At 29.9% G+C, this 124800-nt stretch overlaps 5 protein-coding genes across 8 annotated transcripts in view; 3 read left to right on the forward strand and 2 right to left on the reverse strand.

Annotated features, from left to right (window-relative positions):
• The window catches only part of LOC136976392 (rho GTPase-activating protein gacN-like), a 13691-nt gene extending 1612 nt beyond the window's left edge, over positions 1-12079 (reverse strand). For 2 of the 4 annotated variants that reach the window (XM_067271650.1, XM_067271646.1), the window contains exons 1-3: positions 9079-9452; positions 6646-6725; positions 117-268 (exon numbers count right to left, since the gene is read on the reverse strand). In XM_067271650.1, the coding sequence (XP_067127751.1) occupies positions 117-268; positions 6646-6725; positions 9079-9090 (244 nt within the window). In that variant the 5' untranslated portion in view covers positions 9091-9452. Of the gene's footprint in view, positions 1-116; positions 269-6645; positions 6726-9078; positions 9455-11886 lie in introns of those variants that run through there. The other 2 variants (XM_067271649.1, XM_067271648.1) reach the window with 2 other exon arrangements.
• A 23897-nt stretch (positions 12080-35976) lies between these two features.
• LOC136976405 (aquaporin-9-like) lies at positions 35977-50926 on the forward strand. Its single transcript, XM_067271670.1, has 7 exons — positions 35977-36141; positions 40448-40571; positions 40636-40773; positions 40915-41039; positions 49861-50078; positions 50149-50307; positions 50473-50926. Exons 1-6 carry the CDS (start codon positions 36043-36045, stop codon positions 50303-50305), a joined length of 861 nt encoding a protein of 286 aa, XP_067127771.1. The 5' UTR covers positions 35977-36042; the 3' UTR covers positions 50306-50307; positions 50473-50926.
• A 10558-nt stretch (positions 50927-61484) lies between these two features.
• Positions 61485-63976, forward strand: LOC136976416 (dual oxidase maturation factor 1-like). Its single transcript, XM_067271678.1, has 10 exons — positions 61485-61739; positions 61810-61867; positions 61944-62078; positions 62173-62265; positions 62733-62886; positions 62953-63164; positions 63226-63342; positions 63419-63483; positions 63553-63686; positions 63761-63976. The coding sequence occupies exons 1-10, from the start codon at positions 61578-61580 to the stop codon at positions 63813-63815; spliced, it is 1185 nt and encodes a 394-aa protein (XP_067127779.1). The 5' UTR covers positions 61485-61577; the 3' UTR covers positions 63816-63976.
• A 5119-nt stretch (positions 63977-69095) lies between these two features.
• On the forward strand, positions 69096-76641 carry LOC136976417 (ankyrin repeat and LEM domain-containing protein 1-like). Its single transcript, XM_067271679.1, has 6 exons — positions 69096-69503; positions 69600-69746; positions 73702-74225; positions 74640-74965; positions 75319-75448; positions 76341-76641. The coding sequence occupies exons 1-6, from the start codon at positions 69421-69423 to the stop codon at positions 76505-76507; spliced, it is 1377 nt and encodes a 458-aa protein (XP_067127780.1). The 5' UTR covers positions 69096-69420; the 3' UTR covers positions 76508-76641.
• A 4893-nt stretch (positions 76642-81534) lies between these two features.
• On the reverse strand, positions 81535-118855 carry LOC136976424 (cotranscriptional regulator ARB2A homolog). The gene is made up of 11 exons (XM_067271689.1): positions 118820-118855; positions 104810-104876; positions 104518-104601; positions 103147-103247; positions 99912-99977; positions 95546-95673; positions 95317-95455; positions 91868-91987; positions 91680-91796; positions 82323-82407; positions 81535-82240 (listed from the first exon to the last, which is right to left on the reverse strand). Exons 1-11 carry the CDS (start codon positions 118838-118840, stop codon positions 82128-82130), a joined length of 1041 nt encoding a protein of 346 aa, XP_067127790.1. The 5' UTR covers positions 118841-118855; the 3' UTR covers positions 81535-82127.
• Between the last annotated feature and the right edge of the window lie 5945 nt (positions 118856-124800).

Below are 124800 nucleotides of genomic sequence, written 5' to 3' on the forward strand. Positions count from 1 at the left end.
TGAAACTATTGCAGCTGACCCCATTCACTGGAGACAGCTGGTTTCCAGCATACCACTTGGCACAGGAAGACCTAAGACTAATTTAATGCTATATATTTGTGATTATTTTCTCTTACCTGGAGAGTTGAAAACAGACCAATGGGATGAAATTGAAGATTGTAATGACTCAGCATAATCTATTAATTCAATATCACTTGATGAATCGTTTTTTTCACTCTTTAAATTATCAGTTTCCTGTAGATCTTGTTGTTCAACTAAAGATTCATCTCTAAAAGAAGATTATTTTAAAATTAATCTCATATATAAAAAATACTATCAATTTTTTCCAGCTTTCACTTACATAAATTTGACATTTGTCAAAGAAAAAAAAATACTGTTACAAATCTTACTATTAAAACAACAAATATTATGTTCTATCAAATATATACTGAATGATTCATTTACTAACAGAAGAAATTCAAATATACTTTTTACTTATCTTGTTCATAAATAGAACGGCAGCATTGTAAAATTATTATTTGTTGGAAATCTTTGCAACTATGAACTTTTCCGTACTTTATTCAGGTTGTTTATCTTAATGTTTAATTTTGTATTACAACTTTTGTAAAGGACAATATAACACATTTCTTTGATCCTGAGATATACTTTTTTAAATCCATTTTTATTTGTATGAAATATAGATTCATCTTAAAATTGATAGCATATTGCATCCATAGTCTAATACAATAGTCAACAGCAATCATGCCAAACAATTCCTGGGTACATCAGGCTATAGTAAGGCTACCATTTAATAATAAAATATTGAGTAATTTGGCCTAGAGGTAGAAGTTAGGCACAATTACTTGATATTTAATTATTAAACAATGGCCTTATTATAGCCTGATTAATGCCAAATAATTGCCAGATTACATCTAAAAATCAACAGTCAACAGTCATCACCACCTACAGTAGTGTATTATGCACACACAATAGACATTTTTGGCTATATTGCTCAACACACTCACCTCATACATTTTCTGGACAATGTATAGTAATAAAGATGATAGTCAAAATTCATACTTGAGATTGAAATAAGACTTCTAAACATTTTGATGTTTCCTTAAATACTTCAAACTATGCAATATCAAAGAATACTCATACTAAGGATGGGCTACATATAAAATCAAACTTTAGAAAGTTTCTCATTTATTGCAATCTCACTGTTTCATAATACATTTGACAGACACTTCACAATAACTAATAAAATTCAAAAGATGTGTTAATAGGTGCTTAAAACTCTGTACAAAACTAAAATTTAGACTAAAAATGTTGTTTTAATTCCATTAGAGCAATTTTTTATTTTTATTCATAGAATATGTCAAACAATTAAATTGTTTGCAATAGTCATATCACCAAATAATCTCAAATCTTATATGATATTTTAAAAAATCAAGTTAAAAAGTTATTCAGCATAAATTTTACATTTGATAATATGACATCATTATATCTAAACAGGAAGAATAATTCATTCCTTTTAAAAATACTTTCCTATTCCATTTAAATGCTGTTTTAAGAATGAGTCATTATAATAATAATAATAACTATTATAACACTCTGTTAATTATCATTGCTATAAAAATATCACTGGATTATTTATATCTTAAAGATTTACAGCATCTTTGGATTTTATAACAGAAAAAAAATCTAAAATATAAATGCCACAAAAGTTAAACATGTATAACAGAACAATGATGATTATTATTAAATAAATGTAATGGACAAACATTTTCCATTACACTCAAACCTGTTTTTGTGCAGTCTTTTTTTGTGCAATGTGTTTTGTGCAATTATTTTTGTGCAGTATACCAATTTGATTGAAATTCATATACCGCGCACAAAAAATCTCACAAAACAAATCGCACAAAAAAAGACCGCCCAAAAACAGGTTTGAGTGTAAATTTTATGCTGGATTACAATGATTTTCTTTTTAGATTGAAAAATTGAAGGAATATTATTCGATATGGGGTAATTTTGTAGTAAGTAATATATAAAATAGTTATCAATTTCCTATTCTATGATGTAACTGCTATAGGAGATAACTTTCAACACTAAAATATCTTAAGTTATGTTTTAGACTCTTCTTTATGAAATATTTTTAGAATGTTTGTAATTCTGTCATTAGAATGCAATAAAATTGGAACTGTTTAATTTAGAATAATTCTTTATTTTATAATTTATATAGCTTTTGAATTTAGTAAATTATATCCAAAATTTTTAAAAATCCATTAAATTGCAAAAATGTATTCATGTATTCAATCTGTATTTAACTCCTGCTGAGATTTTTTTACAACAGTGTAACAAATACAGAATATAAAATATAATTAAATAATCAATATTTATTACTTTTTCTTTATTCAATTTATATGTAGAAAAATAACTACAAAAATGGTTGAACTTCTTTCTGGAATTTCAGTAATGGTGATGGGATTCAGTATTGGATTGTTGCGTGTAATTTATTTTTTCCTATAGGTACTCTCCCTCCACATACTGACACCTCTCCCATCATTTTGGTAATGGTGGTATGCATGCAGAATAGAAGTATTTTTACTAGTGTCAGAGCATGGACATGTACGTGGTGGAGGCAATCAACAGACTTGGTTATGAAATTCTGGATCATCTGGATCACAGTTTGGATCTGTCACCATGCAATTATCACTCTTTTTGGCCCTTTAGAGATAAGAGCAACTGTATAAAGTACTCTGAAGTGAGAGTTTGTCATGCAGTGGTTCTGACATCAGTCAAGAAATTTCTACTCTGCATGCATACTATTGTTGTCAAAACAAAGGAAGAAATGTCAAGTGTGGAGAATATGTAGAGGGGAAAAAACATAATTTGGACTATGTAACACACACTGTTCCATTGCTATTACTGAAATTCTGGGCAGAAGTTGAACTACTTTGTATAAATTTATCTTACACATAAATTTATACAAGGGCAATTCAACTTCTGTCTGGAGATTTAAGAACAGATCTTATTTCATCATTTATATAACAAATGAAAAATCAGTATTAAAAAAATTTGTTTTGTGCAATTTATTTGTAATGAAATTATTTTTAGAGAGTGGTCATTTCTAATTAGTGAACTAATTCATACTTAATTTACTCTTTGTTAGTAATTCCTTTACACATTTGTCAAGGTTTGAGAGTATTAGTTATTCTGTTTAGCTGTTGTTTGTGGGATGATTTTTCTCTTTTGTTTAGAATAATTTACTTTTCAATTATATTCTATATCTGCAGTTCCCAACATGTGGATTGAGAGAAGAGTTGTGAGAGCTGCAAGAGGTTTTAACCTGATGTGTTTTTCCATAGACTTAACATTGTTTCTTTGCCACTCCATCATACTGGAACCTTTGCACCTTGCTCAAATCTCTCTTCAACAGAATCATATAGGGTAAGAGCTTTAATTTGATCCCGAACTATATTTTTAGCCTCAGCTGTTATTCAAAGTAATTTGGACAAACTGAAATCCTCTCTCAATTAATATATAGATAATTTGATTTTTCACTCCTAAAGCACACAATTAGATTTGTTTTTTATGCCCCATTATATTGTTACTCAAATATGTATTTCATTTTAGTTTTATAGAATTTAAAATTTTAAATATGTTTGAAATTCTGTGTTCATTGTATTTGTTTAGAAAAGACCTTAAATGATGAATAAAAGCAAGTATTCTTATTTATTTTAAAGATATCAATATTTATATGTTTATATTATTGGAAAATGGAAAAAAAATTGAATTTTTATAAAACAAGATTTAGATGATATGCAGAATATTTGAAGATATCTTTATTAAAAACTGTTAAAATAAGTCTTATGTTCATTGAATCAAACTTTATATCAATTCATTATTAATGAGGGATTAACTAAGGTTAAATATTTACAAGAATTTATTATAAAGATATATTCTAAACATATTACTGCTCATATTGATTCTTGCAAGGTTGTCATTTTAGCCAGAACATTCATGTAAAATTTGCTGGCATTCTTACTATTAATTCAACCATGCTATACATTTATACTAACAACACAATTCATTGTTTTAGATCTATGTAAGAATAAAAATAAACAGTTTTCTTCAGATTGTTTGTCCCAAAGAACTGTTTTGAAATGTTTTATACAAGATTTTAATGAACCAATTTATGAATTCAAGGTTACAATTAAAATTAAAATCATCCTAGAAAAATTACAAGATTTTTCTACAATGATTTTAATTTTACAAAGTGATATGATATATTAGTCTGCAATTAAAAAAAAAAATTATTAAAAGTATCAATTTTTCCAATGTGGTAGATAGTGTTTAACCATATACAGATATTTTAAATACAGTAAGTCCTCTACTTACGAACTTAATCCATTCGTAGCGGTTGTTCGCCAGTCGAAAAGTTCATAACTCGAAAAGACGATGTTTGGTGCAAAAACTCAAATACAACGTTGTTTTTACAATTATGTAATGTTTAGGCTACTTGAATAATGTTAAATTAAGATTGATTTGAATTTATACTTCCCTTTAACAATCACATGTACAGTACATTATTTATTAAAATTACTCATTTAAAACAACTACAAATGTACATATGTATGTACTGTAAATGTTTTATCATAAAACTTCAAAAATAAACTTGACTATACATAAAAAATAACCAACTGCACTTTAACCCGCCATCTGTCGGCTTTGTTCGTAACTTCGAAAGTTCATAAGTAGAGGGCTGCCTGTAGTTTGATTTGTCTTGTATATAAGTCTTATAAAACATAATTATATAAATACTGCTTAAACTTTTTGGTGCAAGACTCTCTAAATCCAATTTATAAATTTTATAGCCCCTTAAATTTATACTTATAATTAAAGACTTCAACACAAACTGGTCAGCTCCACTTTTTAAAATTTTATACTATAGTAGAATGTTATTTTAATGGATTGTAGAACAACAGATTTTTACCCATGTCCTGCCAAATCAATGTAATTTTACCTCTTTTAGCAGATCCATAACTGAATAACAGATTTTTCTAGCCCCATCTACTATAAACATCACATTTTTTCAATGTTTAATTAATATTTGGGTGTTTCTGGGCACTGAATTAAAGAAATACATTGTATGCAAAGCAAAATATGTGCATAACTGTCATGGTTTGCATTACTAATGTTGCAGCCGCACATCAGCTCCCACCTGTAGTGCATTGATTAGTGACAGGAAGCTACTTCTGGTCCAAGTGTAGTGCCAAAATTTAGCAAGGCCATTGAGCCTTTCCAAGTTGTAAAGACCTTCCTGGCTAGTTTAAGCATAAATGAACAGGCTGTACTGTACCGGTACATGACATTAAGTACAACCACTGCTCATTATTAGCAAGGAGCAGAAAAATGGAAAAAAAACTAATTCATCTTGGTTTGTTTTGATAACAAATCATGAAGTCAGGTGAAGTGCTAATGAGCATACATAGTGTACTTTGCCTCTTATTGTGCTTACACCATATACAGTTTCTGTCAGCTTTATCATACACACATATGGCATAATGTACAGTACAATCTTGTAACACGTGTTTCCATGGAATTAGTAGTAAAGATCTCAAGAGAATACTTTCAAGTATGGTTATATCTTATATGTAGGGATTAAAAAAACAATTTTTTTTTAGAGTACATAATTGACTAAATTTATGAAATACTTTAATACTTACATTTTTACCAGCTTATAAATAATATATTTGTAGTCATACACATTTTCTTAATACAAATGTGTGAATCATATTAATTTAGTAGCTATAATGCTAATGATCAGTAGAAATGCTTCATAATGACAAACAAAAATAGTAAAATATTGTTTATTAGTACTTAAACTTTTTAGTGCTGAAGAATATTAATACTTAATTCATAAGAAACATATTTTCATTATATAGTGAATATATTAAACATAAAACTGAAAATTGTTTAATTTAAAGACTAAATGATTTGCAATGATCTCTGATTGAGGCTGTTCAGCACTCTGATTTGAGCAGCACTGATTTAACAGATAAAAGGAACTTTCTATTCAATATTTTAAGAATTTAAATTTAATTTAGATTTATAATAAAATAATATAAATACAACAGTTATATATAACAGATAAGAGCATGATCATCTGCAATTTAGAATATTGTACGTTTTCAATTTTAGAAACATAACCAAACAATTGCCTTAAATAATCGAGCTATAACTCTGCTAATTTAATGATTAATACTAAGTAATTTGCTACTAGAGGTAGATGTTAGGTGCCATCTCTTAACTAAATTAATAATTTAGTTATCTGGAAGAAAAGAATTGGCCTGGGACATGGCTCGAACCTGCAACCGCCACTTGGCAGTTGTGCCACCTGGACCCAGAGCAAGCCTTCATTAAATTAGCAGAGTTGTAGCTCAATTATTTAAGGTGATCATTTGGTAGTGTTTCTATATATAGGGCTTTGCAATGTTTTCAATTTTACTTAAATTAGATATAAACTTTTATAATGTTTAATATATTTTATGCAAATCTCAGTTTTTTATAAACATAACAGCTAATTTTTATGATAATATTTTATAATTCAGTACTTTCTTTTTATTTAAAATCAGTAAAAAAATGGTTTAATGGTATACATACTCTGATGTAGCTTCTGTTTCTGATAATGAACCAGAGGTTACTTTATTGTTATCATCATTCATTTTCAATCTTGTATTAATCTGTAAATAAAAGAAAAATATTTAAATCTTATTTCTATTAATAAAATAAAAATTTTAACAACAGCATTATGTCTTTATATTAATGAGTAAAACAACATCTCACAGTATGTACTGAATATATATATATATATAAATTAAATAATACTATAGTCACTTAGTTTTATGAATTTCTAGGACACATACTGCAATAAAACGCACATTGTGATTCTGCCTATGACCCAGTACGCATTTGTATCTATAATTTGCAAAATCATGATTACATTTTAAAAATTCTTAAAACATAAAAACAATGCTTTTTCAAAACAACGTAAGGCCTTACTAGAAATGTAACTGTAGTTAATTAAGATTATTAAAGAAAAATAAAGGCAGTTTATTAAAATTTATGCATCTTTATTTAGTTACATTTTACTATATATGTTATATTATAATTTACATTTTGATTATACTAATAACTATCTCATTCTTGATTTATCATTAATATTTTTTTGGCTACTGAATTAAGCTATTATAACAATTGAAACAACACATTCTCTTTTCTAAGTCTTTTGATTTTCTTTAAATTTAAGGCATTCAAATAGTCATATTACATTTAATACAGTTTTATTGACAAATTCCAAATTCAAATAAACTAAGCAAATTATCAGATTGTGCATTTAAGCTTTAAAAAAAAAATTGATTAGATACAAGCATGGAAGCTTTATGATTATATAATAATGACATTACATTTTCAAAAATCAAAAACTTGGCAAAAAAATTTAAATGTTTTTGATGATGATTAGTTTGACTGAAAATATTTAATTCAAATGACCAAAATATTTATTTTAAGCTGTCTATTCATTGATTCTAAGGTGCCAAGTTTCTTGATTATTATGCACAATAATAATGAAATAGTTTGTCTACTAAGTATGCATAATCACTAAATATGCTTTCAAACAAAAGAAAACTATATTATTTTTAAGAAGTAAAATTTTGTTTCCAATAAATTACACAATAAACGTCTTCTACTATTAACACTGCAGTGAATAACACAAAGTCACAGACAAAAACCTTTTACAGTGTTGTATACGAGAGAACCAACTAACGTTTTTGGCCTCCACCAAGGCCTTCTTCAGGTTCAGGTCCAATAAATTACCTTATCAAAAAGTTAGGAACAAAGTCTGATGATTCATTTGCTTTATTTTCATTTGATTTTTGATAACTTGATAATATAACATAATCATTTTAATTTTTAAAGAGAAATAAAAAATTCTAAAAATAGTTATTGCAAGCATTGTTCAATTCAATAAAATATCCATCATCATAATTTACTTATTTATTAGTCTGAACGTTTTATTGTTATTTTGCTACTAATATTGAGAGGTAGCATGAGAAGTTCTAATTGTAGTTAAATTTAATTATGTTATTTGCTTTTTTATTTCCATTTTCCTGAGTTTTGGAAATATTTTGTTAAATCTCAACAGTTATCCTTCCAGTTTATTAGCTTATTTGCATAATAATAATAATGGTATGTTATTAAAACTGCATTCCAGGAAAAAAATATTAAAGTTATAAATAACCTTTTAATAAATAAATAAATGACAACTTATCAATAGTAAATTATTTCTGAATATATTATAAAATTTAATGAATTTGTAAAATTTTATGTAAATTAGCATGCTATCACTAGTGTATAAAATATGACTGTAAAGCTGCACATATACTTCAAGTTATTGGAGTATTTGATAGGTTTTTTTTCTTTATTCTGCTAGCTTGTTCATTTCTTGAACTGTATTTTCAAATAATTATATTTTAATGTGTTACAAAATAAATTGTAAATATAAGACCAATTCTGGCAAGTAGCTGGTTCTAATAGGTTTCTCTCTCTCTCTGTATGTGTGAAAGGGTGTGACTATGCAGACATGAATTTAGAGCAAGCGAGAGGTTGCGAGCGATTTAGTTTTCGCAAAGGAAAACCATGCAGAAGCGAGAAATAACACTGGCGAGAGCAAATTTCTGGTTATCGCACATATCTGACAGGTTTTGATATTTATCGCGTCTCGCCTCTTCTCACCACATATTCTCGCTCACTCGGAAAATTTGTTTGTTCACATCTGCATAGTCACACCCTAAGGCTTTATACAAAATATCTCAAAGTAACAACAAAATTCTAAATTTTTACAAGGCCATTTATTATGTGGTTTTTAAATGTTTCCAGCTTTTTTATCTCATCTTTACAAAATAATTCAAATTAATACATTTTACTTTTTGAGATGATATGAAGATTAAATGTTTTGGAATGCTAACTTGTGTATAACTAACCAGTAGTACTTTTTATATTCATGATTATAATAATAAACTGATAAAATCTACTTACCAGAATTGGCATGTTCTAAAATATATTGATAAAGCATTTTGCTTAATGATATTGTAATCAGTTTGGTTGTCTTTGGGTAAACAGCAAATAAGCAAATAGCTGTGTTTTTCCATTTCAGCCTCAACATGTAGGTGATAACAATCATGTATTATCAATTTATGTCAGGTCTTAATCCAGTGCTTCAGACATTAAATGTTAATCACTTAAATTGTTATCTGCAGGAAGTAGATTAAATTGTTGACCATTTCTTCTTTCAACTATAAGTTAGTTTTAAAGACTACACTACAAAACCAGTAAATAAACAATGCTAGATTAATTACTATTAATACACTATAATATATAGAGTTATCCATTTTAATTATAATTGCAGTCTTCACTTATCTCCCAATTGATTACATCATTTACTTATCAGTATGTAAGATTAAGAGATTCTATGTTATATGTTCTATATATAAATATTAAAACAAAAATTATTTTAATAAATTAAAGACTTAGTAATTTATAGTTTTAAAATTTGTTTTTATGTATAAATAATAATCATTTATTGTAACAGATGCTAAGTCAAAATAAAATAATTAGATCAATTTTGATAACAAATTTAAAAAAATACTTGTTTATAGTTTGTAAATTTACCCAATTATTTTTCAACTGAGAATTTTTATTTCAAATGATACAAAAAAAAATATAATTTTCATCATTTTATTAGTTCAGTTATTACATATCAGTTATTGTAATTTTTTTTTTAAATCAAATAAACCATTAAGAAAGTTTTCAGTTCTAAAGCTATCACTTAACTTTTTGCTTTGCTATGGAAGATGTAAATTCATTTACTAATCTTTTTTTATAGGCTTAAAAAGAGTCTTACAGTAATTAATTTAATAATGGATGCTGCTCTGCAAAATATTATTTTTATCTTAAAACTCAAATTCAAAAAATTAAAATCAAATGGATGACTTAACATAAAGATAAATATAGATACAAATTAAATGACTTCATAAAGTGTGGTATGTTTTGCAATAGATACCAGTTGATGCTCTTATAACAACAAATTTTTAAAATCTATTTTATTAAAAATATATTTAATTTATAGTACATTTTTAAAGAATAAAAGAAATTCTTCTGATTTTATATTGTGTGCATACAGTTGTTATAATTTTAAAACTTCTAAACCAAATTTCCAAATTATTGGACTATTATATAGCTAAGTTAATTGGCAGAATGTTTTGTTTGAATTAACTATAAATTGGGTGTAGAAATGATGATATATTAAGACTTACTAACTTACTATTTATTTTTTGAAAAGATAAAAATATACCTATTTTTTCAACACGTATTTAAGGTGTTATATAAGGTAAAACTGAAGCTAAAAGTAATTCAGTTTTGAATTATAACAATAAAAACTAGATAGTTTCTAAAAAAAATTAAATGAATAGCTTATACTGCTAAGAATTAATAGCAAAATTCTTCAGAAAAAAAAAAGAAGAAATCATTTTATATTTTAATAAATTCTTCATTTTTTCTTTTTTCTGTAATAATTATGCATATCATGGTATAGAGCCTGCTATTATTTGCAGCTAGCTAAATTTTTCAGTTTTTCAATACTAGAGTATACCATAAGCAGATATGTAAAATTCCAAAGGGTTATATAAAATAGTAAAGTTTTGGTGGGCAATTAAAGGTTGTCCATATCCACAACTTACTAAAAATATGCAGTTATAGAAAAAAGTTGCAGATTACATTATTACGTCAAGCAATTGCAAAATCACCACTGACATTCTGGTAATTTGTCAATCAGTATCTGGTAAATTGATGTTTCAAAGGAAATAGAAAACATCCTGCCACATTGACTACTTATAAAATCTCCGTTATCAATATCAAAAGTAAAAATGTTCAGCTAGAGCTTCTTAACAAAGATCAGTCAATAAATGATTTTTGTAATGTATCAAAAGTGAATTAAGAAATGTAATTTGTGTTGTTAATAAGATTTGTACCAGACTTTCTACATTAAAGACATAACTATAATAAACTACAAAGCAGAAAAATTTATTAATAATAAGAAAAAAAATGTGTATTTAGATTTATGATGATAAAATAATGACATGGTGAGAAATAAAATTGTAATCAATTTGATTATTTTGAAATGTAAACAAATCAGTAGTTTTCAAATATATATATAATATACTTGTAATAAATAAGAATCTAAAATAAAATTATAACTTAAGAAACTAAATGTTTCATTTGCAGCATGTAATTTGCATACACACAATTTTTTTTTTTTTTTGGCTAACTTAAGTCATTGTCAGGTTCCAAATACAATACATTAACCACCAAATTCTAGAACATCAGTTTAAAAATATTGATTGATAATTGGAAAAATTAATTGTTAGAATGATGTTCTAGAATTTGGTAATTTATATATCTGAAACCTGATTGTTAGCCAAAAACATATGTTTGTTTGCAATTTGCATGCTGCAAATTAAAAGTTTAGTTTGTCAATTTCATTCAGCTGTTGTTTACATTAGTTAAACTATAATGTTGATGTCCATTATCTGAAGTGCAAGATATGTTTTTTTGTAAATACGCTCTTGATAATTCGCGAACCTAGAATATATTTCATTAAAAGTATGTTTCTGCATCAGAAATGTTTGTTGGAAAAAATGTCAATCTATATTATCAATGATTAATATATAGAAATTAAGCGAACTACTATTAAATTTTAAAAAATTTTTAATATAAATTCTTAAAATAGTTATTGTGAAATCTTGTATAACAAAGAATCTCGTGCAACAAATGTCACAAAAAGCTAACCTGAAATTGAGAAGTAAACAAACATTGGATTTACGTCACGCAACCACAGTCAGCATTTAAATTTCTCTCTCCATATTTTAATTACACCAGAACTTATCACAATATAAATGTAAATTATACATTACAGAAAATAATAAACAATACGAAATGACACAAACTCTTTAAATAACAAAAACAATTATTTATTTTTTATTTATTAAATATTGATTACAGCGACATCTTTCTACTGCACTTTGTACTTTAATCGAACCTAATCTGAGATCGATATCTATGACACTCGATTTTTTAGTCGTACCATTTTTTAAGTTATATATAATACATTGTTTATTTTGTTTACTGATTTAGTAATGTTTATTACTGATAAAATTATATCACAGTATCCAATATTTATTTATATTTAATCAGGACTATTAAGCAACATTATATGTACGTTTTTATTTAAAACGTATATATATTATATATATAAATTTAAAAAGTAGCACAAAGTAAAGCGTTTCGCAAATAAATGAATAAAATTTTTCGAAAAAATGAATTAAAAATAGAGATATTTACTATTTTAGAAAGTTTGAATTGAAATAATCAAATTTATATCAAGTTTTGTTATCATATATAGTAAATTCATAATTAAAATATATTATTATTGATTTAGATTATTAAAAGACTAGAAAGGTTCAAATATTTCTAGTATAGTACAAAATGTACGGTATAAAAAATTTACACGGAAATATACCAAAGTTTATTCTAATACAAATTTTACATCCTTTGCCCAATACCGGTACTTGTAATCTACTGTATATATTTAAAAGCGGACAATGTCGCTTAGTTCACACACTTTCCATTGATCCAATTAAGCAAATGAAGTTTGAAATTAAAACTCGTGTCCTCTAGATATGCAGTAAGCTATAAAAATTTGAATATGTTTCGCGTTTATTTAATTATTAACGTTTTTAGTAGTGTTGTATCGTGGTCTATTTATAAATCTTTTGCACTGCAATGATAAAAAAATATATATAAAGCTTCAGTTGTAACATTTATGCGGTATTTATAAAACTGTTTACATTTTATCACGGGACTGTCGTGTGATTCATGTTCTATTTTGTACATGGAAATTACTATACGTTCATTAAAGTTTGATTAACTATTGAATAGAAAATTGGAGGATGCAAGTGTTTACAGCGCACATGATCTATATACTGTGTTGCTGCGGCCGGCCGCATGGCGGATTCGCATGCTTGTTAAACATCTATTTTAAATTCGAGGTTAGTAAGTTATTATTTTCTTTATTTTTAATAAGAGCTTATCGTGTCCGGGACGTTCATAAAGGTGTTCTCGTCTCTTTTACATTAAGTTACCGGCCTGAAAGAATTTTGGAGAAGCCATTAACAGAACTAATCAGGGAAACTTTTGCATCGCTTTCAACCGATATTTTTCATTATATGGATGATTTGATTGCTGGATGCAGTTATTGTTCAGCTTTACACCTTTAATTGTGAAAATAATAATAAACCACTTCTCTTTATTAAGTTGACAAAATATGCAAGAAGCCTTTGTTTACTCATGGACAACTATGTAGCAATGTCATGGGTCACATCTTTTTATAATTTCAAAATAAAAATTACACACAATTGTGATAAAAATGATATACTAGAAATATTTTTAAAGACTTTTGTGATGCACTTTAAATTTTTCTTCGATAACATATTGTAGGCCTACTGGTACCGGTAATTTTATTTGGTTTCACTTTCCCGTCATTCTTGACGGGCAGATTTACTAGTAATAATTGATAAATTTTAACATATATAAAAAAAAAATCATAAACTGAATATTAAAAATGTTTTGGAATTATATTTGTGGTGAAAATTAGAATGGAATATTTATTTTATATTCCATTTATGTCAGCAACGGATCCACGGGAATTTACAGGGACCCAAGGCCGTCGAGAGAAGAGCTGGGGATTTTTCATCGGGTCCTGAGAAAAATGTCCGTAGTGGTTCCTAACCGTTTAAGATTAATGTTATTTTTACTAACAGAAAATAAAAAAAAACAACCTTACTTAAAGATTTTATGAATAAAGAAATATTTTATGCATTTCATTTGTTCAATTTGCAAAAATCACAATAAATCTTATCATGTTTAAAAATTAAATATAAGTTATAGCTTCGTGAAAGTCTGTTACAAATCCAGAATTCATTAAATTTTAGGATAAATCTAGGATATTTTAAACTGGTTATTCCTTATCTCGAGGTTCGTTACTTCAACAAGAATTTAAAAAGTGCTCTTTGTAATTATTTATAATTTTTGAATGTACAGTACTGTACAACAGTCAAACCTAAGAACGACGACCACTGACGGAAACATAAAAAAAAAAAAAAGTTGTTTGGAGATTCGACTACATTAACTTCGAATAAGTATACGTTTATGAGATAGGCTACCCAATATTGTTATAAACAGTTGGTCTTCACTTACCCGAACATATGCATTTCATTTCATAATAATAAATTTCGTATACCATAAATAATTAAGACCCAAAATAAAAATATTTTAAGACGTTTACCTCTGGACAGCTGGTAAATTTACTTTCTTTGCTGAAACTGTGGGGAGCCAGTGTTCGCGGTACCAGGCAAATTAAATCTCCAGGGTGCTGTCCCTTATCTATCTTTGAAAATGGCCGATTTTATTGCATTTATCTCAGTTACTATGCAATTGTATTAATATTTATTAATATTTTACGTTTTATGAAAACGGATATTTATAGACAAAATTAATTCACAACACTAAAAACTTCAAGATTTAGAATGTCAATAAAGATGAAATAAGACGTTATCCAAGAATAGTTGACCTAGAATCGTCACGTTTGTTGCTAAACTAAAAACGGAAAGCAATAGCTTATCGCCAAGTAGAGTCTGAGAGTTGAAATGGATTCCTCTTCGAAACTATATACTGTATATTATAAGACTAAATTTTCGGAGGCGGGGCTGTGATCAGCAGGATGGTTCGGCTCAGGCCTTGACCTGGCCTTATCCACTCGACCACTAGTGAGCTATTTAGTGAATGTATTTAACTCCCCAAGGCATTTCAGCAGGAAGCTTTAAAAGTGTCTTCCAGCTAACACGTGAAACAATTGACAGATGGATGAAATGTCTTCTATTGTAAATTAATCGAAAGTAAATTCACGTACAAAACTAATTTTAACAGTAATTTCGAGCCAACATAAAAGGTTTAATTTTAAATATTTAGTAGTATATTAAAATACTTTACATTTACTATATAAAAATGCTTTTGGATTATGAACGTGAGAATATATATGTAAAATGCATACATATAACACTGAAAGGGAAAGTTATGATCATATTTTATGAATAAAACCAGCATCAAAATAAAAAATAACGAATAAATCCGTAAAAGAATAAGTACAGAGATAGAATCATTATTAATTTTTAATAATTAGTCTCCATCATTATTAAAAATCGAAACTATCGATAATTCTCAAGTAGTGATGTAACGAATATTCGGTTACTACCCGGTATTCGGCCTATTTTTCGCTATTCGGCCGAATAGTGATTTAAATATTCGGTATTCGGCCGAATACCGAATACCTAAAAACAGGAGTAAGAAATAACAAAAACACAGTAAATTAATCATTTTGGTAACTTTTATTAATGCTGAAATTAAATTATAATTATTAAAGTTAATAAGAAATAGCATCTAACTCTAGTATTAAATTATTTCGTAATTAAATAATATTATAGCGTTTATCTAGCCCGATATCTTATGGCATTGATGGCGTGTAGGTTAGAATGTATTGGGCATTAATGTTATTGTTTAGTTAATTATGTTGTATTCGTATTCGCGTGTATTTTAATATTTTTTACCATATTTTAAAATTATTTACGAAACGTTTTATTGAAACTTATCGTATTTAATGAAAGAATTATTTATATATTTCTAGAAGATGAGTAACTAATATATAATTTATTTTATATATAAAGCAAAGAATGAGCATTTCTCATTATATACAAAAGATAACATTTGACAAGATGTTAATTTTAAAAATATTGACAAAAACAATAGCAAGAAAATGTCAAAAAACTTCACAAATAGAAACCCCCCAATAATATATTTGAACTGTTCCACAACTGGGGAGAAACTAGACTATATGTCCCCACTAAAGTATATCCTTGGGGTACTATTCAGTCTACAAATACGTAGTAAAAACAAAATTTTAGTGCTTAATTAAAGAGTTAAAAAGATCGATTGCAAATAAAATAACTTACATATGTATTCCGAGACCGTGTCTTCTTTTTATTTGTATTTATATTCACTACTAGGTGTATTAAGAGACACAATGCTTTTTACATCTTTATTTCTGGTTCTTCCATATGCCGATACGCGTATCGGCATATGGAAGAACCAGAAATAAAGATGTAAAAATCGGCATATGGAAGAACCAGAAATAAAGATGTAAAAAGCATTGTGTCTCTTAATACACCTAGTAATGAATATAAAAAAAATAACTTACATCTAAATACCAACAACTGCCGAATCATATCGAGCTATTTACAGCTATTACATAAATTATAAACCAATTTGGCACTAAAGGTAGACGTTAGGCCCCATCTCATATTAACTTTAATAATTATAATTTAATTAATTAATTTAAATAATTTAGACCTACTGGAAGAAAAAATCGTAGTGACAGCGGGCCAATAGAAAGCAGGGTGCGCGATCCTTGCCATAATGCGGTTTGCGCGCCAATTTTCTTACGTGCGTTAATCAAGCCGAATAGTTTGACCGAATATACTATTCGTTACATCACTATTCTCAAGCTCTATAACAGGAGTGACAGCAGGACCATTTGAGTAGGAGCAGTGACTCGAGCTTTAAAAACATTTCTTAAAAATGACTCATTGTAGTGTATTTTTTTTATGAGAAAATATTTTATTTTTCGTCAAATTTTATTACTTGAAAAATATACATTTTTCTTTGGTGTTTTTTTTTTTTTTTTTTTTTAATGTACTGGAAGTCTCAAAAAAGCAACTGATCCAGGCTTGATCTCTGGAAGTCCTGTTGATTTTAAGTCTGAACAAAACATGTTCTATTAATTAAACTGCATATAAATCTTATCTAGTTATTTTAGACAACTCTCACCTAAATTCTTGTTAATTAAATCCATTATATTTGAACTTCAGTAAGATGGATTTAATAAAATTATTCCGAATGTAATTAAAATTTTAAACTATTTTTTGATCTATAATTACTTTATATTAATTCCATTCTTCGCATGATTTAATATTGAACAAATGATTCAATGCCTCGATAGAACAAAGCACTATATAGCTGCATATTAAACCGAAGATATAAAAATATGCAATAATACAGTATAACATATATGTCCTAAATATCTTTAATATAAATTGACCTTCCCTAGAGAAAATTTACATTTCAGAATTATCTAAAATCCTAGCAAATAATCAAATTGATACGGTATCATACACTTGAAACAGGAAATAGTTTTTCATTATTATGTACCATAAAATAAGGAATTATACGAGCAAAGTATGAAAATTAAACAAAATTTACTCAACATATGACAGAAATTTTGCTGTTTCTCTTTTTTAAAAAAGAACACATTCTTTTTGTTTTTGTCACGCGCTTGTATGTTTGTTAAGTTACGGCAACGTAACACTTGGGCGATCTGCCTAGGGAGGATGCCTTCCGGGAGGTTTTTTAGGGAAACTGGCCCCTATTTAGGTGTTACAGACGTGGAGAAAACCCGGAAAACTCCACGTGGCCAGCCTGTCCGAGCGAAAACCTCTTGGCCACGTGTGTTCCGCCACGTGCTTGTAACACGTGCTTTTCTTAACCATAATATTTTGATATTATTAATTTTATTAAAATCATTTTATATAAATACAAATTTAAGAAATAAATTAATAAAGATTAGGAATTAATCTAAACAAAAACCTAGTTATAAATAGAGAAATACCTTTCCAAAAGATCCTGTATAAAGTTGGATACAAAGACAGGAATAGTCACGACTACCAAAGACTACTCTACGAAAGGATTTGTTATGACGTCACTACCCCTTAGGGGGCTAGACGGCCGGATGGCCGAGCGGTAAAGGTGGCAGCCTACCGCTCTGGGGGACCCGGGATCGAATCCGAACGGGTCGAATAATCCCCAGGAATTTTTCGTGGGGTGGTCCGTTCGGATATGTCGGGCCCCGTCCCTCACCACCCGGTCGCCCCATTGTGGGCCTGGCCGAACCCATAATGGGCCTACTAAAAGAGGCCCTCTTAGTGCCCACAGGGCGGAAAGAGTTAAAAAAAAACCCTTAGGGGCTTTGGGGAAGATATAGAGATAATGGGGTAACTAAAATAAACTTTTATATTATGCAATATACTATAAAATAATATAGTATACAATATGATAGAATTATATATTATATATATACTAGTGGGGGATTCGCTCTCTTGCCCCATGGGCTTTACCCACTTGTTCAAAATTTTGTGACGATTCATTTTGTTTCCGATGCTGCCGTTTCTATTTTTATTTTTTGTTTTTTTGACTGAAAAACGTTTGCGATGATTTTAAGCTAAGTATTTTATACATATAGAATACCATATATGTATACATAAGAATGAAAGTTTAAATATAATTTACCTCTTAAGTGTAAGAAATATAAAATACCATTTTTATAAATAATAAATTACGCAAAAAATAAATTTTATGTTAATTTTGATATCATAATATTTCAAAAATAAAAAAATTCAAATAGAACACACTTCTTTTTTTTCCTCTCCACCCTATGGGCACTAAGAGGGCCTTTATTCGCAAGTCCATTATGGATTCGTCCAGGCCTACAACGGGGAGGCCAGGTGGCGAGGGACTGGGCCCGACATATCCAGGCGAATTACCCACCCCCGAAAAATTCCTGTGGAATTTTCGACCCGTTTGGATTCGATCCCGGGTCCCCCAGAGCGGTAGGCCGCCACCTTGACCACTTGGTGATCGCTTGGCCGTTCAGTCAGAACATACTTCTGTGAAATAAAATTCTGTTTTGTGTAATGCTAATTTAAAATATGACTCTTTCTATCCAAAGTTAACCGTATCTATCGGAGACATTAAATATCTGCGCTGTAGGCACTAATAGAGCCTTTTTCCCATGACCTTCTGGTTTTGGCCAGATCCATAATGAGGGAGACGGAGCCTGATGTATCGCAGGTCAAACCATTCCTGAATTTTTATGGTTCCGATCCGCACTCTAACCGGTTCCTTACAGCAACAGGCTGATGTATTTACAGCTTCGACCATTCACCTGACTTTTAAATATATTCGTCTATGATGAATTGAGAGGTTCATCTGTTAGTATAGAAATTCAAAAATATCCATTTGATTTTTCATCTTCCACAGTTTTCCTTGACGAGATTGAGGGGAGAAAAGAGTTGATATCGGAGCGCTATGACAAAATGTTGTATGAGCGTGTAAAATAAAATTCAAAGTAACTTAATCCATTTTTTTCTTCACATGCGCGCGTGAAAAGTTGAAAGTGCATTACATTTCTGTAAAGTGTAATTCTAAATGATCAATCAAAGAATTACATTACTTTTTACAGAAAATCAATCAAATTTGTGTTGATGTTTTGTATCATTTGCCTTGAAGATTTTCAATTGTTAAAACCCCAAAGAAGAGAGCCCTATCCTCACAATCGATAGGATGCAACATATTAAACATTTTTTCTTCTAATTCTGTTCGAATTATAATTTCAGAATAATTCAATTACAGATTTATCCTACAGAAACCACGTAACAATATTCTTAGTTACGAATCTGAAGTTTTATTGCGATATTTTAATTTTTAAAATTTTTAATTCTTTATTTTTAAATAATAGATTTAAAGAAAAGATTATTTTTTTAATCGAAATAAATACAAGTCAGGCTATAATTATGGATTATACTATGAGTAAGAAGTTTCTAAAAGAATTTCACACTAAGAATTCGAAAAAATCTTTGGATACAAAAACTGCAATTACGAAGATTTTTCCAGTTCATCGCGTTAAACAATTTCTGCAAATTTTACGCAAACCGAGTTTAAAAGATGATAAATTGAGAGAATTTAGAAGAAAATCAGGAAGTTTTTCACATCGTTTCAAAATTCTATCGAAGTATGAAGGTTCATCTAAAGATAAAAAAAGCTTCTCTATCGTGGATTCGGTTAAAAAACGTGAAAAAGTAATAGAATATTCCAAAATATGGCTTTCTAATTCGAGAAACGACAAAGTTAAAGATGTAGAAGAGACAAGCAATGTAAATGAAGTGAGTAAAGCATCAACTTATATGGAGTCATATAATATGAAAGTTCGAATATCAAAGCGATGGTTTATGGAAGATAAAGCGAAAGAAACGAGTTTAGGGGATGACACAAAAATGCACGATATTTGGATGAATGCATTCCAAATAAGCCAAATTATAGAAGAAAGAAGCGCATATCTATTAAGTAAAGCACGAATAAAGAATTCGAATTACTGTCATAGTATAAAGGTATTTATGAAAAGAATGCTGCACGATTTTACAGCTACAGTTTTACAGATATGGTGGAAAATTATGGTGGAAAGTAGTAAAAATCCAATGATATCGAACTCTTTCTCATTTGGTCAAATGATTCGTATAAAGATTACGACCGTATTGAAAAATTTTCTCGAAGAACTAGACACCATCATTATTCAGAAATGGTGGCGAAAAATGCAAACACGGAAAACAGAATTGTTAAAATTCGAGGAGAATATTAATGATATGTTCCAGTATGAATCTTCAATACATAAGAGATGGAAAACAGCTTACGAAATTACTTACTCGATCGAAAAATCTCTTCGTAAGTTAGATAAAAAGACAAATACGGGAAGTAAAGAATTTAGAGTAAAATTACTGAAATATATAAAAACAATTAAACAAGATTTTGCGATTTTGACCATTCAAACATGGTTACAAATTTCAATGAAAAAACAAAATGCTACATCATATGAGGACAGTTACACTTACGGTTGGTTAATTCGTAGAAGAGTGAGAAAACTTCTCGCTAATACCGAAGAAAACTGCGCTAGTGTCATAATACAACAATGGTGGGGAAATAAACCAAAGCAATCAACCGTAATTAAAAACAAAAGATGGAGAACAGAAATCAGCATTCGTGTAACTAAAGAACTCGTTGCTATTTATATTCAAAACAAGTTGAGACAAAAGCTTCGAAAGAAAATGGATGACATTTTGTTTTGTATTCATGTAATACAAAGTACAGTCAGAAAATTCTTAACAAAACCGGAAGTAAGAGATACGAAGATGCGCCTAATGATAAAAATTCCACACGTTATTAACCAAGATTACTCAAAAGATTTTCGGGAATTTTATGAAATAAAGCCTTTAGAAACAACGCTTAGAAATGCAGCAGTTAAATTTCACGTACGGGAATGGACACCAGAAAAATCATACATGTGCGAGATTCCTTTATCTAGAGTGGCAGAAACGGTGCAAGATTTCGACCAAGAGTGGGCCAAAGAATCTCCTTTGGAAAAATGCATTTATATTGATATCGACGAATTAGGGAGAGTGAATATTGATATGCCGATCGTGGCTGAATTAGATTTGAAAATAGCTGATTCCATAGAAAGAAGAAACTGCGTAAACTATTTACAAACAGAATGTGCTATTTTAACAATACAAGCTTGGTGGGAAACAGTTAAGAATAAATTTACTTTATCGTCTCAATTTACTGAAGAAAACGCTTCTGATTTCATAATCGGCGAAAGATTGAACGTCATTATGTTAAAATTAATCACTGATATCACCATTATTATTATTCAAATCGAAATTCGAGATTATCTTGACAGAAAGAAAAAACAGAATATCCAGAAAAATGAAAAATCCTTCGGTAAAATTGAGGATAATCACATAGAAGAAAGCTTATTTGCGAAGGAAAAGATGGGCGTATTAGATGTTCCAGAAGAATTGATAAGTGGAGAAGCCGCTGAAACACCTAGGAAGACAGTTAAATTCTCTTTGTCTAATGCTCATCGCATCAATCTATATGTAGAAAATTATATTTTTTTAAACAGGAAATCGTCAGTTCTCGGTGGAAAATATCAAAAAGAGTTGCAAATATTTGTTAAAAATTTAAGATACCAATTTGCATCTTTAACAATTCAAATTTGGTGGAGTAACGTTAGTAATAAAACTTCAATAATTAGATGGAAAATTGTGAGTATAAAAAGTTATTATTATGGTTCTCTGATGCTTATAAAATTGAGAAAGCTACTTATGGATTTTGAGAATCATATTGCTGCCTTAATAATCCAATTGTGGATGAAAGAAAATAAAAACAGAAGGCGAAATCGACTTACTATGTTCCCATCTGTACGACAAGATGTAAATATCTGGAAGAAAATGTCGTGGTTATTGACAACTCACGCAAATGAATTTGCTGATAATGCAAGAAGTTTTGTAAAGTTTTATGGCTTAATTAATATGCAAAATCATTAAAAATTCAAGATGACTTTTTGAATTAAGAAACAAAATTATGACAGTTTAAATTTTAATTGAGAAATTAATAATATATATATTTAGGAGAAAAATTACATAATAAAATATAACACAACTAGCTTTTCAAATTTCAAGTTCTTAACTTAGATCGCGGGAGAGGTCAAAATCAAAGTTTAATTCGATCCCAACCAGGGATATGGTCGATGTTAGGGCTTACATTCTTCTATTGTTTATACGTTTCTTTCTTCTTTGTATGCCATATCAGATTCCTGACGTCGGCGAACACCTGGCGTATATTAGTAAGTAGTTAGTAATGCGCCGAGGTGTATCCTAGAGGAAGTTACATCCAGAGTGGTTTTCCGTTGCCTTCTCTAGGGCGCGATGTTAAGCGAGGGGAAATGCCTTCCGGGAGATCTTTTTAAGGGTAACTGCCTCTATTCAGGTGTTACAAACGTGAAGAGAACCCGAAAAATTCCACATGGCCAGCCCGTCCGAGCGCGGCGCGAACCCACGACCCACGACAATGCTGTTGATGACGTCAAATTGTTGGTTTCAACACTCAACATTTGTGTTGAAAATTGGAATGTCCCGAACATTTCGCAGGATGTTAGGAATACACATATTGATAGTTAATATTATTCTTATCGCTATAAAAAAATTTTAAATTATCGGAAGAATTACTTTCAATAAGAAGAAACATAAGAACATATTTCTTTAGATTTTAGAATTCATAATAACGGTATAAAAAGCAATACGTTTTTATTTATTTGTTTATTATATACAGTTGTCCAACAGAAAAGTAAACTATCTTATTTACAAATCTTTTCAAAATACAGTAGACAGTTTGACCGGGCCCTTCAAAAAACCGGGCCCTAGACGTTTGTCTCATTTGTCTATTCGATGATCCGGCCCTAGCCATACGTTTTGATTTTTCGGAATTTGTCCGATTTAGAACAATGTAACACAACTTGTTACATTGTTCTAAATGGGCTTCGGACTTTTTGACTTTTGGACCCAATTGGAAAAGTTTTCCCAGAATGTCCCGATTTTTCTATTTCTTCTCGAAAACATTCCGATTTGTATTAAAAACAGTCAAATAAAAATTATAGAGGGTAGGCGTCTGCAAGTGTCATGGATGCATATCCTATCTGTCCCCTCACTCACGTTTGCCTTTAGTAATCTGTGTGTGGCGCGCGCGTCGTATGCTGTTGGTGAGTTTTGTTTATAAGCCTGTGGTGCAGACGGCCGGATGGTCGAGCGGTCAAGGTGGCAGCCTACCGCTCTGGGGACCCGGGATCGAATCCGAACGGGTCGAATAATCCCCAGGAATTTTTCGGGGGGGTCCGTTCGGATATGTCGGGCCCCGTCCCTCACCACCCGGTCGCCCCATTGTGGGCCTGGCCGAACCCATAATGGGCCTACTAAAAGAGGCCCTCTTAGTGCCCACAGGGCGGAAAGAGTTTAAAAAAAAAAAAAAAGCCTGTGGTGGTGCAGAGATCCTAAGATGGTTAATTCCTATTTAAACAATTTTTTTGGGAATAATCGGTCATTATTTTTATTTTTTATATTAGATAACAATACAGGGTGGTATTTATGATAAAATAGTGAGAAAATGAGAGTATTCAACGAAGGGAATTGCCAGCTAACTTTTCGACTTAATCTAATAGAACAGAGCTTCCCAAACTGTGCGTCGCGACGCCTTGGGGCGTCGCGGCGTTATCCTAGGGGAGTTGCGAGACAATACCCACAGGTCGCCTGCACGCGACGTAATGAGTGAGTGCGCGGTGCATGCGTCTCATCACCCCGCTCTTTCATTTTCTAGTTCTTTCGTTCAGTCTTTTGTTTTCGTCGATTATAAGCGTTGATAAATCAGTGTTTTGATTTCAAGTGTGTTATATTTAATTTATGCATCGTAAAATGGATAACTTTATTCAAATAAATAGAAAACGTGTCGAAGACTCAGGAAAGAGTACAAAGAAGAGTAGCCATTTCAAAACTTCAGCCCCAATTTGAGAAGTTATGCTTAGAAAAGCAAGCTCATCATTCTCATTAATTGTACTGTTACAACAACTAACAAATTTTCTAACAAATAATAATTATTAAAATTCTATGTTCTTTGGAGTTTTCTTTGAATAATAAAGTAATTTTAATGTCTGCTAGAGCTACACGTAAGTATCTTCTTTTAGAAGGGCGTCGCAAAAAAAATTACAGCGTGTAAAGGGAGTCGCAGTATAAAAAGATTGGGAGCCCCTGTAATAGAATATTTGTGAGATATGTAAAAACGTACGGCAATCCGTCTATTTCCATTCAGATCATTGTAAAAGCTAAAGATTGCATTTCTTGAACAATAAAAGCTGCGATTCTTAAAGTTTGATGGGATCAAAGATCCCGCTAAATACCATCTTCTCTTACCTACCCCCCGTCGCAGTGTCGAAGAATAAGAAACCGGGGTGTAGGATGATGCCCCGCAGTTTAAAAAATAAGCCAGAAATGCTGCCAACAAATGCTCCAGCAAGGCTAGGGTCCATAGCCTTGAACAATAAAAGCTGCTACCAACTATTTTAACCAATAAACTTATTTACCCGTTACTGATGCAGGCTATACGTAATATATCAGTAATGATATCATCAATGATGATTATTATTGTTTATATAGCTTAAACATAATTAACAGTCTATAATTTTTTCAATAAACAGTTTCATGTTTTTAAATAAATTGAATATTCTGTCTAATTATACATAATTCATTGTCATACTGCAGGCAATATTTACATATAACGCTATACATTTGTTTATTCCTTAACTTTTAACAAACGGTATATAAAATTATGTACAAAATATCATTAATGAAAATTTTAATAACTTTTAAAAAATAAAAACAATTTTATTGGTTATGTTTTTTGAGATCAGAAATGGGGATGAGTTACCCCTACTATATGAATCTTACAGTGTATTTACACACACACTACGATTAAATTCATTTGGTTATGGTTATTGGGTTTCGGGATGGGGAGGATGATGGGGGAGGGAAAACCCTTAAAACATTATTAATTAAAATGCACTATCATCAGCTTTAGATATACCCTCAAAGTGTCAACCTTCTATCCTAATTCGGAGCGGATGAAATTTAAGTTGCAAGATTTAAGGACACGATACAAAGCAAGTTAGATGAAAGCGTTTAATAATAATGATTTTTACTTTTCCGGATGTTATATAGAGGGAAAGTATGGCGATCCGGCAAAAAATGACCCCCAAGATTTTTACATTTTTGGACTTAGGACCTTTTGAAACGTGAAGAAATGCAAAAAATTTCGAAGGTAATTTCTTTATGTATGGATGTTAATGTGTGTGGGGAGAGCACGATTTTGTTCACCCTGTTTGAAGCTTAATAACTTCTGTGCTTTTTGTCAAAAATTTCTGAAATTTTGTAGGGAGGTTTGTTGTTAGGGGATTGATGCTGTTAAATTTTGATGGTTAAAGGTCGAGATGGGGGAAATAATGAAGGTCGTGTGTATCTCCAGTAAGGTCGATATAATGACAATTTTATTCGTTATTAACATTTACATTTTTTTTAAATATATATATAAAATTCATCCCTACCCTTAAAATCAAGCTTTTTGCCAAAGAAATATAACCTAGATCTAAGAATAAAGACGTACATACTTTGCCAGTTCTTCCTTTTTATGCTTCTAAATTTTACAAAGGATTAAATCTTTTGGAAAACTTTTCATCACTTTATACCTTGTCACTGTACACTATTTTTAGAAATGATTACTTCACACATCTCTGTTTAAATAGAATTCAGAAATGTTTAAGTATCAAAGTTTGCAAAATGCAAATTTTGAACATTTATAAAATTTGATTTTGTTGCATATAATTGCGTTTACTTATTGTAAATTATAGACTTTATATATATATATATATATATATATATATATATATATACACTGTGTACACAAACAGTATGTTTGAAAACAGATTTAAAATATTTAAATAATTAAATACTGCATTAATCATTTACTACGCATTTTAATATTCAATACTAGAATATTCTACTTTTTGTTACTAAAGAATTATTAGAGTCAAAAAACGAAAGTAACATTCCATCAACATACATTTTATTTATTATTATTTTTTTTTTTTGTAACGTATTTTGAAGTTTATCCAATGACAGGTTTATTCTTAATTGCTTGAGTGTTCCTAACAAATACTTCAATTAACATTTTTTCCGTAAATTAATCTTGAAATCTTTTCGATTTTGTTCATAATTCTGTTAATATGTAGAATTTTATGAAAATTTCAAGCAAAATATAATTTATTGAGTTATAATTTGCTAAATATACTGAGTTGGACGGCCGAAAGGCAAAGGATGTTAAGGCTTGAAGGACCGCTCTGAAGGACTTGAGATCGAATCCGAGTGAGCCACTCCAAGAATTTTTTGTGGGCATTAAGTTCCGGAAGTGTTGACTCCCGTTCTTCGCCGCCCAGCCGCGCTCCATTGTTGGCTTTGGCAAAAAGGTCATCTTAGTGCCCACAGAGCGGAAAAAGTTAAAAAAAAAAAAAAAAAAAAACACTCAGTCTCAGTCCTATAGTGAGTTTGCTGAATTCATAATAGATACGGAAAAAAAGATCATCTTAGTGACCCACAGGAAAAAATGAGCCAAAACTGAAAAAATGCTGTTATTTAAATATGTATATGTGCCAAAATAATGGAAATCCTGTTAGGCAATCTACCAAAATTAACAATGGTGAATTTTCTTCATCTGTTTATCAGATAAACTTACTAATAGTATTACTTAGTCCATTGCTTTGGTACACTAGTTCTTTTAGAAGAAAAGGCGAGGAATTAAATCAAAGTGGCATTAAAATATTGAGCTTTTAGAAATAATTTTCAGCAATGAATATTACGGCTATTAGTTAATAACGATATGGCTAAAGGTGTTTAATCCCATCATTTAAGATATCACCCGGCCACTTCGTAACGGGCTCAGTGAACTCTTATGGCCCATAGAGCGGAAAGAGTGAAAAATTAAAATGTATATATATATATATATATATATATATATATATATTAAGACCAGGGCCGGCGCTATTATTTGAGCAAAATAGGCAATTTTCTTTTTATAAATGAATTGTAACAGAATTTTCAAATTAATTAAAAAATAAAATAGGAAAGAATCCGTTTTTAGAAGAATTACATATTGTATATTACTTTGTATATTATTAATAAAGCATGCCAAAATAATTTTTACTTTTTATATTTAAAATTTCACTTTAAAAAATATCTAGTGATATAAGGGGCGCACTTGTGAACTTTGCCTATGGCGCAAAATAACCTGGCACTGACACTGTATAAGACTATCCATACCTTCTCAATTTTTTATAATGCAGTATTTTTTTCTCATTTTCCATTGAAAACACAGATACGAAGAAAATTAAAGACCAAATATTTATAAAATAGAAATAAACATACTCAGTGTTTTTTAAATCTTAAATCAGTTTGGAATCAATTTTACTTTATTCGGTTGGAGTGAATTATGATTAGTTTTCAATATAAATTATTCAAACGTAAAATACTGTAAAGTAAACAAATATTTTCTGTATCCATTTAAGTTTTATAGAGTGCGATCGTAAAGTCCGTCCGCAGTCGGTACGCCCATGTAGAGAATGATCACGATATAATTTACTTTAAATCAGTGGTTCTTAACCTTGCTGGAGGTGCCGAACCCCATCAGTTTCATATAAGCATTCACCGAACCCCTTTTAATTGGAAAAATAAAATATAATTTTTCAAATTCAAAACATAGGTATAATAGGTGTTCTATTGGGAAATATAGGCATATTTCCCAATAGAACACATGTTATGTAGCATTAGTTTTCGAAACCAATACGGTTTCTACGTCACGATGACGTCAGGTGGTTGACCTCCGCCGAACCCCTGAGACTGAGACGAACCCAGGTTAAGAACCACTGCTTTAAATCTTTCGATCCTGGAAGCGCCTGACGTTTTCCCGCCCACTGCGGAGAGACATTACGATCGTACTGTATCAGTTTTCAAAACTTATCTTTTACCATGCCACCATTCTACCCAAATTTCCCATTGAATTCTGTTCTTGATCTATTTGATGTTTGCTTTCGCTGGCTTACAAGAATTTTTTTATATTTTTATCATAATTACGTATAATACTATTAGTACATAAATTTAATATAATTTACATAGTACACTTCTTGTATTGAATGCCTCTTGTTGACAGAAAATAAATTAAAAATCACGTTTTTTTTAATTGTTCGATGTAACGCACACCTTTACGCCAATTTGAGGTCATTTCTTCAAATTCACATTAAGTAATCTGTCATTAACATTAATAATGGTATTATAGGGTACCGGCACTCGGCCGAAGGAGAAGAAGAAAATACAGCTTTTTTGACAATTTTTGCACTTTTCAATTACTTATATTTCGGCAACCGCTTTATAGAAAATCTTCAAATTTTGTATATTACCTAAGAAATTAATTATCTTTGAAACGAGATATTTGTAATTACTTCGGATGTTTAGAGGGCGGAAAAAGCCATCCCCAAAAGTCGGCAATTCCTGTATATATAGTCAGTCAGTGACTTTTTTACTTGGCGGGGAGTCACTGCCTTGACTCCTGATTATTATAACCTCATGGGACAATGGATGTTATGCGGCGCACGAATGCAATATTATTTTGGAAAAGATAAAATTGAGAACTGTCTTTTGAATTAAAATGATTTAAAAATTTAAGTTTTAAATTAATTTTTGCTATAATTCGACCGTTAAAATGTCAAAACTGAGCGATTGCTATAAGTTTATTTTAAGAATCTAATAGGAGGTAACTCGAATGTAAGTTGGAAATTGTCCCAAATGGAATAAATTGTCTTCCAAATAATATCTTACTCCTATTAACCTTGAAGTAGGAAGATGCAGCACCTGTATTATTAGATGTTAAAAAATCGATTGTTTTAAACTTGTTCCTGCTTTAATATAATAACAAATATTTCCAGTATGTCATACTGAAGATAATTTAACTTAAATATCCATTATTATAAAGCAGAAACATTAATTAAATTAATCGTTTATTCGAATTACAGTCTTATATTTTATAATTTTATAACATAAAATTGTGCAATATAAGATTATTATATTAATTTAAAAAATAATAATAGTGTGATTTATATTTGTATTTAACTATATATTTCATTTAATATAAATAAAACAGCACATGATTTAAAAAATAAATTCAAATCACATGCAATCCAGACTTAGTATTTTGATTTTTACTAATAAATATTTTTAATTATAATTGCTAATTTTACAAATTTTATTAGATTTTATTTAAATAAGCATTTATGAAGATTGATTCAAATATTTCATGTAACGTAATCACTTATATGACGTTGATGCACGATATATAAATTATAATTATTAAGAGGAATATAAAGTTAATCAATAAAAAAAAAAAATGGCAAGATGGCCGAGGCGTTAAGGCGTCAATCTTCCGCTATGGAGATGCAGGATCGAATCCGGGCGAGTTATTCCAGGAACTTTTCGGGAGTGGGCCGGCCCGGACCATTAGCTCCGACCCTCATCATCCGGCCGCCTCTATTTTGGGTCTGGCAAAACCCACGAACATGATTAATAAGTCCATCCTTGTGCCCACAGAGTGGAAAAACGCCTCAGAAAAAAATTAATAAAAATTCAAACTTTCAATTCAAATAGCTGACGGTTTGTTCCTAGTGATTGGACATGACGGAAAGGTGAAAACGTTTTAGTTTCTTTTATGTGTTTTTAATGTAAATAAATATTCAGTGTGTAAACTATAAAAAAGTTATATATTTTAACTTTTATCCAATAAGTACGTCCCAGATGCGTCATGTTAGGATGACGTAACAAGATGGAGATGGAGCCCAATGTATTCGGGTCAAAACTATCTATGAAAATAGGAGTTCGAGTTCCGGTCGAACTCCTTCCTAGTTAAGAAGATCCTCTTAGTGACTACAGAGCGAAAACGTCAAACATGAAAAGAAGGGATGAAACAATATAGTTGATTGTGTTACTTACAGAGATATAACATGAAAGAAAAGTCTTTCCAATACTATATAAAAATACATAATTTTTTTATGTAAGATGTTCTCTATATCCTAATCGTTTCTCTTGATTTTTGTAGGCCAGCAAATGCCTATGTATATATAGGTTTGTACGAATTTAGTACAAACCAATAGACTACATGTTGAATATGATTTTGATCGGCTCAATGTGAGGATGACCTAAAAATCAAAAAATGGGAGAAAAGCCACTTCCGATAGAACGTAGAACCGCCGAAGTCAATTTTTCCAATAGATTTTTGATAAAGTTTTTTGACGGAAAATTTCAGAAGCAGGCGACAGTTACTATGAAAACCCATAAATCGAGGCAAAGTCACGCCCGTTCGATTCGTGAATTCTTTCCGGTTTACTTTCCCGGCTGTTATATGTAACGGAGGGAAAAAATGGAAATCGGTCAAAAAATGACCACCAAGATTTTTAAATTTTTGGACTTAGGACACCTTGAAACGTCAAGAAATGTAAATAAAAAAAAATAAATAAAATCGGGGAAAATTTCTGTTTGTATGTTAGTGTTAGTGTTTGTGTTTGCGTGTGTGTGGGGGGGTGGATGGATGGGTGGCACGATTTTGTCGATTTTGTTCACCCTCTTTGAAGCTTAATAATTTCTGTGCTTTTGTCGAAAATTTCTGAAATTTTGCAGGGAAGTTTGTTTATTAGGGAATTGATGCCATTACATTTTGGTGAGTAGAGGTCAAGGGGATGGGGAGATAAAGGAGGTCGTGTACGAGTATATCTTCAGTAGGGTCGGACTTAATGGAGATTTTACTTGTTATTAGCATTTAGAATGTTTTATTAAATCCATCCCTGTCCTCAAAATTAAGCTTTCTGCCATTTTATAATAGTTAAAAATATAAAAAGTTTTTAAAATAAAATATGATAAACAGATGGCGCCACCAAAATTTTAAATGTCGCCGGGAAAGTTAAGCAACCCGTTGCTTAGAAAAGTTAATAAATTAATGTTTATAAACTAAATATATTTCTAATCGAAATTTGAATCTTCCATAAATTTTTAAATTGTATCTTAATAAAAGTAAATAGAAATTTGATAAATTGTTAGGTTAGAAGTTTAAAGATTTAGATCCTGTTATTTACACTATTAACCTCTAAATCTACAGGTAAGATGGCCGGATTCCGAACGCTCTGGGGATCCGGGATTGAATCCGGACGGGTCGAAAACCCCAGGAAATTTTCGGAGGTTTTCGTCCCTCACCACCCGGCCGCCCCATTGTAATTTGGCCTAACCAATAATTAGCTTGCTAAAAAAAAAAAAAAAAAGCCCTAGTTCCCACAGGACTGAAAGAGTTAAAATAATGTAGAGGCAAAATCGAGGGGTAAGATAGATTTAGAAGTGAAAACCTCTAAATCTAAAGGTTAACACTGTAGATATTTGTTATCTGTTTATCACAAAATTGCTGTGAATAAATAATAAGAATGTATATCTTATTTCACAGATAATGTATTATTACATCCAGCTGAATAGCAAATTATAGCATTTCCTTTACAAATCCTATATTTGGTAATACTTTTATGAAATGTTTGATTCTTACATTTAATAAAATACCTTTAAGATTATATTAGATAAATATACAATTTCTGTCTGATAATTATCTCATATAACTTCATAGAAATTTAATATAGATGTTATCATAATACTAAATTCAGTAAATTAATTTATTTGAGTCTCTTATTCATAAATTAAAAGTAATGAAAGAATAAATTTGTCAATCAGACTATTAAGAGTTATTTAACAGAAAAATACTTATAAACATTGTTTAAAAATAAAATAATGAATATTTAAATTATTTTGTCTGTTTTTAAAGTGGAATATGCAAAATAATTCAATAATTTATGTATCAAACATTATTTTATCTGAATAATTACACAATTCATAATGTAAGTTATTTATTTATTTATTATATTTATATTCTATAATTAACTATAAATAATTTTAAATATTAAAAGTATTATTTGAAATTATTCATCAAACTAATATTTTTCAAAGAAAATAATAGAAGAAATATAAATAATTTAAATTTGCAAGTTAAAATATTTATATATTCTGCAAAAGTTTATATTAATTTATATATTTACATTGAAATTTTATAATATATTATTGAAAATAAATAATATAAAAGGATAGAATATTTTATTCATTTTTAAGGCATATTTTGTTAAAATAGTTCTGTTAAAATTAATTAAATTTATGGAAAAACATATATTAATGGCAAATAAATGAATCAAATTACAGTAATAAATTTTAAAGAATTTTTAATATTTATAAAGAAACTTAATGAAAACTGTTGTATGCGAGCGAAAGCTATAACACCGATCACTTCTTTTATGTTTTATTCGGGATTATAAAACTCCCGTCACATAAAATTTCTCACATAAACTATTAACAAGACTTATTGCCAATTCGATGCCATGTGACTGACAATAGATATATAAATAAATCTTTGAGGTGCCAACTCTTATGAAAGTTAAATAATTTTGGTCTTATATAATATATTTACTCAAGTATGATTTGAATTTTAGAAAAAAAATCTAGTTTATTCTTATTGTGTCACAGCTGAACGAAAAATCGATTTTTACATTTATTAATTCTTTCTATAAAAAATTTTTATTATTTTTTTCATAAATTTATTATTAAAAGCTTTTAAATGTTGTTTCATTATGAAATGTTTAAGCTAATTAGAATTATTTACAGATAATTATAATTTAAATTGATAAATAGCAAAATTTACTTGGATTTAAAATAATTTTATTCTAAGATATTTTAACAGAAATTATTCTAAATTTGAGTAATAAATTCAGTTAAGATTTCTGTTCAATTAAGATTTATTTTAGTTTTCCTCTGTTTAGATGCCCAATAGGACTTTATCTAATTGGGTAACTATTTTTAAAAGTCAACTTTGAAAGTTCTTTGACATTAAATCAAAAACAAAAAGTAAAGCTTCTAATTATATAATCTAAATTAATTCGGACGAAAGACAAACAGTTGTATCGTAGATCTGGCACTGTTAAGTGTTGAATGCAAATGAGAGAAAGCATCAAACATGACTTTTCAGATATTAACTTGACAAATCCATCCAAAATAACATGACGAATCGTCAACGCTTGTACAATTACTTTTTCTCTTTGTATATATTGCAAGTATTTATTTATTTATTTTGAAGTAAATTTAATTAACTAAACGCACTTGTCGATTAAAACTCTCTAAAATACATGTTTAAAAATAGTATATTTATTAGGCCGCTTGTTAATGTCCTTAGCTATTTTCTTTCCTATTAAACTTTATATTTATATATTAAAAAAATATATATAATTTAAATTTATTAAAACATTATCTTGAGAAATTTCATAAAATATTTTAAAACTAAATTTAAATAACTTCATTTAAATTTTATTTAAGTTAACTCTTTAAGTTATTTTAATAATATAATACATCTACATTTTAAAGCAACATATACTGAATTATATTCATTAATCAGTTTAAAGCCATTTGAAATTTAATAAAATAAGGTGAATTTTAAGGTGAAAGTTGCATTAAAATGGCTATTCTTATTTATTTTAATGAATGTTGATGAAACATTAAGTATCACTATTTTCATAACAAAGTAATTCTAATAGAAATAAGAATTTATATTAGTATTATTGTTTTTTAATTTAAAATATATTTATTATCATCATTTTTATTTTATTTTATTAGAATTACTTTGTTATGAAAAGAGTGATACTTAATGTTTCATCAACATTCATTAAAATAAATAAGAATAGCCATTTTAATGCAACTTTCACCTTAAAATTCACCTTATTTTATTAAATTTCAAATGGCTTTAAACTGATTAATGAATATAATTCAGTATATGTTGCTTAAAAATGTAGATGTATTATATTATTTAAATAACTTAAAGAGTTAACTTCATTTAGATTTTATTTGTTATTTAAATTTAGTTTTAAAATATTTTATGAAATTTCTCAAGATAATGTTTTTATAAATTTAAATTATTATAATATATATATTATAAAACTGATGACAATGTCATAAGGTCCATCAAAGTATCAAGCGGCTAAGTAAACAAGCCAATGACATAGTCCGTTTCTTATGAAAATTGGCTTGCTTATTTACTTGCTCAACGCCTAACGCACTCATAATTTAAATTCTTATTTGTATTTGTATATTTTCTGTTGCTTATGTATAAATTCTGATAATTTTTTAAATTTAATTCTTTTTATATTTTATTTGTAATATTTACAAGTAAATATTATAAATGTTTAATATTCTTTAAATGTTTTTCAAGGTACCTAACCTTGAAAAGTATTTAAATAATATTAAAAATACAAACATGACAAACTATTTTTGTATATACTAATACTTGAAATGTTGTAATATGTACTATTTGTCAGTGTGTCATTAAAAATATCTGAATATTAACTGAATTTGTAAGTGCTGTACTAATTAAACACATTATATGAACATTATATAAATATCTTGTTTTTTTTTTAACAAGGAAATTCATGAGCATTTAGTCATGTTTTTGTATTTTTCTTCTGTTTTGGGTGATGAAAAAGCTAATAATACAAATAGTTATTAATTAGATATATTATTATACATTCATCACAAACACTTCAAGAATACAGATATGGTCTTTTAATTGGATAAAAATGATTACTGTGCATAAAGCAATTTTATAAAAGGATTTTTTTAACATATTTTATTATAAATGATATAAAATATATTACATATAATATTTGAAAATGAATATGCAAAAATGCATATTATAAATAATTTGACGTATTTTAGTTTCATAGAAATTTTGAATTTAAGAAATACTTAATTTTTATTGGTTAATAATTTATTATTACGATTCAAACAACAATATTTAAAAATTTTTCGAAAGTCATTTGGAAATTTATCGGCAATTATTACTTGTTTAATACGATTTTGTAATAATGTATTTAATAATCACAAAATTATGTTAATTCCAGAAATTTCTTTTTTTTTCCGATCATGTAACAACTTTACATAACCGTCGTGTGGCGCCTGACAGCTCGTCATTTACACGAAAATACAAAACTAAAATTTTTGTTTCGAATAAAAACAACAATAATAATAATAACAACTGTTTATTAAATATAAAGTATGAATTTACTCCGAAATCTTCATTCATATATCGCTATTCGGTTGGACCATATCAAAAAATTATTTCCGTCCGTCCTTGAGATTAAAAAAGACTTCACCTTTTGTAAAAATAACATTTTACAAACTTTAGAGTAACGAGTGTTGGCTTTATAGTTAAAATTAGAGCAACAATGGCATCATTGTTTAGTATTTATTCGCTTTCTTTTAATCGCTATCTGTCGCGATTATTGTGTAAATTTTTTTCTTTTTTTCTCTTAAGTCGATTTATGAAGTCAGATGGCGCTGCGAGGGAGAAAATATCGTCTGCCACAAAGTTATTATTGTTTGGTCTTTTTGAACTCTGCCATTTCCAAAGATGGGTACCGTCCCTTACAGGTGGCTCAAAGCACTTAAAATTAAGAACGTACTAGCGAGGGAATTTCTAGCCGAGTTTCTTGCTACGTTCGTATTAATAGTAAGTAAATTCATTTTGAATTTAATAGTTAAATAAGTATTTTATTTGTGAATGAAATTCTAGAAGGCATCTCTGTTATTCCAATTTTAAAATGAACTTTTAACCTTTGCTGTAATAATTTTAAAGTATTTTTTTAAGCGTGCAATGAACGTGTAAGTAGTCTATTTTCAACTGCGTTATTTTTATCCGTGGCAGTTCGAGTGGATGTTATGAAATTCGCTTTAGTCGTATAATTTTTTTTTTTTTTTTTTCAATTTTCAGCTTTCACACAATGCTAAATTTCACTTCAAATGATTATTTCTATTACGAAGTTTAAAATGAGAGAGTAAACCTGCATCCACCTGTGTTAAGGATGTGACCTTGACAAGGATAAATAGAAGTATTTAATGCTCCTCTTGCTCCTCTTTTTGAAAAGTTGATAATTGTTTCACATAACGTGATCGAAATTACTAAATAAACTTACAAATATTTGAAGTGTTCGCTGTTTTGTAGAAATTCATTATTGGACAAAAAGTATTGTTGAATGAATTCTTTCAAAATTAATTGGAAAAAACTAGCAAATCCATTTTGTTTTCTACATTTTCCCTCCTTTTATCTAAATATTATGCTATTTTGAAGGTTTATTATTATTATTATGATCGTAACTGTTTACCAGATTACAAAAATAAGTTTAGCGCTTATTTAAAATGTCTGTTTAAAGGATATATTTACTTTTGATCTAGAAAAACATATATATAAATTTTTTGGATTCTCTTCTGTTAGAGAATAAATAATGGATTAACATAATGCATATTTTGTGAGTAATTATTTATATAAAATCTTAAAAATATTTTTAACTTCTGTATTTTGGGATTTATTTTTCAATTTTCTTGGTATTAGATTAATTGCATATATTAGGAACAAACAGAAATCAAATTGTCGTAGCATGTGTTAAATTAAATTATATAAACAGATTCAAGAAGTTATCTTTAAGTGTTTTTATTCTGGCTTATATATATTAAATATAAGCTTGTAAGTATTAATATAAAAGAAGAAAAATTGGAATAGTTGTAGTGAATAATTCCACTCGTTCGAATTTATCATATGTAAAGTTACGTTAACTTTATGATAGTTTTACTATATATATTTTACTCACAACGCGTTTTTTAATAAGTTTTTAGATATTTTACAAGAAACGATACAATTTAGATGAATAGTCACACATTCCAATACTAGAGACCAATTTTTTAAAAATGTATTTTCTCTTTAAGATGTATTTACTCCAATCATAATAAAAGTATAATCGATACAGCATTTTTGTAACGACAAAGTTAACTACAAATATAAATACAAATAATGCAGATAAATGCAAATAAATTAGTTTAAAATGACAGAGAAAGAGTCCATTTTAAAACGCTTAGAAAGAAGAATTAAATTTGTATCTTATTGCCAACCATTTTTTCACGTGTCGCAGTTGCGAAGATTGCTCATTCTATGCTCAATTTGTCAAGTTAATTTTCTGTGTAGATGTGTTTGCACTCAGCATATTGATAGTATATCAATAAAATTTTTGTAGAGATTCTGCACAACTGTTCAAATTATCCATCGTTCAACCCAAGATTGTCGAATAGTTTCGTTTTTAAATTAGTTTTCTTTTTATAAAAATAAGATATTAAGCGAATTTTAGACCTTTTTAAATATGGTTATAATACGAAACGTAAATAACTGCTCAAAGGTTAAATTCCGGAGATTGCAAAGGTATGTCAAAGTCATGTCAAATCGATCGATAATTAAGAAATGCAAACAAAATCTAACTGCTCATTGTTCAAAACAATGAGATATAATTAAATTTAAAACTGTTTACATTAATAAATTACATTAATAATGATAAAATTAGTTTACATTGATCTTAGTTTTTTTTTTAAATTCATTTTATGTAGGCACATAATTTAGATACTTGCATTCTTAAGTGTTGTCATCTTTATCCATAAAATTTATAAACAAAAAAATTTGTGATAAAAATATTAATTTTTAGGTTCTGAATGATTCTGTATATATTTAGAACTTCATTTTACAAATCAAATTAAATTTTTATCGAAACAATAAGGCATTTTTATTTCAATGGAAATTAAATTGCTACATGCCTATTTTAGATTCGTTGTCAAGCAGTCTACATATAACTTTTGTCTGCATGTTGTCTACCAACAATTTACTGAATAATGTTCGACTTGACTAATTTATCACACAAAAGCTTGCCAATAATCTACAGTATGTAGAGAAGTTGCCATGCTTCGATTGTGCATTTGAACTGCGTGACATTGAATCTTATAAGTAGAATTTTTTTGATTTCGCTAAATCCTATAAATTCTCTAATGAAAGTGTCAAGAATAAAATTAGACTTAAAGCTGTTTTGACACTTTTAACAATTGAACAAGTTAATCTATGAAAGAAGTTAAATATTTAGATTACGTAAACATTATTTAAATTGTATTTTTGTTTAATTTATTATGTTGACAATTCTCCGTATATTCTTAAAATTATAAATTTTATTTCCTTTTTATTGTACACGTTTTTTGTTTAAAACACTGCAGTTAAGTTTATTTATGAACATTGCTATATTATCTAGTTAAAGTAAATATTTTAGGCAGATAGTTTACAAGAGATATCAATTAATATATTAACTTAATTTTTTAATATTTTGAATGACTCAAAAATTAGGTCCAAATGTTATTGTCGAAACTTAATACTGTAGAAACACGAATATTCATTATAATAACATTATTTTTCACAAAATAAATTTAGATAAGTTTACTGTATATATAATTAGTTTTTTAAATTTAAATATTTAAAGAATCATTAATTAAATGCTATTTAAGTACCAGAAGCATGTATATCGATCGTTTTAAAGGTAATTTATTGCTGACAAGTTTTTTATTTATTTATAATTTAAGTTTTTACATACCACATTTTTATATTAAAAGTAGGACGTTAAGTCAGAATTGCTGATATGTAGAATAATCTGCATTTAATTAGGAAATTGATATTAAAAAATGTATACGATAAAAAAAATATGGCTTATTTTTGATTAGATGTAATCTTCGTTTCTGAGAAAAATTTATTGTAGTCCTAGTTTTTAAAAAATTAGACTTAAATTGAAGCAAACGAATTTTGCACGAAAAATGTGTCATATTTAAGACATATTGTAGACAGGGCCGGATTTGAGGCGATTGGAGCGATTGGTGCCACTCGGGTCCCGCGTCTGAAGGGGCCCCGCATCACATCAAAATTGTATATTATTATTAAAAATAAAACAACATATTTCAATATGTGTATTAGCTGTTAATTAATTTTGTTATTGAAAGTTTGAGGGGCCCCGCAAAAAAAAAAAAAAAAAAACAATTCAATCGGGCCTCGCACCTATTGGATCCGGCGCTGATTGTACAGTACGGTACAGTACATGCCGAAACTAATGTAAAAATCGAAACCGTAAACGTTATAGCGATAAACAAATTATTTTAAAATTTATGTAAAATTTTTAAGTTTTAATTTTACTAAAAATTAGTAAAATTGTTATGCTGGAACTAAGAACACAGGCTGTGTTAACTGGATTTCATTTAATTATGTAATAGCTTAACTTGTTTCAGAAAAATTTCTTACCAACATCATTCCAACAGAGTTCATTTAGAATATTATAAATCGAAAATATCTATAAACGTTATTTTAGTAACATTTTATCAACAAAAGTATTAGATCGATTTAATCATTAATTTCATAGGCGTAGAGAAGTACTGTACATTAAAGTTAAATATTTTTTTTTTATTCCTCAATTGGAGGGATCAAAAAATATTTAAGTTTAATGTGTAATTTAAAAAAAATTTCACACAAATGCACGTGCAAATCTAATCAGTCACTGCACACAGGATCTTTTTAAAATTGTTTTCCAGAGTTTATGATTCGCATGTTAGTTCAGTTGAAGAAAGAAGTTGCAGAATAGGTTATAGATAGATAGGGACTTTGGTGACAATTTTCTATGCTTAGTTTTGGATAATTTTTTTGGTATAGAACCTAAATGACTATTCGATTATTCAGTTTATGTAATAAAAGTAAATATCTATATTTTGACATGTTTTACTTACGTGCAAAATATGGTTATTTCTAATTTTAAATGTTCAAGATGGAACGTCAATTTACAATGACAAAACTATAGCTTTACTCACTCTTTCCAGCAGATAATTTCAGAAATAATGCACATTTCTGGATATAAAACGGCAGCATACTTTAATTTTAACGAAAATTTTCTTGTTTAATGTCTTTTTATTTTTAATAGTTATACGGAGATGCTGCGTTTGCAGTACAGGTGCTAGAAGGGAAAATAACGGATGTTTTTGCTATAGTTTGGGCTTGGGGTGTTGCTGTCATCTTAGGTGTAGTGACTGCAGGCGGCTTAACAGGTAGCTCTAAATATTTTACACTCAGATCTACTATTTGTTCCTTAATTTTTCTATTTGTTTTCAGGTGGGCATATTAATCCTGCTGTCACTGTGGCATTTGCTACACTTGGCAAGTTACCTTGGATCAAAGTTCCTGTCTTCTTAATTGCACAGCATCTTGGTGCTTTTGTTGCTTCAGCTGTTCTTTTTGCAACATATTACGGTGATAATTTAGTAATTTTATTAAAGTTTTTTTTAAAATTAAACATATTTTTGTCAATATGCATTAAATTTTGAGTTATGAAAATTTGTATTAACTAGCTAGTCGCAATAGTTCAAAACTTTTTAATTTTATATAAATTAGATGCTCTTAACCATTTTGATCACGGTGTTCGAATGGTTGAAGATACGAATGGAACTGCTTCAGCTTTAATATGGGCAACATACCCGAAAGAATTCGTATCAATAGGAACGTGTTTCCTAGATCAGGTATGAAATTAAAGGTTCTATTTAAAAACTCTAAAAGAATGTAGCATAAATCTGAAATATTTAATTTCTTTTTAAAAGTTTATAACTAATAAAAATTGATTTTAAAATTTCAATGAACTTATATTTTTGTATAAAAAAAAGTATTTCTAAAGTTGATTTAAGCTGATATTTTTCATTTTTCAAAATACGATATAAAGACAAGCTATGTATAATCAATATTTTATTTCTAACTATGACACTTCGACAAAATAAATACGCATTATTTTATAAAAATAAATTAATTAATTAAAATATTTAAAACGATGGAGTCAGAATTTGCTAATCTTAATTGTACTGTGAGTGAGTACACGAAAATTCGAGGTTTTCTTCTGACTTACGGAGGCCTAAAACCTTCTGAACTCTAATTCTATTTCATTTAGTAAATGGTTTAAAGGTTAAAAAACACACCAGTTTTTCTTGTAATAAAAAAAGTCTCTCTCTCTATGATATTTATCCTTAAATGCATTTCGCCAGTACACTGGCCTCTTCAGTAGGACTCCAAAATACACAATATGATTCAATTTGCCAATCACAATAACTATTCATTACAATCTCTTACTCTGTGTTTACAGAGTAACTCTGTAAATTTAAATAATGGTGTGGTGCCAGCGGAATGCTGGGTAAACCTTGAGGGATATATAAACTGTAAGCCCGGAGTAAGAGATTGTAATGAATAGTTATTGTGATTGGCAAATTGAATCATATTGTGTATTTTGGAGCCCTACTGAAGAGGCCAGTGTACTGGCGAAGTGCATTTAGGGATAATTATGATGTAATAGTGTTTCTCTCTAAGAAAAACTGGTGTGTTTAACTTTTAATTCTATTTCATTTAGTAAATGGTTTAGAGTTCATGAGTATTTGGCCTCCGTAAGTCAGAAAAGAAGAAAAATTCGAATTTTCGTGTACTCACTCACAGTACAATTAAGTAAGACGCATTATTTTGTTTATTTACTTAAAATGGTCCTCATATATTTTAATTTATTAAATTATACAACTCGTATCTATATAATACAGCAGAGAAACTACTTTATGTAGAGTTCAATATGTCAAACGTATTAGGCTAAATCTTATATTTAAATGTCTCGAAGTTAGAAAAATAAACGTTCAGAACGCACTTTTTCCATGCATATGTTTTGTTAAAAATGAAATATAATTCTATATTAAAATGGTAGACATCACCCGTTTTACTGCTTTTATTTTACTAATTTTATTTACTATGTTAATTTAGAATTTTTTGAATAATACTGATATATATTTATAATAGTATTTTCAATCTATTCATAGTTATGATTTTTTTCATAAACATTCAGTATAATGCTACCAATTCATAGATTGATGATGTGAAATATTTACGAAAATCTATTTGAGTGAGTTATTTTTATGTTTATAAAAACTTTTTGTCTTTCAGCTATATTCACTAAATTAGAAAATATTTCAATAGTTATGATTTCAGTCAAAACTAAAAAATTAAAAATTAAATTATTGTAGCCTGACTTTGTATTTAAAAATCTACGCATTAAATTTGAAAATACTTCAGGACACACTATTTTAAAATATTTTCGATAATTAGACGGACTTGATATATAACTTGATTTCGGTAAGCTAGAAAGAAATGTTAATGAATAGTAATTGACTGTCTCATTTATTGACATTTTACTATTAATGAACAGTAATAAAAATAAGGAACATACGTTGAAAATAGATTGCTGAAATATTAAATGATAAAATTATACATCTAATTATAGTGTAAAAGTATATATTAAAATACTTACTACACTAATACAAATTAATTCTTGAATAAAAAGACTAATATCGAATTTAATTTTCATAGTTTAATTTTTTCTCTCTATTTTAAATTATAATTAAACGAATAAAGAATTTGGCCTATTTAAGCATAATTTAGTCATAAATTAAAAAAAATAATTATTCGAAAGATTTAATATTATTTATGGTAAGAAATTGTGAAACAATTCTTAATTTAATATCAGTGATTTTATAGTTTTGATACATATCCTGAATATCTTGTAATTTCTCATCATTTAAATGTATGTTATTCTTTTTACGGTTGACAAAGCATTTCAAAATTTGAAACTGATATAGTTCCATTTTTTTTAGTAAATAAAGTAGTTTAGTCATTTTGGTTTGCAAAATTCACTATTAATGTGTGTATTTGTGTACGGAACAGAATATTTAAGTTTCAGTGCTCCTTGTTATATTAAATATGTTGCGTTAAAATAAAGATCTGTCCAGAATATTGGAAAGGTTACTCAATTTTGAAAATATATATAAAATAGAAAATTATCATATCTAAAAACTTCCAATTCAAAAGTTAAATTCCTAAATGCTATGCTAGATTATTAATTTTTTAAATTCAGTTTCAGCTGCTACAGATTTAGTTACGAATGCCTTTAATATTTTGTTGAAGATCATTTGATAAGTACAATATGTTTTTTGTGTTTTAATTACAAGTAAATTTGTTTGTCCTAATTTCAGTTTCGAGAAAAGACTTTGCCTGTGGGCAACGTTATTTTCATGGACTCATTTTAAGATTATTTATTTTATATATGAAATATAGGCTATAATTGAGTTCATTTTGCTGTAAATTTTTAATTGTATGACTTAAAATTTTATTAAATTTGAATATCAAAAATTAAAAATTATTTTGAAATTTTATTTTAAAAATTCTTTCATATCAACGACGAATATTTTTAGCATAGTTTCATATTTAATTTGTTAAATTTCAAGTCTAGAGAGAAAAACTTGAAGTTGAGATATAATTTGATTCATTTCCTCTAAACGTTTTCTAGCTACTATATTAATTTAACTCCCTCTGCCATATCCGATACACCACAAAATTATTTTGTATGAAACCGATTTCCAGTTTTTGAGAGACAACGAAACTATCTTTGTTACTTAAACGTCTTCGATTCTACGATCTGAAACTGCAACACATTAATGTTTAATTCTTTCGCCATCTAACATATTTATAAAAATGGTGGTGGTTGATAAATAAGGCCCCCCCCATATATCATACCATACGTCTTACTATACGTACAGTGCACTTTACGAGTATGCCAAATCCTTTAAGAAGAAAACCTTTTCGTGGCTCTTACAAAACGTAAACAAAATTGAATCAAATCACCATGGCGTGCTTTTACAGATTTTATCGTACTTTATATCCAAAATAACAATATAAACTAGTTTGGACTTGCTCACCGCGAACAGGGCCATTAAAAAAGAATACAAAATTATATAGAATTCCAAAAAATTAATGATTATTTGTTGTACGTTGTATTTTATAGCAAGAATCCTATATTTGTTTCTTGCTTAAAATTTTGTTGCATCTTTGCTAAATCGACTCTTGTAGAACAACTATTAGTGTGAATCGGGGAAGGTGCCTAATTTTTGTTATTTTCAAACGGTGACGTCAGATACTGTCATGTGTTTGTATGATGGACCGTTGCGCCAATATTGAGAATGGAAAGCTGTAGTTGGCTATCATTACATTTTCTACCTCTGAGAAGAATAAAAGCAACGTTAGAACGAAGTTTCCTGTTGTGAAATGTTTCTAGAGTAATTTTAAAACTAAAATTTAAAATATAATTTATTAATAATTGCGAAAAACAATGTGTGATGTAGTTAAGGTTCTAAAGTTTCCATTGTCAGTTACTGCCGATCCTGATCGGACATGCTAGAACACGTGACTCCACTATGCATCTTAACCCGACAAATAGGAAAGATGTCACATTTTCCTTGGGATAGCATGCCTATTTTTAATAAATTTTTTGTTTTCTCGTTTTATTGTAGGATATGCGTAAACATTATATAAGCACTTCTCAAAGAGGTTCCTGGACTGAAGAAAGCTTTCAGCTAGCTGTAGAGCACGTTAAAACGGGCGGGACGAACTAAACAATACTTATACTGTGCTGTTACACTTACTTTAAAGTACTTTGTAGTACATATACAATAAATTGAATTTGGTTAACATTGCATAAAATTAATTCTCGAATATTATATTTATCTTACCCCAATCCTTTAGGCATCTCACCCGGATACTCGGGGTGAGATGCCTAAAATGCCAGAGAGTGGAAAAGTCATCATTGCAAACACAATACATAATTATTTTTGATATACTCCAAAGTTTTTCATTTGAAAACACTCAAGAATATAATACTTTCGTAAGAGGCTCCAAAAACTCAAATTATCGCTATAATTTCTTTCATAAGCAAAATCTTAGGCATCTTCCCCCATCCACTCTGAAAGAATACGCGTTCCAGGAAATACATTTACAACGTATACACTCGTGATAATCAAAATTCTCGATGTTCAGTACAGTAAGAGTAGTTTTTTTAGTAGTAACCACTTTTCGTTGTTTACTAGTCTAGCTTCTATTTTCTATTATAGTTCTTGCAAATCAGTCTCATCCTCCTTTTTACATAAATTATTTCAGAAATGTTGATTCAATACAGCAAAAAAAAAAAAAAAAAAGAAAAAAATTAAGATTCAATCGTCGGTGAGTGCACCACTTACAAAAAGTGCACCAAAGTCAAGTTGACGAGTGCATCAAAATCTTTCTCTCAATCGAGCTCTGTCTTTCGCTCTCAATCGAGCCAACAGTCTCTATTGAGAGCGGCCACGCAAAACTACCATACAACTATTATTTTACGTGCTGAATTACGCCAATCTGTACTACTAGTAATAAAAACTCCTCAGGTCGACACACTATTAACCTGTCCTCAATGTGGTGCAGTCAGAGTAGCCTATATCACTTTATCCAACAAGAATTTTTAGATAACGCATCCTTGAAAAAATTACTAAATTACTTAGATGCAATAATTTAAACTTGTCTTTGCCTTCCTTTGTAGCACAAATCTACACGCTAAACTGTAGCATTAACACCCTGTTTACAACATGTCTGTATATCCCGTAACTGGTCCTGAAACGAACTTAGCCTTGATAGTCCAATGAGTATCAAGCCGTGTACCAAAATATATATTATCATCATAATTTAACTTCTTTTAACTTGTATTAAATCTCAAAGAACCAATTGTCGTTAATTCTTCGACTAATATTGCGATAATCAAAATATTGGTCAAAGAAAGAGCTTTAACAATACTCTTAAGGTTAATTTAATAAGTTCATAAAACTGCCTTAGTTTATACAGAGAAGTGAATGATATTAATCTTTAATTAATATTGATAGCAATATGTACTCTTAACTGTTTTACTTATTTTCTGTACTTGTATTGTTTCTTCTGATTGTTGAAATATAATGTTACATAATTTTATCAACGGCCTTTGAGGGGAATTGTTATTTGTTACCTGCATTGCTTTGCAAACTTAGAATAAATATTATTTCGTAATATATTTTAGTGAATAGTATTAAACGAAATAAAAACAAATGTTTAAAATATGTAGGCATATTTTTGTCTTGAAGTAGATACTTGAGAGCTGTTAAGAATGTTTGTTTTTGCTATCTAAATTGAATTTGATTTTGTTTTACGTTGTAATATCGTATAAATGTCTAATCTTACTGGATTTGGCCGATATGGGTGAGAGATAAGAAATAGAACCTGACTTAAAAATCCATGAAAAATGATGCAAATCCTGATCGGATTAGAGTTTGAATATTTACAATATTAAGAGAATCATAGCTATTCGACCTTCATTTTTTTTTTTGCTATCTCAATTAAACTTGAATAGGATGGCATACAAAAATATTTGTATTCTTAATCAGCAATCGTCGTTGAAAAATATTTCAATAATAATTATATTCTAAAAATATTTTTGACGAAACATAATTGGTTCGTTATTGTAATTAAATTTTTGAAAACTGCCTAAGGTCTGTGAATAAATTACACATGTACTTGAAATTTGTGTATAATTTCACACAATGTTTATTTATACGAATTCAACAGTTAATATGCTCATTGTCATAAATAATTACTCACAAATGTATCATATTCATAAATAAAAATACTCAAATTTCTGAGTGATGAATTAATATAAAAATTACAATCAAATCTTCTATAAAATAATTACGCATACAGTATACAATGTACTTCATTAGAAATATGCAAATTAAAATATATAGCATTTACCTTCTTCCCATAATTGTATCATTCTGACTTAAGTTTTTACAATACAAAATGTCACGAGAAAAAATTTGAGCGAAAAAGAAGCGAGAAACGTCTTTTCGAATCACGGACAAGAAAATCTTGTAGACAGATTGCAACACTTCTCTAGAAAAGATCTATTGGAGAAATACAAAATGTTACCTAAAAAGGTGACTAAGATGGGATAAATAAATGATCAGGTGGAAACAAGCTCTAAGTGAGAGAAGAGAGTTCCATCTTGCTATCTCAAGAAATGTCTACACGTTGTAATTTTTAATTCATAACTCAGAAATTTGAATATTTTTATTTATGAATATGATGTATTTTAGTATTTTATAACGTGCCTATTAATTGTTAAATTGGTGTATGTAAATATATGAAATTATACACAAATTTCAAGTGTTTGTATAATTTCTTTACAGACCTTATTTATTAAAATGAGCAAGTAATATGCCAAAACATTAATTTCATTTTCAACTTGCAATTCGGTGTGTTTAATTGGGCTGCAATTTGAAAACATTGTAGACTTATAAATTCCACTGTCGTCCGTCTGTCTTTCCTTAATCTCGAGTTACATGAAATCCGAGATCAGATATGGAAAAATTAGGGGCAGGAAGCCCCGATTAACTGTATATGAACTTCCGGTTTGGAACGGAAATCACGTTATTTCAATTCGAAAATTTTCTTCTGTAAGGAGTTAGATGACATGACTCTTGCTGACAGGAAAAGTATGATGTACCGGGGCAAGACGCTACTAATTTGAGGCAGAGAGTATATATTTTAAATTAAACGATTAAAAATTGCAGCCCGGTATTGTGACGATGTCACAATACAATCATTACTAACGAGCAATTATTTATTATGTAAAAGAATTATCATTAAGGCATTGTTAAAGCAGCACCTTCATTAAAACAGTCATTTATTTTTCTTGTTAAATAACTTATTTTAATTAATTTTACATCATATAGAAAATTTAGAGGGAGAAAACAATTTGAAATTTATAAAATTTTTAATAAGATAGCAATTAAATTGATGAATATTCTACATAGCAAAGCAATTTTTTTTTTCATTTGTCATGTCGTTTTTATATATGTATTATATATAAACTTATTTTCAGTAAACATTAGTATTAGCAAATTAGTAAACATTAGTGTATTAATATACTAATGTTTACTAATTTGAATTATCGAATTTTTACTTTTAACTATTTAATGTTAGTTTATTTTGCACGTAATTTTTTTTATTTCTATCCGAATGATTTGATTGATTTTTATGATATTAAAATTTAACCTAAGCCAAACTGAAATCTTTATTCACTCCTAATGATACAGTTCACATTGGGTTATTCATAAACTCTATTTTTTCCATCAGTCGCATTCATAGTTGCTTGATTTGCAACTTTTTCATGGATAACTTTTTACATTTTAATAGCATTAAAGTTTACAAAAAAGAAATTTAAATAGACAAAATACCTTATCACAATTTTTAACATTTTCTGATAAGTGAAAATAGAAAATTTTATTTTTAATGATCATAACTTGTGTAACTTATAGAATATTTACTGTAGTCATCTCAATTTGTATAAAAATATAGGCCTAGTTCTGGCCGAAATTAAAATGATTAAAATATATAGGAATAATAATCTTAAATTCATTTTTGGGGAAATTTATTTCAATTTTATACGATATTATTTTCTTGTTTTAACTTTTGTAAGATGAAATTGCAATTTTCGTTACTATATAGGCATTTGTCAAGTGTGTCTTCTCAAATAGCAATTATTTAAAAATGAATAATCATCTCGTATTACTGAAAATACTTTGCATATTGCATTACGTTTGTTTTACTTTCTGTATTCGTTTAAAATCTGTATCTAAAAACAATCTTGTTAGCAATTACGCGTTATACCGTAGACATTTGCCTGGGGTCCATTTCTAAGGGACTAAATAAATTTCAGTCGATTTATTGCGCTTATCTTTTATGTCGTTTGGTAAAGTATATATAACATAATTAATCGCAGAGTCAACAAATAACGTCTGTTAAAAATTAGTGGTACATATACAAATTCGTCGCCATTGCCAAATTTATACGTAAACGAAACAAGCTTCATATAAATTCCATATAAATTTATTATAAAAAGCCAGATGTGTTTTGCTATAGATTAGGGCCCCAACAAATGTAAATCCGGCCTTGTTAAGTACACTTATATATAAAAACATTCAAGTATAGAATGTCTGAATCCCGAAACTTTTTAGCCTAGGTTCACCTAAGATCCATAACGCACCACTGCTTGTTGTGTATAAACTGTGTAGGGTTTTATTTCACGTTCATATATTTCATTTCAAATTATAACATTTTTTATAAAAACAATTCTTATTTACACTACAATCAGGAATTCACACGTAGTCATATTCTCCATATTGTAAATTGCCCATTAGAAAATAATGATTAAACTATCCTTTTACTAGATTTCCGGGGAATTGGATGATTCAATATTAAGTTTACATTTACAATGTAGGACTTCGAATAAGAAAAATTTCGATTTTATAATTTTTTACGATTAAATAATAAAACATAGTTTTCTTCGCTCAAAATTGTTTCGAACAGATACACAATTTAAGTTCTAAATTTTAAGTTTGTTTTTTGAATAATCTTAATTTAATACTTCAGATCGTTGGCACAGGATTATTGATGTTTACAGCATTGGCAACAATTGATCCACGAAATATGCAAATGCCGAAATGGATGCACCCAATTATCTTAGGATTTATGATTTCGGCTACAGCCATGTGTTTTGGATTGAACTGTATGGCACCCTTGAACCCTGCACGTGATTTTGCAACCAGAGCATTTACTTCATGTGCAGGATACGGAGCAAATCCTTTCACGTAAGTAGCATTTCATGTTTTAGTATAATGCAAATTAAATCGGTAAAACCGAAACATTGTTTTCCTACAGATACAGAAACTATTGGTGGGTTGGTGTGGTGGGACCACATGTAGGAGCAATTGTAGGAGGATGGATTTATTATCTTGGAATAGAATTACATTGGCCCGATCCCGAAGAAGAATTTGACAAAGAGATGGATTATATAGAAGCTAAAAATAAGAAATAGGGGTAAATTTTTAAAACTAGTAAATCAAATAATTTGGAAATAATTTAAATTCCTCCGAACTTAGTCGTTTCTTATAACTTTTCATCTATTATTATTACTAAAAATACGGATTAAATGAAAAATATTAAAATCTGTATTTTAACAAATGTTTTTCTTTCTTCTTGCAGATAAAAATTATATAATTTATTAGTGAAGTGAATATAGGATATCATAATTTCGGTTATTTAAATAGCTTCAGCGTCAAATGCCCAATATTCCATGCATGTGGAAAGAATTAGTTTTTCACTTAGTAACTGCTATTACGATTTGACGCAAATAGCTTTATACTACAAACTAGATTGCAATATGTATATACACAGTTAGATATCGACTGTATTGTTAATTTTGTAGACACTTTTATAAATCGAAAGAAAAATCAATTTATATATTTTTTGTAAAATAATTTTTTTTTTAATCAGACGACAAAAATCACGTATTAAGTTTGTACTAGAATATTATAGTATTTATTATACAGTGTACATAAATTGTCAACTTTAGATGCCAAAATTGTTTTGATAAATGTTTTGTGGCACCGACTTTTTGTAGATGATTACATAATAAAGTTATTTAAAAAATCGAAAATGATTTCTAATTTTATGAAGCGCTCTTTTAAAACTAAACTGTGTGGTATTAAAACTAACCTTAGAAAACTAGAAACAGATTAAAAAATAAAATATTACGAATACTTTTAAAATTAGAATTTCAGCATATCCCCGTCTTTTTTTTTATTTTTCGATAAATTAATTACTGTTCATTGTGACATATTCAAATTTAAAGTAGTAAATATTGTAGATTTAAATCACAATATAACTGATAATTCGTAATTTATAAACTTAAAAGATAAAATTTACAAGATTTTTTATTGAGATTTCTCTCGTAAAAAAATATTCACTTTAGTTCATGATTTCTTACATCTTGCATCTTATATATATATTAATATGCAAGATCTTATATAAAGTATATATACAGTATCAGTGCAGAGCTGAAATCTTTGTCTCACTAAAACTATTTTAAATCTATGAAAGTGCCAAATTTAAGAAATATTTATTAAATCTTTTTAATAAAATTTTGAGAACTGGCAGGATTACGGAGACTGGAAGTTGATTAAAATAATTTTACTTCATAAGAAAGACATTATGAATATTCCAAAAAGTTACAGGCCAATCCGACTTCTGTTAGAAAATTTGTCATCGATCCTGGCAAATGGATTGATTTATATAATTATAGTTCTTTATCAACATACACTTCAGCCTTGTACTGTTCAAAACTACTCTTCAGTGCCGTTTTTGTGTTGTATTAACTCATTTTGAAACAAATTTCGAAGGAGGAAGAACGTTTTTCGGAATTCTTTTGTTAATTTACGAAAAGCTTTTGATTCAATGATTTTTTTTTATTGATTTTACTGACTAAAATGAAATTAACTTATCCGGTTCAGAAACGTTAAAGACAAGTTTTATTTGCAGGCTTATTGTACAGCTACTAAACCTCAGATGATAATTCGGGATTTTTTTTAATGCAGAAGGTTTAATTCTTAGGTCTTTATTGTTTTTATTGTGAGGGGCTAGCCGGGGGCAGAGAGTTTTGATAGTACTCGTTCCCACTTAATCGGCTTCTAGTCTGTGAGACTAACCCGCGGTCGTCGAAGGATGGCTTCATAAGATGATACAGGGTTTCGTAAGATCTGTAAGTTGCCTTTTCCTGACAGCAGCCTAGTTATAGCGTTAGGCACGCTAACTTTCGACTGGGAGAGTCGTGAATAAGTGGATGGCTGTATGCTCAGATTAGTCAAAAATGAGACCATATTAAAACAATAACAGATTTAATAAAAGCAAAATGAAATAAAAGTAAAATACAAAATCCTGAGTTAATTGATTTTATCAAACTAGGCTAATCTATACGCGTGAGAGTTTACATCAATCTAGATATTATACTACCTTCACTTGAGGTTTGATCATCTTAGTTTCTACGTGTTGATTAGAATTCTGGAGGATGTTGAACGGGAGAGGTTCGTAAATCTTGTAGCGTAACTTCTATGTGCGCATTATAAAGTAGTTTCGTCTTCTATATGGCCAATACTATGCATAATTTCGTATGGTACTCCTATGGCAAATTCTGGTCTTATTGAACTGCCCTTATGTGGCAAAGTTCGGTTTCCAAGAACTACGCTTGATTTCGTATGGCATCTTCCTTCGAAGAATTGCCGAGTTATATGGCAAATTCGGGACTCGTTGAATCTCTGATGAACTGCGCAAAAAGGCGGGAAATCTATCCCTTTTTATAAGAATGGCTGGTTAACAGAATCAACGTCATAGGACAGTGAGTAACGTTTAGTCAAACTTTTTGCCACTGAAAGGAAGTTCGTTTCCTATCTCTCTCGGAAACGAAAGAATTGTACATCCTTTTGTGAAAATTATCAAAGATAGATAAAATCTTTTTCTAATCTAATTTAAACGTTGTTTTAACACTGATTTCTTTAAAATGATTAATCTCCTTAAACCTCGATTCTCACATTATCTTGTGAACGATTTGTCGCAATGGTTTATCAAACATGACAATGATGGATTAATTGATTATCCCTTAGCATTTTATATGCGTATTCATTGTGGGGTTGATAGAATAGTCTGTGAATAAATTTCGAATGATTTTTGTAACGACGAATTTTTGGATTAGCGAATCTAGTTTCCTTCTACGCATTATATGTACTACTTAATATATAAGGTATCAAACTTTCAATACTGAAAGCGTCTTTAAACTTTCCGGCAAATCTGTACACAAATTTAAAATTTCTGGAATATTTGGGTTACAATTTTACCGAATCACCAATAAGCATATAAAACTTGAAGTTAAATTGAATCAAATATATTTCTTTATATAAATGTGGGATACCAGCGACCGAGTGGATAAAACCACTGAACTTGTAGTTGGTAGTGGGTTCGTGCCTAACTAATGGGCTGGCCGCATGGAGTTTACCGGGTTCTCTTTACTTATCGAACATTTACCTAGCCGGATGTGCGCATTACGCTGCATATCCGGCGAAAAAGCTATGCCAACTTTCTAAAGGCTACAAAGAAGACGGCCGGATAGCCCAGCGGTCAAGGTGGCAGCCCACAACTGTGGGGGACTCTGAATCGAATCCAAATGTGTCGAAAAAGCCCCAGAAATTTTTCAGGTGGTGGTCCGTCCGGATACGTCGGGCCCGTCCCTCACCACCAGCCTCCCCATTGGGCCTGGCCGAATCTATAATGGGCTTGCTAAAAGAGACTTTCTAAGTGCCCACAGGGCTGAAAGAGTTAAAAATAATAAGATACCATATTAAAAGTGCAATACCGAGTCTGTCTGCTAGTTATAAATGTACGAACGTTTAAGGCAGTGTTTTTCAACTTTTTCTAGGAATGGCACCCCAACCTGTTTTTTTTTTTTTTTTTTTTTTTTTTTTTTTTTTTTTTTGCGGCATTCCTACATCTTTATCGACGTAGAGTTACGTGTATTACTAAAAGTACGAAAAGCGCGATAAGAAGTGTTGTGGCGCTGCTCAGCTATATTTTGTGGCACCTTGTTGAAAATCACTGGATTAAGGAATAGTTATAAATTTGGAAAACGGTTTCTCCAGAGATGTACCAAGTGACCATTTAGTAAGTTTAGATATATTCACTCCTGCTGAAATTTTTACATTGTGCTAGGTAAGGAATGATGTTTATTACTTAAATTATGTTGCCCCAAGTGTAGATTATTCTATAGAATCACATCAAAATCTTACCAAAAGTCAATCTGAAGACTTGTAATTTTTTAGTTTCCTTCGCGACGCGTTTCGGCTTTAATTACTGTAGTCTGCGACAAAAATTACATAAATCAATAATTAGAGAAATTTTAGAAAATTTCCAGAGATTTCCGTCGATGCTACAGCAGAACAGATCCCGATAATTCTAGAATAACATTCTTTACATTGTCTATTTTAGATTATAATTTGATATTTCGCTGCGATTACGCGAAATTATTTCTTCTTCCTTTCTTTTTAAGTCTGAATTGATACTTTCAAATAGTGGAAAGCATCTTAAAAATAATTATATCTAATGCTGAGTAATGGATGAACTAAACTTTTTAAGCAATGTTTTTCATACTACTACTAAATGTTTTTCCATAATTTAAAATCAATCTGAGGTATATCGACTTCAATAATTAAACAATGCAACGCCAACAAAGGATATCAAATACGTTTATTTATCTGAATTTTTACAACTCATGTAGCCGTTTTGCATTCCTTAAATACTCTCACGTACTGAAATGTGCTTCAAATTTTTTTTTTAACAATCATATATTATAAGAAGAAAAGTTTCTTTTCTTCGCAGAGTTTATAATTTTAGCGTAGGGCTTGTTGGAGTAAAGAGAATGTTTGGCTCAACTATTTGTCACCAGGGCGGGCCTTAGCCGATCCTGGCGACAAACAGTTGATTATTGTTACCGATTGGTTGACAACCATCTTCGTTTTCTATGTCAAATTAACTGATTGAATTTTATTTTAACTAGATCTCAGTATTGTTTTAATTCTTCACTATGTACTGAGTAGATGTGGAAGTATTGATGGCATTGCGTTCATCTCTCTTAATTTTTGTTTGGTTTGGTTTATTTGTTTACGGCGACGGGACACAAGGCGATCTGCCGAGGGGGATGCTTCCCGGAAGAAAATCCTATAGGAAACTATTTAGGTGTACAAACGTGAGAAAACCTGGAAAACTCCACGTTGGAGAGGTCACGAGTTCGCGACCTCGCCAACGGTATTCTATTCGGTAGTTTTGATTTAGTTTAAGAAAAATTTATTTTATTCGTTTGGTCCATTAGTGGCCGAGTGAAAAAAACCACTGAACATTGGTCCCACGTGGATTCACGCCTCGTCAACAGGCTGACCGCATGGAGTTTTCTGGGTTTTCTTTGCATGTCTAACCCCTAAATAGAGGTCAGTTTTATAAAGAAAGTCCTCCCAGGATGTCCTCTTGAAAGATCACCCATGTGTTGTGTTGCCTTAAACCAGCGGTGCACAACATGCATCCTGTGACTTCATTCTATGTGGACATAATAATTTTCTTTAAAATAAAAAACATTGTACAACAATATAAATCTCTGAAGTTAATTACATACCATTTATGAGTAAAAAAAATGGTGTAAAAATTTATTCCAGATATAAGAAGTTATGCTAATTCTTTTATTTGTAAAAACCAATTTAAAAGTAGATGCGGATAACGATTCTACGACTTCAGATCTCCGTAAAAACCTTTTCCTTTATTCAAAGTCACCAAATTACTTTATTGGGTGTTTCAGACATAGACATTTGTCATCGTAAATCTCCCAAAACCACCAATGCTGCATATACATATGCAACGCTCTTAACTCTTTCCCATTTATTTTTTGTGTAGTCCACCCTTTAACTTGTATTGCAGCTAATAACGGCTCTACTGAGTTGCAAATACAACAGTTGATTATAAAAATTGATAAATACTACTAGTATTTGTGGGACTCGCATAAATCATTTTCTTACAGAACTTCCGTGTTTTTCCTATTTCGAGCAGCGAAGACAGGAGAGAATACATAGCGCTAACCACTTGAAAACAACACAGTTTATAAAAAACATTAATAAGTGTATTTATGTTAAATTAAATGCTTCAAATTAATTTTCTTAACATTTTTAGAGAACAAAAAAAAAAAAAAAAATACTTTCTATTATCTAAGTTGCAAAGAAAGGTAAGTTGTATATATAAGTTAAAATAATAATTTTTAATTATAATAATCGTATTTTTATTAATTAAAAGTTTAACTTACCCTAATCAAAAACTGTTTTTTAAATAATGAATCCATCAACAGATAAGCCGATTGGAGTTTTGCTGAATCTCTTCATAAAGTTTAGTACCTTTTGGAAAATTAACATTCGGTATTTAAATAATGGAGAAAATGGAAACATTGTGTATACACATTATATCTTTAGCATCCACATTACCTTTAATTTATATTATATCGAAATAGAATCTGTTGCATTCGCTAAAATTGCCATAGATCTGAAAATTTAAGATTTTGAACAAAGAATGAATTAATGTGAAAATCCTATTTTAAAAATTGAAAATATTTATAGAAAACTTACAGCAGATGTGAAATGAGATAACAGAAACGAAACTATAATCAGTGCCGTCGAATTTACAAACGATATCAAAAAACAATGCGTTCAGAAGGGCGTTCAAGTCATAAAGAATCAATATACTCAAAGTAAAGCATGAAATGCGAACAAAATAGCCATATAAACCCGAAAAAAGCAAATCGCCTCGTTCATTTAAATCTGAAATGTATAACAGAAAATCGGTATGCTTACGATACCAATCTTTCTGGCATTTCTAGAATCGCTTACTTTGATTTGAACAAAATATTCGTTCAGTTTCTTCGTTCTTTCTGTAAATAGTAACATGTGAGTGATTAAAATAACACCAACAGAAAAGATTTGACCAACAGGACAAAGTTCAAATTATAAAGAGTGGACTTTGCATTAAATGATATCCATGACAAAAACCATTTTGATTTTCATTATAAAGTAAAAACTAATAAGAAACAAATATAAAATTGTATATTTTTCAGCAAATAATTTCTCTCCATCAAAACTTGTAATGTTGAAAGGAAAAGAAAGTTTTTGCACTTTAGCAGTTTCTTGTTCGGTTTTTTTAAACGTTCCATTAATATAATCAATATAACACCCCATTACATTGATACTTTTAAACCAGCGAACTACCTCTCTGCAAACAATTTCTACTCCAAATAACATCAACGTAAAAAAGATAGTGTTGATAACGATAAGTATTTCTATTGCATTTTAATAGAATTTATACATTGTGTACTTAATCTTCTGACTATCTTCATTAAATTCTTCATCGTAGATAATTACAATACCAGTTACTCGAGTTACCACTACTAAAGGATGAAGAATATCCATGAAAATGGAACGTTTTTGTTGATTTGAATGCAAATGCATAATGGCAATATCTAACATAAGAAAATAACTGTTTGTATTTAATAATATGAAAGTAAAATTATAGACTTATTATTGATTTTGAGATGATTTTAAAACCACTCTTCCACCTAGAATTACGAAATAGTCGCTGTGCATTTGTTACTTTATCGATTCTTCTTGTTTATTTGGCAAATAACTGAAATGAAATTCAAGTAATTTCACGAAATTTACGAAAATAATTCCAGTTATTGTTACAATTTAAGAAATTATTAATTTTCCAGGAATTAATTTTCAACTGAAATATTTCTATAAATTCTTTCACCGGAAAATTTCAGTTTTATAAGATAGTGAAAATTATTCTGATCAAATGGCTACTGTTAAATGCTAGAAAATATTCTTTTCGTTTAATCTTGTCACTATGAATATCATAATTAAAAATTGTTCTTTTTTTGGAGTGTATTGTGATAAGCGTGTAAAATAAAGCCCATCATAAAATCGACCGGACTTGCCAACCTTAGATTATACGAAGTAGATGAGGCTGACTTGATATCTAAGAAAGGCTGATATTGGAATGTAAAAGCTGAGGAATGAAAGCACCCTTTGTAGAAAGATTGTAGATAAAACTTGCGGAATTTTAAGTATTTATTCAATCTTTATCCTCTTTATCACAATAAGTTTATAATATTGACTTTTCCTACTAGACGGATTACAAGTAGTAAAAAGTAGAATACAGTAACAATACATTATATCCTATATAATAACTTTTTATATAATAATTATCTATAAAACATTACAAAAATAAATCATTTCTTATAACCTAGAGAATGTGATTTTGGCACGTAACTTAATTTACAAGAACTTGTCAAATTGGATTTTTCATACCAAAGAATCAACGGTAACGTTGAAGATTGGACAAATTCCAGACGAACTTTGAAAATAATGGACAAGACTGACAGAAGAAAAGGAACGTTCAAGAGGCAGTCTTGTATCCTGCAGTGAATATTTACACTGAGGATGATGAATATATATAGAAAAGAGGAAAAACACCAAAATTGGACCACTATCCTGAGTAGGACTCGGCTTATTTTACAAAAGAAATGTTGCAGATTAACGTTAAGTAAATACTTCATAATCTTGTCATCAACCCGTGGAATCGTTATTATTCAGTTGTGGTTTCTCGTCTGTTAAAAGTGCTATTTCGTCATTCTTGCTATTTATGAAATTGTTGAAACGTGACTTTGTGGCTTCAACACTTCACTTCTAAACAGGTAAGAATTCGTTTTTCGTTCATTAATAACATGCAGTAGTAGAATAAAATTAACAGTTTCTGTGCTTTATTTCTGACAGGCAATAACTGACGATGCCACGTTATTCCAAAACATTCCCTTTTCTTGAGTCGGACTCCACACTCTCCAAAGTAGAATCCTCACTTTTTAAATATTATTTTGAGTTCGACTAATTAGGTCTTGATTGGAAAAAATGACAGACGATGGAAAAAGAAAAAAAGAAACTAGCATGACTTTAGAATCCATGGCTCCTCTCTTATAGAATCCATGAGAGAGGAGAAATGGAAAAAGCAGTAAAAATATTTTGGCTCCCAAAAACTATTTTAATGAAGTTATCGCACTTAAAATGATTCTGTCTGCATGTTTTGTGAAGGAAAGTAATCATCAGATTGCCGCGATAAACTGTGGATGAGATATATATTGATTGAGCTCATGTTGAATGTTCAGGAGCAGAGGCAGATGAATATGCTTGCGATTTTTGCAAACAAACATTTTCATTTCTGAATGCATAAACATAATTAAATAAATCATTTATGCTATAATTTTGTAGTTTTCTTCTCCCTAAAAAAATTCCATTTATATTTGGAGGTCCGAATTTGGAGCAGTTTTTGCAAACAATCGCTTTTGACACGATTTGCTAATTCAAAAATGCTGTTTACAGTTTTATAATTGTTTCTAACGAAGGAAGTTCTTGAACTAATCAAAGAGAATGAAAGAATGTTTTAAAAAACAAGTTTAACTTTATTATTATTATGTTGCAAATGTCATGCTACCCAAACAAGTGTAAGCTTTGCTACATTCCTAACAATGTGACGTGTTCAATATTGCAGCTTTCTGTGGTGCCATGTATATGTTTTCATTGAGGTTTAATGTTTCTAGACTTTTGTATAGTGTATGTGGTATAACACCAGTAGAAGAGAGGACAACAGGTAGTACAATAAATACCTTATCCGTCCTCCACATCTGTCTTAATTCTTGGGTAGAGTGTACTTGTTGATTTTTTCAGTGTGAGCAATTTATTATTATTATTATTAAAGTTATAGTAGAAAACGAAATGGATATTTTTATGCTCTTTCTTTATGGTTTCTCCTCGTATTTTTAAATATTTTAATGAACAAAAATAAATTAAACTGTCCAAAGTAATAATGCTGAAAGATTTTTATTATATTATTCTGTTCTGAAATGCTTAAATAGTGTCACTTCTTGTTTCAAAACTAGTTTATCGCCTATCCTTCAGAATTTATTTATTGATTACGTATAGAACGAAAGACATAAAACATTTTCTCTAAATATTGATTAAGAATCTAGACCTAAGAAAATTCTTTGCTTTACACCCTTTGAGGATAAATTACAACGGTGTATATATTTTGAATATTTAAATGTATTTGAATATATTGTCGGTTTGAAATTTCTCGTGTTAATTCTCTGAATATTTTTATTTCAACTATTTAAAATTTCATTTTAATTTACTCGCTTATATTAGTTTATTGATATCAGTGCTTATAATGAAGCACGATATACGAATTAAACTACAGTACAGTCTTATTTTACGCAGTGACTGCGTTCAGCGGTTATGGCGTAAAACGAAATTCCGTTTGAATTTAGTCTCCATTCCAAATAGTCTCAGATGATTGCTTAGACACTTATGCAACCATTTTATATTAAGTGTTGAGATGTGTTTGACGTCACCCTCCTGTTCTTTCGGTTTTGTTAGAATCGAAAGGTTCAATTTCAGTTTTAATTTTACTTTTGCGCAGCTTGCTGACTGTAATACAGAAAACTCTTTTCTGCTTTCTTCATTAGAACATTCTATTTTCATTCATCTTGATAATTTTTTTCTTAAAGGTAGGCTGTAGAAAATTGCCATTAATTTTATACCATTATTTTTGCTCCTAAACGAATTTCTTGATAAAAATTGCATGTGTGTTAACAAGCATTACCGGATTACCCCCTCCAAAGGTTAACTTAAACATTTGTCATGTACGAAAACAGAAATTCGAGTACTGCGTATCTATCCCGCTTATGGCAAGACCCTGCCATAAGAGTAGTTTAGGCTATTTTAAAATAATTAAATTTTAGTATAACTATTATAAAAAGTTATAAATAAATTTCTTTATACTCTAAATGAAAATTTATGAAATTTTTAATTTTATTTATATACTGTAGCCTATATTAATTTGTTTTAAAAATGAATGGTATCATGAATTTATTATTTACTGCTAATGATCACATTGTTATTTATAATGCATTTTAAAATATCGATTTATTTTATTTATAAAGTTTGAAAAGTTAAGCTTTTTTATTTATTTATGTCTTTTATGACCTCGAAAAGTCACGTAAAACGAAATCACTTTTACCCTCATAAATTATCCAGTCTTAAATATATTTATTTGAATCCATAAAATGGTTTTACTCGTTAGATTAATTAATTAAATGGCGTTCTTTAAGTTCGTCATTGGGACTTTCACATTAACTCTGCTCATTAAAGAGTTATAACATAAGTGACTTTGAAAGTCACCTTCAAAGTCAACAAAAAGGGTCCCATCCCATTTTCCATACATACATTCTTCCTACTTAACTACATTAACAGTATTTTTGAAATGAAAAGGGTACAAGAGACTAATGACTTGCCCTGCATTACATACACTACAAAAACCTTGTAAAACGGATAAAATTTATTTTAATAATTTCTAAATAATGTGTAAGTAAGTATAAATTATATATATGAAGTAACATGTTATAAAGCATTAATTTTTAAATAAATAATAATAAAAAAAAGTATATCGTATAAATCGAAAGAGGAATTTACTTGAAATTCTACATGAATCAGAATTTCCTCAGGAAGCAGGCACTGATTGGTAAAAAGCTACTTCCTTGAACAAGTTTCTTTATCGACAACTTGGCATAAATTTAACATTAAATATTCAGCTCGGTTTTTAGTAAATTTGGTGAAAACGTAGTTAAAATGGGTACATATTCGGCATTTCGTACAAATGGATATCCTACAATTTATGGAGAAAATAAACAACCAGTAACTGTGGATGTTCTAATTGCTGGATTAATATTTTCTTTTATAATAATCCTCGTTTCGTTTTTACTAATTGTTCCGGGCGTACGTGGCAAAGAGGTGAGATTTATCTAATTAATTGAAATTAACCCTTTAATTTAAATTAAATGATAATCATTTTATCATTTAGAAAGTACCTTTCTTCTGTCGTTTTGCGATAAGTCTCCTGATTGGTGCCGTTATTTTAAGTAAGGAAATTAAGTTTAATAATTGATTGTATAGTTAAAGATATTAAAATTTAATAGGATCAATTAAAATATACAGTATGTAATTTTGGACAAGAGTGGGAAGTGGGTAAAGTAGAAACTTCGACTCAATATAAAGCCTTTACTGAGGAAGAAGTAGAAGCCGAAGTCGAATTAAAAATTGGATTGAGAAGTATTAACATCACGTTAGTTGGTATGAATAATCGTTTTTATCTTTTTTTTTTTTTTTTTTTTTTTTGATAAAATAATATTATCTATTGATTAAAATTTTATAAATTACAACATAGGTAAACCTATTCATCAATTGGGAGAAAGAATACAATACAATGAAAGATTTTCGTGGGAGTGGGCTCAGGGAAGGAATGGTTTTGGTCCACAAGGTGAGATTCAATGGTCTAGCACAAGGGTGGAAAGGCCACACCCCATTTTAGAGAAATTGATACGGCTGCGTACTGTATAAGATATACACTGTGCATGTATGCCGAATGCACACTTACACAGTGTGCCTTATAATAAATAATAAAACAAAACAATCAAATATAAAAAATACACAGAAAAACCTGTTAGAAACGGAAACCTTCCAAACCGGAAAAACTATTCTATACCATGCGATTCCGGTTTACACAGGTTTTACTGTATTTGTTTGTGTTATTTTTTAAGTTAATTTATCTGAATAATAAAGAAGAATCAGGTATTAAAATATTATTTCTATATTACACTATTTTATATTTTATCCGGCCGCAATATTTTAGAAAGCATAAAAGATCTTAAATTTCCACTTCTGCTCCATCTTAGAGGCAGATATATAAAACTTTTATATATATCTTTTCATATGTGATAATTTCAGCTGGTCGAATTAATAGAGAATTTAGAGCAGCGCAGTGGAAAGGTCTACCATATCCAATTTTATGGATAGCCGAATATTTTACAATAGATGGAGAAGGGATAAGATTCGGACGACATTACAGAACTGCTGGATGGTACAGCCATATAATGATGTGGTAAGTTCTCAGAAATATTTTAATTGGAAAATACGTGTTGTAATTGTGTAAACTGTATAAAACCAGGACAGCTTTTCCGTTGTGGATATTGAGCAACATACTTTTCTTCATGGTTATCAGATACGGTGCTTATTTTCTGACATTAACGGGTTGCTGTTTGATTTTGGCTAACATCCTTTTTGCGAGCATTCGTAATTTTATCAGATTAGAAATACCCATAGGAGAAGAAAAATTAGTTTTGCATTACGGATGGAGTTTCTGGCTCACGCTCTTTACAGGTTAGTGAACTTTAGACAAAGAAGTTTGTATACGATTATTAATTTGGATCAATTCGAATAGGTTTACTCTGTATCGTTCTCGGAATAGCCATTTTGATATTAGATCTTAGAAATCCAGACATCATTTCAGCCTTCTTTGGAATTGATATTTTACAAGATTATGAAGATTTTTATATTGGTATCATTAAGTATTTTGGAATTAAAATGCGCCATTACGATTCATGAGCAAAATTAAATCGAGTTCTACTTTTCAGCCGTTGATGATTTGGGAATTAAGAGAACCGAACCGAAACCAGAAAGTGAGGAAACTCCAAACGAGGTAAAACTAGGTCCTTCTACATAACCGCTAAATTTTCGTGATATTAATCCTCGCTTTATTATTCTTTAGGAAATGTACAATATGAGAAAACGTAGCATTTCTATAAAATTTCAACAAAGACCATTCCAAAGACCTTTGCCGGCTCCACGTCATCTTATTGGCGAAGAGGAACAACCTGTTTATGAAAATCTGGCGGCTGGAACGTAAGAATGATCTCAATCTGACAAATAATTTCTAACCGCATAAAATAATAATCGCATGAAATTTTTACCGATAGATTTAATACCATCGAAGAAGAGACGGAAGAACACGAAACTGTTCCACTTCGATAATTTCTAATTTAGTTTACAATCATTATAATTGCATATTTATTACGTAAGAATTATTTCAAGATTTCACAAAGCATTTTCAATTAAATTTTGAAACTAAAAGACTGAACATGTTTTGTTATTATAGCTCTTTCTCTATTATTGTGAATAAATATCAAAATTTACTTTTTAAGTATTTTTAAATGATAACATCGCAGATTATTCGTTTTTTAAAATGTAAGAAATTCGTTGGTTAGTATTCAAGGGCAATTTATCAATTATTCTAGATTCGAGTGCCACATTTCAGGCGACAGTTCGTTGACGCAGCATTAAAAGAACAGTTGAGATATTATAGATTAATAAATAATAAGTTTATATTGTTAGATACTTCACTCGTCGGTCGGAAGGCTGACGCAATTAAGGCAACAGCCTACCTCTCAAGAGACCCGGGATCGAATCGAGGCATTCCCAGGAATTTTTCGTGGTGGTCTGTCCCAAATAGGTCGGACCCGTCCCTCACAACCCGGCAGTTCTCATTGAAGGCCTAGCTTAACCCACGATGGGAAAGGATAAAAAAGGACCTCTTACTACTCACAGCGCAGAGTTAAAAGTAATAATAAAAAAAAAACTATCATTCTCGTCTGTCTGCCGGTCTGTACTGCGGTAAAATATTGATAAATTCGGATTTTAATCAATTCAAACAAGTGTTTTCTTTTTATTTATTTATTTGTGGGAAATTTGGTTCGTGGTGATGCTCATATTATTAATTTATGCCATTTAATATTAGTTTATCCGCTGGCCAAATGACCAGGGAGATAATTAATCAGCTTTCCAAATCTGAGGATCTGGATTCTGTCCTCCTTAATTTTTTAATAAAAAGGCCACGTTGATGCCAAAACTTTTGTGCTTTGGATACAAAAGTTTTGTGCTTTGCAAATACTATATTTATAGGAAGAGTATTTGCAAATCATGATAATTTCTTTGTATAATTAAATAATTATATTTACATATCTTTTGTAGCAATTATCCAAAGCACAAAAATTCGTTTTGGGGATACTATAGATTACCACTTATGAAATTTCAGGACTTTGAGTGTATATCTGAACTGAGGAGACCGAGACGAGTTTCAACGATACCCTACTTTTGGACCGGAGACGAAAAATAAGAAAGTTATCATAGTTTTTAAGTTATCATACATTTTTAATGCTTTCATGCAGACGGCACCGTAGTTGCTAGTGCTGCCATCTCGCGGTAAAGTCTGCAAACAAATTAAAAAAAGCACTCTGAAAGGCAAGAAATTGCACGAACAGTCGAATGCCACTTCCTTTTTTTTCTTTTGTTCAAGAACTACCGTGAATCAATAACTAATGGCGTTAAACAATCGGCGGCCTTAATACCGATTTTATGTATTTCGGATAATTAGGAGGGGAGCTACGTGGTTTTAAATTTTCAGTTTTTTTAGCAAGCAATAGCGGAAGGGGGATTAATTTCTCGGGGGTGGCACAGGAAGGATTTGTGTAGGAGGGGTTAAGGTAGTTTTTAGTAATTTATTTCTTATAGCTTATTTATTTTTTAATTTAATTAATTTAGTCATTTAGTACTGCATTTTATTATTTTGCAATTACTTATTCTTATTTTGTATTTAAGTTTTATATCCCATAGTGCTGATTTTATAATTATTTCTATTTCATTACGACCATTGTCGTAAATTCTTTCACGATTCGAATTGGACTAGTTTTCTGGCTTAATTTGGGTCTTCTATTCAATTGGTTGGTAATAGTCTTGGTACAATGGCGTCCTGTTGTTCCTTGAATTTCTTTGATGAGGCTTTTAAACTCTTTGACGAGTTAAAGGGGTACAGTACCTTGCTAGCAATAGCAATAGAAAATTGGTATTGCTAGAAAGCAGTGGCGTGCCGTGACATTTGATGACAGGGAAGCTGTGTTTCTGTAAGAAGCCGACTTCCAGGGGCAATCAGTTAATTGCGCGTTAGTGATGGTCTAGGGCAGTGGTTCTTAACCTTTTTATACTCGCGGCCCATCAAATATTTCATAATTTTTTGTGACCCCCATTTTTTAATAATAATTTATATTTGATAATTTATCTATAATAAATTGATTTTTTTATTATTGCTTTATTTTTTATATAATAAATGTAAATCATAACTTTATTTTTTCATTATCTATTTAAATAACATTCAAACTTCACAATTAAACATGAAAACTCATTAATTTTTAACAGAAAATAAAATAAGAAACATGTCGATAAATCGATCCAATGCCGATGCTAAAACTAAACTAAAACTAAAACGCCCACTTGTCGTAAGGATTTTGCATATCTTTTGCAAAAATATTTAAATTTTCAAAGCCTACTATTTTTCCTAATTATTTTTAAAATTCCAAGCATTAATAGTTTCTTAGAATTGCTTTGGAATAAAAGAAGTAAATACTGCGGTGTAAGTAGCATATTTGCATTTACTTCTTCTGTACTAACAAAGTTGTATGTAGGAAGAAATACAAAATAAATAAATAAAAACTAAATAGGAAAACTTTATCTTTCTTATTTCACTTTTGAATAAGATATTCGGTTATACATCAATTTTCTTTTTATTATATTCCAAAGGAAATTTTGCATAATTTGGCGGCCCCCGGCAAACTTCTTACGGACCCCCAGGGGGCCGCGGCCCCCTGTTAAGAATCACTGGTCTAGGGTCCATTCGTATTCATTTGTTCGATAAGCCAGTAAAAACTGTAGACTTCTCTAAATGTATTTTTAATATCACAATTACATTCTGAATCGCTAGCCACGATATAAGGGCTAAAATTAAAAATAAATTATAAAAACTTACTCGGTGAAATAAAATGTGCGATGGATATACATACCTGGTACAATATATTGTTCAATTGTATTAATATACTTTTAAAGAAAATTATAATTAAAATATAGCTTTGTAAAGAAACGTACTGTACATAAAAATAACAAAATATTCTTTACTTTTTAAATCTTAAAACAATCCACTTAGTCAAATAGCTTGATACGAGTAGCTAATGGATGGAACTAGTGACGGTCCAGGTAGGTGTGTAGTGAGTATGTGCGTGCCAAATCCCGAGGGTGCCGATACCGGTCAATGTCAAATGCCTCTTTTGTCGCATCACTAGTATATCTCAAAGGACGCCACAGGGCTGTTGTAAATTTTAAACGTTTCTCACCATAGCTGTAAAAATCTAACTATGTTAAACTTAATAGTCATTCGTTTTCTAACTAATTCGTTTTAATACCAGGTGTACACGGAAATCAGTTTCCCACTGTACTGAGCGAGTGATTGGTTCTGTTAAGCTTTTGTTGAAGTAAAATTCTGGCTCTTTCAACAGGGTTTTATTTATGTCCCCATTCCCTAATCTCTTAATTATTTAGTCACTTCTTAAGTAGAAATAAGTCGAAACCAGTTACTTTGTATTTGAATATCTGTAGTCTTGGGAAAACAGTGGAAAGACAAATTTTTATGACACGGATATATAAATCGTAAATTTAAGGAAAATAAATTCTGGAGCTTTTTTGTACCTTGTGCGTTTCATTCATTAAATTTGGTTGTAAATGATGATGCCAAAGTAACAGTTAATTTTTTAACATTATACAAGAATTGTACACGTTTTTTCTGCATTCCCTTACAGATGGGACATACTATAATCGTAATATCACCGGTTTAACATTGAAATCCGTAAGTAATATAAGATGGGAGAGCGGAATAAACGCAGAATAAATATATCAAATATTTTAATGGAGTTTTTTTAAACTCCTGTCAACTATACAGAACTATCATAAAAACATGCCAGCAAATTCCTATCGGTTGGGTTAAGTTATAAATCTAGTCTAGGATGGGCAACCTTTTTTATAACATGGGCCAGAATAAATTTTACGTTTTTTCCGCGGGCCGTAGTAGTTAATTGACGCCTTCTTGTAACTTGTAATATTTTTAGTCTGCAAATATGAAATAAATAAATAAAAAGTTAATTACTACATTTATTTCTTATCGTTTTCGAAAATTACAAAGAATTGGAAAAATAACTATTAATTAGTTATTTTTCCAATTTAATAATCTATTAAAGATCTCGCGGGCCGGATAGAAACTTTTCGCGAGCCGTAGCTGGCCCGCGGGCCGGGGGTTGCCCGCCGTTGATCTAGTCTGCTCGTGATTCACATAATCGGGCGAGGGTGGCCGAATATCTAGCAGACGGCTAACAGCCCACAACCGGTCCGGGATATAAAATTGGACGCTTTACGCGTGTGTCGCTTCTACCAGCTAAACCGGGTGAGGTTGGCGATCTGTAAACCGTGTGCGCCAATGCCTATATAATCTGGCTGATTGGAAACTGACCCGGTTTCGCCATTCCTTCCGCCACTGAATTATTCGAATATACAATAGCAATCTTATCGTTTTTTTCACATGTAATATAGAAATTTGTAAAAGATACATACTGCAGTTATAATAAAATATTAATTTTAATTAATTAAAAGTACGTTAAAATATGAAAATTTATATTTTATAAAATACAAGGGAAGGTCATTGGAAGGTGGAAGCAGCGCTTCCATCGCTTCCAATGACGGCACGCCACTGCTAGAAAGGATCCCACTCCAAATATATTACAGATCAATTCCAGCGTTTAATTGATCTAAGGACACAGTGGTATTCCGGGCAATGGTAGTATTTTGGTCGAGGAAAATCTTCGCGTTTTCCAGATTTCATTGCACTCGCCATAATTTATAGTCTGGTATGGATTCACAGCCACGTTTATCTTCTGACTAATCTATGAAGAAGCTAATTCCGATGGGACTCTGATAATGGACCGTGTGTGCGCCAAGACGGTCAAACAGTCAAAAATAGAAAATGAACAACTAGAAATTTATTAACACTTTATATAATTTAAAAATTGTTGATATTAATAATTATTAATACATTTAATCGAAAAAAGTTTTAATGTTTGAGATTAATTGTCCGATAATACTGCCTCTAGCGGTAAAGAATGTAAATAGCACGTGTTTTTGACACATGATTATTTCGATTCGATATCAACTAACGAACCGGTATCGCCGAAGTTTTAAATTACGAACAATATTGAAAACAATTGTAATTAATTAATATTCGAGCCATAATGAATTTCCGTTTCGTTTCTTTGTCTTTACACAGCAGTCGATTTTGAATTTAAGTGACGACTGTTAAAAACTTGCTAACGGTTTTTTAATTAACTTGCAGTAATGTATAAAACAAGTTTTATACATTACATATTATGTTTCGTTTACATATAGATAAAATGATTCAGCTTACAGATAATAGAATAAATGTCGTTGGTTAGTTTTCGTCACATGATGTACACAATGTCGTGTTTTAAAATGAACGTTTATTTGTTTTGTAAATCTATAATGATCGATAGATTTCGTTAATCTACGATGATCGTACGGAAATGCGTTTTTTAACGGCTTTCTGTATAATTTTATTGCAAACTTGTAAGGAAGAAAGTTACTCGACCGAAAAATTGTAAAGTTGATTGTGTTCATTTGAAATTATTAAACAGTAGAAAAGATTTTATACGAGAAACGTTTTTAAATCAGTAGCAAAAGAATAAATTAAAATATGGCTATGGCAACTACAAAACAGTTCAATAGTAAATACTGGATGGAAGAACCCATACAAGCCATCTTGGAAGGAAATTTGGAGTAAGATATGCTTTTATTTTAAAAATATTATTATTTTTTAAATCTTTTGAGTATAATATCTTTTAAAACTATAATAAATAACTTTTCTCCCCTCAGGAAACTGGAGAAATTGCTTTTAAATCAGAATGTTGATGAAATTCCATGCATTCAGGAGAATTTTACTTTATTACACATAGCAGTTGGATTGAATCATGTGGATATTGTTAAATATTTATTAAAGAGAAATGCTAATCCCAATAAACGGTAAATATAATAATTTTTTGTAATTTGTTATTACATATGTTATTTTACATAATTTATTGCATAAAATAATTTAATAAAATTATTTGTCATAAGTTAAAATTTGTGAATTATAAATTTCTATTTTAATCAAGTCCGTTCAGATTTATATGACTCCATCAGAACAATGCTAAAAATATTAAGGAATCCAAATATTTTAATCAAGATTAAAGGATTTTCGAGACAGTTTGCCTCGTTAGATTATGTCAGCTAAATGAAATAGGCCTAAAGAACAGTTTTTCAAAAGTATTCTAACAATTCTATTTGAACATTTGAAGTATAATAAATCACTGAAACTTGCATTTTAAACTATAAAATAAAACATCTTTATATGAAATAATTTTTATTATAAAATAATAATTAATAATTGCTGTTTCAAAATGTAAGAACTAATAAAAATTATATATTTGAGGGTTTTAAAAATTGTATGAACAGAATTTATATTCAACAAAATAGATGCTCATGTCAAAATCTATAATACAGTGCACTCTTGGTAATCTGAAATAATTATTACATGAGGACATAAAGAATAAAAATATGTCTTTTAAAATATTTTCTTAAATATATATCATAAATACAGTATATGTTAAATATATAGTACGTATTAATCTCATATATTAATCATTTAAAAAAGTACTGTAAAAGTATTGGAATTAGAGTAAACATGTTGGAGAACTGGTTGATGCTATGGCTTAATGAAGATAGTGATGATAACACTGCCTGGCTCATTACTGCCAAGAAATTCAACATTACCTCAATGACAACATTCAAAAACATTGGATAGGATGCATGGGTCTCCACAGTAAGTCATTAATGCAATGGCCACTGTCATGGATTTAATCCCACAAGAAAAGAAAATGGAGAAATTTAAATGCAATTTAATCGATTTTAAAATTTTAAGAGAATTAGTTGAAAAATTCTCATTTATACATTTTTAAATAATTTTTAAAAACATTCCAATTTAATGAATCCCGAGGAAGATCTCCTAAGAGGTTGAAGATCTAAAACGTTAGAGGTTGCAATTGATTATCAAATTTGCAATTAATTATCCTGGAATTTCCTTAAAGATTCAATTCGTTGCTATTTTGTAATATATTTCAGGCTTGAAGAGTTTTTGTCTTGTAGGAATTCACAAAGGATACTATCTTTGTCTCTCCACTCCCCACTATCCCACAGACTGCAATTATATTGCTGTTACTGTGATACTTATCGACCATGACATGCTCACATACATGTGGGACAAAATGGAGTATTGTCTAGATTAGGGGTTGCCAAAGTGGTCGATATCACCCCCAGGGGTCGATAAAACATTATTTGGAGGTTGATGAAAAGACTAAAACTTACAAATTTTGAACCGAATATTGCTAATCTTGCTAAGGATCATCAAGCTTATCTGTCTCATTGATTGTCAGTTACAAAAATTATTATTAACATATATACAATAAATGTAAAATTAAAAAATATATATTACAATAGTAAGAGCTTTTTGCTTTGCTTGTAACACACTTTTTGGTGGGGGTCGATGTGAGGTTTCGAAAAATTGTAGAGGATTGACAATCAAAAAGTTTGGCAACCCCTGGTCTAGATGTTTGCCATATTTGCAAAAGTGGACACATTGAGCACTTATAAAACATGTAAGAAAATCTTGGAGAATTTCCATCATTATTTTTAAAACCTTGGAAAATTTTTACCTAGAAATAGGCCTAGTATCTGTTGTATAGTTTGAATGGTAAAATGTTAAGATTTTTCTCAGACTTATGAATAACCTGTATTTAAATATATTATTTTATACAGAAAGTTTAAAATGATTTAATCAGCATTAAATACTACAGATAGATTTACATCTTAAGCAATTAAAAAAATATTGCCTATTACAGGCTCTAACTGATACACAGTTATCCCTCGTATAACATAGTAGTTACATTCCGAAAAAGTCCTATCTTATGCAAATCTGTGCTATACAAAACAAAATACTAATGCTAAATGTAGGGTTAGGTTCCAAAAGTTAACAAAAGTATACTATTCTTTTTCATTACTAAAATAAATATATTTATTAAAGCAATCACTAATTTATTTCTAATCAGTCGTGATTGTTAGTTAAAGTACTGTATTATGCATTAACATTAATTTTAGTTAAACAAGGGCATTTTCTTTTTACAAAGTATCTCATATTCTGAGCTTTTGTTGATCTTAATCAGAAATATCAGCAATGTCTTCACTTTTTAATTTTTATCATAAAAGAATTTTTTATAGATGACAAAATAAAAATATGTTATTAATCAAAAATTTATTCTAGCGGGCCAGGTTTGTTCACTCGAGTACCAAGCAATTTTTTCTAGCATTTGTGTTTGAATACTGAATTGTTCGAGTTAGGAACAGTTTGAATATCGAGATACTGTATATTTTGTTCATCATTTTTACAAATGATTATTTACCGACAGTTAAAAAAGGTTTCGTAACACTTACCTAAACATGTTTAAATAAACTTTATTAAATACCAAGGTTAATCTATAAAAACAAAACACAGTGACAGTCTTAAGGGCTAAAGTGTGAAAGCAATGACGAGGACAGCTGGTTGATAGTTAAATTTTTTCTTCCTTGTCCTAGCTTTTCTATCAGTTTTCCTTAAAGTAAACCCAATGAAAGGCCCAAAACAAATAGAAAAATTCAATATTCTAAAATACAGGGGCAAATTTGAAACAACATTCATGCTTGCTTGAATAAAAAAAAAAATATCAAATAATAGAGTTTGCACTTAAAAGTTGTGAAATTTTGTAAGGAGAATTTCCCAAATTCTTGAACTGTGTTAGAGTGAAGCCATGTTGTAGAAGTGCCTTATTGTACTTTCACCTATAAAATGTAGTCATTTCCTCCATTTTACATAACAGTTTTTGATACTGAAACCAATACTTATATTTAATTAATTAATTATAATGTATATCATTTGTAAGAGATAATCAAACCTTAATAAATTCATTTAGGCACTTTCTAAATGATTGTAAAATGCATAAAGTAAAAGTAAGTTATTACAGTTTCGTTGATGCATGATATTTCTCGGTTTAATCACACCTATTAACAGACATATTTGTATTTATACAAAATTGGCTATGATGGGGATATATCTTATAGATGGGGCAAAATCAGCACTATATTCTGCATTTGCAAAGTACCTAAAAAACTCACTACTTTTAAAAAGTTTTATAGTATCAGAAGCATTTTTTATTTTTAATAAAGGTTATCACAGAGATGTCACTGAATAGGGTGCAGTGCTCTTATAAACCAAAACAAGCTGGCACTCACAAGATCATGCCTCTTATATGCAAGATATGCTCTTATAAGCGAAGCAGAATATGGTTTCAAAGAGAAACAAGTGATTTCCACATATAAGAGCCTGCTCTTACGTGCAATATATGGTAAATTATTGATAGTAATTCATTTATGGAAATATAAAAAATATTATATACTTTCTTACATTTGTGTATTCACAAATCAAAAATTTATCTTTATAGCAGTGCATTAGTGATAATAGTAGTTTTGAAAATTTCAAAATCAATAGTATTCAAAATTTATTTGCAAGTATATAAAATTTTATAACAGTGATTCCCAAACTTTTTTGAGACACTGTCCCCTTGGTTTCATAAACTTATACCCATTTTCTCTTGTGTGAGAAAGGCTTGAACCATTTCACTATGAATTGGCCAAATTTGTAACATGCATGAATAAACCACCCTAGTGCCTAAAAGACAGAGTTAGAAAAAAGAAAAGTTATTGATAGTCAAAAATGCCATGTCTGTATAAAAACCTTCATTTTATTACATGTTTTTCTAATTTTTTAGGAAAATTGATGAATAGTACATAAGAATATTTGTTTTATCGAATATTCAGTTTGTAATATCTAATCTATTTGTTTTTATGCTAGATCGGATGTTGGAATTACTCCTGTGCATCTTTCTGTGATTTATGACCTTTCCGAAACACTTTTGCATCTTCTTGAACATGGAGGAGATCCTTTAGTCACTGACAAAAATGGATTTAATTCATTACAAATTGCAAAAGAACGAAATTCCTACAAGTGTATAGAATTAATTCAAAACTATTTAAAAGAAGCAAAATCTACTAAAAATTGTAATTCTAGTCATTATGAAAAATTTTCTTTAAAACAGGAATGTCGGGATGCGAATTCCGATACGTTGTCTAAAGAACTTTCAGAAATCTGCATTACATCAACTACATTAGTGAAAAGCAATAACAGCAATAATCTCGATAGATCAACAAATGATTTCATTTCTGAAAAAGATTGTTTAACAATGTCAAATAATGAAATCAGACGACAACTGTTGGAATTTGAAGATAATCCTGGACCTGTAGTAGATAGCACTAGAAGTTTATATATTAAAAGATTGCTTGTATATAAATCTAGACAGGCTAATACTAAAATTCTTGGTAAGATTTATTTTAAATGTTTTTTTAAACTTTATAGTATGATAAACAAATTGAAATTTGACAATACAGACAACTATCAATAGATAATTACATTAGCGAGGTTTGTAAGCGACGTCAGACATTCGTGTTTTAGAGATGAAAACTTCGGCCGCAATCTCGCTATTATTAATAATATTTTGATGATTAAATGTTAGAATGAAAAATATTTTATAGTTAACTTTTATCAGTTTTAGATGTATTTTAATTCATATTTTATGTTTAAATTTCAATTTATCTAATGTGTAAGCTAGAAACGTTCAGAAATCCGACATGAATGATGTAACATACAAATATTAATGACTAGTTCATTCTCAGATTTCAAATTATTCATAACAAAAAAATATGCTGATATATAAAACTTTTGTAATTTTTCAGATCCTATTGCTGAAATATCATTAATTTTAGAAGATAAATTAAATTTATTACATTACATCTGTTTAGAAAGAGAAATAAATAGTAACTTTTCTGAGCAGAATTCAAAGAAGAAATGGAGAGGAGGAAATCAGAAATTGTCTTTCGTGTATTTTCTGTTAGATCCTAGAAATACAAAAGATCTACCTTCAAGAAGTTGTGAACTATCATTCTGGGAAACTTTTCAAACATTTCTTCTTAGTATATTCTATGTAGGAAAAGGAAAACAAACTAGACCACTTGATCATTTGAAAGAAGCATTAAATTACCAGGATAAGAAAAATATTAAGGTAATAATTACTGAATTTATAACAATTGAAAACAATAAGGGCATTAGCCCATTCTCTGAGGGATGTGGATTTGAGTTTGGATTGAATTTATAGTAATTTTTGTGAGTGGCTTGACCTAAGTTTGTCAAGGCATGTCCTTCAGTTCATCATTCTGTTACTGTGTTGAATATAAAAAGAGATCCTCTTAATGCCTGCAGGCCAGAAAAAGTTAAAAATTGTATTCATATTTTGAATTACAAAATTTCTGTGATTTTTCTTTGTGTAATATTTCTAAAAATTCATTATTCTCTGTCTTTACCATAATGCAATTTTAATTCTTATTAAATGTTTTAATATGTTTTTTGTATTGGTAGATTACACCAAAGATAAAGCAGATACTTGATATCTGGGACTCAGGATATGGAGTAATTTCACTTCATTGTTTCCATAATATCTTACATGCTGAAGCTTACACGAGAGAAGCTTGTATTTTGGATGCATTAGGTAAATGTAATTTAATAATTACATAAGTTTTATTATGAATTAATGTTTTTTGGTGAAAAATTTCATATTTTTTTATTTTGTATCCTTATCCTCATTTTATTGATTGACTTGACATACATTGATTCTAGAAAATAGTTGCTAATTAAAGAAAAACATCAGTGCTTGACCTTTAATGACAATGTTTTCCTGACTTGCTTATCAATTTTGAAATAAGTGAAAACAAACAATATTGTGCTGTTTAATAAATGAGGTTTTACCTTATAAATAAATTATGTGGCCACTCCTGAAAATCCCTAGTAAAACTGCATAAGTTTTAATATAAATTGAATTCCATCTTGGTGGCCACCTCACCCAAGTGGCCTAAATTGACATTTATTCCCATTTACATGGCAACAGAACAGGTAAAACCCTCAATCCTACTCTCAATGTATTGTTTAAAGCACCTTAAATAGAATTCAGATGTTATTGCTATACTTGTTGAACAATTTGACAAGATCCCTCCGATACATGATGTTCAAATTTTTAAAATAAATCTTTATTTACATTTGACAAATTAAAATTTCTCATTAAATTTATTTTCGGAACTTAGTAAGAAGAAAGACAATAACATATTTGTCCAATAATTTTATACAAAATCTGATATATTTTTGCAAAATACAACCTATATCTTTCTTGAACATATACATATTAAACACAGTCAATATTTTAAGTAAATTTTTGATGATTAGTTGATGTATAAATTTAATGCTGATATAATTAAGTTTAAACAAAAATCATAGATTAAAGTCAAATAAAAGTAATTCAGATCAGAACTATTTATTATACAATAGCTCAAATCACTGTTATACTCATAATTTTGAAACTAAAAATATATTATTTATGTTTTATATAGGATTAGATAATATAACTAATCAAAGAAGGGGAGAATACTATGGGATAGCGGAATCATGGAGTATGATAGACAAGAAGAAATTTGGTTATTACCTCTTGTATCGAGCGGCATCTATATTTTTACACGAAGGAGAGAGACCGTTATTCAAGGATGATATAACCAATTAGAACTTTTATTATATCAATTATTTTATATTATTTTATTTGGCAAACCGGATGATGGACTACAGTTCAAAAATTATGTAAGAAACTGAAATATATTGTATACCATTTATATGAAACAAGATGTAATGTAAAAGTTAAACTACAGTGGTACCTCAGTATACGTCTGCTTTAGAATATGTCCTGTTTGGACAAAAGTCGTATACCAAGCAAAATTTGTTAATTCAATTATACATGCCATCTATGAACAAGTAGCACTATCAGTGTACTAACCAGACTAGACGTTGGCGGTGCCATGGTCTATAACTTTTGTAAGTAAAACTTTATTATTTTTATTAATCATGAATTGCAAAAAGGCAAATGAAAACTAAGAAAATGACTAGAATCACAGTGGAACTGAAAAAAGAGATTGTTGAGAAATATGAGGGTGGCATGCGTGTTCGAGACTTTGCTGTTGCATACCGTATTCTGAGAACGACAATATCGACAATCGTGAAAAATAAAGACATTATTAAATCTGCTAACGTTGAGAAACGGGTTAAATCTAAACAGAGATCGGAGACAATAGATCATGTTGAGAAATTGCTTTTGCTTTGGATAACTGAAAAACAATGTGCTGGCGACAGAGTATCAGAAGCAATTATTTGCAATTATTACTGTAATAACTTTAAAAATCTATAATAAAATTTATTCTTTTATTAATGTGCTCAATGTTTCAATTATTTTACAACCCTATTAATATACCATATCAAGAGAATTTTTTTTTTTACATGAAAACGGATGAATCATTTTTACACTACTTCTTATGGGAAAGGTTGGTTTGGTATACATCCTATTTGGTAGAAGTCCAAACATCAGGAACGGATTAAGGTCGTATACCAAGGTTCCACTGTAATTACAAACTTATTATTTTATAAGAATGTTTTTATTTATGCAAATTCTTCTCAATGTATATAATTTTATTTAAATAAGAATAAATATGTAAATATGTTTGTAATGAAATAAACTCATTAGAACAAACTAACCTATTGTATTTATGCAAACAAAATGATGCATTAAACAATTACACATATATAAATTTTTAAAACACTGAAATTTTAAGAAAATTAATATTATAGGATTAAAATCATACACCATGGATGGAATCCTAGTAATATAAATGTTGAGATGTGCCACACTATCCAATGTTACTTTAAAACAATTTTTAAACAATATTAGAGCTATATATCAAAAAATGTTTAACAATGTATCTTGAATTTTTTAAAATAACAATAGACTATATAAAATATTTAACCCTAGATTACTAAATTATCATGCAGATGATGATATTCGACTGTAGTCTGATGAACTATGCACTTTAATTACAAAATAAACATTGAACACAAAATAACTCATTTTTTCTTGCATCCTTTCTCATTTTAGACACACTACAAAATTTTCTGGTGCATTCCTTCCCATTGAACTCAGAAGTCTGAGGTGGAATCTAAGTTGTGAACATTTGAACATTCCCAAAGATAATTTCTGGAAATTGTAAAAGTGTAGGAACTTTCAGGTACTTGACCTGCCGTTGTCTCAAACTCTACTCAGCTCTTTTGTATATTGACTTTATGACAGTGGCTTGTTAGAGACTGGATGACCGAGCCATTAAGATGGATGCCTAACACTTGGATCAAATCCAGACTGGTCAAAAACCCTCAGGAATTTTTGTGGTCAGTTTCAGATATGTCGGACCCCATCTCTCACAACCTGGCCACTTCATTGTGAGCTTGGCTGAATTCATAATGATCTTGATTAAAAGACCCCTTTAGGGCCTATAGGGCAAAAAGATAACAAAAAAAAAAAAAAAGTGTCATTTGGTTTTAATGACAATACAAAACACCTATGCCATTAGTGCCTTGTTGAGCATGCCAGAAAAAATGCATAGAGGTTATCTTTGGGTTTTCCTGTTGCATATTTGCACATTATGCACATTTGATTAAATGCATGCAACAGCACCTTTTGTTGAGTTTTATAACTCAGCTTAATTTAAGAATTTATTCTGTTATCTGAATAAAAAAGTTTTTATGTTAGAAATTATCAGCCAGACCCCATTGCGGGCCTTTCTGAACCCACGATGGATATGAACAAAAATGTCCTCTAAATTCTAAATCTTAAAATTCACAATATTTTAGTTGTTTAGTCAATTTCATATTTTAAGTCAGACATTTAAATTATATGAATAGGTTAAATAGAAATATTTTACATGTGACATTTCATAATTATAATTTTGTAGCCTACTAAATTGACTTAATTCTGTTCACTTGGAAAATTTAGTTCTGTTCACATGTATTGCATTTAGTTATAAGAATCAAAGCAATTCTTGTATTAATTTTTTTCAAAACTTTATTCTATTTCTTACATCAAAATAAAAAGTTAAACGAGCAATTATTTATTGTAACATTGTCACAATGCTGGGCTGCAATTTTTAATCATATTTTTAATTTATTTCATTTAAAATATATACTCTCCACTTCAAATTAGTAGGTGTCTTGCCCCTGTACATCATATTTTTCCTGATGACAATAGTCATGTCAGTCATCTATATAATTCTGTTCTGGGAGTATATTTTTAAACTGAAATAATGTGACTTGAAGGGAAATACTGATGAAACTTTGTAATTTGAAGACACACAAAAAATGCATTGTGGAAGTCTCCAAATTGTCCTTTCACATCACCCAAACACAATTACACAGTGAACTTGATATTCTTTTTGCATGCTCTTTCCTGTCTAAATGTGTGTGAAAGGATGATTTGAAGAATTCCAAGATGTTATTTGGCATATCTTCAAATCACAAACATTTTTCACATCTAAGATAAACTAACAGCTAGGCTTGGCCTATAGGGCAGTAATTATTATAGTACACAGCTATTTAAAACTTAAATTATATTAATTTATTTTTAATTTTGTACATGAAGGGCACCAGAAGAATTTTTCATGTTTTACAGCATAGAGCCAGCTGAAAAAGTTTAAGAATCTTTGAGCTAAATAATTGATAAATTTAATATCATAAAAATATAAATGACTGATAAATCAATTTATTCACTTATATACAGAAAGATTAATTAATTAATTATGTTTCTAGAAAAATAAAATAAAATATTTCACAAAATAACATGAGACTTTCTTAAAATAATTCTATCATCATGTTTTATTATTTCATATGCATGTGCATGAAAATTTCTAGTAATTTTAATATATAAAATGATTATAAATATGCATGTTATACAGTTACATGATCTTTGTATAATTATAGTGTTTAAAGTTATTTTGTGTTGATAAGCATTTCAATCTTCAATCTTTCATTTATGACAAATAAATTCTTGATTGCTGCAAAATGTTTTTTACTTTGTCAAATGATAAAGTAACATCACTGTTTATATATATATATATAATATACCACACAGACACACATATATATAAAGTAAAACATGAATAAACCAGAATTGCACAGTACCAAATATTTTTTCCATTTTGAACAGGTTTTAGTATATATATTTTTTAATTTTTAAAGTATTATTACATGAATGTCACACAATTACATTCATTTTTATAGTAAAATCACTTTGTTGTATACATAAGAAACATTTTATTATGTTTTTTCCATATTAATCTAAAGTGATTCCAACTAAAGATGAAGTATTCAAATGCAAAAAAAAAAGAAACTATTCGATACTAAGTTCTTATTCCCAAGAATTTGTGCCAGTCACTCAAATACTGAAGAGTTCTTGGATGTGCTCCTTCCTCATGAGCTTACACAACAGTAAACAAGTCAGTTTGAGAACTAACGACAAGTGTCTCACTCTTGGGATTGCCAGACAGCTGAGGTGGTTAAAGGTCAGCCTACTACTCTGGGGACCCAGGATTTAACCTGAGCAATTCCCCTGGGAATTTTTCATTAGCAGTTTATCCCAGATATGCCAGGCTCTGTCCTTCACCATCTGGTTGCTCACACCGTGAGCTTGGCCAAACACATGGGCATAAAAATAGCCTCTTAGTGTCCACAGGACAGAATGAGTTAAAACAGAAGTGTCTCGTTCCACTGTCAGAAATTTTTATCACATTAGTCATAAGAAAAAAACAAGTTATTCCATTATCTAACTATTTAATGAATTTTAATGCTCTACTTAATTGTTAACTTCAATCTCTGTAATTACCAACAATGTTAATCAATTTGTTCTCAAATACTCAGTACTAGTTAGTTACTAACTACTCTGTACAAGGCAAATTGGTAGCACTATGTTACCTTATTCTCATTGTTTTCAGTTAAGTATTTTGTGTCAGTATAAATAACTAACACCTGGACAATGTTTTGTTTTTCCACATTCTTCATTTAATTCAGGTAAGTATATACTGTATTTACCAAATTATTCCACTTACTGACTCTGTACAGGAATTTACACTTCTGAGAAGTGAAATCAGGACAGGAAGTTGATGATTAAGATTTAAAGTAATTACTGATAATGTGTTAAAATCTGTAAGGACCAACTGATCATTTTAACCCCAAAAGCCCAAGAAAGACAAAGGGAACTTCACTTCAGTTCTGGAGAGAGAAGGAAGTACATGTCTGAGTATGTTGGTTGTAATTTGTGAGAACTGTATTACACATTTTTGCATTCTTGTATCCATCCATACTTTTTTTATATTGTTAAATATACTGTTATTAACATACAAAGTGACTAAAGTGATTGGTGTGTTATTTTATCATGTAATAAGTAAATGATCTGACAAATATCAACAACATTTCCAGCATTTTTAACAAATTATATTCGTTGCTTTTTCTTGAGAACTTGGTTCTTGAAAATTGGACTCTTATTTGAATATTCTTATTCTTATTCAATTCTACTCCTGATTAATTCCAGCAAAGACTAATATTAACAAATACCCCATGTCTTTATGCCCCTCATTTCTCTGAAAAGGTTCAAACTGATTCTTTGAATACAGTTTCTTGTGCTGTGCAGTGACATATATCTGGAAATGATTTTGTCTACAAGTGTAATCTTAATTTTTCACTTTATTAACATTAAATTATGTCCTTCATATCCAGAAACATCTGTTTCCAGCTTATCGTAAAACTGAACAAGGAAAATTGATCTGTTCCAAAGTTTTTTCCATTTAGGCAGATTTCCGCTTTATTCGGGATCCATTTTTGACAGGTTTTACTGTATATATGTTTAATCAAATAATCAGAAAAAATAATATATAAAATGTTTCTATTTTACATAATACTTTTTCTGATTATTTGATTATAATTTTTATAATATTTGCATTAAATATAAAATAGAGAAATTCTTAAAACAAGTAGAAATATATATATATACATAAATATATTTATAATGTGTTCTTTAAATTCATAAAACATAGGAATGCATAAAGTATAACAAATATAAAATGATCACAGTTTTTAAAATTGTTAAAAATATAAAAATCTGATCCTAAGTGTTATCATATAATATAAAAACTATCAGCAGTAACAATTTAGGCTTTTAATATTCCTGGCGATGTCTAATTACTCTCTTAAGAAAATACCTTAAAAATTTTAATGTGTGCATTTATACACTTTTAAAAAAATCTTGCAACTGTTTTGCCTCAATTTTTTGTTTTCTTAACTTTGTTTAAAATTGATTTTTGATATTTATGATCTAGGAATTCAAAAATTGATGCAAAACTTGACCAAGACGTCATTTCGTGTCTTTTATCACCTGTAAATAATTCTTTGATTAGTTAAAAATTTAAAATTCTAAACAAGATTTTGATTTAAAAACAAATAGTAAATTATTATACCGGCAGATACACATGGAACTTCATACTGGTCAGTTCTGAGTGGAGTGTCCAATGGTTGCGAACTGGAAACCCAATTACGAGCCACCTAAATTAAAACAAAAAATTGCAGTTTTACTGAAAACAATTTATACTAGAATTCTTGGAAAGTTTACCAATATCTTTCCTTTGTTGCTATATTAGGACCATATTAGTGAATAGACAATTCAATACAATCATTATATGTTATTTATTTCAGATTTATACCAAAATAATAATATAATTAGATATTTTGGTATTTATTTACTGTTACTTTGATGTTGCATTAGAATTAGATATATTAGCAGGCTTCTGAATGAACTGGACATTAGTTATAGTTCTCCCAAATAGTTTGTTATATAGAGCAGGGATCTCTTACCTACAGCTCTCAATCTGGCCTGCGTAGCTTGTTTTCATTGACATGTTTTATCATCATTTGAACTACAAATCTCTGCCAGAAAAGAATTTTAAAAGTTTTAAGAAGTTTTTGTTTCTACATAATTTTGCAAACAAATATTTCAAACATGAAATATTGATTTATTAAATCAGAATATCTAACATTACTGTCCAATGAATGTCTAAAGGAGATTTTAATATTGGATGTAGGGATTGCAATCCAGCAGTGTTTTTAATCCAGCTGGATTTTTGCTGGATTAAGATCATTCCAGCTGGATCCAGCGTGGATCCAGCGTGGATCCAGCGCAGATGTATTTTTGGTGCAATAAAGTGTTATCTATCTATCTATCCAGCAATTTATGGTTTGTTTTTTAAAGAAATAAAACATTTTTTTAAAATACTTAAGCAACTTTTATTATTTAGACTGGTCACTATAAATCAGTAAAACTTCTTACACATTTAGGTACTAAACTTAACTTTGGTTCGGTTTAACACTTCAGATAGAGATAATTAACTTTAAATGTTTAGTTAGATTATAATTATAATGCAATCTTTAAGTTAAATAATAACAAAGGTAATTCAAATTAATTTAAATTAATATATTATAATAATGTAAGGGCAGATAATCAGTGGCTACGTGGCTAACAGTCTTACCAATTTTCTTATATAGGCTCTACATATCAGTCTGTAGTTATTTATAACTAATTTAATTATTCGTGTTAGTAAAATAGTGAGTAAGTAATTAGTAGTAATCTAGTAGTTAGTTATTATTATCACAATCATGAATCACATACATTCATATCATATCTACGATACTGATAATCATTAATTTATTTAACTAACTAGGTAGTCTCAGTTTCTCACTAATTTTCACAATAAAATTGCCTAGCCTAGCCCACTAACCACTTATAGAATAAAAGTTAAAAACTCTTACTTAATAGAATTAGAGTAGAAGTTATAAAATATTAGTCTTAACTGACCATAAATTAGAATTAAGCACCAGGACTGGGAACACTGGGAACAAAGATACAGGCCGAACACAATGGTATAGCCTGGAGAGAGAAATGGAAAGAAGGAGTAAAGTTAATGAAGGGGTTAGAGTAAGGTGAAATAAAGGAGGATAGGATAGTGTGAAGGAAGTAACCTTTGGCTCATGGGAGCCATGGGCGTCGCATCGCATTTATTAAAGTAAAACAAATAATACAAATAGTGATACATTGAAGAAAACAAGCTGTACAGGTATGGGTATAAGGACCGACAATAGTGTAAACACAATGAGGAACTAGACATGCGGTGAGAAGGAGAATACATAAGAATAAACATTATATACAGTAAATTCGCGTGGAGAGTAGACTGTACAGGCGAAAGGAGACAAATACATAGAGAATACATAAATGCAAAATAGAATATAAAATCAAAGTTAAATTTTTATAATGAACTTAAAACTAAAATTAAAATTAAAACAAGTAAAATCACAACAGATGTATAGATGAGCAATATTTACAGGAGCTAATTTAGCAATGCTGTGTCAGGAGTACAGAAGTCCAGGTACTTCGAATACGGCCGCCGGACACACTTGGGAGAATAGAGTCCTTAAAGTGGAAAAGGAAACACTGACTTGTTGAAAAACTGGTCTAGTCCAAAATTTTTATGTCCTTAGCAAAGTTTTTAAGAGCTATAAAATTGCTCTTGTTACTGAAGGCACTAAGGTTGCAGGGCCAATGATCCCCGCTGCTGGTCACTTTGTTCTTCAGGGTTTTTCGCTGTTCGACAAACCGTGGGCAGTGATATATTATATGGTGAGGATCCTCTTCTTCCCTAAGGCTGCACTCACAGACTCCATCAGTTTTCCCAAGGAACCTTTTTAGGTAGGTTCTCAGATTCCCGTGACCAGTTATTAACTGAGTCAGTTGGAAGGATGTGCTGTACTGAGGCTTCGTGTGCCGGTCGGGAATGTTTGGGAAAAAGCTATGGGTTAGCCTCCCGGTATCACTATTGTCCCACCTTTGCTGCCAGATGCTCCTAATGATGTTGTTCAGCTTATTTTTGATAAAAGTAGCACTGAGCCTGTTGTAAGAAATGATACAATTGGAGTTAGGGACACTGCGGGCAAGGAGGTCAGCCCTCTCATTTCCTGGGTTACCAGAGTGCCCCTTAACCCAATGGAAGGAGACATTAACGTTGTTTTCTTTTAAGTTAAAAATAATTTGAATACTGTTGTTTACAATAGGGAGCGTGCTATTAAGTTTAGTGATTTGTTGAAGGGCCGTCTTGCTATCACTGTAAATATTGTAGGACCTGATGCGTAAAGGGTGGAAGTTTTCCTGAATCCAGTGCAGAGCATAAAAGATGGCCAAAGACTCTGCCTGGTTATTCGTACAGTTAGTGTGGAGTCTCCTACGCATTTGATGTACACACTGTTGGCTTTTGTAGGCGGCGAAAGCACACCCGACAATCTCGTTGGCTTTGGAACCGTCCGTATAAATATTAATTAAGTTATTTGCGTTGCTGGGGGTATTAGAGTCTTCTCCAATGGAGAAACTAGGGTGGATGACAGAATGACTAATCTTGTCGATGCCATTAGTTACAACAAGATCGGCGATGTTCTTAATATCTGCAGATGTCTGACTGTCATTGACGATTATATTACAAAACTGTTCGATGGTAAGCTTGCCATTTGCCAGCTTATATAGTCTGTGATTAATGAACTTCTCCCAGATCTTGAGGTCAATGGGCAACAGGTTACTAAGGACCAAGAGGGCATTTGTGGGCACCGTTTTATAGGCCTTAGTGACAGAAATAGCCTTTGAATAGATAACAGCTTCCTACTAATGTGTGGCTTGAGTGCAGAGGTACCCCAGACCTCAGCCCCGTAAAGGATGACAGGCTCAATAACAGAGGTGTACAGGATCCTACTGGTAGTTGGGCCGTAGCCCCACCTGTTCCTGCAGATGGACTTTAAGGCATGCATGATCCTGGTGGCCTTCTTGTAGATGTAGTGGACGTGTTCTGTCCAATTAAGTCTGTGGTCTATTATGACACCCAGGTATTTCACCGAAGTTGAATTCTTGATTTTGTCGTTATTTATTTTGATGCTCGGCCCTTTCTTTAAGGCGTTGCCCTTTGAGAATACCACCACACTACACTTGGAGTAGTTGATACCTAGTTTCTCCCTTCTACTCCAGTTATATATTTCTGTAAGGGTATTATTGATTCTGTCCTGTAGAATTTTGTGGTTGAAATGATTCATTAGAAGTATGGTATCATCAGCGTACCCCTGAATGAAAGGCTCGTGCTCTAGTTGTAGGTCAGATGGGAGCGTAAGCAGACTGTTATATAAAACGTTCCACAGGAAAGGGCCTGATCTGGAGCCCTGCGGGCAGCCTCTGTTTATCTGCTTCTGCAGATGTGTATTAATACCAGTGGTGACTATGACTCTCCTATTGTCTAAATAGCTTTCGACGAGTTTGTAAATATTTTGTGGGCAGTTGTTTTTTCTTAGATTGAACAGAATGGCCGGCCACCACGCATGATCAAAAGCGCCCTTGAAGTCGATCGTTACCATTATACTGTGATGTTTATTTTGCCGAGCCTGTAGGATGTAGTTGTGTATGTTATCAATGGCCTGCACGGTACCTTTCCCCTAGTGAAGCCATATTGCCTTTCGGAGATAATATTTTTCTTTTCGTAATGATATATGATCCTGTTGATCATGAGTGAGTCCAAAACTTTGCCAATTATGGGCAAAGAAATGGGCCGGAAGTCTGAGGTGGATTTAGGTGTCTTCTCCTTAGTTTTAGGAATTAGTTTAATAGTTGCTTGTTTCCAGGCGGTGGGAAAAAAGCCGAGATCCAGACATTTGGTAAGCAGAACAGTGAAAGTAGTAGGAATTGCACTGAAGGCAAGCTTGGCCATTTTCGCTGAGATAAAGTCCGGGCCTGGGGCTTTCTTCAGCTTTAGGTTGTTAAATTCCTTTGCGATTTCGTAGTAGGTGAAAGGGGTGTCGTTTAAGTTGTTGTATTCCTCTCGCAGACTCATCCTGATGTTGGTATGATGTTGGCTGTCCGTGGAAGTGAGGTCATCGGGAAATAGCTCATTGATGAGGTACTTGTATGTATCACCGATAGACTTTGTGTAGTCACCACTGTTCGTCTGTATGGAAGGAGGGATCTCTACTTTCCTCTTCTTATTCGCAGCGATGTAGTAAGGTGCGGACTATGGTTTGTCCTTACCTAAGGAGGTGCAAAAATCTCTCCAGGTTTGTGTCCTGGCTTTATTTATGGAAGTTTTGTAAGTTCAAAAGAGGGAGCTGTAGGTTTCCTTCAGTTCTTGTTTCCGTGAAGCGTTGGTTTCATTCCTCATCTTCCTTTTGGCCTTCCTGAGAGCAGACCTCTGGGTAGCTAAGTCCTGATTCCACCAAGGGGCATGTTGTCTCACAGCTTTGGGAGTGGTGGCCTGAATATACGAGCTGTGAACAACACTATTGAGCCTGTCAATGACATTATCGAGGTCCTCTGTCTCGGATATATTAATAATGTCTCCAGGATTCCAGTTCGTCTGAATTAGTTGATAATACAGGTCCCAGTTGGTGTGTTGGGATATGCAGAACTTTGGAGTAGGCGTGGATTCATTAATTACGATCTCGATATAATTACGATCGCTGGCCGAGTGAGTATCAATGGTGCGGCACCGAATCTTGTTGGTGTCGAGCTTTTTTGAGCCTAGACAGATGTCTATCCAGCTGTCTCCGTTCGTTGAGGAGAAGGTGGGGAGTGTGCTAGAATTGAGGGAAGACAACTGCAGTTGCGTCATTAATTCCTCCACAAGGTAGCCCCTGGGGTCCTGTACCGGACTGTGCCAGGAGTGACCCTTAACGTTAAAGTCTCTCGAGATGATTATCTGGTAATCCTGTAGCTGCTGGAGAATTGTAGATAGTTGCTCGAGCGAGTCGTTGAGGTCCTCCGAGGGGGGACAGTAAAATGAAATAAAAATATAGTAGGAGTTGGTGAGGTTGACACTAATTGTAGTGAAACTGTTACTGCAGTGCTGAGGGAGCAGCTGAACGTCGATGTTGTCATTAATAATGACGAAACCGAGCTTTGGAGGGTTCGTGGAGTCATGATGCTGGATCGTCCGGTAATTGCCAAACATAGCGATCTTATTGATAGGTATATGGCTCTTGTATAAAGATAATGTCCGTGTTCCTGTCAATAGCCTGCTGGATAGCATCAGAGGCTGCCGCTTTGCACCTTTGTAGATTAATTTGTAGTAACTTCAGTGTGCTCCTGTACTGCCTACACCCCATAATTAGTTTGTCTTATTGTTTAGGGCCTTCATTTTTATTGTTATGGGCAGTTTGGATTAAAAGTGTTGTGGTCTGTCGGGTATTTGCTGTGATAGGGTAAGTCCTTATTCGCAGTCTTACAGTTGGTGCAGATAGGTGTGTGGTCCAGCCTTCGGCAGTCGGAAAACCTATGTCCTTTACCACAGTGACTACATTTCTGTTTAGTTGTACATTTAGCGGCCAGATGGTTGTAGCCACAACACTGGTAGCACCTGATTAGGGGAATATAATCGTTCACGGTTATCTTCGCCCATTGGATGGCAATATGTTTGATACGGATAATAGAGTTTCTGATTTTGGGAGATGTGGAAAGCACTATGTGCCGACAGTTTTCTTTTGCTGAGTTTCTGAAAAGAGTGGTACTTATTCTGGTGTTGTCTATAAACTCTGATCTGTCTATGGTCTGGAGGTCTTTGTTCTGTTCATATATACTCGGTATCAGGTCTGATTCATCCACAGCTATAGGCACGTTTGTTAGAATAATCCTTGGCTGCCTACCTTCGGAAATTCTGCTCTTCACTTTGTTAGAGACCTCGGTGACATTCTTTATCGCTTCTTCTAAAATTTCTGCCTCTTTATGGCTGTCCGTTCGAAAACATAATCCATCTCCCTGAACTTGTCTAACTGACTGAACCCTAATTTTAAGATCACTCGGTTTGATATTTTTCTTGATTTTCTTCTCGATTTGTTTCATATCAGGAGTATTACTGTCTTCGTCTGTCTTGGGATACAGAAGAACAGCAAAACTTCCACCCGATCCTTCACTATTTAGCTTGTTTTTTAGAGATTTATTAATAACTTGAGTAGTGAAACTAGGTTTAGAGTTTAACTTAGTAACTTCAGCGTAAGAAACAGGAACCAGAGGAGCCGTCAAAGGCAGAGGCTGAGATTGCGAAGAGGCAGATTTGGACCTAATTTCATGTAAAATACCGTAAAATTGATTGAGACAGGCAAAAATGCAGGAGATCCTATTTTTGACCTCCTTCCTTTCGTCCGATTTAAGATTAGTGGTGTACTTTTCCGGCAGCAAGTCCATAATTTTAATAAAATGTTGGTTTGCCTCCTCTAGAATAGTGCTCTCTAATGGCCGGAAAACAACGTTACGGTCTGATGCCCCTACCACAGAAGCGGTAGTACAACAACTCTCAGTAGACATTAATCCGTTAAAAGATCAAAGACAAACCAAGTGGGTGAAACAAATGGTAAACAAAGACAAAAGACGAAACAGTAAAGCTAGACTTACTTACTAAGATAACGAAAAGCGCGAAAGGAAAGCCGATATAAACAAAATATAAAATAATAATAAAATAATACACAACAGCCACCAGGACTAAATGGCGCAAAAATTACGAACCGAAAAATATAATACACTAAGATATAAAACAAGAAAAACCCGAGAAAACGGGAAAAAACGTCGCCGAATTAGGGCCAAGTAGGGCGATTATGCACCAGGACTAGGAGAGGAACTACTTATTTTATTTAGCGTGGAGACACTTTATTTAGTGAGAGCGGAAAGTCAACTGGCAATTAGATCAGCAGAGGCAAAAGGGCGGGCGGTGTAGTGTCGAGAGGGGGTGTAGCCAGTGCCGTCTTTAGGGGAGGGCCTACGGGGCCCCGTAGGCCCTCCCCTAAAGACGGCACTGGCTATACCCCCCTGGCTACATTATCTGAAAGTAATAAAGTTACAAAGAAAACAAATAGGTTACTTGAAATGAAGAAACCATTAATAATACGATTGAAATTACTCCTCCAACACGTAGTGTGAAGTGTTGAGTACAGGGTGAAAAATCTCACTGACTAAAAAAAAAAAAAAAAAAAAAAAAAAAAATAAGGTCAACAGATTTTCTGGGATATGTTAAAAGGATGATAGCACGATATCCATAACTGGTCTCGCCCATGCTAGCTACACCAGCGACCCCTAGGTCTGTAATCTAGTATTGATTCTGTTTCTTCATGGGGGCTCCCAACATTCTTCTGGCCCAGGACCCCTTATGTTCTAAAGACGGCACTGGGTGTAGCACGTGCCACACTGAACGGCAACGTCAACTCTCGCCGTCGAGAGTTAGTGCACGTAGCAAAGCAGCAACGCCGACAACGTAGACATTTGCACCATTATTTAGAAAGTTAATTGAGTATTTGCGAATCCGCAGCGCTGGATCCAGCTGGATTGCTGGATGAGGGATCCAGCAATTGCAATCCCTAATTGGATGGCATTATTTTGAAAAAGCAGTTGTAATATTCACATTGATTTATGTCTGTTGTTATTCAGAAATAAAAAAATTTTACAATTTAAAATATAGAAGAAACTAAGTCATCTTCATTCTTCCATCATATTCAATCACCAAGAATAAAACAGTGTTTTTTTTCACAGAGACAACCTTTTATTAGAGGTTACATCTCTGCAAAATTATGTAAAACAGTTAAAAAATTCACTGATGACAAGCCAGAACATTTTAGAATATATACACAAAATAATTTCAATTAAAATGGCAGATGGTACATTCCTGATAATTGGATGTGACGGAAGAATGAAGACAACTTAGTTTCGTCTATATTTTAAATTGTAAAATATACTCTCTACCATTTTAATCAAAAAAATCTTAATCTATGACTCTATCTTTTGTATCTAGCCTCCACACTCATCTTTTACAGCTCACATGGCCCTTCTGAAGAAAAGGTTGAGGACTCCTAAGAAGATGGACTAACTTATAAATTATTTTACTAATTCACTGGATGAAACTCAAATGAAACTGTGATTAATGTCTAAACAGTATCTAACTGAAACTAAATTCTATGACATAAAGTTATGAGTTATTTCCTATATTAAGAAAATAAACATAAAAATGATTTCTTAATCAATTTAATTATCATACTAAAATTTGGATTCGTCTTCTAATTATCTGCTGCTAAATGATGATAATTTTATCAATTTACTTATTCATTTAACATTACTTTGTTCTTAAATATTTAATTAATATTATCAAATTACTGTATAAAATTCTACTTTTATAATTTTACTTATTTTTAAAACTAAATAACAAATTGAATCATAATTGGTGTTATTTGTTACACATAAATCACAAAACTTATTAATAAAGATAATAATATAAACAAATAATTTCCTTAAATACAATTAAATATAAAAAACTAAAATATAATTTACAAATCAATTATGCACAATAGCCAGATGGCCAAGATAGATTTTGTAAAACTCTCTCTGCCCTGTGAGCAAGAAGAGGATCATTTTAAAAAGTCCATTATGGGTTTTAGCCTCAGTGGGGCAGCCGGGTGGTGAGGGATATGACCCAACATATCTGGATGAGGTGGTTAAGGTGTCAACCTATTGCTCTGGGAATCTGAGATCAAATGCAGGTGGGAAAAAGTCCAGGAATTTTTCATGGGTGATCCTTCCCAGATATATCACAGGCCACGTTCCTCACCCCCTGGCCATCCTCATTGTGGGCCTGGCAAAACCCATAATGGATATAATTAAAAGACCCTCTTAGTGCCCACAGGTAAAAAAAAAATCAATTATGTACTGAAATTGTTTATTTACAGAAATAAAAAATAATTGAAAAATGTTCATAAATTTAAATGTTTACCTTTTGCAACCATTGTATGGCTTGACTATTCACTTTCTGATGACTAAGACTATGTACAGAATCTGTCAATGCAATGGCAAATACGCGATTTTGAAACGGTTCACCAAGCATATTGAGCTAAATGAAAATAAATGTAATATTAATAAAATTTTTTTCTCTATTTCTCTTAAATATTTCTCTTAACTAACCAAATTCATTGTTACAACTCCTCCATAACTATGAGCAATTATAGCAATATTTTTAGCAGGAGTCTTCTGAATAATATTTTTCCATACGTATAAAGCATGATTATCAGAATTTTCACTTCCCTGAAAAAAAATTTAAAACTTTAAAAAATGAATAAACAGAATTAGAAATTTAAATTAAATTTTACAAAATTTTTAAAATAATATATTTTTATTTATACAATTTTTAATTAAAAAATACTCTTTATGCACAGTAAAAAATAAAAATCTATATCTATAGTATATCTATACATATTACAATATATTTATATCAAAATTAAATTCATTAAATAATTTTTGTTTTATTTGAATTCAAGATAGATCCTAAAGGTAGATTCCATAAGCTGAAAAACATTAAAATAAATAAATATTGTTATTATATCCAACAAAGAGAGATTTATGAGGTAGCTTTTGAACTTTATAGTTCATTCATCAAAGTTAAATTTATAAAATTAATTTATGTAAGCAATAATGTTTCAGGATATATTTAACTTGAAAAAAATTCTTGCTATCTAAAATTTCTAGTATTGTTTTGAGAAAGCAAAAAACATTTATTTAATTATAAAAATTTTTATTAAATAATGTCATGTTTAATGTGGTGAACATAATGATAAATACTATATTATTGTAAAGCAGAACCATATTTATTGACCAGAACCTTCATTCAATTGCAGAAGTCCATGCCAACATTTTAAAAACTGTTTGAATGAAAGAATCACTCGTGGAACTTTTTTATTCTAGAAATTTTCAGATGACAGTCTCCATTTGATGTTTTTCTAGTGTCTGAACCTAAAAAAGTTTAATTAATAAATTGGTATATCTTAGTTAAGTTTGAGTTGTTTGAACATTTAACTTGTCATTTTGTTAAATTGAATAAAATGTTTCTTATGAGAATTCATCTCATGTTCTTTATTTCAACACAATACATCAGGCTTGGACAACAATACAGCTTGTTAAAATGTGAAAAATAATTGTAATTTCCATCGGAATTTCATATATAATCATTCTGATTGGAAACATATCAGTTCGAACAGTCTATTTTATTGGATGAAGAAAGCTAAAGACTAGACTAGTAGACGATAACATCATTAGACTGACTGAATATGTCACTGATTGTAATTTTTCATTTAATTACTTTTATGAATAATTTGGTAATTTGTAATTTTACAATAAAGAAAATTTTACATAAAAATTATATTTTGTTCACAGAAAAATATGCTTAGTAAAGTCAAAAATAAAACAAGATTTTGATGCCGCCTAGTAATAGTTGTCATTGCAAGCACACATTTGAACATTAAGAAAATGTTCAAATGCATGTGTCCTTTCTTAGACATGTTGGTACTTGTTAAACACTGTAGATGTCTATATTTGGGTGGATTACAACACAAATGTCAAAGTATTGGAGTATGTAAACATACTCCATCATAATTCTGAAATGACACTTCACAAATAAGAGAATCAACCATTAAACTCATAAAAAAATGGCCAACAGTAATTTACAGATTAAAAATATAAAAATTAAAATAAAATAAAAATTCAAAATATTTATCTGTTTAATCCATTGTTACACAACACCAGTGAAAAACCAAGAAACACTCAATCTTCACTTACAGAGATGAACTTTTATTTGAATAAAAGGTCATCTCTATAAGTCTCTTGAGGCTACACCTCTGTAAAAAATACAGACTGGTTTTAAAAAAATCTGGTGGTGATATCACAATTCATACCAAACTTTGTAAAAACTTTTTAAGGAAATTAAATATTTTGTAATGTATATAGTAATGAAACTATTTTGTGCTTATAGATGTATGAATAGCATAAATGCTTTAAAGAAGACTGTAAATCAACATCCAGCTGGGTCAGCTTCAGCAAGAAACAAAGAAATGATTTCTTGAGTTTAAGAAGGAATTAAAGGAGATAACTGACAAATCAAATAAGTGATCTGGTCAACATTTTGGGAATTTACATAGTGATGTAACTTATATGCCATTTTTGACAGTGACTTGAAAATGCATTCTTTGAGAAAGTTAACAGCTGAGCAATATACGCAATATACGAAAGTTAACAGCTGAGCAAAAATACGCACTGACGAGTGCGTATTTTACATATTGATTTCAATAGACAACTGATTGATTCATTTAGTAAGGAATCAGATAGCCCAAACAGAGTGATTAATGGTGATAAAACCTGACATTTCTTGTATGACCTACAGAGCAAATAAATTTCACTGACATAGAAACCAGCACCTTCACTGAGGCAAAAAAAATTTCATCTAGGCAGAACTAAGGAGGAGGTAGTGCTTGTGGCTTTTTTTTGTTGCATTATGACTTACTTCTTACTCAACTATTTGTCATATACATCATTACCTATTGATTAATCTGATTTTAATAAAACACATTGGATTCAAGAATGTCGTAAAGCATTTTTGTCAGATGTCAACAAATTGAACTTTCATTCAATTGAAGTATACTAATGTGCAATATTAGCTACTGAATTAGACATTGAAGTTATTGCTAAGCAAATTACACCTTTGATAAGTGTGGTTATTATTGTGCAACATTTTTCTGCATAATGATGCATTATGACTTTGTTCCTGATGGTAGGACCCATTAAAAAAGGCCTATATTCACATTTTGATCATGACCATGATGCAGTAAGACAAAAAAGCCTCATACCTGGCAAGCAAAAAACTGGGTTTTTCATAAAGACAATGCCTCAGCACATCATACTTTCCTAATTGGTAAATATTTGGGGAAATGCCAGATACCTGTATTTTCACAGCCTCCTTACTCACCCAGTCTTACTTCCACAAACTTTCACATTGTCACATTGTCACCAAAATGGAAGTTCTACTCAAGATTTCAAATCAGCAAAAGTAGTGAAAAGTGCTGCAATGATTGCACTCAAGAAGGTAATGCAGAATGGACTACAAAACTGTTTTAATAAGTGATACAAACACTGGCCGAAGTATTTAGCTGAAAAAAGTGTTTATTTTAAAATGTGGTGTTTTATTTTGTTAATAGTACAAGAATTTATAGAAGTTATATTATATTTGATTTTTATTTTTTACTGTGCAATATATTTTAATTTCGCATAAACTGAAATATTTCAATTAGGTAAACTAATGTATTCTTTCACTTATTTATTTAATTCAAAACAGAAATAATGTTGAATTCTATCGATTCATTTTATTCAATGTTTTTATCTGTAAACATTCACCCAAGATTCAATATTGATAACTTTTATATTATTCCAAATTAAATAATAATAATCCTGTTTTCTCAATATTTGTTAAAATCCTAAAGAAAATTTTAAGGAAAATGTTTTATCTTAAAATAAATCTAAAAAATTATATTACTGATTATAATTCAAATAAAATATTATTTTTATATAAAAAAAGAACTAAAACTTACTCTGATATAGACTTTTTGATTGTTTATTTCCTTGTAATTATCATTTGTATTCAAAACAACCACACTGAAACCTAAACCTTGTGCCCTTTTAATAAATGGCAATTGTGTTCCACTATCCAAACAATCATTGATAATTAATCTGATAAAATAAATTTTAAATCAGTTAATAAGATAATATAAATCACTAATCTTTTCATTTGAAAAAATAAGATAAAATCATTTTACTGACCTGCGTGCCCACTGTCCTGCTCTCACAACTCCACTGCCATGTATTAATATTAATAATTTATCTTGATTTTTCATTACGTCATTGCTTATGAATACAAAAGTCTGAGGTTCATCAGAGGAAGCATCAAACTAGCACAAAAAACAAAATAGCATATCAATATATCAAAAACTTTTAATTTTTATGCCAAAATTTTACTTTTTCTCAATATATGCATTATATAAATTTGATTTGCCAAGCATTTGATTAATATTCAGTATATATAGGGTTGAACCAAAAGTTCATTTGGTTTTTAGAAAGAAATAAAATACACTATTTTGGAATAAATAAAAACCTTTAATCCACAATGTATTCACCCTTCTGTTCGATAGCCTTAAGTCATCTGATGGGTAATTTCATAATTCCATCTGTGTAGAATTGGGTGGGTTTCTGATTGAAGAAATTATCAATGTGTTTTTTGATACCTTCTAAATATTGAAATTCAATACCATTTAAATCATTCTACAACGAATGAAAAAGATGATAGTCTGAGGAAGCAATATCCGAAGAATATGCAAGGTGCCTCAAAACATTCCAGTTAAAGTCTAGAAGTTTTTGCCACAAATTCAATGATATGTACAGCCTTGTATTATCATGATGGAATACCACTCCCCATCGATTTGCAAGTTCCAAATGTTTTTGATGCACTGTAGTCTTCATTTCAACCAGATGGAGACAATATTTATTGGCATTAATTGTTTGGTTGTTGGGTAAAAGCTCATAATAAAAAACCCCTTTCCAATCCCACCAAATCATTACTTTTCTGGGATGCAAACCAGGTTTAGATTGTGATACTGGCAAATCACCTGGCTTACTCCAAGATCTCGTGTTGGATATTGTTGTAAACAAATGACAAACGTTTACTGAAACTGAAATCAAAACGTACAACACCTTTAACATATCCAGTACAAAGTTTTTAATAGCTTAAAAAAAGTTTTTTTAAGCTATTAAAAACTTCGTACTGGATATGTTAAAGGTGTTGTATGTTTTGATTGTTGTAAACAATCCATTTTTCATCACCTATTACTGTATTAATCACTTTAAAAATGAATCATCATCATTATGTTTTAAAAGTGAATCACAAATTGAAATACGTTGAATAAGGTTTTGTTCACTTTAACTGATGGGAAACCCAAACATCATAACAGGAAGTGTATCCTAGGCTAGCCAAATGTCTGACAACAAATGTTTAAGATATTTTTAAGGTGTCAGCAGCTATTTCTCATATTGTTCTAGACTGATCATTTTGGATTAAAGTCACTATAGATTCAAATTTTATAGTTGAGGGGCATCCTGACCGAGGTGCTTCTTCAAGAGAAAATGTAAATCATTTCTTGTATGTTTGATCAGTGACTGCATCCTCCCCATATATAGTACATATCTTCTTTTGAGTTTTTGTTGCATTTTTCCCTTTTCAGAAATAATAGAGCATGAGATATTGAGAATGCACCTTCTTATCTTCCATTTTAATGTTGTTTTTTCTTAAAAGATAACAGAATTTTAAAAAATAACTGTAACTAGACTTACATTGTGGCTGCATGCCATTATTGCATAGTTATAATTCATTTTATTTTAGAATATTATATTTCCCTTCCCTCTTTTCTATTGCTATTATCTTTCCCTCTGAAATTTTCCTTCAACTCGTTCTTAATGGTGTATCAGCAGATGGTCCCTTAGGAACAATGGAATGGTATGCGACCCTCATGGCAGATTATAGACCAAGAGGGCATTCTTAAGGTGAAACTGGATGAGAGGAGATGTGTGAAGGAAGCTCTTCAGCTTTTGTGGTGCCATGTGGAGAAGACAGAGATAGAAGAGAAGTGAAATCCTGATAGTGAAAGTACAAGAGTACTATTTCATCCCAGTATATTTGACTTAATAAGAGGTGATAAACAAAGCTAATATTTATCATAATTAAAAAAGGTTTATCCTTTAGATCTATTGCATTGAGAGCACCACTGATAATCTTGGGTACCCATCTTTTTTGTCTTCTACTTTCTCCCTTGCTCTAAATCTACCTATTCTCTTAAATTAATAGTAGTTAGTTATAAGATAGTTGTAAGATATACATATATATTCATATCTGTCCTTTGTAAAATATTAATTAATTAAGATCCAACTGTCACAATATTTCAATTTGTGCCTTTCTATTATTGTTGGTTACTGTATTAACATGTATTTGTATCAGGGATAGAGATTGTAAAGTTGACATCCTACATAGAAGATCCTGTATTCGACTACGCAAATTAAAATTCTTTTTTTTTTTTTTACTAAACTTAGTTTTTGTCTAAAAATTCACACATATCTTAACAACATATTAAATATGCAAACATCCGTAATGCTCACCTAAACAAGTTAAAACTTGATAAGAGGTGATACAAATGAGCAATTATGTAAATACTCAAACAAACTTTTGTTTCAACCATATATTTTAAAGAATGTCAAATAACTTTTTAAGGTTTTCAATGGATTTAAGGTATTGTATGCCTACAATTGCATTCATTATAATTGAAAAATGCCATATCAAATGAATTTTGGTATCTTAAAATTTGAAAAAGTTTATTCATTTTCTAAAAATCTAATATTTGATAGCTGTTGATATTTTCTTTTTCTCTGAATTGCATCATCATAGCAGTCAGCTCATAATATGTCACATCTTATCATATTCATAATTTTACCTCTTAATATAATAGAAAATATAGCAAAAATAGGACTTTATATTCTTCAATATAATGTGTATTTATAAAGTATGTGTATACATATACATATATATTTTAATATCTTTAAGTAATTTAAGCTTAGTAACGTTTCCATAAGAATAATATAAAATTTTTACATGTTTTACATTTCTCAGTTTTATTTTCTGTTATATAAATTACAATATTTCAAAAGTCTATTTTACAATTAAAAAAAATCAATATTGAATTAGTTTATTGAAATTTTAAATAAACCAATTCAATTTTGCAGCAACATAATCATCAAAATCTGATTTACACAGCAAATTAAAATAAGCTGTCGAGTTTACTTTATATTGTCTTAATGCTGTTAAAAATGTCACAATATAAAATTTCATCTTATGCAAATAAAAAATTTAATTCTGTGCTTACCCCCATAAAAAAACTTAACTATTGCAATATTTTGATATTTTACCTTTACAAATTTGTTTAAAAAGTTAGACCAGAGAAAATTCACGTAATTTGTACAATGTTGATATTGAATAAAAATCTTAATGAAATGTTTTCATAGTTTATGAAAGTTTTCTATTTTGTTAATTTTACACTTTATCACCTCTATTTTTATTACTTTAATATCAATCAATAGCAATTTCACATTATCATCAATAAAATTTTAAATTATTTTAAACAAATATTACTCTTATTCTGAATATAGTATTTAATGTTTACTTATTGTCAGATCATACTGCAATAATTCCATATCATCATTCTTGATAGATTATATTACAGTCCATTTAGATATATACAAAAAATGTATGATGAGTACATCTTTTATTTATTTATTTAAAGCAAGCTTTTGTTTAAACTAATTTGAAATTCTAGCCCTTGTAAATATAAACTGTTATGATTCTTTTCACTTCGAAAATATAATGTAAATGCACAACTGTATTTACATTATATTATGCATTATAATGCTTATATATGCTTAATTTAACAAAAAGCAATAACTACAAGACAAATATAAAGCAGAAGAATAAATGGTACATAAAACTGTTATTACTGACTGAGAAGAGAAATAATATAACCAAGTAACAACTTTTTTCATTTTTAGTTAACTTTATTGGACTAATTACAACACTTATCATTTTCTTCAAATTGTTTTGGAAATGCAGCTTGTCTGATTGTTCAATATTATTTGTATTATGGCTCTAAGATTGCTGTTTAATATCAGACTTATTATAACTGTCTCTATGTACGTCTCCTTGCCATGGTAGAAGTCTGATATTAAATGGCAATCTCAGAGCCAAATACAAATAATAATCACTGTAACAGTGGGATTCTAAAAGAATGTTAATGTTTTAGCTCCTGTTAATGAATCATCTGACTTTTTACACCTGGGAATGACCCACTAGCAGGGTCAAAAATATTAACATTCTTCTAAAATCCCATTGTGATAAGTTAGCTACACTAATTACTGCATCTTTAAGGTGCAGTAATTAGTGCAGCTAATTTATCACAGTGGTTAGTATATCATTTTTGTTAACTTCATTCAATAATATGTAAATTATGGTTAATATTGTAAATTAAAAAACTAATATAAAATTTATATGTATATTTGTAATTAATTAAAATATATTAAGTAAAAAACTACTTACTGGTATATATTTTTTGACCAATCCTGTGTCATTAATCAGTAGTTCATATACATACTCTGTTACCAACTGAAATAAAATATATTTTAAACAAAAGTAAAAGAAACCATTATTTTCAATAAATTTATAATTCATTTTTCTTGTAACAATATATTTTACTAAAATATGATATATATCATTATACTGTATATATATTATTTTCCCTAAAAACTAACTTTAAAGCACAACAATAACACATCTTTTGAAGATAAAATAGGAAAAAAGACCTATTCATTTAACAAATAAATATAAGCATTAACAAAAATTTAATGAACCAAAATTTATGTGAATTTGCTTTAAAATTTTTACCTAATTTATTTTTTACTATCCAATGTCTTGTGCAATATATGAAATATTTGATACAAGAATAAATTAAATTAAAATTTTTGAAAGACTAGCATTATAATTTATATTTAGTCTTTCAAATTGTAAACAATGAATAAGATTTAGATACATTTATAAAGATTAGACATGAAAAAGATGTTACGTTTAAAATTACAAAAAGAAAGAAAAAAAAAAAAAAAAAATTGAAACTAGAATCAAATATTCATATATGGGCAAAATAAATATTATAGAACTTCAATATCTGCACAAATTAACCAAAAAAATTCTATACACTTACAATATTAATATAATTTATATATTTATTTATTAATTATATATAGTCTGTCCTCAACCTATGTCTTTTCATATTTACAATGAATGAAAGTAATGTATTAAAAATTTATTTTCAGTTTCAAACAATTGGTTGCATTTGCTAATGGCAAATGTTAAATGTAATAATGTATTAAGCAAAAAACATACTCTATATTAACAATAACTCATAAATTTTTTCATGTTTAACTATTACTCAAGTCTTACTCATTATCACTCAAAAATGAAATGGAACTAACAGTTTTTTACAGCTCTCTTCATCAGGATTACATTCTAATTTCATATTCTTTATAATGTTCAAGTGAATTTATAATAAATTAAACAAACATAAAAATAAAAGCAAGTCTACATTTAAAAAAGAAGTGTGAAAAAGAATGAGTGAAGACATCATTTTTCAGATAGTCTATGTTCGTTATTTTAAAATCAATTCTACACAAAGATTGCAATACTCCCAGTATGACTTTTAATTCTTTCAACATAGTTGACTAATACACAGTTTTCATAAATCTTTGTTAACAAAATGTCATACTTATTAAGTAAAAATATTAAGCATCATAGTTCAATACACTGTTTAAGTGTATTGTCACCATATCGTATTTTAGTATATATGTAAAGTACAGTAACATTCCATTAACCTGGCATCATCAGAACTGAAGCAGTGCTGAGTTATCAAACATACTGACTTATCAAACAATGGAATTTTTTTCCAGTTTTTTCAAATCATCATTTGCCATTTTTATTGTTTTTCTCTCCCAAAATTCCTGGCAGCCAGCGTTTGTGTTCTCTAGAAAACACTAACCGTTGTGTCACTTCCAGCAGCATCTCACTGGATTGGTGCTGAGATTTTGAATACACTCAATTCCATTGCTTCCCTTTTAGCTCTATCATGGGAAATGCCATGTTAAAAGTTAATTTATTCTTTACGTTAGTCTTTTATATTCATTTTAATACTAAAAACAATAAGAAATTAATATAAACACTATATTTATTTTCTATAAAATATGTTTTTGGTATGTATTTTGGAGTATCTAGAACAAATTAATTGGATTTACATTGATTAGTATGGAAATAATTGCCTCAGTTTTATTCAGTTTCAAATTTCGCCGATTGTTTTCAGACGAATTAGCAACAAAAACCGAGATATCACTGTAATCTTAATCTTCGCTACCATTAGTGTGTGTCCTATGTGGCAGCTTCCAGCGACTGCGGGCGTTAACGCGCTTCCGAGCAGAGCGGACAAACCAGTTCAAGCAAATGTGCGCGTCCAGAGTAGCTGCATTTAGCGTGTAGCAACCACCGGATGACGCTTCTACACACGTTTCCAGGAAGCAGCTACCAAACAAGTTTGATCGCCGCTTCCACTGCTCGCACTTCCAAAGAAGAAAATGGCTGATTTTGTAGATGAATGAAAACAGAATGACAAATAAATTGTGTATATATGTTGTATGTACTGTACTTTAATTAATAATCTTTTACGTAATTTAATAATTTCTGATTTTGTAAATGTAACGTTTTAAAAATAAAACTTTTTTTAACTTATTATTCTGTGAGGATTCTTTATATTTGTTGTGTATCTAGTCAGTGATAACAATTACCTATCAAATTTACCGTTTTAATGTTCGCCATACTTTCCGTAGCAAGCATTCGACGAAGTCATCTCACCGCCATTTTGTAAACAACATGCATCCACTCTGGACAGAAGTTGCTCGCGAGTTGGACGTGCGTACAAAGATTCTTTCCGCTCACAGTCGCTGGACGCTGCCACGTAGGACGTAGCCTTACTTTCTGCCCAAGCAACACCGGGCTCATCTGCTAGTTTGATGATAATTTTACTGAGACTCATAATTAGTGGGATTGTACAGTTTACAGGTTTACCATCACTGATCACCTTGCCCTGGAACTATACTCCATTCTCATCATTATTTTTTATGGTCAACTTATGACAAGTTTTGCCAGATTTAAAATATTGAGAAGAGCCAAATAATGATAAAATTATAAAAGTTCCTGAAGCTAAAAACAATTCAGTAGAGGACATTTACTAAAAATTGTATCATTAAAAATGCAGAGATGCAGAAAATAAGATTGCAAAGAAAGAATAAAGCTTAGGCATTTAAAATGCAAACTTTTTCTAAGCTGGGATTCAGAAAGACAGTTTTTCTGAAATTCGCACATGAAAAAAAGAAAATAAAAATCATTTCAAAGAACCACAAAAGAACCAAATTCTCAAAATTTAACATCAAAAGAGGCAATCTGGCAACCTGCTTATGACTAATTCAAGTCAGGGATTAACCCATATAACTAATAACAAATGACAATTTTTGTTTGTCTATGTCTATATTTAGCAGAATAGGTATGTAAATATATTACAATAAAAAGTGAAGCTGTTAAGAATTTGAGAGAAGCATAATACTTATCTTTATAAACTTTAATCTTAAGTATTCAGTTTAAATTATTGATTGAATCATTTTTTAGAACTTGCAATGTTTATATTTAACTAAACCTGCAATTAATTGGAATAAAAACGTTATGTATTTTCTTTACTTACTTCACCTAATATTTCATAATGTCTTTGATTATAATCATAATCTTCTTCTTTTACTTCAAATTTGAATGGTTCATTTGTCTTACTATGTCGAAGTTGGCCATCTAAATGAAAAAAATTTTATTATTACTCATATATTGAATATTAAGTTATATTATTTTAAGAAACCATAATTAGCTTATATCATTGATAGATTATGATATGAGTTCACACAATTAAAACCTCTAATTTTTTTTATTGAAATAATATCAGGAATTTATAAATAATAATAAGCTGAACTAACATAATTTTCTCATTTGTAATATTATCAAGCAATTATTTGGAAATATAAACTGAAACTGTTTAACATTTCTTCTATATTTAATAAACAGAATTTTTTAAAATTTTAATAAAAAATATACTTAAAATTATTTTAATTAAATTTTCTAAATTATTATATATTTTTAAGTAAACTGCAGGTAAACAGCACGTGTTTGGTGAGAACCTCACAGGTTGCCACCAGGTTTTATAAAAAATAAAGCAGAATTCCTTGAAATGTAACCAAAATTCTTCGATGTACAGTAAGTGCATATGACAGTTCAGACAGAATTTTCACTTTGAATTTCAAATTAGCCGATTTCAAACTAACCACATTCCTTAACATGTAAATCTCTATATCCCCAGCAGGAACAAATAGTAATTACAAACTAATGGAATTTTGTACTATCCAAGTTCAAATTAATGATGATTTCCTGTAATTAATATATGTTTTTGAAGCACATTTGATTTAACTGACTTTGGGCAATAGCAGACATCTCTCTCCCTCAATTAGTCTGTTAAATTGAAAGTTTACTGGATTTTTATTGTGTAAAACTATTCTTATAGAAAGTCCAAGTTAAAAGTAATCATTATAATAAAGTTAAAATATTATAGATACAATTTTTTAATTCATTAGTTGTTACAGATTAAATTTCTTAAAATATATTTTTTTTATGAATATTAAATAATGTAACATATACTAAGCAACAGAAGAGATTTCAAATAATGTAATAAAAATAAAATTTTATATTTTCCTAGAAAAACAATTATTTTTAGTTTTATGAAGAAAGGTATAAAATCAGATAAATTATTCTTTGTAGTTTCTTTTTAGTTGTGTGTGTTGTGTGTCTATATATATTGAATGAATAAATTGTATTATAAACAGAAAATTTCAATGTATAATATACATAAACTAAATTTATAATTATGTATAAAACAGCAATAGTAAATTATTAAAAATATCAACTTTTTAAATTATCAGCTAATGTATTTGTTTAAATAATTATGAATACAATTAGTAACTTGGTTTTTGAAACTTATCACCAGAACAAAAATGCAAAAATGAATTACACTTACATTCATTAAAATAATAACCAAATTCTTTGATTGTTTTAGGAAATTCGTTAATAAAGCAACTCATGTCTTCTTTTTCACAGTATTCTAAGAATTAAAACAAAAAAAAAATGTTAGTTAAACCTCCAAGTATTATTTAAACACAACTCTAGAATTACTCAAATCTTTACAAATAAAAATAATAGAAACTAAATATTTATTTAATTTATATAATGATGTTTAATTAGAATGATTAGTTTGCTATTTAATTATTTAATTTAAACACCTACAGAAATACAAAAAACCTATTACTCACCATTTGATGGAATATTTTCATTGAAAGAACTCATCATTAAATTTTGAAAAATTAACAATGCTGTTATCTGAAAATAAAAAGTTTAAGTTAAATTTTTCTCAAAAACGTAATAAAATAGAATAATTTTATATTAAAATCTATATAAATAAATGTTTATATAAATTTATAAAAATTATTATTGTATTATTTCTCAGAATACAAATGGAGCCAATGTGTTGGATCTTAAATGTGTATCACTTCACTGCTATAGCTAAGCAATGAGAATTCTTCAGCACGTTTTAATTTTTGTTGTTCATCTAAAGTGATATAAGCATAATCTATTGGAAATTTTTGACATTTTTTTGCAAAAAATTTGAGATTTTAAATCAAGCAATCATCTACACACAATCTTGTGCAGCATCAAAGACAGGTTTGTTAAACTAAAAAAAAAAATTTTTTTTTCTGATGTACAAATTTGTGTGTAGGGGATTGAGAGATTATAAAACAAAAACATCACGCAATGTCGTATGATGAGATATTTTAATTTTAGAAGTTTTTTTGAAAATTCTTCAAGTTGTGATGTTTGAATTTTCAAAAACACTTCTAAAAATTCAAATATCAAATCATATGACATAATGTGATTTTTTTCATAAAACAAAAAAATCGCAATGATGGGCTGCAATTTTTAATCATATTAATTTAAAGTATATGCTCTCCACTTCAAATTATCCTGTACATCAGAAGTTCCCAACTTATTTTTATTGTGGAACACTTTTTAGTAAAAAATCTTCTTAGTAAAAAATATTGGAACCCTGGCATTTTTAATGATTATAGATAAAACAGTAAATAGAAACACAAAAAAACAATTTATAATGAATAGTAAACAGATTAATAATGGAAAGTAAAATATTATTACTTAATTCAAACCGACAATGAATGTGAAAAATTGAAATTCAATATTTTAAATAGCACTAGTGCCTGAATTTGTATCCTTGTTGGTAGCCATATTTTTGGTCTCCTTATTACTAGAAAAACATTTGAAGTACTTGCTACATTCTTCTTCAAAACTCTTCTCTCAGTCAACACTTCATGGTATGTTAATTTGGGATATACACAACACTGTAAGCATTATAAGTTTATATGGTTCCCACTATATTTTTATATGGAAAAAATATCACAAAACAAATGCAGTGCAAAACTAATAATCTTTGACTAATATGCCTGCTTATATGCTGTACTATTGCACTCCAAATGTGTACAATGACGAGACATTAATTAATTAACCTCTTCATGAGCGTCTGACACAAGTGTCCCATCACTAGTATAGAAATATGTACAGTACCATCGGACATCTGACTGGCCACTCCCGTCATTATATTAAATAGGTTTGTGGTACAGATATCGACAAATTAAAGCATATTTAACTACTGTATTATTATTTATATGTTAGATACTTTTTAAGGTTATTTTTAAATGATTTTCTAGCTTTAAGTTTTACCATTTTTATGGTTTTCATTACCTTGTCAAACATTATATCATGATTTCAGTTCGTTCTACTATGGATAAACCAGTCCCCACTGTTTATAAAGCTATACATAACTCTAGCATGTGTATAGGATGTCATAAGAAGACTCGATCCAAGACAAGAACAATTGCACTTCATGTCCCAAATCTGCATTGGCACATTCATACATCAGTACACTCAACAGATTTTATTTTGGAACCCTAAGGTTTCATGAAACACAAGTTGGAAACCCCTGCTGTACATTATACTTTTCCGTTAGCAATGGAGTCATGTCAGTCATCTATCTAGCTCCTTTCAATGGAAATTTTTGAATTGAAATAGCGTGACTTCCAGTTTGCATCGGAAGTTCATATATAGTTAATTAGGTCCTCCTGCCTCTAAGCATTCCATATCTGTTCTTGAATTTCATTTATCTAACACTGTTCTCAAGATTAAGGAAAGACAGATGGACAACAGACGAACAACAGTGGGAATTTATAGGTCTACAATTTTTTCAAATTTCAGTCCATTATTGTGACATTATGACAATGCTGGACTGTAGTTTCTAATCATACTTTAAAGAATCTACTTTTGGATTGAATCAAAATATTATTTATTTAAATTTTTAAAATATGAGATCACCTTAGAGAATTGAATATGTTATTGATACCAGTTTATCATAAGGATCAATTCTATACTAAATTTATCATTCTATATAGTAAAGTAAAAATTTTGAATGGAAATTGCATGCCTTCTGGTTCAGACTGGAAGTTTGTAAATAGTTAATCAGATCTTCTGGCCCTAAATTTTCTACATTTGGTCTCAATTTTCATCTACCTAACTCCACTCTCGAGATTAACAAAGGGAAAAAACATCAGTAGGAATGTATAGATCCACAATTTGAAAATTGCAGCCCAATAACAGTTTAACATATAATTTTCTAACTTTCATCGCATTCTCATAACATTTCATCGCATAGAATGTATCTTCTTCATATTAAAAATAGAATCATTTTCCCTTGCATATGTACACTAACAAACATCAACTCCCTTTTTATTCCATGAAAGATTAAAGAATGATGTAAACATTATTCATAGAATAATATTTACCGTATTTTACGGACTATAAGATGCACTTTTTTCTTCGAAAAATTGCCTCCAAAATTCAGGTGCATCTTATACTCAAAATTAATATAAAAATGTCCAGTGTTTGATTTAAAATCAAACAAGTGTGTCAGTGGATAAAACAGTCGTGGTCTAGAGTGAGAGAAGACATTATTGTTAAATCTTTCAAGAAGTGCGGCATAAGTAACACTCTCGATGGCAGTGAAGACCATCTTATATATCAGGTGTGGCCAAACTTTTATCCCTTAGGGGCCACTTTTTCGGTAAAATATAGTCTGCAGGCAATTATGAATATGGGCAAACAATTTTAGGATTTTTCAAATTTTTCATAGATATTTTAATAAATAATTAACAAGGATTTCAACTAAAAAAATATTATGGCAAATAAAGAAAAATAATTATATTTTTTTATTTTATGAAGCACAATAATATTTATTAAATTTAAAAAAATTACAATGTAAAGAAATAAATACACAAAAAAATTTTAGCAAATAAAAAAATGTTAATTATAATTTTTTTATTTTTTGAGATGAAATACTTATTAACTAAAAAAAAAAAAAAATACACTGTGAATAAGCAAATGAATAAAAATGTTTAATTGGACGAAATCTGACATTGCATAAGTGCAGCAAGCTTTTCAAAATTTGGCGATTGCCATTTATATGTGCATGCGTTGTGACTACAATTAATTTAAAAGTTAACATTCATTTGCATTGTTCATCGGGATAAATACAAACAGTATGGGTACGTTGCACAGACAGTCTATTATTGTAAGAATAAATTATCGAATTAAGATTTTTAAACATTAATTTAAGTGAAAGCAAATCGTTCAACTTTAGCTTCGCGGGCTACTTTCAAAACCTTTGCAGTCGACCGGTTGACCACGGTCTACGTGTTGCCACTCCTGTTATATATGAAGAGGACAACGATGACGACGAAGAGGAAGAAGAATAAGAAAGTTCAGATGACGATTTTCAGGGATTTTAAAGGTCAGTTCGGTTTTATAAACTAAGAATTTTTTTTTAGTCTGGCTTTGCAATCTAATAATAAAAATGTTATTTTTTTAAAAAATCGCTTAAAAATTAGGGCGCGTCTTATAGTCCGTAAAATACGGTATATCACTTTAACAGTAATCTTTGTTATATTTTTATAAAATAATAATATAATTAATTTTTAATAAGAATTTGTCACTATCCAGACAAATACAGTTTTCTAAAGCAAATTAAAAAAAAAAAAAAATCAAAACGTTATTCAAATGTAGTAAAATTCTAATGGTTTATAGTTACTATGTTTTCATGTGTATAAGTCATGGGTTATCTGTGTTTACAAGAAAATTTAAAAAAGGGTACAGTTTATATAATGGTATGAGTTTCATAAAGATATTTTTCATTCTAGCAATTTTCTATGGGGAATCATGGGTTATAAATACAAAAACAATATTTTTATATAGTCTTCCTGGGCTTCTGATATTCCAGAATATCAATTTGTAACCTTAAATATTAATACTTTGTTTTACTGATAAAGGAAAAATTGTTCAGGGCAGAGAATATTTGCATTAATGCAACTATAGTTTTGGAGAAAATCCAACTGGTAACTTGAGTTCACCAGAAAACAACAACAAAAAAAATAATAATAATAATAACAATTTATTTCAATAAATTTTTATAATTTAAATCAATTATTAAATCTAGTTTTAAATATTAAAAATTATCTAGAATTTATTTAAATTATTAAACAAAAACTACAAAATTCAGTTAATTCAACAAAATCAATCAAAATTATCTATAAATGTTTACAGTTAGAAAAAATTCCCAAAGAAAAAAAACAAAAACTGCTTTACTAAATAACTAAACATTTTTATCACACTTGATTAAATCACAACGTAAATAAAATGATAATGATTCAAACAGAAAAAACTTAAAAATATTAACTATAAAATAAAATGTATGTGATAATTTTGTGTGGACTTAAGTGGTATATAAGCTTTTATGTATTTCAAAACTTTATAAACAAATATATTAATACATGCTTTTTAAATGCTTATTACGGTTTTATGACTGAAAATAGTTAAAATATTGAAAAAATGTTACACTATTAGCAAAAACAATACTATTGAAATATGTTAAAGTGGTGCCAAAAAGTAAGAGATTGTCTTGTTTTCAAACTTAACACTAGATCAGTGGTTCTCAACATTTCTCATGTTACAGATCCCTAAAACCCCCACACCATGATGGACTGCAGACCCCTAGACTAGTTAAGAAGCATGACACTAGTATAAGTATAAGATTGATTGTTGATTTTGCCAAGTAAATAAGTAAATAATGTTAATGTAGGAAACTCTTATATATTATATATATATATATATATATATATATGTTATGGACAAAGTGATTAATACAGGCATTATGAATAATGACCAACAAAATCGGGCATTGTAATAAGTTTCAATAATTTATCAAATTGACTCGGTCATTATGAATACTGCTATCATCTAGTCAGGCAAAGTGATAATAATATGTTGAGGAGTGATCATCCAAAATATGCTAGCCAATCAGCACTCGTATCTGAGTTGCGTGTGCGTATTGTGTTTAGTACCAAATTTGGCGGCGGTCGCGACTATTTGTGCTCTTGACAAATTCCTCCAGGAGGAGAGCCACTGATTGTTTAACATCACTAGTTATTCATTCACGGTAGTTCTTGAACACAAGTATCAATAACTAGTATGTATCAATATCTAGTGACGTTAAACAATCAGCAGCCTGCCGCGGCTCCCCTCCGGGAGGAATCCGTCGGGAGCAAAAACAGTTGTGACCACCACCATGATGGTGCACATATGTAAAATTTTACCATTTAATTAATATAGTTAATAGTACTTAGTTTTAAAAGATTACATGTTCTTTTTAAAATACTTTGAAATAATTCACAAAAAATAAATATTTCTAAATGAAATGAGTGGAGTTTTTTTTAATCAAATTAATTAATGTCACACAATCTAAAATTCGGTACTAAACGTGATATGCACTCAATGCGATACAATCGGCAACTCAGAGTGCCAATTGGCTGGCGTATGTTGGATGATGACTCTTCAATGTACTATCATCAATTTGCCCGACTAGGTGATAGCAGTATTCATAATGACCGGTCAATTTGATAAATTAATCAATATTTATCACACTGCGCACCCTTTTTGGTCATTATTCATAATGACCAGGCATTATGAATAATGTCCAATTAATCACTTTGTCCATAACGTATATATCAAATTCATATTTATTAATTAAATTAGTGACATAGACAGATGAAAATAACATAGTATATAATTTACACTAAACTAGAAACATTTTAAAATTAATCATATTTTATTCCTATTCTAAAATTTAAACAAATATATAATTTTAGTTTTATTTTCATTGCTTACAGATGGAATCATTTATATAAGAAACTTTACCAGAACATTTCTTTACACAGTATATCAATATTATTATTTACTCATGAGTTAACAATGTATTATACCTTTTCTTATAGAATTATTAAAACTCTATGAAAAAAGTGTAATTTCTTTATATATATCTATTTACCGATGAAGTTTTCTTTTAAAAACATCATTCAAATTTTTTTAAAAATCTGCAAGGAATTTATCAAGGATAACTGCTTAAGTTTTTTAAACTTTACATAAGAAAATGACAATAATTTTATCTAACTATTTAATTATGAAAAAAATTAATATAAAAGCAACATTAACTTGCAACTTTAGATATAATCCTATCAAAGAGGTTTTTTAAGTTAGAGATGCTTAAACATGAGAAAAGAAAGTAAATATATTTGTCCTTCAAATTAAATGACTAATTAATTAAACATCATTGACAATAGAGAAAAATACAAGCACTGTAAATTTAAAAAGAGTTTTACCAATTTAAATATTTTTGCTTTAAATTTTAACTATTAATTCTGAGTTGCTGTAAAATATATTTAAGTATGTATAATTACAACCAATTCAATTGTTTTATTATTTAATTTATTTTTGATTTATATTTTTAAAAAATTACAGAATAGAATATCCATTTAATTTTGAATACACATTACAAATTTACAGTCTAAGACATTTTACTTATTACAGTATTTTATAAAAGAAAAATTCAGAGTAACTTTGTTTCAATTAAAATTCAAACTGTACTGTGCTTGTTATATCAATCTGTCAACTATTTTGTTAATGTCTTGTTAATTTTAAGTTGAAAATATACTTTAAGTCACATAAATATTCAATTATATATTAATAAATTTTATTTTAAGGCAACAATGTTTAACTGATTTTATCTCATATAAGGAATTTATTTAAAGCATTCAGCTAAATAATTAGTTAACTAACTATTACTGATAATAATAATTATACAATATTAAATATATAAAAACAAAAAAAAAAATCATTTTCTGCAGCAGAAACATAAATTCTATTATGATGACAAAATTAAAAAGTCTTAATCAGTTAACATATCTCAGAATTACTTTAGATTTTTTACATTTCCTCTGATAAATATTTCACAATTATCAATAAAAATCATATTATCTTTCAAATAATTAATTAAACATAAAAATAAAATTTTCTGACAAAACAAACTGAGAACATTTAATTATAATTTCCAATAATGTACATTTCAGAATATGCTTATAATAAAAAAAAAAAAAAGCTAAATTACTTTTTAATGAAAAGAACATTGTAAGATACAGTTGACTCCACATAAGTCGACACCCAGATAACTCGACACCGTAGGTTAATTAGTCAGTTTTCTGTGGTCCCGGCCGACTTACATAGGCAATAATGTTATTAATGTTAAAAAACTCGGTTTACTCGACATCGTTTAACTCGTCACCACTGGATAAATCAACATACTTTTTCTGTTTCACACTTTTTAGACATCTGATAAGTTGACGCCCCTCCTGAAAAAATGAGTTCACACTGTACAATAAGCTGTGTGGTGTGAACTCATTTTTTCAGGAGAGGCGTCGACTTATCAGAATTCTAAAAAGTGTGAAACAGAAAAAGTATGTTGATTTATCCAGTGGTGATGAGTTAAACGATGTTGAGTAAACAGAGTTTTTTAATGTTAATAACATTAATGCTTATGTAAGTCAGCCGGGACCACAGAAAACTGACTACGTAACCGACGAGTGTCGAGTTATCTGGGTGACAACTTATACGGATTCGACTGTATTGTCTTATTCATTTAGATAATGATATTTTAAAAATTTCAAAAAAATAATAAACTTAATAATTTATTACATTAAGAATAATTATAAAATTAAATAATACAAAAGATGTAATTAGTTTCCTTTAGAGCTAGAGATACAAACCTAGTTTATTGATACACTACCATATGTCAGTGTATAAATTAAACTTGCATATACAGTAAGTTAACCTCAAGGTTTTCAACTCAAAATTCTGGTTTAGATCTATCTACCTTATAAGTCGACCTCCAAACTTACAGTAGGATAAAGCTAAAATATGGATTTGATATATAATAATCTATGGCAAAAGCATATAATAAGACTACATCATTTTCATCAGGACTAACTTTATAACCTTTTAATATTACATTGTTGGAAATGAAATAGTTGATTTTTGCTTCTGACTTTGAACATTTATTATATTTAATTTAAAACTTACATATTCAATCAAAATTGTCTTCACCAACATTAATACACTTTTCCCAATGCAATAGAAATGCATTAATGCCAATTTGATAAAAATCATGAGAATGAGAAGCCAAAAAGTCATTAAAGGTACTTTTTATTGCATCCTCTTCCTTGAAGACTTTTCTTGCCAAAAAAACTGTCCAAATGTATCATAAAAAAGTGATAGTGTGTTGGAAAAAGTCTGGAGAATAAGGTGAATGGAGAAAAATTTCATTTGAATACTTTCATTTTTGTGATAAATAATTAAAGAACTGCAGACATTTAAATAATGCTTCTTATCTCTCTCACTGAGCTCATGTGGTATGAGCTTGTTGACTTTTCATAACATGTTTAGATGTCGAGAAATGGTTGAATAATGTCCAGTATGTTCAATCTTTCCTCAATTTCCTGGACAGTCAGGTGATGTTCTTCAATTCTGACTTTTAAGATTTGTATTTCTGAACTGAAATTTTTTGAACAAATGGTGATCTGCTCACTCACAGAACCTTCACCAAAAGTTTTATTGGTATTTTGAGTTGCTTCAGCTGCATTATGTCCCTGCTTATACTCGTAAATGAAAATTATTCAATTTCCTTTTTTTCATGCTGTCAAGAAAAGTATTCTTAAACATGTGGAACTCACAATATAAATGAGATTACATTTTAAAATTCACATATTATATATGTGCTCTTCCAATTACAAACATATAGCACTAGTCACATGGGAAAAAGTTGAACTACAAGGCCAGAAAGTTTCAATTTTAAAAAATGCTCATTTCATTTCTGTCTGTCTTTCCTTAATCTTAAGAATTGAGTTAGATAGATGAAAGAAGAGACCAGGGGCAGGAGGCCCTGATTAACTATATATGAACTTCCAATGCAAACTGGAAATCATGTTATTTCAATTCAAAACTTTTCCTCTGAAAGCAGTTAATAGATGACCAACACGACTCTATTGTTAAATGAAAAGTATGACATACAGGAGCAAGCCATTACTAATTTGAAGTGGATAGCATATATTTTAAATTAAATAAATTTAAAACATGATTAAAAATTGCAGCCCAGCATTGTGACAATGTCACAATAAATAATTGCTCATTCATATTTTAAATCATATTGGTGATGAAATTAAACATTGAAATAGAAAAGAATTGTCATTAACTGCCAAACTACAATTGTTGACAGCTTTTATGCTGCCAAAAGCTTTCAGAAGACACCTGACCTTATCAGAGTTTTTTTCTTATGTCACAAACAAATAACCCGATTGGCTGATCAACTCCTAAAAGAGGGGAGTAACGTCAAAGAAAGTAATAGCCAATGTTTTGTTGAGGTTCGTTTAGATGACATTCAGAAATAGACGATCGTTGTCTTTGCAACGCATTTCAAACCGTGGTTCAGTCAGCCAACATCTGCCTTTTTGGTTGTTAAATGTCATCTAACATAAACAGAGTTTATGTTAGATGACATTTAACTAGACTTAAAAGTCTGTAATAAGTTATCTTATTAAAAACTCTATTCAACAACAGATCTACAAGTAAACACATTCAAGCTAAAATTCAACATCTCCAATAATATATAAATAATTTAAACAACATAACATCAGAATGAAACTGCTACATATGATATATGATTGCAGAATACTGAAATAAGCTTTTGCTAAGCTCTATCATTTCCATCAGTAATGTGCAGTTATTATTTATTGGAAACAGAATGTACTGTAGTGTTCATTTATACTGAATTTTGATTGTTATATTAATTTCTGTGTTAAATAAATTTACAAAACACAAATTTTAGTTAGAATATTTGTAAAGCTTACTGGAGTTATGGCATGCTAACTTTTAGGAGTATTGTACTCTTGTTCTAAAGTTTATACCCATCATATAAGTCAATTATTTTGGAGAGAAAAAAGGCTGAAAAAAGGCAACTTACATGTTGACATATATGGTAATTAATATTGCAGTCTATCTCATAAACCAAATTCAACAGAACACACAATAAATTTTATGTTTGTATTTCTAATTTTATATATTTTTTGAAATAGTTGAGACTGTATACTTGATTTTGACACTATTGATTAATTTTATAAATAAATTTGATGTTTTACTATTTTTCCTATCAAGATTGTTAATTTTTACAGTTTTGGTTTTCTTTATAATTAAATTCCTTCTCTTAAAAAAGAATTTCATAATAGAGATACTAAAGGTAATGATGTCTAGTTCTGTAGATCATCAGTACAAACATAACATTAATTCATATTAAATTAATATTCTGTATTATAGAGAATCCCACATAAAATTGAACATTTTAAACTAAAGTCTGTCTACAGAAAGAATCAATTTGGGTATTAACCAATGAGTATCACCCATTGATCACTTAGTTGTGACAAGTTACTTCCGGTTTCTTCCACGTCTGTTAAACATGTCACTGCCATTATAAACAATGTTACGGAAGCTTTACATTCTGGTATCGAAATACAAAGAAGTTTGCCAAAGTAGTTGTTAAATGCATAATTCTTCACATTTAATGCATGCTATAAAAAATAAACACTTTTAACAGAAAAGTCATTCTGCCATTCCAGTGAGAGAAAATAAAATTCATATATTGCCTGATATATTAAATAAATCGTGCTGACATCATTAGGGAATGTGCTGATTGGATTAACTGAAGCATCATGACTGACATTACTCTCAAGTTGATTAGTTCCATAGACAGACTTTAAATAAAAATTCTGTTTTTTGAATTAATAACACTAAAACCTATATTCCAACTGATTTTATAAAAAATGCAAACTTTTTTGCCCATGAAAATGTTTGCATTTTTTTTATAAAAACAGCCAGAATTTAGGTTTTAGTGTTATTAATTCAAATGTAAGCAGTTTTAAGTGGCTGTATTCTGTTTTTTGATAACTGAATTATTCTAATTCCTTTTGAGAAATTATTTATTGTGACATTCACAATGCCGGATTGCAATTTTTCATTACAATGCACTTAAGTTCAGTAATGCCTTGCCCCTGTACATCATACTTTTCCTGTTAACAATGAAGTCATGCTGGTCATGTATCTAACTCTGTTCAGGAGAAAATTTTTTAATTGAAACAACATGACTTCCAGCCCAAAGCAGAAGTTCATATATAGTTAATTGGGGCCTCCTGCCACTAGGCTTTCCATGTTTGGTCTTAATTTTCATCTTTCTAACACTGTTCTCAAGATTAAGGAAGGACAGACAAGAAGGAAGAAAGAAGGATGAGACCAAACGTATAGATGCTAGTTAATATTTTCTCCGCTTGTGGCACTGACAATCAGTGACATTCCATCATCAGCATTTCAGGTTTGTACATTAGAGGAGTTTGGAGACATCTCTGCATTTAAGTATTTTCTTCATTAATGCAGATTGAAAACTTTTGACAATTAAGAATCAAGCTGCTGCAAATGATGTTCCCTAATTCGTAAAAAAAGCATGGAAATGCTTCAAAAAATGCAAAATAATAATAATACAATATTTTTCACACTATTTTCATAAGACGGTTTTAGGAAGAAATAATAACCGAGTATTATTGGCACAGAAAATACAAACTTTTCCATACTAATACCATTTAATGATCTCTGTTCTATTCTTAAAGATACCAGTAGTTAATCATTAATGTAAATAGTTTTTTACTTGAAAAGTATGCAAACTTAGCAAAACTAGATCACCTACAGTATATTCTGTCTACTATGAAAAATTTTACATTTTCGGACCATATATGATAATTTTTTAAATGTTGTGTATTAATTGGGAGGTTTCCACGGACACAATGTCTCCAAGCAGATAAAAAAAAACCAACTGGAGGCGCACTATTCAAAAAGTTGAATAGTGCACTTCCAGTCAACATCACCTTAACATTTGAGTAAACTTGTTGAGCTTCGGGAACTTTTTGAACAGACCTCATATAATATAAACTACTGTATACAAAATATTGTATAGCTTTTCATTTGTTTCCTTGGATATGATTTGAAAACAAATCTGTATTTTACACAATATTTTGTTTATAACCACTTAGTCATTATATGAAAATTTGAAAATGAAAGATGTTCAACTTCATTTCATTACAGAAATTTATTATTTGCTGATAATCTTAAAATGAAAGATATAAAAACTGTTTCATTTTCTTTAATCTTTCAGCATTATCTTTTCAAATAATTTCTAGAATCTACAATAAATTTGTAAATAACTTATTTTAATAAATAATTAAAGTAATTGATTTCACTTTCAAAAATAAGGTGTTAGAATTATTTAAGCATTTCTTTTTCCTTATTTGCACAATATTCTCTTCATTATAAATAGATAAAATAATATCGATTATAACTGGTCAGTAATACTAAAACATCTAATTCTTTTTTAATTTAAAACTCTAAAAATCTTTCTAAAAAGCCTTTAGGTTAAAATTCAAGTAAAAACTACTCCTTTGTATCCGACTTCGAGTAACTTAGCTAGCGTGCAAATAAATAAACAACGAAAGGTGCTATATTTCAAAGAACTTCATATTTATTAACATCCCAAATGCATTTCGCAAAAGCCTGATAGAGTTTTAAATTAAAAAAGAATTGGATATATTACCCGATCCCATTGATTTTTTATCTCTTTGAATAGACTAAAACATCTGTTATATTTTTAGTATTATTGATGATGCAAAAATTCCTATAGAGTGATAATTGAAAACTAGTTCTAGAATTGCTCACATACAGTAAATATCAATTTAGTTGCATAGTTTAACAAAGAATAAGATCAAGTAACTAATTACATAAGATAATATTTTGAACCTTCCAGTTTAAAAAATATTTATCACATTAAATAGACTTTTTAATTACTGCTTGAGTCTTTCAAATATATGCTTTATCATAGTATAGAATGGATAGTAAATATATATATAATAACACTATTAAGAGATCACTATAAACTATGACATGAAAGCCATATTTATTAAACAATTATAAAAATTGCTTTAGTTTTGTCAAAAATGTTTATTGTACAAAATATAGATGACACACAACTTGTTCAATGTTTATTGGATTGGAATGATTCAGCTGCGTTATCATAAAACAAGAAACTTAAACTTCAATGGGCTATAACTTTATTATATAAATACAATAGGACTCAAATTGCCTTTATGAAATATTATCTATGACATAGTCTAGAGTATTATTGAATGTACTGCTACATATGTTGAAAATTATTATTTGCAACATACACAGCAATACGTAAACCAGTTTTATGGCATTTGTGGAAAACTATGCCACACAATTAATTGCAGCCAATGGCTTTTACCTATATTTTGTTTAAAATACACTTATTTATTCAGATTAGCAAAAGAACTTTGAAAGCATGCATTAAATATACAATTATTTAATTATATAAAGAAGATCCACGAGAAAAATATTGTTTACCATAAGAGTTGCAAGAGGAACTGGTCACTGGAAATTCCTTAACGTGAATTGCAAGATATGTATACGAAGACATCCTATGACATAAGCTTGCACAGAATTAGGTAGAAATAATAATGCAAACATTTCTGAAATGATTGGGTGAAATTATTAATTGCCGGCAAATAAATAAATCATGCATTTATTATTGTGAGAATCATTTTTTTCCCCCTGATCTACCGACCTTCCTCCTTCACAACCCACCATTGTTCGGTTTAAAATTGTTAATACTAACAGAAATATTACAAATAAAAAACGAAATCTGATAAATTTACCTTCACATTTGTCAAATTCATAAAAGTCCAACAGATTTGTTTCTGTACTCGCGCACTCGTGGATCCGATAACGAAAGTAAACAAATATCGCCATCTACTGATATTAACCTTGAAATAATTAAAAAATTTTTAAAAATTTTAATATTAAATAAATTGATATAATTATTATATTTTAATTTTTAGAGACATAATTATAGTATTAAATTATGGACTGGAATTTTTCTTCGACGTAAACTATTTTATTTATTCTTATATTTTTTTGACTCCGACATATCGATACCAGAGTCGATAGATACAGTACACTGGTATTTGCACTATGCTCTCAAATACAGTTAATGTGTCAGGTTGCCGATAGCTGGCGTTAGAGTCACTCTACGGCGAAAAGTTGGTTTATCTATTTGATTAGTAGGTAGTTTTTCCGTTTGCAAGCATTTTTGTAACATTTCTTCTACTGTTCTGTCAACAAAACCTTATTCGTAATTACATTTTTTTAAAAATATATTTGGTTTATAAAAAAATTAATAACATGATCATTTTAAATTACAGATGAGGATGTGGAGAAATCGAAAATAATTTTATTTTCGATTTAATTTATCCCGCTTTGTATCATAAGCGATTCAATTCAACAAATTTAATATCTTAGTAATTTCATGTGTTGTTTTATTCGGCAGTTTGCTTCAATCGGTACCTTTAATTTGTTTTCATTGGCTTCAACTGGCCATCCAGAACGTGGTACATCTTCAATATTGAAATTGCCAGAACGAAATTTTGTGAACCAGTTTCGGCACTGTCTTTCTCTTAACACGTCTTCTCCATACATGCACCACAATTTTTTTCTTGCTTGAACAGCATTTTGATTTTTTAGTTACAGAAAGGCAAAATATGCCAAAAATGATGCTTTTGATTTTCCATATTTGATGGGACACCGAAAAAACAAAAAAAAAAAAACAATTGTACAGAATCAAACAAAATTTTTTACAAATAAGCCTTAAAAATATATAATAGCTGTCAAAATATATAATAAAAATGTGGTTTAAAATGAAATTGGCTGGTAAAAATACAACTAATTCCTCTAGTAATAAAAAAAATGAAATTACTTTCCGAACAACCCAATACATACGATAAATGGTGACTCTAAAAGATGCGATTGGAAGAGAAAGGGCATAGTGGCGATGTTGAAAGGAAATGCTAACGGTGGCAAGAGAAGAGAGGCACGAGAACGCGAAAAATTAAAAAACCAGCGCGCGCGGTTTTTTTGGCCGTAAATCCTTATCCGACACCCAGAGACCGAGCCCGTAAAAATATAGCACCCCTTAAGAGTATGGGGTCAGATAACCAGAAATGACGTCGTGGAACCTTTGAAGGCGAATATCTGACGAAGGGTAGTATGTACAGGTACGGTTCCGTCGAAATTTTTACTAGTACAGGGAGTATACAATTCCGGGCTGGGGGAAATTACTCATTCAGAGTTCACATCTACAGTTATGTGTCCGTGTTTCCGTCCTCAGTTCTATCAGAATTTCAGCTGCGCGAAAATTCAAAATTTGATTAATTAAATAAATGGATTATGAACACAATAGACTAATATTGGCAAAATAATATTTAAAAAACTAGAAGCATTAATTATACGATCGGAACATTTTAAACCCAGGCAAGAGACTCGGACACATCGAAGTCGGGAAACTTCCATTTTGGCACATAGACGAATTAACGAGACGAACCGGTATTACATTCTAAAGCACTTATTTACAGTACATTTTTATTACGATATTATTCGTCGTAACCCGTATTCGAGTAAAAAAATATTCGAAACTTTACTCTCAAACATTTCGTTTTCGAAAATAATAATAATAATAAATTGAAATCTTTTCTATTTTAAATTGAAGACGGCGCCACGCGATTCATTCGAATTTCAAAAATGTTCCGTTGCAACCGTGGCTCCAAAAGTCGTTCGAGTCAACGGCTGGAAGGAAGTTGAAATATATTTGTGTAATTAGAATTGAAGGAGTTAATTTATTTTGGAACGGGCGAATTCTTGGCCCATCAAAGGTAAAAGGGTACAATTCTAGATGCGAATGACGCGGTTGGGACCTTAACAGAGCTTTAGAGCATACTGATAAGAACAAAAAAGTCTAATGAACCATGGCAGTACGGGCGACCCTTCGCGAGATATAGGCCCCCAAAATAACTATATGTGAACTTTTCGAGACCCTCAAAAACGGGGTAAAATTTAAAAGTGAAAATTTTCACAAGTACAACTCGAAATTGCGTTTCATACGCTTTCTGTTAGAACTCACCAGAGACTCCTAAATCCCCCCTAAACACGAGGGTGCCACCCTTCAACCGCCACTTTCGGGGAACGGCGTCGGGAGCAGCGTTGCCGCAATGAAATTTCAAAACGTACTGAAGCTCCTTCAAAAGATGTACTATTTTCCTTCAAAATGTACTATTTCTATGGTTGGTTGCTTTTGATATTAATATACGATCATACTCAATTTTTGTGCTTATTTTAAATTCATATTCATGAATACCCGTTAAATACGAATACTTTAAAATTAAATATTTCATAAAAAGATTTTATGAAAATAGTTTGTATGGTTTTTTGTTAACGTTGATTATTTGTTACAGCATTAAAAGTTGATTTTTTAAAAATATAATAGTGATGGATAAAAAATAATTATAAATTAAATATGCGTGGACAGATTCAAATTAACAAAAGTTATTTCTTTTACCAAGATTACTAAAATTGAAGTTCATAATTTAAGAATTAAATTATAGTGGTAGAAAATAATATAAAAGTATTTATATTATACTCGTACAATTTCAAAACTATTTTCTGTAATAATTCGACTCTGACTTAAAGGATATTTTGATATTATTGACGACAAAAGTTTAAAATCGTTGCTTTCCTTACTTGTCCATTATTTTTGTTTGACAGACTTGAATTGTTTGGACCACGTGACGTGAAAAATTTTGTCAAGGTCCTCATGAAAATGTGCAGACGACTGAAACGTTTGACACGTGTGAAAGAGGACCATTGACTCAAGACCTTTGCACGTGCAACTATCTGTATGTTGTTGACGTCGACCGACATACACCATGTGTATGTTGTGATTGGGTAAATCAAATTAGCAAGCAGTGACACTAGTCACGCTAGTGTGACTTTATTAAACTAATTTTTTTCGCATTTTCTCGTTAAGACATGAAATATTATTTTGTACCGTAAATGGTACTGAAATATTATAATGTACTCAAAATGTACTAAAAATCTAACAAGTAAGTGTACTTTTAATGCTCTCGAAAAAGCAAAATGTACCCGAAAAGTACAAATGTACTAGGAACGGCAACACTGGTCGGGAGTCGCGCCGCTCTCTCTGCTAAGCCTATCGCGTGTTTAACAGGCAGCAAGCCCTAACGACACTCGTCGGCAAAGACTAAAGAAAAGCCCGATTAACACGGCTAATTAGGCAACGTTTTCTCCGCCGCCGCCGCTCCTATCTAAACCCGAGTGCGCTTCTTCTATTTCGCGCTATCTCTAAAGTCTGGACTCCACATTACCTGAAAACAGAAACTCAGAAACAATTCAAACACAGAGTTTTCGTTTTAACTTGACTCCATTAGCACGTTACGTGGAACTGCGCCATCTGTTGATCAGTTTTGTAATTGTCGTAGAGTCAAACATGGACGACGCTACGGATTTTGCCTTGCTTTCTCTGCATTTATTAACAATTTCATTGTTAATAATCTTTGAATTATTTACATTTTTTGTCGTATTTTCTAACTTCTTCCAATAATTCCAAAATCTATTTGTTTCCTCGTCCTTTTCGCTACACTTTCTGCCATTACGACAATCAAACTATACGTGACAAATGCACTTGACTACGCGTCACAAATCCTCGCGTTTTTATTGGTTGCAGTACGACAGAAGTGCGGAACGAAAACGGAAAAATTAAATAATTTTTAACTCTGCTTTCAGTCTTGTTTCTGCCTAACTGAACCTTCCAAAACTGAAAGTTTCGTCAGTTTGGCTTTCAGTTTTACGATTACGTCGCGGATTTCGATAATGTGGAGTCCAGGCTTAACACATTCTAACTACCGAAAAAGCCTAGAAACAGGGGACTTATTCTGAGAAGTATCGTTAAACTAACGAATACGATAAAAACCAGTTTCTATCGGAACCACGTGATTCGCGTTTAATCAACTGTGAACATGCTATTCCGAGCCGTACGTTTCGTTTTCGGTGCCGGTAGCCAAGTGCGATAACTAAGCTTTTTTTATCAGTCACTCTGGAGCTGCCATTAGGAACGTAACGAAAGTGAAAACAACATGGCGTCTTTTGGTGTAAGAATGATTTTACTTCACGAGCAATTGGAGAGAGAATTAATAAACTATGTTGTTGTATTGCTTAAAAATAATTACCTTAACTGTTTATGAATATTGTATGCAGAGCCGTAACTAGCCGTTCCTGTGCCCTGTGCAAGAATTTGAATTTAGGCCCCTTAATTTATTTGATTTGGGAAAATAATAAAACAAATACATTACAATAGATTTTTAATAAGATTTATTTTAATTTAACTTTTCTGGCTTTCATTTCAGCAAATTTATTAATTACACGAATTTAGCAATTAAAAAAATTCCCGGGCAAATTTACTTTTGTTACAAAATGTTACCTTTACAGATTTCTAGCTCTGCACACTGTAGAAAAATCTAAAAATACGGTTTTGTATATCGTAATAATATTAGTCGTTGCCAGAGAGCGCAATAGAGAAAAATTTGTAAATTTGAAAACTATAAACATAAATTTAAATTTCTCAAAAAATAAATAAAAAAATTTCAAAAGTCGCTACTTTTGGCTGATTTGTCTGCGGTTTCTGCAACGTCACTACGTCCCCTAAAAGTCGCCACGGTTCGGAACACTGGTGAGCAGACATATAGGGTCTCAGTAAGGCAAAATGTAATCGCCAAACCGCGCCGTAGAAAGGCGGAAACATTTAAAATTTAAAAATATAATTTCTTGTGAACAGCAGTTTGGGTCCCCCCTTTCAAGTGGGCCCTGTGCGGGTGCACCTGTTGCACCTGCCTAGTTACGGCTCTGTATGAATAATTAAATTTTAACAAGAAAGCAATTACAAGTAATAGTTAGCTATAGCATGAACATTATTTCTGAACTAGGTTCCCTTCGCGGTTAATGTTACCATAGGTAGCCAAGATGGCGGCTCGTCTCTAATTCCAGCAAGGAAACAGTGGGACGGGACGCACGTTCTAACCTAACCTAACCTATTCTAATAATTTGGTTGCTAATAATTATGGTAATTTATTAGAATAGGTTAGGTTAGGTTAGATCGTGCGTCCCACTGTTTCCTTGCTGGAATTAGAGACGAGCCGCCATCTTGGCTACCTAAGATAACATTAACCTCATTCGCATATGTATAAATTAAAATGAAAGCTTTGAATATAAATATATAAATATATGACTATCAGTTACTTTTCGCCATCTTTCTGGATGTTTTTGTGAGCCGATTCCATCGGAATTCAGACGGTCGGCTATTTCTTGCCACAGTTTCTAGCGATCTTTTACGGTAAAGGAAGCATCTAACTTCCCTGACATTAATTTCGGGTTGTCTTCCATAAAATTAACGAGCATCTCGAACTGGCGACTTGTAGTTCGCTGGCTTCGTTGTCCTTTCTTCGACATTTTAAAACAAAACTATTTCACTAGCGCTGATACACGACAATGCTAAAACCACGTGCTTCGCTTAGAAAACGGCGGGTTGCAGTCACGTGACAAAAATACAATGTTAACTAAACTGTGATTGGTTAAAGCGTAACAGCTATCGATAGCATGGAACCGAGATGCATCTCGACCGACTACCCGTAGCGAAACCCACTTAACGTGGAGCACAGAATAGCGATTTGTCTAAGGTTCGTTAACTGCCCTTCGCTAAGAGGACTTATCGAATATCCCGTGTATCGCTCTCGTT

Source organism: Centruroides vittatus, unplaced genomic scaffold, assembly GCF_030686945.1.
Source record: "Centruroides vittatus isolate TY-2023 unplaced genomic scaffold, ASM3068694v2 contig_400, whole genome shotgun sequence".
Classification (NCBI taxonomy): Eukaryota; Metazoa; Arthropoda; class Arachnida; order Scorpiones; family Buthidae; genus Centruroides; species Centruroides vittatus.

Excerpts from the sequence above, each read along its gene's own strand:
- LOC136976405 (XM_067271670.1), top strand. The coding sequence starts at position 36,043 with ATGGGTACCGTCCCTTACAGGTGGCTCAAAGCACTTAAAATTAAGAAC. Across the intron at positions 40,572-40,635 it reads GACTGCAGGCGGCTTAACAG|GTGGGCATATTAATCCTGCT; the intron begins GTAGCTCTAAAT and ends ATTTGTTTTCAG. Across the intron at positions 50,079-50,148 it reads TACGGAGCAAATCCTTTCAC|ATACAGAAACTATTGGTGGG; the intron begins GTAAGTAGCATT and ends GTTTTCCTACAG.
- LOC136976424 (XM_067271689.1), bottom strand. The coding sequence starts at position 118,840 with ATGAATTTGACAAATGTGAAG. Across the intron at positions 104,602-104,809 it reads TGAAAATATTCCATCAAATG|AATACTGTGAAAAAGAAGAC; the intron begins GTGAGTAATAGG and ends TTTAATTCTTAG. Across the intron at positions 82,408-91,679 it reads CCATACAATGGTTGCAAAAG|GTGGCTCGTAATTGGGTTTC; the intron begins GTAAACATTTAA and ends GTTTTAATTTAG.
- LOC136976417 (XM_067271679.1), top strand. The coding sequence starts at position 69,421 with ATGGCTATGGCAACTACAAAACAGTTCAATAGTAAATACTGGATGGAA. Across the intron at positions 74,966-75,318 it reads AGGATAAGAAAAATATTAAG|ATTACACCAAAGATAAAGCA; the intron begins GTAATAATTACT and ends TTGTATTGGTAG. Across the intron at positions 75,449-76,340 it reads TTGTATTTTGGATGCATTAG|GATTAGATAATATAACTAAT; the intron begins GTAAATGTAATT and ends TGTTTTATATAG.
- LOC136976416 (XM_067271678.1), top strand. The coding sequence starts at position 61,578 with ATGGGTACATATTCGGCATTTCGTACAAATGGATATCCTACAATTTAT. Across the intron at positions 62,079-62,172 it reads TATTAACATCACGTTAGTTG|GTAAACCTATTCATCAATTG; the intron begins GTATGAATAATC and ends ATTACAACATAG. Across the intron at positions 62,266-62,732 it reads GAATGGTTTTGGTCCACAAG|CTGGTCGAATTAATAGAGAA; the intron begins GTGAGATTCAAT and ends TGATAATTTCAG.